Here is a 144,179-nt window from a genome sequence, read left to right as displayed (position 1 = left end):
TCCTGTGTAATGATTGTACACACGAAACCACAGTATAAGTCATATGCGATAATAGAGGGAGGGTTATCTCTGCTCTAACATTCCTTAGAGCGACTCCACGAACACTTAGGGGGATATTTACAAAGTAGTGCCGGAGAAAGGCGTTAGCCGTCATGGCTCCACGCCTTACTCCGCCACTTTTGAAACGCATGCTGCACAATATTTACAAGAATATAGTACTGTAGTGTAGTTCCTATTTTCCCTATAGGCCCTGCGCATTGGAATAACATAAACAGCAGTGTAGACGTGGGACTGCGGTCTTCTAGGTCTTTACTGACTATGTTAGACTTAATTTTAGTTTTGCGCCAGCTAGCTCAGAGGTCACTAGAAACTTTCTTGACTGAATAGGAAATGATAAGCTTCCCTGGCTCAGACAAGAAGGGATTCAGCTTCCGACAACCGCATAAACATGACAACTTTGCTCCACAGAATAAGAGTCAATTTCTAGAGTCGTGTGAAACAATAGACAGTTATTTCACTCAGTCAGTTGTGCAGTTTTAATTTCACCAGTGTGCAGAGAATAGAGAGACGGGCGTTTTCAATAAAAGATATTATTTATTGAGTAGTCTTCTTCCTCATGCAAGAGAAATGAATTGCCACAATTGCAAGACTTGTTATTATGAAAAGTGCGTACAGTAAAAGGAGTATTTATGAAATAATACTGTAAAAGCATTGATATGGTTTCTTAGCCATAAGATAGTTAAAATGAATAAAATATGTACATTCATATATACATTGGCTAACGACCTCAACTGGTGCTTCTAACTACGCCTACCCCGGTGTCCCTGACCTAAGCCTAATACATGGGAGGGAGTAAGTAAGTAGCAGTTTAAGTTAAGTTGGTTTTGCCAAGAGTTTGATTCAAGAATTCTCTCTAAGGGTTTAGTCAGCACAGTACCTCTGGAATAGAATGTAGGAGGTCTGGTATCTCCTTCTTAGGACCCGATATCCCAGTCACCCGCAAGGGTAGGCTGGAAACGCCAGAGCTGGATTTTCTCGGCAGGAGAAAAGACAGCGTCTTTCTCAGCGCGTCAAGGAGGAGGGGCAGCGTCCGTGGGCTTCTCGCATCTGCTGGGCTGTCTGCAAGGGGACAGCTGTTCGTCTCCAGTATTCACCACCACCGTGTGTTTGCTTAAGGCAACGTTGGTATATTTATACCTGAAAGGTGCCGAGTTTGACGTAAGTTTTTGGACGTAAGACGTCAATAAAGATGTCACTAAGAACTGGTCATTCTTACAGTGCTCGCAGGAGTTCTATTACAAATCAAAACAAAGCAAGCGGGCCTTTCCCAGGTTGCTGGGGGTTTGGTATGTCGAAAGAACTCGGTGTGCTATCTAGGAATCTAAGGAAGTGGCTTCTGCTGTGTCATGGGCTGCAGAGGCGAGTTACAGAAATATGGCTCTGATTCTTATGCCATTATAGAGATATGTATTGATTATAGCCGTATAGGGGCATGAGGTCACAATATTTATCGGGGTCCTAGATAAAACACATCACCCACTCCACGAATTTATGTCCATCAATTACTAAAAACTTAAGCAATAAAGATGCACTTGTATTCCTACCCACCCCAAAATACATTTTGCATATGAAATGGTGTATACGAAATACATGAAAATGATAATAGGTACTGTACGTTTTAAGCAGAATAATCATTCAAAAATTTTTGCATATATATTCAGTTGAACGATTTTGCGAAAAATTACACTTGAAATGTCTCTCAATACAGAAAAGAAGGGCAAGACTATTTCATCACATACAAATACAATTGCTGTAAAATGTGCTAGAGGCTGGAGTAATATTTTATCTCTAGATCTACTAAAAATAGAAGTTCTGTTCTTTATGAATAGTTCTACTTCAAGCAAAGTACTTGTGCCAGAAAAAAGGTAAATATTTTGGAATTTTTAGAAAAAAATAATTTCATGGTGAGCGGGGCAAAAATAGTTCCAAACGTTATTCAGTAGCTTTTGTTCATCAAAGCTGAAGGCCGAATTCAGAGTGCATGGGAACGCTGTGTGCCGGATTGTTTTCCAAAAAGGTATTGTTTCTGTTCAGGGGAGAACATCAATTCAGACAGGCTCGCAAAGAATTGGTCTACATATTCAGGTGACAGTTCGACCAAGTTCGATAATGCTGTAACTTGGCAGTTGTGAGAATGATTGCTATCATCGATTTCAGGATCAGCAAGGCTCACAGAAGGTCGTACCTGGGTGATGTTGCTTTCACTTCTTGCTTCACTGCCACCACCTAGTCGTAGCGCAGGAGTCTCAACGAATGCCGTCATCAGGATTGGTAACCGTTGGGGACAACACGATGCGTGAGCCGTTACTGGACTTAGCAAAGTATCGACATCCATTGGTACTGCTGATTGTAGTGCAAGACAGGTGTCTAACACGCATTCCTCTCCGCATAGCATACATCGAAGCACAGGTAAGATGCAGGTCTGTCATATAAGTTTAAATGAAAGAAACCAGGTCATATTCAGATCTCTTAGCCGGGCTAGTTCAAGGACTTTAGTTATGCGGTCCCGGTAGCGTATTGCTAGGATCGTTTCTTCCATCCTTGCCGGAGTCATGTCTGCGTTTTGGTTTGCCATATTGGAGCAGGAGGGTCAAAAATAAAATACCTGCTACAAGTCCCAAAAGTAGTGGTAGGCTGCCAAAGATCGAATGGACAAAATTGGGAAAGATGCCCAGGACTGCTTTGAATGGTGTTAACAGTCCCGAAAAAATTGTCTTAAATACATTCGAGATACCACTGGCATTCGACATATTTAGGATTTGGCTGAGCATTTCTGTGAAATGCACCAGGCAATTTGTTGATAAAAGTGTATGTATCTCTGCAGTTGTCCTTGCAACTTGGAGATCATACGTCTCTTTGGATGACGTGATGGGCAATGTTGTCTGCAAAAGCACAGACTTCATTCTGCTTAAAGTATCAATTCGTATAGAAGAGATATTCAAAGGAGGCCAAATCGGTGCCACTGAGTCTCCAGGGCCATTTGGATACAATGCTTGCATACAGCAAGTGACCTTGGAGCTGACGCTAAAGAGATATGCTTTCCCTGGCACCAAGCCACAACAGCTGTGATCCGTTATTAGAACGTAAATCCCTTTAAAAAGTTGTCTAAAGAATGGCTCTATTTGTGCTGCAGGTGTGCCGTGCTGGTGGCATGAAAGGTTATTCGAAGTACCCTCACAGGCCCCATGCAAGTTAATACCTTGGCACAAAAGTATACCGCTAAGTGATTGTTTACACTCATTACCACTAAGAAATACATTTTTGTTGTTGCCACTATAACATGTATGTGTATAAGGTAATTTCCATGATGACTTAATGTATCCTTTACCCAACCTTTCATACTGGCCTGCCGGTATATACTCAAGGCAATTTTTAAACTGGAAAGTTGTTATCGGAATTGTAATAATCCTGTGTATTATCCATTCAATGACATGTCTTTCTGACATTGTCAATGGTAATCTCTCAAGTTTTTCGATGCTCAGGATTGTATAGTCTGCTCCTTTCTGTGCCAAACTGATATGTTTATCAGTAAGGTTAAAGAAAGAAAACAATGACGTTGTGTTGATTAAACGCGATGGCACCTAGCCTGAATGGAGGTTTTGCAACGTCCAGCCTAGCTGTACAATAGAACGTAATTGGGACTGGCCATGTTGTAACATTAGCAAGTCTTAGTCTATTATATCAATAGCAGATGATGCAATACTGTCCAGTGAATATATTCAGGAGGACAGAGTCATTAACCCATTGTCCACAACAGAAAATGATTTTTCCAAATTAATACGATCAATTTCTCATATTTTCTCTGCCGTTTCAATTTGAGTTTCTTTCCATGCCTCGTTGTAAGCAGCATATATGCTGGCCGCTATGAAACGTTTTTGACGCTGTTTGCGTGGTCCCATTATGAAATCGCGCAAGTCAGCACCATCTTTAAGTAAAGACAAGTGTTGCTTAATTTGTGCCAGTGTGGATGTTTGTAGCCATTCAAGGCATAGTTTCCCTACACTGTAAGTTGTTACTATCCCCGGGTGTTGTCTCTGGGAGTATCTAGGGTCTGGTCTGGTCATTTTTAACCCCTGTAATTTGTTCAGGAATCTATCTTGACAGTTATTCGTGTCTGTAGGCCAGATTAACCACTTTTTCCAATCAGGATGTGTTCTATTTTCATTTCAAATTTTGGATACGTTTACTTCAATATCTGTGGTTGCATTATCAGGTATTGGCTTTGGAATAGACGGTTTGTTAAGGTCTTTAATCTTGGCTAGGCCAAGACAGGTTGTTTGTTGAATTGTGTCATTCAAGAACATTATTTGTTCTGGGATCATGCAGGCTCGAAATAATGCTCCTAGGCCTTGTACCTGCCAATCTTTTGTACCCCAGATGGTTTTTGTTTCAGTGTTATTTTTCCAGAAATCAAAACCAAATGTAATCATTTTTTCATAAAATGCTTCTGAATATATCAATTTAGTATTTGTCAGCATGGTTTTTGTCCCTGTTTTATCCAACAGTTTATAATAAAAATGTTTCTGCATTACTTGTGGTAAACCCTGAGAAGTATTGGAATTTCTCATAGAATATTTTTGAACTGCTTTTAGGTGGAGTAGCACAATGCTCCCATTGGTTATATTTTAAAACATTTCTAGGTTGAGCAGATTTATGTAAATAGTGCATAATGAGTAAAACAGTACATCTGTTCATAATTAGATGAACCTTGCAAATAATCCTGTTCTGTAAATTTTGCTGATAAAACTAAATCCGACATCAAATCATTTACACTTTTAAAGTCCCAATCATCAGAGAATGTACTTGGTTTTACAAAGTCACTTAATGAAACCTTAAATTGGTGAGGATATTTCAAGAGCTCGACCGGGCCATATATTTAATAGTCTGTCTTGTCCCAAACTACCCCGCCGGGTATTGGAATGGCTGTGACATTTACTGATGATAGTTCTCTTTTCTCTATGTGAGATGATTTGTGAGGCTTCAGAACTAAGTTGATGTTCTGACTTGCTGTGTCCATTGAACTGTATTTTCCCTCAATGAATTTTCCCAAACAAAGTACCATGATGAGCCAAAGCAGGAGGAAAAATACACCTAGCCCAATCCAAAATTCTAACCATGGGGAAATAAGATAGGTTTCTTTGAGTTGATGAAAGAGTTCTGTTGCTTTTTCTTTAAAAGTCTTTGTTTCTGGCGTCACTTCAGGGTCGCTGTGATCTTCAGAAAAGTTATCGAAATTGATGAAGTAGCCAGATGCAGTTCTGTCGATTGTTGGAATTGTTTTTCCCATTTGGCTTTCATTAGCACATTCTGATGCCACATTATTGAAGACTGGTGTTTCAATTTGGGTTTCAAGAGGCACAAGTTCCATGGCATTTCTGCATAGTCCTTTTTTATTAACTGCAGGTTTATCAAAGGTGATTAGTCTTTCAGTTTGAACCCCTTGGATACTAGCACATTTGGGTATTCTGTTACTTCTTGGGAGTCCACTGGGCCTGCTATTGATTATAGGCCACATGATTGTGGTTTTACCAGTTCGATTGATACAACTCTGTTCTCCTTTTTACCAGCAAGGGGCGGTAGTACTACTGATCTTGTTCCGTTGATTGCTAAGACAAGTACTGCTTTTCTGTAAGAAGGCCCAAATTCCTTCTTCACCGCTATTTTTTCTCTGACCAGATCCCCAATCTTTGGAATCCAGACAGGTCTTGCTGGGACAGGTGGTGTGTCTTCAGTGGTGGTTGGCTGTTGCTTTAACTTTATGTTGCTCAGGGCTTTTCTAGTTTCATTTAAGTCCTGTAAAACAGCCAAACGATCTTTGATGTCAAAGTTTATTCTTATTTTCTACCACTGAAGCAAGACTATCTAAGTAAATAAAAAAATGTAAATTGATACTTGTATAGCGCACTACTCACCCGCAAGGGTCTCAAGGCGCTTGTATGAATACCTCTGTGGAACCCATCCTGGCTTTCCCTGTGAGGCGTCCACTCCTGGGCACCCCCTAGGTGGAGGCCAGGCATCCTTAGCTTTGTGGGGGCCGTTGTGGAGTATAAGCAAGCTATTGCCCAGATTTGCAGAGTTCGACTCAATGATTGGAATAGGCACTGAGGCGAGAATTATCAGGTCCGTGGAATTTTGAGGCCAAGACCCGCCGAGGCAGGGAATTGAACCCTGGTCCCCGGACAGACCTCTGCATCAGTGTCTGCCGCTCTAACCATTGAGCCACACTTCTGAACATACATTCTAGTTCCGAACAATAGTTCATACGGGCTGAAACCTTTTAGAGAATTTCTTGGCAAATTGTTAAGACTACATTGGACACTTGTTAAATGCTGGACCCACCCATCACCCGAACCTAATACCTTTGCCTTTATAGATTGCTTTATGTCTCGGTTTTTTCTTTCCACTACCCCGTTTCCCTCAGGATGGAAGGGACAAGAGAATCGCAATCCAATGGCCATACTGGTCATGGCCTCCTTATAAGCTCGAGAGCTAAAAGCAGGACCCTGGTCAGAATGAAGCATGGCAATTGCGTATGTGCCGATAAAGACTCTCAAATCTTTTATAACAGTTCTTGCGTCAGCCGAGAGCTGGGGCCACATTTTTGAGTGAATGTAGTCTTAAAAGAAATTAATAGGACTCTGGATTTCATGGCCATGGCATTACGCCGGTTGACTCGTTAATGCGATCTCTGTCGCAGTCTGGACAGCTCTTTACAAATTTAAAATGGTGCAGGCTCATCCCCGGCCACCAGTATTCTGATTGTAATTCAGTCAGAGATTCCTTCATCTGTTTATGCCTTGGACCCTCACCCATGTGTGCGTCTGCTATTAATAAGACTCTCCGCTTCGTGTTTGGAATCACCCTATCCCCCACTCCAGGGATTCGAGTAAAAGGAGCGGAGTTTCCATCAATTACGTATGTATAATTGAGTGGATAGTTCACAGGTAGTGCTGCACAGTTGCCTTTTGAAGACGTTTTTACCGCAGCATCGTTTCCCCGTCTATGTATTTTTCGGAACGCTTTTTTGTGGCTACGGAAGCCGGTCTAGTTGCTTCCGTTGTGGCTTTATTAGCCAATGAATTCCCTGCAAAGTGAACGCCATCACGTTGATGACTCAGAGTGTGTATCACGTGAGCCTTTTGTAGTTCTTTTTGTAAAATAACTACTTGTTTCCAAAGCATTTTATGCTTGATTGTGGCACCTGTGTCATCTTTGTAATCATTTTGAACCCAGTTCTGCAAATCATTATTGTAAGAATTGACGCAAAAATGCGAATCGCACACGATTAGTGTTGGGAATTCACGTTCGGCATTTTCAACCGCCATCTTTAAAGATCTGATTTCAGCTCGCTGAGCCGAACATTTTCTCAGTGATTCAGTTTTTGTTATTTTCGGTCTGAATTTACCGCAGAGCCAGCGACCTTTAACAATCGGGCAGGCTGCATCGTAGGGTTTATCCTCTACATTGTAATGCTGTACAAATCTGTCTGTATATATTATACAAGACTATTGTTCAAGAGGCAGAATTTCGATTGGCAGAGGATATTCTTTTTCATATTTTAAATCATTCAGTTTTTTCATGTTCGGGACAAAATAGTTTGTCACGTCTTCTGCAGCAAGAGAATTTTCCCACTGTATCCATTTCAGATCTAGTGCCACTGTTTTTAGATTTACTGGGCTGAATAGCGCCTCGAAGGCTGATTCTGCTGTGAAAACAGTTATTCTTTTGCCTTGGGCTAGGGCTCGTTCTCTTGCTACAGCAGTTTGAACTGCCTTTACAGTATTTTCTGTGAGACTGAATGTTTTTTCTGCTTGTGTGTACAAATGTGATTTGTAAGCTATTGGTACCGTTTCTCCCTCATTAGAGGTCAGGTACGTGAATCCGCATCTTCCTGGGATGACCCGGATTACAAGGTTGCGTGTATTGTCACGTGTTTCTAATTTAGTTTTAGCTAACATGGTTGTTTGCAGTGATCTCAAAATTTCTGTGTGTTTTTGAGTCCAGTTGATTGGTTTAAAATCAGGTTTAATTAATTCGTAGAGAGGTTTAATTCTCTCTGCATAGTTTAGAATATAAGTTCTTCCGAAATTCAGGAAGCCTAGATTCGATTGTAAGTTCTTCAGCATTTTCGGTGCTTGGAGTACAGCGCACTTCTCTGAGAATTTGTACGCTAGGCTTTTTCCTTCACTTGATAAATCGTATCCTAAAAATAGGACAGTTAGATGGGCAATTCTTGATTTTTTAAAGTTGAATTTGTAACCCTCGGCTGCGAACACAAGTATTATGGTGTTCACTCTTTTCAAGTGAGTATCCAAGTCGTTGTCTGTGAGATAGATGTCATCGACATAAGATAATGCCTCATCATCATACATTTGTAGTAACTCTGTTACTCTGGCTGAGAATAGTCCTGGGCTGTTCTTGAATCCCTGTGGGAGCCTACAGAAATTTTTCTGTGACCCCATTATTGAGAAAGCAGTCAAGTACCTGCTTTCTGGTGCAATATTTTGACAAAAGAACCCATTAGATATGTCTAATGTTGTTTTGTATTTTATGCGAACTATGTTATTCATTAGTGCCGCATTGTGCGAATTTTATACCGCAAATGGTTTCACAATCCGCAGTCAGGCCGCGTGCTCCCACATCCGGTCTCTTTCTCCTCCGACAGTAATACCTTTAAATGAGTTTGGAAAGACAGTCTTTAGAGATTTTGCAGAAGAAGGTAATTACATAAATCTATTTCTCTCCCAACACCAAGCAACTGGGGTAAGCACTCGCTACATTTGAGATTTTGCAGCCAACGTATAAACAATTGATGATGGGTTTGCTGGATTCCTTACAACTTCCTTTTGTGGCTAATTCTTTGGCGCTTTGTTGGTTATTACATTCATTTGTAATAGGTACGAGGTCTGGTACTCATTTATTTGCATTCGTCTATTATAGTAGATGTCAGTTCTTCTGGTAGCGACCCATTTCCCTAGTACGAGTTTTGCAAGGCTAGGCTGGTCTTCAGGGCTTTGTATTTTACGAAAAAGTGCAACGTGCTATTCACCATAGTCTGATAGGCATCCTTCTGAGGGATGAACATAGGCTAAACAACTCTTCATTACATCAAAACATCCTATTTTCAACAAGGCTTACTGCAACAAGTTCTTTCGATTTTCGATCTAATTTTAACTTTGCACACATCTTCCTAACTTTCTATATAAATTCTCGCAACCTGGTTACTACAAAAACTCGGGGGGGGGGTTTGCGATAATTACTAAACTTATCCTTGGGGTGGGTGGGATCTTATGGAAAACAATTAGGAACACAGCGAATTGGAGCAAGGGGCATTTTTCAGGTTCTCGTTCAGGGCAGCTGATACCAAACTGGGGGCATTTTGGGAAGACGGGGGTGTCTCGATCATTTCTTACTGTTTGGGGTATGGAGACAATTTGGAATGGGGATGGTCGCATTACCACAGACATATTTTATCATAGAAGCCACTGACAAATAGTTCCCCGGCTGGGGGTCAAATTTAGGGAACCTTAGTCGTCTTACCTGTCCCTTTCCTTTTGGCCAATTTAAATTTCATCCATATTTAGCAGAAAAGGAGAGGTAGTAACGTGGTACCGATACAATTTTATTTAGGACGAATTTGAGCAAATACTTGTGGTATTTGGGGCCAATCAGGAGGTGCACCAGGTTCGCCAATTAGGTGCCAGTCGCTGGGAAGAGGGAAAGTGTGGAGGGGTGGAAGAGAGAGAGAGAGAGAGAGAGAGGAAGAGAGAGAGAGAGAGAGAGAGAGAGAGAGAGAGAGACAATAGGCCAAACAGTACACGTGTAACATGGAGAATGACCGTGTATTGTTTGGGCTACTCAGTGCGTTACCCAACGTTAGACGTTTCGGGTCTGTGTTAGGATGTAGAAAGCATGCAGTTTTGGGACGGAAGAGCATTAGGTTAGGTACAGAAAGGTCGTGCTTCGGGTAGGGCGTCCTTTTGTGTCGTCTTGCAGCGTTAATCCGTTTTCATGCATCGGGCGTGACGTGGCTCCAGATCCTTTACGGTACCCTAATCAGGACCCCAATGTAATCTGCAGAGGGGAAAAGGAGGAAAAAAAGGGGGGGGGGGTGGGGGAACAACATTCGAACACATCAAATGTACGGGCACGAAAGTCCTTTACTTACCGCATACTCGCACTTATCTCTTCGGGATATAATCCCCAGGGTCTTGGTTTCCGAAGTCAAGGGGGCGGGCAATGTGATAGGTGGTTCATGGGGGGGGGGGTTCGAGGATGGCACGAAGGATCGTGTGTAGGGAAACGCTAAAAAGGAATCAGAGGTGCCTAGCGTGAGGTACCCGGTTTTGTAGATGTATCCGGCCATCGGGATCCTTAAATCATTCCCAAAGCTGTGAGGTTCTAAGGCATATCAGTTCTTCGTTCAACCCGGTACCTTAGTACCTTCGACCACCATATCTTTATAACATTTTATCAATCACACCGCTTTACTTTACCCATTCTCAGACGTCGAGGTCCTTCTTCATGCGTTAGTTCCGGAGCTTAGTCGCATATTTTGGAGGCAACGTATCATACCTTTGATTCGATCATTAATCCAGGGCCGAACAACCATTTCTTCAGATAACCTTAAAAAAGGAGCAGAACGGTTGTGCACAGAAAAACCCTCCCACCGATACCCACATTTACAAAAGTATGTGATGCCTATTCGTAGTTTTGAAGACCTTTATTTGTATAATCATTCAGTACGTAAAATGTGAGAATGCAATCATATTTTGGCCGGACATGGCAACGATAGAAGCACATACAGTAGGGGGTTATTTTGTAGCACAAGAACATGTTAAAAAAGGCCTAATTAATTATTTGCAAGTAACTAAAAACATTTCATTGCGTGATGGGGAATCAGGGGCATTTCAGTTCATAAATGGAGACACAGTCAAGCTCATCGTAATCACATTTCCTAGATATATACCGTGGGTATGCATCATAAGCGACGTTATGTACCAGTTACAATAAATATCAAAATAAATCGTTCATTGAAATCAACATTTTTACGGAACCCCTTTCAAATGTTCGCCAAGCGAACCCTCCTCCCTTTCTCATCGAGTGCGCAATGGTCCGTATATATATCTCAGTACATCAAGTTTCATTAGCTAAGGAACACCACGAGGCATCCGTTAGTTCCTATTGGTACCGGCGCCATTTTGGGCGAGGCCGGTTTAGTCCGGAAGTAGCATCAGGGGCAAAAAATGTCTCCGACGATTTGGCGGTTGGACCAGGGTCCCTTTCGGCAGTTCAAAAAACTGTGCTAACAGAGGGGCTGGTGGTGTGGACCGTCAATCAAGAGAGGGAGGGAGTAGAGTCTTTCTTACCGGGTCATGTTGATGTTCAGCCGGAACTTACTCGAGTTCGTTAGCCCATAATGTTCCTGGGTGGGTCAGACGGAAGCTGATGCAGACACGAGAGCACCGCCATCTTGTTGCTATGTCGTGGTTATTTCATTAGTGATCAATGCAGCTGTTCCCCACCGGAAGCCTGAAGGGGCTGAGGGCTCTTGGGACTTTGGTAGAATCTTCAAAGTCGAGGGGATGCTTATCGTTGGTGGGGGCTTGTGCCCAGATGGGCAAGTGCCCGCGTTGCAATTTCGGACAAAGTTACTCCAGCGGCCTAGACCCGTCTTCCGAGGGCCCAGACGCCATTTTGAGACCCTGCGGCAGCCGCCCTTCGTCGTATCTATCAGGAGTGGAAGACACTTCTTATGGTGATGAAAAACAGAACATCATGTTGTTGGAGCAGGACATTTTGGTTCGGGGCGCCAGGGTGCAGCAGTGGAGCCTTCATCTGGGGAGGTGAGGGAGGCTTGCCCGTGCCGTCCCTCTCTCCCGGCGCATCCCACGCCGTCCCTTTGAATCAGGGGTGCACATGATGACCACCCTACACCCCTGATTCCGACTCTTGGGGGACCATCGTACGTCCGGTGTTATTCAGGTAGGCCCATCGGACATTGTGTGTCCCGTGCCGCGCAAATATACCAGTCGGGCACTGCATGTCCTGTGCTGCGGAAATATACCAGGCCGTCGCCCGGCTGGAGGACATCGGCGCCGGACCAGGGCAGGGAAGCCTCCTACCTGCGGAGGCGGGAGAGGCTCATCCGGGTCGCCTCTCCCTCCCTGCCCACCCTGCATCCATTCGATGGAGGAATTCGTGATGGCCGGACCAGGAGATACGAGGGAGGGGGCCATTTGCATCCGCCCCCTCCCTACTCGCGGCCCGGGGGACGCCATCCCTGGAAGCCCCCTGGGCCATGATCAGGCGCACACATCCTACGACACACTCAGCTGCATGATTGCCCTCCCCTCTTATCAGCAGGTCAAGGGTCCCCATTGTGAATGTATGTGGAATAGGATCATCACGAGGATTATAGGAATGTTTTCCTTTTGCGACACACTGACCTGATTGTATCATCAAATGTTCTGCAAATGTATAAAAGCCAGAGTCTCACGCTCACTTGTTAGAGCACCTCCCGAAAGACACTGTGTTTCGTGTCCGAAATGACTGGCTCTCCTCATGAGAATTAAACTCTGTTCTTGATTCCTGCTTCCAGCGCCCGTCTCTTTATTTTGGTAATTATTCAACATGGGAACTAAGAGGCGGTTTGCGCCAGCAGCCTGGGCATCGATAGAATTATGGGCTCACCTTCAACAATTGGCGTCCCAACGCGGGGTCCATCAGTGACATAGGGTTCGGTAAGAGAGATCCAGACGAAGAAGTGAACGTCTAAAATGATCGGAGTATACCTGCCTTGAGAGGGCCCTAGCCCGGCTGCCGATCGACAGAACTTCACCAATTCTGAACGGACCTCTCTTGAGTGACCTATTGTCCTGACTGGAATCCCACAGGAATGCTACATGGAGTAAGAGAACGATCGGGCGCTGGAGGAGGGAGTCGAAGAACTGTCCGTATGGTCCGGTCCGGGTAAGATTAAGTAGGGTGTTTTTACGCCTGATTGGTAGGGTGGCTCTGTCCACCTGATTGATTGATTGTTTGTATTGAAAACCGGTATTTGTATACTGGCATTGTTGGTATTGGTTCATTTAGCTTTGAGGGCTACTTGACATATTGGTTCTCTTTTGAGAACGAGACATTCTCTGTTTGCAAACAGCGGCGAATAGGAACGTCGTCCCTCTTTGCAGATAGAGAAGGGTAGGTAATGCAGACTTTTGTCCCCGTTGTAATCCGTCATGCCTACTTTTCTCCCCACTGATTGTTTGAAGTCGATTAATAATCGATTGTTGCTCTTTGAGATCTTCCCTGTCTACAAACTGAGACGAGTAGAAATATTCTGTCTTCCTTTTTGGATAGCGAAGGGCAGGTAATGCAGACATTTGTCCCCGTTGTAATCCGTCATGCCTGTTTTTCTCCCCACTGATTGGTTGGTTGCCTGGACATTGTTGTTCCAGGAATTGTTTCGTTTGAGGTATTTTCTATTTGCAAACAACGTGAAATAGAAACACTCTATCTAGTCTTTGCAAGTAGAAAAGGGTAGGTTATGCCCCTTTGTGAATTCGTCAGTCCTACCCACTCCCCACTGGTTGGTTATTGTGGGGTAGCTCGCATGGTCCGCCCAGGAGACTACTCTTATGGAGGACATATGCTCTCTACTCATGGGCCATTTAATAGAAATAGACCGACTGGTCCGTCCAGGAGGCTACCCTAGTAAGTGGAAGTACATCGCTCGGTCTGTCCAGGATGATACCCTAATGAAGGAATATATGTTCCCCTTTTGATCGATAATCTCGTTCCACCCCGGACCATTTATTGGAGGGGACTCGTCTGGTCCGTCCAGATGTACCCCCCTAGTGAAAAGGACACATAAAAATATGAAGTGATCACCGTTCCCTACTAACAGAAAGCTTTAGCTCGAAACACGCTAAGGAAGAGAAAGAAAAGTAAAAAGAAATCAGGCTAAGTCAGTAACCCCCTGATGAGCTTTTTGACTTCACCAAAAATAAGAAACATTAGAAATAATTCGTAATAAGAAATGTAAAATGGCGAAAAGATTCGATATCAGAACATAGCCACGAGGTAGCTAGGCTTCACTGCCTGTTCCTGTTCCCAACATGTCTGCCTCATTGCCCGCCCCGCCCAAATAACGGTCACATGAAATAGAAACAACTCAATAGGTACCTACCCCCGTTCCGGAAGCTCCCGAAGTGCAACAGGTCCGCGGTTACGCCCATCCGGAAGGCGAGGCCTGGAGGCACGAGGGACTCGCCTGCCCACGGTCGGGAGGAGGTGATGTTGGGCAGGCGGTCCAGGGGATGACAAGGACCTCTCCGTCTTCTCCCTTCTGCCGCCCTGCGGGCCGCGGGGAGAGAGGGGGCTGTCTTGCCTTGGCCACCGACCACCCCTCTCTCTCACCCGATCCGGCTTTTGCCAAAGGCCGACGCCAAGGCGAGAACGGCGGCGAATCAAGTAGTCCCGCCACATTTCAAATTCGCCGCATGCCATCGCCTGCTGGTCCAGAGCCGAAGCCAAGGCAAGAACGGCGGCAAATCAAGTAGTCCCGCCAGATGCCAAATTCGCCGCCTGCCGCCGCCTTCATAGGTACAGGCGGTCCTGCCACATTTCCGGCTCCCTGGAGAATCAGGTAGTCCCGCCACATGTCAAAAAGGGAGGGGGGGGCTGTCTTGCCTCAGCCGCCGACCACCCCCCCCCCCATCATCAATGGCTGGCACGGCCAATGTCGAAAACGATGGAGCCGGGGAACGGCGCGGGGTCGCTGGAAGGGGGAGGTGCCGCGAACGACCCTCCCCCACCTCCCTCCAGGTGGAGGCTTCCAGCGACACCCCAACACTCTTCGCTTAAAGAGGGTCAACATCAAAAAGAGGTCTTCTGCCCAGGACGGGCACACGCTCCATATCGCCTCTCCTCGACCTTGAAGATTCTATAAGAGCCGGGGGGCCCCCGACCCTCTGCATGGGTGCCCCCGCCCCCTTCACTGGGAACCACGACATCGGTGCTACTCCTGCCGGCACCAGACTCGGATCGGAAATGGCTAAGATGCCGCCACGGCACAGGCTTGTTCAGTTCCGGAGGAACACCAGAATGACCCGGTAGGAAAATTGTTGCCGCCCTTCCCACTCTTTGACTCATGGTCCATATTGTTAGACTGTTAACCCCATAGCATGAGACTTTTTGAACTGCCAACGGAAAGTCTGAGCCAACCATGTGAGACTAGAGACACTCTGACTGTGCTGGAACTTGCCTGACCCCACCCAAAATGGCGCCGACACAAAATGAGACGTTTTTAATGAACTTTGTTGCACCCCGATTGCGCAAACTTTTTGCCCCGAGATATATATAACGTTTTGGATAATGAAAGTAGAGATGAAGGATATTGAGCATGTGCTTGGACAATGAATTGACTTAGGGTGGGTACTGATTATGAGTTGGAAAATGGATTGGTGTAATTTAAGGTAATGAATGATTATTGGATGATGTATTTATGAATGTATTAAAAATGAATTACTGACATGCATCATGCTTGCTCTGTAGGGGAGTTTAATATGATTTTATTGCACTGCCGCACTTTATGCAATGAACTGCCACCAGCTTCGTTCTTCCCATGTACAGTTCCAATCTGCTCCGTGACTAGCCCACCGAGTTGTAGGCCTGTATTTATGTGTCAACCCTCTTTATTAAAGGTATTTTGGAAACGAAAGCATAGTTGTAGCGGATTGCATTAATGAGTTTTGAATGTCTTACTACTATGAGCAACGAGAAAGTATGATGAAGGCTAAAGGTTAAAAAGGACCCGATATTTAGCAACCACACTATGTGTGACAGGCAGCCGGAAAGATGCTTTAGAAGCCCAAAAAGCGACACCACAGAAATGCCACCTGACCGCCACCCTTGTACCCGATCAAAAGAGGTTACGACCAAGTAGCTCATGTCGCACAGATCGTCAATGATTATCTGTCTGACCTTTCTGGTCCATCTGGGCTTAAACGCCGTGATGGTAGGGAAATGCACTACGTGAAAATAGGTCGAGTATGTGGTAGGTAAAGCATTTCCGGATTACTGCACGTTGATGAGGTTTTGAATGTTGCCCCCCACCCCTTCTTTTTCCCCCCCTTCTGCAGGTCACGTCGGAACACTGGCTGATGTATGGATGGACGACGACCAAACCGCCGATGAGAGGGGGAAAAGGGGAATATGAGCATGGTCCTTAGGACAAGTAAAAGTTTTTAAAAGACGTAGACTTAAACATGACTGTTCCTCCTTAGAACATAGCAACGGGAGGATGGACTGACATCGAGACTGGACAAGTACTGAATGACAAAAAATTTGACTAGAAACGACGCGTTAAATAATGTAACTGGACGTTTTGACTAGGTAGGGAAAGGACAAAGAAAAATTGTACGGGTAAGGGTTGCCACGGCACCACCAGCCTAGGAAGTTAGAAATGTTGCCGATGTTCAAAATGCACTGCCCCCTTTCTCACACTCTTACAGATATAGCCAAGCTGTCCGACTGTTTTCCCGATCAATGCTTGCCGTTGCCTCAGCCTGGAGAACTTCCCACCAAAGGAGGGAACAGAAAAATGGTTTAAGATCCAACCATGGGTAACTAGCACGACCAGGTTAATTTCCGATCAACTAAACGGAGGTGTGAGTATTGGTAATTGGGAACGCTCGCAGGCGTGACAAACGAGAAGGAAAAGGGGGGAAGGGCAGAAAGAGCTAAGCACGTAGATAAATAGGATAGTAAAGATACGTAGGATATATATAAAAACAGATGTTGTAGACTAACAATTGTTTCCTGTCTTGTTGTGAATGTCTTGTATATGTGTAATACGTGTACCGTCTTCCCTGTCTGAGTTTGTGTGTGTGTAACGTACGAATATATGTCTCCCCTCTGTCTATATCTGCATGTTACCCGACCTTTGCTGTTCCGTGTTGTGAGCGCACTAAATGACCTATTTTCGTACACGTCTCTCTCTCTCTCTCTCTCTCCACCCTTTTTCCTCTCTCTCTACATGTCATACGTGTACCGAATGGCTCGTTTAGATTGCGGACGACTCTCACTCTCTATGAGAGTCTCCCTATTTTCTCTCCCTCTTTTTTGGTAAATTTGTGCCCCACCGGCACCAGTCTGATTTGATACATATTGAACACGAAGGTGTTCAGCGAAATTGACCGAAACTCAAATGACTGTATCTCGCCATGTTACTGCCTCTCCTTTCTGCAAAATGAATGAACTTGAATTGGCTGAGAAGGAAAGGACAGGTAAGACGGCTAAGGTCCCCCGATTTGGCCTTTTATAGGGGAACTATATGCCAATGGCATCCTAATTTTTATTGTCAGAGACAAGCGCCAAGGTCCAGATTGACCCCCCAATGCCCAGATTGCCCCACCCCTTTGCACCCAAGCACGAATACCCGAAGCGTCCCCGCCCCACTTGATCGACCCCAGCTACTGTCCCCGATATATATATATGATGACCATGAGTAACTGCCGCCCCTCGAGAAAAACATGTTTGACTCTGTCTTTCAATGATTGCACACCCGCTTGTTTTAAAGAGTTAGCCAGCTCTAAAGGGAAATGTAAGACTGTTAAGGCTCGAATTAGAAGGACGAGTCTCTCTTGAATGTTGTCAATCTTGGGGTTTTTGTTGAAATACGCAGGTGATAAGAGTCCGACCTCTGTCCATATATGTCATGAACGAACGCCGATTAGACTTGGTGCGAACGCAGTAGAAATACCCACCTACTTACTTCATGGTAATAGACTTCTGACTATGACCAATGAGCATAACGCCAGGTGCTAGGATTGCGAGTGGAATTCATATGTAAAAATCTCTTCTCCTGCCAGTTCTCTAAAACTTGTTTTTACCCATTTAAAGATACTCAATCACCGGAGGAGAAGGGCCGGACGTGACGCACAGCGTGGCTGCAGATCATGAGACACATGCGACCTCAACCAAAGGTGGAGCCGCAGGACCACAAGAAACGGGACGAGGCAGCACTCTCAATGGCGGTAAAAGAAAGAATGAAGGGCTGTCCTGAAGCTCTCTGTCCGCCAACCCACGTGTGCCTGAAGCCTCCGTCCCTCTTTTCAAGCCCGATTGGTGGGCCTGCTTGCTTGTTACCCATTGCTCCCTTGGTCCCTTTGGTGTGTCCCGGGAAAATCTGCCCCCACTCCGCCCTCTCACTCCCATCGACTAACGAAACCGCACACCCTCTTTTCCATGCGACTCTCTGCTGAAAGGAAGAACAGCATCTAGATGGAAATGGGGTTACACCACGGAAATATAGGTGCCAAGCTTAAGGCGCCACTCAAAGGATTGGTTAGGGAACAGAACTGTGGTCTAACAGCAGAGGACTGACCGCACCCTGCAACGCGTAAGGATAGAACCGAGCTGGACCTATAGCTCCACCGCGGGTGCTCAACAGCGCCGACGAAAGGACATGGACTAGAGCCTACCAGTGATGGCTCACTGATAAAAGACACTGTGACGAAGAGATCTTGCGTATTGAACTGAATTCCTCCTTTGACTACTTGGTCAAAATGTTCATTGGTCACATTTTTAAGTCAGAAACATTTATGCTATGTAGTGATTTGAAATGATAGGAACTCGACAAATGCCATCCCCTATGTGCTGCGTTCTGCCAAATACATCAACTGTCCATGATTATATGACCTATGTTAGTATTGACAAATGCAAATTCTTCGATCGCACCTGTTTATATGTACCTTCATCGACTGTAAAAATGAACTTTGCTATGTAAAAAGGGGCGACTGTAGAAAATAAGATGTATTGATGTACATAGGCAACGTTCATTTCCCTTTTCCCACTCCCCTCCCTGCACGCACCGTGAAATATTGTAAAGCATTGACTGCATCCCTCAGCCCGCAAAGGCCTGTACCCATGTGTACATGATAGCCATTTTAGGCACCTTGGCCTCTTGCCCACTCATTAGAATCACTGGCTTCCCTCCTGCGCGCATTTGAGCACCCCCCCCCCCCATTTCCCTCTTGAAGAGGCATCCTTCGCCTCAGCCGACATAGCCCCCCAGTTGTATCTGACTGCCCCTGTTCTCTCATGTACAGGTCATAAGATCTCTCTCTCTCTCTCTCTCCCTCTCTCTTTGCGCGACTCTGGCCCTGCATGCACCCTGACCCCCCCCTCCTTCTCCTCATATGAGCAAGTCATAAACCCTCTTCTTTCGCAAAGCCCTGTCCTTGAGAGTCACGGCCGCGCCTGACCAGCACCTCCTTCCCTTCCATGAATGCCCCTCTATTGACGAGCCCTCCCTCCGCGCTCGATTGTCCACGCAGGCATGAATACCACTCCTTTGATGACCCCTTCCCCCGAGTTCGACTGACCACACATGTCCGAGGCCATCGCCTAAGCCAGGAGATACCATTTACTGCCCTTATTGTATGCCTAGCCACCCCACCCCCTGGGCCATGATCAGGCGCACACATCCTACGACACACTCAGCTGCATGATCGCCCTCCCCTCTTATCAGCAGGTCAAGGGTCCCCATTGTGAATGTATGTGGAATAGGATCATCACGAGGATTATAGGAATGTTTTCCTTTTGCGACACACTGACCTGATTGTATCATCAAATGTTCTGCAAATGTATAAAAGCCAGAGTCTCACGCTCACTTGTTAGAGCACCTCCCGAAAGACACTGTGTTTCGTGTCCGAAATGACTGGCTCTCCTCATGAGAATTAAACTCTGTTCTTGATTCCTGCTTCCAGCGCCCGTCTCTTTATTTTGGTAATTATTCAACATGGGAACTAAGAGGCGGTTTGCGCCAGCAGCCTGGGCATCGATAGAATTATGGGCTCACCTTCAACAAGGAGTGGAAGAAACTTCTTATGGTGATGAAAAACAGAACATCATGTTGTTGGAGCAGGACATTTTGGTTCGGGGCGCCAGGGTGCAGCAGTGGAGCCTTCATCTGGGGAGGTGAGGGAGGCTTGCCCGTGCCGTCCCCCTCTCCCGGCGCATCCCACGCCGTCCCTTTGAATCAGGGGTGCACATGATGACCACCCTACACCCCTGATTCCGACTCTTGGGGGACCATCGTACGTCCGGTGTTATTCAGGTAGGCCCATCGGACATTGTGTGTCCCGTGCCGCGCAAATATACCAGTCGGGCACTGCATGTCCTGTGCTGCGGAAATATACCAGGCCGTCGCCCGGCTGGAGGACATCGGCGCCGGACCAGGGCAGGGAAGCCTCCTACCTGCGGAGGCGGGAGAGGCTCATCCGGGTCGCCTCTCCCTCCCTGCCCACCCTGCATCCATTCGATGGAGGAATTCGTGATGGCCGGACCAGGAGATACGAGGGAGGGGGCCATTTGCATCCGCCCCCTCCCTACTCGCGGCCCGGGGGACGCCATCCCTGGAAGGGCAGTATGGGGAGACCATTTCATTGCCTGCTTTGTGGAGCCTCCGGTACCTTCCCGCCGGTGATCTCCTTTGGCCCATGGCTGCTGGTAGGCCCCGCCCCACACGTGTTATGTGTTTCAGGTGGGCGGGACCATCGAACTGTTACATTTCGAGGACTTCCGGAGTGAGCATAATATGTTTTGTATTTTTCCTATTAGTACAGTTTGTTTTAGAGTGAGTTCTACTAGTTATTCTATTTACCGTTGGTTGTGTGTTTTCTTTACCGTAATTAAATCCTAAGTTATATAATAGACGTTTTTTGGCTTCCTTGAGTCCTTTCTCTAACGGGGGTTGTTTACACTGGCCTGTAATTGTGTTTGTTTTTCAGAGTGGGGGGGCAACAGAGAGCAATCAGTCCCAGAACTCAAACATGTCGTTAAAATTGGTCTGACGAAACCTATGCCATCGAGCATAATCAAATGGGGTGGTCCTATCTGTTCCGTCTGCACTAGTCTGATTGGTTTTTATCTCGCGCCTTTTCCCTTTCTGCCGGCCTGTTCTTTCTGTCGACCCTTCGTTCTTACCTATGCTCTGTAGAGTCGGGCATTGGGCTTTCCAGTGCCCGAGACGTCTACAGAAAGCACATTGGTTTTGTTTTAAATCTGTTCGTCCTGTGCATAGTGTCGGGGGATTACTTTCGGGTCGTCGCGTCCCGGGTTTGTCCTGTCGACACATCCCTTTATACCGTTCCCTTTTCATGTCTACTCCTCGGAGCTGTGCCATCGCTGGCCCTTCCATTTGCCTACTAGACGTTTGGAGGGCCGTCCGCCGTGTCCCTTCACCTTTTCTGGATTCGTCGCTCTCCCTTCGTCGTGTGGCTTCTTTGCGCCACATACCGAGACTATCGAGCATAATAGGTGTTGTTTCATTCCTACGAAGGGCTATTTCTACCGTTTCTATTATGTCAAGATCGAAGGATCCTCTCAGTGGCCACTGACTTTCTCGATCCCTTTTCGTATATTTATGCCACAGCTCACTATAGGCTATAGCGATCAATCCATGCTTCATGAACATGTCCTTATTAGGGGTGCCTTCCAGCGGAGCCGGATGGTTCATCTCTAATAAGCGGTCCGGGCTAAACAGGCTACTAACCAGGGGGGAGAAGACAGGCATGACGGATCACAATGGGATAATAGTCAGCACTACCTATCTTATCACTGCTTGCAAAGACTAGACAGAATATTTCTATTCTACGTTGTTTGCAGGTAGTGAATACCTCATGAACCAATCTTGAGCAATCAATGTTAGGTCAAAAATAAAAAATCAATATGGTCAATGGGGAGAATAAGTAGGCTCGCAAAGGTCCGCGTCACCTACCCTTTCACTATCTGCAAAGAGGGGACCTAATCTTCCCTGTTTGTAGATAGAGAATCTCCAGAAAACAATCTATAACAGTTAATCAATGGGGGGAGGGGCAATTGTTCAATGGGGGAGAAAGATAGGTCCGACGGATGCGTACCTATCCTTCGCGGTCTATAAAGGGAGAGCCTGTTGTTTCTCCGTTTGCAGACAGCGAATCTCCAAATAAATTAACAAAAAGTAATACTAGTATTTTCTCATCAATTATCAATCACTTTCAATTATCAATCACTTTCAATTATCAATCACTTTCGCAATTCGTCGTGTTTACACGACCTTACCCGGACCGCATGGACAGTTTCTTGTCTTCCGAATCCAGCGCCCGATCGTCCTCTTCTCTTCGTAATCCACGTGGCACTCCTGATGGTTCCCAGTCAGGACCGCAGATCACTCGGGAGAGGTCTGTTCGGAACCAGTGAAGTTCGGATGATCGGCTGTCAGACGAGGGTCTATCGGACAGGGTACCTTCCGATCGTTGCAGTCGTTCACTCTGTCGTCAGGACCTCTCCCACTGGATCCACGAGTCGCTGATGGGCCCCACGTTTGGGACGCCAATTGTTAAAAAGGGTTTCAAAGACAACCAGTAACCAAAGACCCTTTTATGTTGCCCGGCGGTATCGCCTCTATGACCCACCAATGTTAATCAATGAAGAAGCAGGCGCTGGAGACTGGAAGGCAGGAAACGAGGATTTTATTCTCTCCGGAGGAGAACACATCAATTCAGACAGCAAGTATCGTCACGAGGTGCTCTAACCACATCTCTGAGGCCTGGCCTCTTATACTAGGGTTTATGACCTTTATTGCACATAACACATTCTTGCAACACTTTGATGCTTGAAAGAACATCCTCGGAATCTCCCCTTCAGACCCGTTCCCACATACATTTACAGTTGGATTCCCCACCCCGGTCACAATAGGTGATGGTTGTCGCACAGCAGGGCATTCCGCTGATTCACGGAATGCATGGGGTTGATCGGATCTCATAGGGTGGGGGCTTTGATCGGCTCGAGGGTCTTTTGATAGGGAGGGGAAGCTTCCTACTGTACGGGGTAATAAACAGTATCCGCAGGGCCAGGTGGCGGCCTGGGAACAAGGAAGACAAACGGGGACACAGGAAAAAGGGGTTTTGCATCAAAAGGATCTGAGGTCATGAAAGGAATGAGGGAAGGTGTCGTGCTGGGAACAGGATGAGATTCTGTGGTGAAGCTGCGCTGAAGAGGGGTTTATGACCCAAGGCATGAGAGAGCGGGGGGGTTGTCAGTGTGCGGGGGGAATGATTGCGAGGTTAAGAGAGAGAGAGAGACGCCCTGGCTATCAGCGAAGGGCAGGGAGGCCATGGTGCTCAAAATGGCTGCCGCTTACGCGCACGAATGGGCTCGAAAAGGGGCAAGATGGCGCCGATAATGTTCACCAAGCTGTATTAATTTTCCACATCTATGCTTACCGAGAATGCCTGTGGACGAACGTTGACATCAACCTGCGGGCGCCACCTTCGACGTGTATGTTAGCGTCCCGCAGCCGTTGGAAAAGGTGGTTAACCTAGCCAACTGTTCCGCCCTTTCTTAAATCCTTCTGACTAAATTGCTTGTGCTGACGTGTCAAATCGTCAGAGCCTCTGCTTAAAGGGAAAGTGTCCCGCAGTTCGAAAATCGGCGGATGGCGCATGTGAGGCATATCTTAAACAGCCAGAGCAGCAATTCACAGCGTGTGTTATGACAATATGGGGGTGTGTCTCCCGAATAATGAAATCATTCTCAATGCTAATCAGACGTTTTTAATTTAACCGTCGTAACAGGTATTCACAGCTGCTAAAGAAAGGCGGCGAGTGACAAGGTGAATCCCTATTTGTCACATGATGGCCCGCCACTACATCTCCTAATACTGATAATAGAGAGTGTCCTCATATGCAAGATAATCTGCATATGGACCATAGAAGTACTTTCCAAATTTGTTGATCATTTCCTAAGACCTCATATCCCAAAAATCAAATCTTATATAAAGGATACTTGTCACATGATAAATACAGTAGAAAACTTAGATATCACATCAGGGAGGGACATACTTGTGACTCTTGATATAGAATCCCTCTATAGTAACATTCCGATAGATGAAGCAATTAGAGCAACAGACTGGTTTATAGATAAACATAACATCAGATGTCCCAAGAAATTCTTAATAGACTGTCTGTTCATTGTCTTAACAGAGAATGTCTTCAAATTTGGTGAGGATACCTACCGCCAACTGAGAGGCGTAAGTATGGGGGCTTCGGTTGCTCCGTCGATTGCCAACATATACATGTCTCGGTTTGAGGAACGCTTCATATACAATGAAGTAGCACCTTTTTTCGGGTCAATTTACCATTGGTCCAGATATATTGACGACATCTTTTTTATCTGGACCAATGGGAAAGACACTATTTTGGAATTCTTGGAGTGGATTAATCTGACTGACAGTAATCTGAAATTCACTGCACATTATAATGAGAACCAAGTTGAATTTCTAGATCTTCTAATCCGAGTCAATGTCAATAAATTGGAGGTGGATCTATTTGCGAAGAAACAGCTCGAAATACCTTACTACATTTCAGCAGCTTCCACCCTAAATGTCAAAGAGAGAGCATTCCTTTTTCCCAATTCCTCAGGATCCGCAGGAATTGCTCGAATTTGTCGGATTACGACAAGCAAGCAGCAATTATGCGTAAAAAATTCTGTGATCGCGGTTACCCGCATAGGCTAATAAGGAATTCTTACAAACGTGCTCGATTTTTCGATCGAGACGCGTTACTGACCCCCAAAGAAAATCAGGCGAATGATCGAATTGTGTGTGTTACCACTCATTCGACCATGAACGAACGTATAAGGCAAATCATCAATGCCAATTGGCATATTTTGAATTGCAACCCGTCTTCCACGTCTGCCCTTACCAAACCACTATTTGCTCACAGGAGAAATAGGAATTTGAAAGATAAAATAGTTAATTCTAAGTTCAATTCCAGATTACCTAATGGAAATCAGACTCAGAGATCATTATTAGCGAATCTACCAGTACGGGGCACAGTTCCATGCTCCTCATGCAAATCCTGTAAAAACATCATGGGCGGCGAGACATTTACCCACAATGGTTCCACCTTTAAAGCTACTGATCTGTGGAACTGTAAAACCACAAATGTGGTTTACTTCATCAGTTGCCCATGCGGCATGGGCTATGTTGGTGAGACGTGTAGGTCGATCCAAACACGACTCACCGAACATAGATCAGCCATTAAAACCCAGAAACTGAACGCGCCCTTAGTGAAGCACTTTCTCGATCTACAACATAGACCGGAAGATGTACACTGGCGCATCCTGGAAAAAATTAAAACCCCAGACGGTAAAGGAGGATGCGCTATCCGAAAAAAACGCGAAGTCTTTTGGATTTTTGTTCTGGACACACACAAAAGGGGACTAAACAATGAGATTCCTTGGGAGAATGCCATCTGTCCTTAAATAGAAACATCAAATTAACCTTCTTGGAATTTCAGATGACCATCCCCTTTGTGGTATAGTACTTGGAATAGTTAGGACATTTCCCAAAAGTTATATGGAACCGTTTATAGTGTTAGGCGAAGAGGGCGCCTTTCATCGCACCCCTCTATATTTCCTTCTAACCCAATGATGGAAACACACCCTCCTTTGTTCTCCCCACTTTGTATGCGTATATATTAAAAATGTCATAGGATTCATCAATGTAATTTGATCTTCAAAGCGGATGTCTCCCCCGTTTAGAAAAGTTCAAGAATTTCTATACAGAGTACTTCTATGGTCCATATGCAGATTATCTTGCATATGAGGACACTCTCTATTATCAGTATTAGGAGATGTAGTGGCGGGCCATCACGTGACAAATAGGGATGCACCTTGTCACTCGCCACCTTTCTTTAGCAGCTGTGAATACCTGTTACGACGGTTAAATTAAAAACGTCTGATTAGCATTGAGAATGATTTCATTATTCGGGAGACACACCCCCATATTGTTATAACACACGCTGTGAATTGCTGCTCTGGCTCTTTAAGATATGCCTCACATGCGTCATCCGCCGATTTTCGAACTGCTGGACACTTTCCCTTTAAGCAGAGGCTCTGACGATTTGACACGTCAGCACAAGCAATTTAGTCAGAAGGATTTAAGAAAGGGCGGAACAGTTGGCTAGGTTAACCACCTTTTCCAACGGCTGCGGGACGCTAACATACACGTCGAAGGTGGCGCCCGCAGGTTGATGTCAACGTTCGTCCACAGGCATTCTCGGTAAGCATAGAGACATCCCCATCCCTTATAACTTGCCCCGTGATAGTGCCGTTTAATTATATCATCCCGATATTCTAGAGTAACTACAGATTTGTTGAAACTCTTTCCCACAGTATTGAAGACTTGCCTTGGGATGCCAGCGTATATTCAGTGTGCGGCCCCCCGTTTTCTATAATATCAACCACCTATGGTATAGAATCGGTAAGTTTTGTCAAGGTTACTTGCAATATTGCATTAACCACTTACGCAATTTCGTATGCGCGTGCAGGCGGTCCCCCCCTTTGAACTTGCCCTATAATAGCGCAATCGGACCAGACACTTGAGAGTAATTGCAAGCACGTGCAGGCCTCCCCTAGAGCTTGCCTTGTAACAACGCATTCGCACCCGACATTTGAAAGTAATTGCAGGGCGTTTGTTTCATTTTTTACCCACAGTTCGAAGATATTAACAAGGGACGTTAGTGGATATCCTGAATTCGGCGCCCTCTCTTTTATATTAGCAATTATCCTTTTGCGTATATTCGGTAAGTTTTGTTGCCCTCAATTGCATAATTGTTTCAGTAAACTTAACTACTTTAGCCCATATTTACAACCATCGTCCGGTCTCTCATTAACAGTACCGAAGATTGACGGATGCTTCTTCGGTTACCCAGGCGCAATCTCCCATGTTGATCCAATACTTGGTAAGATCTTGATATCTGCAGCCCATAATAGTGCGGCATAGTTGCAGCACTCATATATAGAAGAACAACTAATGTTCTTATCGATTTTCTTTCTCAGCACTAAGACCCGATGGCCGATTGACAAAGTTGAGCACCGGAGTTATTTTATGGTGCTTTTTTCAGTGGAAATCACGAATGCATCAATTACCCTGGTAAGAAAAATAGGTTAATATACACTGGTGCTATATAAATAGGGTATCTAGAACTGCGATGTATTCTTAATAGTGATGTTCTTACCACTCTAGATCGCAATTTTTTCGTGGAGTGAAATGTGCCTGCGCCTAGATGAAAGGAGAATATAGAAACTATATGTCTATCCATCCTTGAAATATACATAAGGAATACAGAGTGAGCATTTATTCCATGTTCTCCCTGGTCAGGTATGAATACAACTAAATAAGCATGCTCATGGTTTCTCTATCTCTTATTGTGAGTAATAGAAGTCCATTGTACTAGTTCGATTTAATGAGGGGCATTAATTCGTGTGTTGCACCACCCCTATAATATAACACTGCTCAAATATAAAATATTTAGTTTGTACCTTGTGTAGCTATATTGGTTAGCTACATAAGTAGGGAGAAACTGTTTTGTAAGCACAGCCATAAGCATAGTTTTATGCATATGTACCATTACATGTATGATAGGAGTGAGAAATATTCCTCTGTTTGTTTTTAATTTATTTTACATATGTTTTTCAGATTTTAATGTGGCTCCTGAGGAAGGCGTTCTGTTAAAACGCCGAAACGCGCGTCGATGACTATTTCTGTCCGCCACTGTTTTATGAATTTTTGTGTAATTGTGTTAGAAAAATATTTTATTTGCATTGGATTAACTGTCTTCTTTAATGTTTGGTGTTTATGTTTTTGAATTAATATGTTTTTACCATGAATATGTATACCTATGAATAAATTCAATTTTGTACTTTTTAATTAGTTGTTGTGCTTCCTACATGTTTTCTCTCCCTGGCTACGTTATTTAATCGCCTGTTTTTCTTACATTGTCTATTTTCCCTGTATAACAAATTCAGTTGTCTAACAGGGGGTCCTTGTTATTTACGCCAATAGCCTTTTGAGAGTTTATCCCAAAATAGACCCCTTATTTTCCTAGTCTTATCTCCCTCTATACGCAGTGTTATTTCGTATATCTAATGAGGTTCGCTAACTCTGGTATCTGCAGTTTCTACTTGAATGTATTCATTCGTGTCAACTGTCTCCAGATGACTCATCAGGATCTTGCGAGCTATGCTGATTTCTGCTGCACTGTCTAGCATTGTCTGTGCCCACTCTCCGTTTTTCAGCTGTGTCCTCAGTATTCTCGGCATGTTCAATTACACTAATACTGGCTACCTTCTTTCTTGGAAATTGTAATTTTTTACTTTGAGCAGGTTCCTTGTCTTTGGACTTGGTGTGCTCTTCCCTTGGATCTGACTGTCCTCTTCTTTCCGATTTCTGCGAAAAAGATCGAGAGGGACGTGTATCAATACTTTGATATCTATCAGGCTTTTTCAAGTTATCCCTATTTCTAAGGTTATATCTTTTCTCAGAGTGCTCCCTCTGGGGAGACTGGTGTTCTCGATTCGGAGTTCTTTCCCTCCGCCGAGGAGACCTTCCTCTGGACTGGAAAACTTTTTCTTTGGGAGTGGATTGTTTATTTCCATCCCAGCTCTTTTGAGGAGTGTTTAGATTATAATAAAGAATTTTTCAGGATTTTCGAGTAGTTGGGGTTTTACAGCTTTCCCACCCAAACTATCTCTACCTAATTCTTCATCGCATTTTTCTATTATTCTGGCAAGCTCAATTGGTTGATCTGTCATATCTGTTTCTTTCAATTTCTGGTGGATCGCCACAGATGCTGCTTCTCCCTTTATGTTGGCTAGTAATATAGCCGAGACCTGCTTGAAGTCTTTCAGTAATTTCATACCAAGAGTTAAAGCAGGTTCTGGACTGTATTCATTCTGAATTTGTTTTAGCACATCCGGTATTACCGCCATGGACGGAACACCATGTGTTTTTGTGTAAATGGAAGCAAATACTGTACCCCAAGTGTCACAGTCCTCCACATGTGGTGCGACCCCCATTGGAAGGCAGATAGTCAGAATTCTGTGTTTCTCAATAGGGGTAGTATTCGGGAATACTGCCTCTATTTGAGTAATTTTCTGTGCTAACCAGAAAGGAATTTGTTTCCGTTTTGCGTGTGTTTTTCCAAGACATGATTGTATGTTCTGTGATGTAATTTTATTTGTGTTCCCCTGATGAGGGGTTAGCTGTGGAATATTAACAGCTGTTTGGACTGTTGCAGTCCGCATTACATATTGGACTAACTGTCTGTGTATTTTAATTAATAATTTTAGCTGTGCTAAAAGTTCTTCTCTTGACATTTTTTCAATGTCTGGATGTGGTGTGTAGCTGGCTAGAAGTGGCCACGTTGCTCCTGGTCTACCTAGTGGACCGAGCCTGGTAATGTGATCATTATGTTTTAGGGCGCCTTTAAACCAGAGCGGGTGCTCTTGGAATTTTAATGGGATTTCAATCTCTTTGAAAGGAGCGTACTCTTCCGGTGGTTCCTCTATTTTGTAATAGTGGAACTCGTGTGTTGTAGCATTTGCCGCTGGAAAGTTTATCCAAGAATAGAATACCTCTGTATGCCGATATTCGTGTGCCTCTATCACGAAAATGACTGTACCACCTCGTGATGTCAGTCCGTTATCTATAAGTTTTAAAGTTATAGTTTTTCTTATGTTGACCGGAATGAGGATAGCATTCTGGTCAGTCTGTAGGAGACTCGTGTCGTCCTCCATTAGTTGATTTGCTAATATAGCAGCATCCCTTTCTTCATCACTCATTTTACTGTCAGAAAGGTTTCTTGTTGCAGATCAGGTTTCCAAAGAAACAAAGATTAGGTGCACAATATTTTGGAACACTGTATCCTTCAACTTTGACTAAACCAGAAACTTTACTAAGGAATCTCTTCCTACTAAGTTCAGGCGGATTTTAATCTTTCACCCACTCCAGACGTCTATTGGAGTATGTACGGGAGAAAGGGTCTGTGTGAAAAAGCACGACTGAGTTATTTTAACGTCTTGCGTTAGTTTTATCGCCTTACCAAACGTTGGGCGCCATGTAGTGTAGTTCCTATTTTCCCTATAGGCCCTGCGCATTGGAATAACATAAACAGCAGTGTAGACGTAGGACTGCGGTCTTCTAGGTCTCTACTGACTATGTTAGACTTAATTTAGGTTTGCGCCAGCTAGCTCAGAGGTCACTGGAAACTTTCTTGACTGAATAGGAAATGATAAGCTTCCCTGGCTCAGACAAGAAGGGATTCAGCTTCCGACAACCGCATAAACATGACAACTTTGCTCCACAGAATAAGAGTCAATTTCTAGAGTCGTGTGAAACAATAGACAGTTATTTCACTCAGACAGTTGTGCAGTTTTAATTTCACCAGGGTGAAGAGAATAGAGAGACGGGCGTTTTCAATAAAAGATATTATTTATAGAGCAGTCTTCTTCCTCATGCAAGAGAAATGAATTGCCACAATTGCAAGACTTGTTATTATGAAAAGCGCGTACAGCAAAAGGAGTATTTACGAAATAATACTGTAAAAGCATTGATATGGTTTCTTAGCCATAAGATAGTTAAAATGAATAAGATATGTACATTCATATATACATTGGCTAACGACCTCAACTGGTGCTTCTAACTACGCCTACCCCGGTGTACCTGACCTAAGTCTAATACATGGGAGGGAGTAAGTAAGTAGCAGTTTAAGTTAAGTTGGTTTTGCCAAGAGTTTGATTCAAGAATTCTCTCTAAGGGTTTAGTCAGCACCGTACCTCTATAATAGAATGTAGGAGGTCTGGTATCTCCTTCTTAGGACCCGATAACTCAGTCACCCAAAAGGGTAGGCTGGAAACGCAGGAGCTGGATTTTCTGGGCAGGAGAAAAGACAGCGTCTTTCTCAGCGTGTCAAGGAGGAGGGGCAGCGTCCGTGGGCTTCTCGCATCTGCTGGGCTCTCTGCAAGGGGACAGCTGTTCGTCTCCAGTATTCACCACCACCGTGTGTTTGCTTAAGGCAACCTTGGTATATTTATACCTGAAAGGTGCCGAGTTTGACGTAAGTTTTTGGACCTAAGACGTCAATAAAGATGTCACTAAGAACTGGTCGTTCTTACAGTGCTCGCAGGAGTTCTATTACTAATCAAAACAAAGCAAGCGGGGCTTTCCCAGGTTGCTGGGGGTTTGGTATGTCGAATGAACTCGGTGTGCTATCTAGGAATCTAAGGAAGTGGCTTCTGCTGTATCATGGGCTGCAGAGGCGAGTTACAGAAATATGGCTCTGATTCGTATGCCATTATTTGGATATGTAGTGATTATAGCCGTATAGGGGCATGAGGTCACAATATTGATCGGGGTCCTAGATAAAACACATCAGTACAGCCTTGCGTTTCACCCTGTGCTAGCTCTACATTTAGCTGTGCCCTTGTACCATAGTGCAAGTGTGTCTGCATGCAAGGGAAGATTGTTTATGATCAGGAAGGTCCCCCGTCCTGCACATAACCAATCTTGATATGCCATTTTGTCACTTTTATGTGTGCTGATTAATGCAGTACACATGGAAGTTACAAAATGCCATTTTAAAAAAAAGATTGTTTATGTGCAGGAAAGATAACCTTCCTGAACATAAATAATCCAAGGCGTTTTGCTTTTTCCATGTGTGCTGCACAAGGCAAAAAGCTAAAACGAGAAGAAATAAAGCATTTCTATGCGTTTCGCGAAGTTAAGACCAGGTTTTCCCTGGTCTTAATTTTGGCCCTGCCTCCTATTTACGCTGCCCTTGTAATTAGGAGGCAGCGTCAAAATCAATGGGTGTTGTGGTGGAACGTCATAGCAACACTTACTGCCCACCCCTTTCACGCTAAGCATAGTCTAAAAGAGTGCCTTAGTTACAAGGCAGCGTTAATTCATGTTATGCGGCTTAACGCTGACTTGTAAATAAGGCGAAGCTCCTATCGCCACGGAAACGTCACTAAAAGTGCTCCTTTGTTCTCATGGTTTTACCCCTGTTGGGCAGTTCATTAGATTACTAGTAGCCCCTTGTACCCCATATGTATAGACCCCTTGTTGTGTATTAGGGATCAATCAGTCTCCCTTACTGCCAGTCTGGAGGTGGGCGCTTATTGATCTTCACACGCTGCCCTACGCATTTTACTGTTAACATGGAGAGACTCGTAAGATGGTCTGTGATCTTTTATATGTTACATTGCTTTTATACCATGATTGTTCTATATTCTAATAAAGAACTACGAGTAAAAAAAAAGAAGGTTTGCGTTGCCCTTGCGTCGACGTGAGGTCAATGCAATCCTTTCATCAATCTGTCCCAGCCACTGAGGCCCATAGGTTCTAAACTTCTTTACTTTCTGTGCCCAATCACAGCTAAGCTTCACCTGTGAGGCATCTGTCCCACCCATTAGCCTGCAGTGTCTGATTCTACAGCCAAATTGATTTGGAGGTCAGTTTAGAGAGACTGGAGGGTCACCCCTGAATACTTGCTCATTAGTGATTCTTATTTTACAGACTGAAGACAATAAACCAACTTTGGGTTCTACTACGGTCAGTCCCCTAGTTACTTATTTTATATCCTTGCTGGACCTACTCAGATGTTTCTGTAAAACTGACCTTTTGGCTTACATTTTTGCCCAGAATTTTGACCCTTTGTCCTGAATTTTACATTCACTGAAAATTCACTGCACAGAATTGTCAGCATGGCAGGTGGTCACCCCAGTACTCACTAACAAATCAACAATTGCAAATAATGGGGTTAGGTGGGATAATGTGGCAGCCTCCCCAGAAACAGCGGTCTATGGAAGCCGCAGCTGGACCAGAGGTGACACCTCAGATCTTTCAGGATGAGTAGTGGGGAGCTTGAATGGGACCTGCCTTCAGAGCCCTGGGCTGGAGGGCTCCCCTATGGGGCACACTGCCTTCAGAGCCCTGGGCTGGAGGCCCCCCCTGAAGCTGGAACACACTGCCTGCAGAGCCCTGGGCTGGAGGGCTCCCCCTGTGGAGCACACTGCCTTCAGAGCCCTGGGCTGGAGCCCCCCCCCCCCTGAAGCTGGAACACACTGCCTGCAAAGCCCTGGGCTGGAGGGCTCCCCCTGTGGGGCACACTGCCTTCAGAGCCCTGGGCTGGAGCCCCTCCCCCCTGAAGCTGGAACACACTGCCTGCAAAGGCTCTGGGCTGGAGGGCTCCCCCTGTGGGGCACACTGCCTGCAGAGCCCTGTCACTGCTGCCTGCACCACCGCCAACCATCAGGCCTCGCATGGTCATGTAATGGGAAATCACATTCATAATTACCCAGTTAACATAACTGTGGATACCGAGCTGGGTTTTACTGTTGAAATGCAGCTAATGTCGAACATCTGGGCAGGGTTTCATGTGATTTACATCATGTGCGAAGAAGGAGAGCTGTGCTGGAAAGTATTTTCTAGCTGATGCGGGCAGGTCTCCAAGCAAGGCGTTCTGCACCTCAGATGGGGGTGAGGGGGCCGGTGGGAGGGGCAGGCTGCTGGGAAGGGGGCGGGAGCTGCTGCCTCGTGTCTGCAGCTCAGATAGCTGCAGAGTGACAGCGAGGGTAGCCAGGAGGAAAGGAGATGGGGCAGTGCTTAATTTGAACCAGAGCCCGATGCCAGCGCTGCCAATGACAGTACCAGCACATGTACCCAACCATTACACTTCTACAAGGGTGACAGTTCAGTCTATTTCATGCCCCCAAAGCTATAAGAGTGGCATGAATGCCGGCATAAGTAATTTTTCACATGTGTAGAATAAATACACAACCGAGTTGCTGCTTATGTCTAAATTAGACAAACAGTGCCACCATTTGGCAGACTGTTATAAGGTGGTGTTGACAAGTAAGTTCCCAAAACTGGAAAACACTGTCTCAAATTAAGCACTGAGATGGGGCAGAGAGGTGGAATCAGAGTCAGCCCTCATGGAGGACCTCTCAGCTGAACGCACATTTATCCATCGTTATTTTACTCACCAAGCCACCCCAGTTCAGACATGGCTATATGCAAATCAGTCTTGACCCTGTGCCTCATGGGAACAGTCCAGCCCGTGACGTAAATAATTAATTTACTCTCTTAATTTCTATGCAGGTAAGTACTTAATCAATAATAACTCAGATCGGATGAAAAAAGACAGAGTCCGTGGTGTGAGAGTTCTAAGGGTTTTTATTCCTTAAAAAGGAATGGTCATGGCCAAGATATCATGTTCTGACCACCACACAGGGTGTCAGAAGGGATAGAGCGCTGCATTTTATTAACAGTACATAGCTTATATACTTATTTCATTCCATAAGTAGCAGTGCAAGAGGCGTAACAGCTGAGAGAAGACAAGATAACAATATACACGTGGTACAAGTGCGTAATCAAGAGGCGTGAACTAGAGGTGTGTGCTAGAAACGTCACTGATAGGTGTCACAAAGGGGTGGCACTAACAGAAAATGTGGCAATGTCAGCAGAAATCGGAAACTTGGATGCGCGCGCAGCTGCATGACGTGTAATTGGAGGGGTGCAGGGGACTTGACATTTACACTGACGGAAAGAGACAGAAGTCTGGCATGTCAGATCAACTTGTGCTTCTATCATATCTGATATCTGATGTTTAGGAACTAAGCTATCTGGGCAGAAAGGTCTCTAGAGCAGAAGCTATTCTATACTTGCTGTGAGTACGTGTATAAGCGCCTGGGTGTCTGTATGAGAAGCGTGGGGGCATGGGGCCTTCCATGGAAGCATGGCAACGAAGCTATGAATTACTTGCACAGAGACAGGTCGGCCCTTTAGCCCTGTAGCTGAGGAAGGATGTTTACTGAAGCTAGCAGGAAGGAATGTATTTTCGGGGAGGGAAACAGATAACTCGAAGGTTATAGTCAATCTTGGCAGGCAGCAGGCTGAGCCGAGCACGGAGGGCCGCACTAGAAGTAAGTCAGAGTTCACGGGTACGGGGGCTGCCTGGGCAGAGATTTCTCGGAGTCAGAAGCCAGAAAAAGAGGCTCGGTGGCAGAGATTCAGGGCCTACTTCAGCCAGGGCTGAAAAACGTAGGAGTACACTACAAAAAGACGTTGGCATAGCATACTTAGGAACGGACCATTTGACCCATTCATGGTGGGTCTGAAAGAGGACATGTTAACGTTGGACGCAAATGTATTTGCGTCTTCATAGCTGACACAGGAGGGAAGTTACATGCACTTTAACTCGTACATGGAGTCGGTGGGGTACTCGCTAGGGAACATAACTTGACCATAAAATTTATATTACCTCATTCCCTCCTTGTTCCCTACGGACCCTTCATGATATATCGATCCTCATAAATCGATCGGTTTGTTCTTGTAACATTATATGTTCATCTTTCTTTCTTTGACTGTTTGAGAGACAACTGGAATGTTCAATGCACGATGTGGCACACAGTCCACATATCGCTGGCCCACACTGTAGGCACAGGCAGCAACTGAATACTATAACAAGGCCAATGCCTAGGAATGATAAGATCTTCCATCCCCAAGCGGATAACGTTGTCCAGAACCAACCGGACCAAGTCCAGGTGCCTGGATTCTGATGTATCTGATTTGCAATTTTATGCAGACGGGTAATAGCTTGATAGACAGATGGTGCGTTTTGTGGGATGAAAACACAGCAACTTGACCCGATGACCTTACAGGCTCCACCTCTATCTGCCAAGATGACGTCAATTACAAGACGATTTTGAAGAACAACAACCCGTATAGCAGATTGCTCCTCTGTTAAGTTACCTAAGGCGGAGGCAGTTTCATGTACTACAGCTTCGAGTGTTCTAGTTAATCTGCGTATTAATTTACTGTTTTGGACAGGTCCTAGAAAGAAAAAGAATCCTTTATTGAAATCAGTGTACTGTTCCCATGCCGTTTCTGTGTAGTCGACAAGTGGAATATCTCTTTTGGGTCTATTCTGTACTAGATTCGTATTTCTATGATAATCAGGGGGAGCTAGAAAAACAGGTGGCAGAAGGAATGCAATATAACAGGTACCATCCTGTGGGACTTCGGACCGGGGTTGAGACAGTATTGCGGGGTTCTCAAAAAGATTCGCACACACTGGGGTACTGGGTAGTGCAGGCTTTATTGCTTTATACAGGCGTCGTTTCCGAATAGGCACTCTGTAAAAGGGTAGGGGTGAGTCCGCCTCCTCCGTTCTGGCCCGACCTCCTATTCCTCGCCAGTCCCAAGGTCTTCTGGGCGTTGTAGGCCTTTTCCCTGCCGTCCTGCTGGCCTTTGGGGCTCCGGTATCCGAGAAAGGAAAGAAAGAAAACAAAGTACGCTTCAGTACTAGAGCTGAGCCAAATGTTCCACGGGTAAGGGAGTGAGGGGAAACACACGTGCAAGACCCAAGTCTGACTGTGGGACGTGAACCCTTGAGGAAGCCCCAAGGGTGTGTAGGGGGGGTTTTACTTTATGCGGGTTTCCCTCGGCTACCCGTTTCCCACGCTCTGGAGTCGGACCGTACCTGGGTGAGCCACACTTCCGTGTTAGTGTGGCTGGGCGATGCGCGTCCCGCAGAGCCCCCTGGCTTCTCGCGGTACTCCACCTCAGGTCTGTAGACTGGTCCGGCCGCCGGCTTCCTCCTTGGATTCGTCCCGTAACACAGACTCGTCTCCGACTCCGTCCGGCTCCACCTTCCTGCTTTCTCTCCGCTCTCCTTATCCTCCGACCTCCGATCTTGATCTTCCTCCGACCTCCGCTCTTGATCTTCCTCCGACCTCCGCTCTTGATCTTCCTCCGACCTCCGCTCTCGATCTTCCTCCTCCTCCGTCCACTCGACTCCGCTCTCTCTCCACTCGCTCCACCAACCTCCAACTCCACCTCCGGGTGTCTCGCACACCTGGCTGGACTCCGGAAGGGGTTTTACGTCGTCGGGACGGGCGTGGCGCCAACTCGTCTCCGCCCCCTTAAAGGTGTAGTCCTGTAGGCTCACGGCTGCAGGGTGTCTCCGGACGATGTCAGGGGTATTCCAGGCCTCTGTGTTCTGCGAAGAGAAAGTTGACACATTACTAGGCAGACCAGGGGGGCCCTCGTCGGGGTCCCCCGCGTCACACATCCCCCCCCTAGGATTCTCCCGATCGGGGAGAGGGTGACGAGACAGAAAGTCCGCATGGACGTTCTCGGCCCCCTTCTGGTGCCGGACCTGAAACCGAAAGGGTTGCAAGGCCAGGAACCAGCGCATGACGCGAGGGTTGTTCGAAATGTTCCGAGCCATCCATATGAGAGGGGCATGGTCCGTGTACAACAGGAAAGAGCGCCCTTCAAGGTAGTAGCGTAGCTTGTCCACCGCCCACCTGATGGCCAGGCACTCCTTCTCAATAGTCGGGTACCTAACCTCCCTTGGAAACAGCTTCCGACTGATGTAGAGAATGGGGCGGAGACCCCCCTCCCCAGAGTCCTGGGACAACACCGCCCCGATACCAAAGTCAGAGGCATCCGTATGCAGTACAAAAGGCTTGTTAAAGTTGGGCGAAGTAAGAACCGGCCTGGTGGTGATGGCTTTTTTTAGGGTCTGAAAGGCAGTCCACATGGCCGGCGACGGGTTGTGGAAGTCCAGGCGGGCCTTGGTTTTCCTGAGGGTATCGGTCAGGGGCGCCGCGACCTCAGAAAAGGAGGGAATAAAACGCCGGTAATACCCTACCAAACCCAAAAAGGCACGCATGTCCTTAAGAGATTTTGGAAACGGGGTTTCCGCGATAGCCCGAACCTTTTCTACCTGAGGTTCAATGAGTCCGTGACCTAGAAGGTAACCCAAATATTTCACTTTATGGTACCCAATCCTGGACTTCCTGGAATTGACATGTAGACCCGCCGATTCGAGCAAACTGAACACGGTATCCAGATGTTGCAAGTGTGTCTCCCAGGAGGGGCTGAAGATAATGATGTCATCAAGATAAGCGGAACAATATTGATGATGCCCCCTTAGAACCGTGTTCATGAGTCTCTGGAACGTGGCGGGCGCCCCATGTAGACCGAAGGGCAAAACCGTAAACTCGAACAGCCCCTCCGAGGTGGAAAAGGCCGTCTTTTTCCTGTCCTCTTCGCGCAGGGGCACCTGCCAGTACCCCTTCGTCAGGTCCAGAGTACTGATATATTTTGCCTCCCCGAGTTTCTCGATGAGCTCATCGATCCGGGGTATGGGGTAGGAATCACAAGCCGACACTTCGTTTAATGCCCGGAAGTCCATGCAAAAACGACTACTGCCGTCGGGTTTGGGCACCATGACTATGGGTGACGACCATTCACTCCGGGAAGGCCGTATCACCCCTAGCCTGAGCATTTCTGCCACCTCTTTCGCTATGGCCTCCCGCTTAGCCTCAGGGATTCTATACGGTCGTTGCTTGACCACGGTACCAGGCGGCGTCTCAATTCGGTGCTCAGCCAAAGAGGTTTTTCCCGGAAGGTCCGAGAAGATGGATGAGTGTTTCCTCAGTACCGGACGGAGGCCCTTCTGCTCAGCCTCAAACAATTCCTCGCTGACAACCAAGTCCTCCATCGTGGAGCTGAGGGACTTGGCGGGATTCAGGACCAGATGGGCCGCCCTGGGAGGGGTTCCCAGCCATTTTTTTAGGAGATTTATGTGAAAAATCTGTGTTTTTCTGCTGGTAAGACGGAGACGATAGGTCGTTTTACCGATCGTCTCCATGACCTCATAGGGGCCCTGCCACTCGTTACTAAACTTTTTGGACATTGATGGCAGCAACACCAGGGCCCAGTCACCTACCTTTAGCGACCTCCACTTTTTCCCCTTATTATAATGGGTCTGTTGGTGCTTCTGACTGTCCTCCAAGTGTGTAAACGCGAGTTCCCTGATCTTTCCTAATTTGTTCCTCAGATTCGAGCTGTATTCGAGAAGACTTCTTATTTCACCGCCTTGTTCCTTTTCCCACATGTCCTTTGTCATATCCAGCAGGCTCCGCGGCTGTCTCCCATACAGCATCTCGAAAGAGGAACACCCCAAGCTGCTTTGACGCTGGCCCCGGATCACATATAGGGCTAAGGGCAACAGGGAGTCCCAGTCTGAGTGGTTTACCTCAACCATTTTCTTCAGGACCGTTTTCAAGGTCCTGTTGTAACGTTCAACCAGCCCATCCGTTTGTGGGTGGTACACGGACGTCTTGATCTGGTGTAAGCCCAACAATTGGCAAACCTCCTGCATAACCTTGGACATGAATGGGGTCCCCTGGTCCGTGAGGATTTCTTTAGGGAACCCAACTCGAGAAAACAACTCGAGGAATTTGTCGGCAATGTTCCTGGAGGTGGGGGACTTTAGAGGAAACGCCTCAGGAAATCTAGTGGCGTAATCCACGATAACGAGTGCATATCTAAACCCTTTTTTTGTGGTTGTCAAAGGGCCTATTAGATCCATCCCCACTCTCTCGAATGGGGTCCCAATGACTGGCAGAGGTTGTAAGGGCACCGCCACCGGACGTTGGGCATTCTTCCGTTGACATAGGTCACAGGTTTGACAATGTTTTTTTATGTCGCTGTATATACCCGGCCAGTAGAAGTTCCGGAGGACATTCTGGGTCGTTTTTTCGCTCCCGATGTGTCCCGCCAGTAGGTGGGTATGGGCATAGTACATTATTTGGTCGCGGAAACAGACCGGTACCAGCAGTTGCATCGGGTCATCTTTAGAGGGTACTCTATACAAAAGTTCTTCTTTTATCAGAAAGTGGGGGTAGGAGAGACTAGGATTAGTTAAGTTAGCATGGGCCTGTTCCCAAGCATTGATGAGGGTCTCGTCATTGGCCTGGGCAAACCGGAATGACCTATCTCCTTCCCAGGGACCCGTGGACAGCAAGTTGGGTAGAGACTCTCCCTGTTCCTTGTCTCGGCCCAGCCGGCGTTTGAAGAGGTTCAGGAAGTTCGGGTTATCGGTGCCCAAGATCAACGGTTCGGGTAGGGCATCCATGACTCCCACTTTCACTACCATCTGTTCCATCCCCTCTAGACCTAGCGGAATGTTAGCCACTGGATACTCCTTTACGTCCCCATGTACGCATTTGATGTACACAGTGTTCTCTGGTACTAACTGTTCTGGAGTCACATATTTCCCTTGTATGACAGATTGCTTGCAGCCAGAATCAAGAAGGGCACTAACCCTCACCCCATTAACAGAAACACTCACATGAAAGGAGCCTCCTAGCTCAGCCGAGTACAACACCGACTTTGGCAGATAGTTAACGTCCATTGGTTCTTCATGCGCTCTTTTCAGGGGGCACAGACGGGCTATGTGGCCCCACTGGCCACAATCGAAACACTGTGGGCCCCGGAAAGGGGGCTGATCGCCAGCCGGGGGTCGGGGTGGAGGAGGGAGGGGTCCCGACGATGCCCTTGGTCTTCGCTCGGGTCTTGTCGGTCCTTTGCTTGGCTTCTCTGGTTCCGCATTATGTAGACGGGGTTGGGCCCGGGCGTAGGTGGTGGCCATCTCCATGGCTTGAGCCGTGTTCAAATTAGAGTGTTGGCGTAGCCACCGCTGTGTCCCATATGGAAGGGCTTCTAAATACTGTTCAAGGTAGATTCTGTCCATGATCTGCTCCTTGGTGCTTGTGGATGGGGTGAGCCACTTGTCGGCCGCGGTTTTTAAACGAAAGAACAAGGTCTTGGGGTTGTCACCAGCTTGTCCCCTCTCCTTACGGAACCTGACCCTATAGGCTTCGGCATCTAAGCCTAGGTGATCCAAAATCACAGTTTTGATTTGGGCATACGGGGTAGTACCGTTGTTGTTCGCGACCTGATAGGCTGCTTGGGCCTCTCCACTCAACAACGGGTCCAGGAAAAACGGCCACTTGTCCACAGTCCATCCACAAGCAAGGGCCACCCTTTCAAAATTAGTCAGAAATGCGTCTGGGTCCTCCCCCGGGACATATTTTTGCAGGGATATGCCTGCGGGCGTGGGGTTAGCCCTGGTCTCACGTACGGGGACCGTGGCCGGGTCTCCTGTTACTCTCATTCCTTCCAATTGTTGTACTACTGAACTCCGGAACGTATCCCGGTCCAATTGGGCTGCCGCTAGCTGTTGCTCCACAGCCCATGCCAGCTGTTCTTGGCCCTTCACGAGGGCTTGCAGGATCGCATCCATCGTTGTGTCCTCGATGCTACTCCCGGTTAGTATGCCCGCATTCTCCACCACTTGTGGGACTTCGGACCGGGGTTGAGACAGTATTGCGGGGTTCTCAAAAAGATTCGCACACACTGGGGTACTGGGTAGTGCAGGCTTTATTGCTTTATACAGGCGTCGTTTCCGAATAGGCACTCTGTAAAAGGGTAGGGGTGAGTCCGCCTCCTCCGTTCTGGCCCGACCTCCTATTCCTCGCCAGTCCCAAGGTCTTCTGGGCGTTGTAGGCCTTTTCCCTGCCGTCCTGCTGGCCTTTGGGGCTCCGGTATCCGAGAAAGGAAAGAAAGAAAACAAAGTACGCTTCAGTACTAGAGCTGAGCCAAATGTTCCACGGGTAAGGGAGTGAGGGGAAACACACGTGCAAGACCCAAGTCTGACTGTGGGACGTGAACCCTTGAGGAAGCCCCAAGGGTGTGTAGGGGGGGTTTTACTTTATGCGGGTTTCCCTCGGCTACCCGTTTCCCACGCTCTGGAGTCGGACCGTACCTGGGTGAGCCACACTTCCGTGTTAGTGTGGCTGGGCGATGCGCGTCCCGCAGAGCCCCCTGGCTTCTCGCGGTACTCCACCTCAGGTCTGTAGACTGGTCCGGCCGCCGGCTTCCTCCTTGGATTCGTCCCGTAACACAGACTCGTCTCCGACTCCGTCCGGCTCCACCTTCCTGCTTTCTCTCCGCTCTCCTTATCCTCCGACCTCCGATCTTGATCTTCCTCCGACCTCCGCTCTTGATCTTCCTCCGACCTCCGCTCTTGATCTTCCTCCGACCTCCGCTCTCGATCTTCCTCCTCCTCCGTCCACTCGACTCCGCTCTCTCTCCACTCGCTCCACCAACCTCCAACTCCACCTCCGGGTGTCTCGCACACCTGGCTGGACTCCGGAATGGGTTTTACGTCGTCGGGACGGGCGTGGCGCCAACTCGTCTCCGCCCCCTTAAAGGTGTAGTCCTGTAGGCTCACGGCTGCAGGGTGTCTCCGGACGATGTCAGGGGTATTCCAGGCCTCTGTGTTCTGCGAAGAGAAAGTTGACACATTACTAGGCAGACCAGGGGGGCCCTCGTCGGGGTCCCCCGCGTCACACATCCCAATCTGGAGGCAAACGTATGTATGCAGTATGACCACAAACAAAATAGGAGTGACTGGTAGCTTTGAAGGACGATTTACCATGGTCACTGAACTCGACCACAGTAGTGCATTTACTATGACCTACGTGTACTGAACCTTTCTTGCTAACACATAGTTCACCTGTGACTGGTAATACTAACATATGGGGCAGAACTGGAGCAGTCTCGGATTCAACAGTAAGGATCATAAGGCTAATTGTGTAATTACCTAATCCATATACTTCATTTTCTAGATCAGTTCCTATTCGAGTGGGAAGTCCCTCTTTATCAGGGTAACAGACGTTGAGCAGGACTAAGTTCAAGTTTCCCCAAACCCAGCCCCCATCGAAAACAGCAATATCGGGATCTAAGGAATTAATTATTTTAAACCATGCTCCACAGGAGCCATTGTGAGTGAACGGGTACGGAAAGAGGGGCAGAGCTCCCTTGTAATTCTGGTAGGGAGGGAGTCGGCCACATATCCAGCAGTCTGTAGCATTGTTTGTCTGATGGGAGTGGTGTAACATACTAATGAATGTATTGTTGCGCAGCGCAAGTCTGTAAGAGAGTTCATGTGCAGGAAGTTCACTAAAAGTGTGTTCAGCAGAGACATTGTAAGCAGATTGTTCACGCCTGAAAATAGGCCAATATATAGGTAGCAGAATGCTGGCAATAATAATTAGAATACTTAGAAAAAACATTATTAACAACGTCACTATACAGTGACTACGCAGTGATTTGCAGTATGTACGTTTCTTTGCTTCTCTCTCTCTCTCTCTATCTCGATCTAGGGGATACATGTCAGAAACTATTTAACCGATTCACCTAGGGGAGGACTTAAACAATTAAACTGTCTGACTTGCTAGATCGGAGCTTCATACGATATAGTTCTTGGGGAGTCTTTTCTCGTTCGGTAACGGTAAAGTCTTTTTCCTCTACACAGTCTTTGGTGGGGGTGGACGAGTCAGAGTCCTGTTTTAGTCCGTTTTTTAGTTCATTGCAAAGTTTGATGTGACTCGTATGGACCCACCCCTTTCTCCCCTCTATCTTCACGGCGGTCCTGGTTGTAAGGAGGACGGTCTTCGGAGACTTCCAACGGGGCTCCAGCGGACTTTTCCGGTCGAAATTCCGGACGAGTACCAGGTCCCCAGGACGGACCTCATGCGCCTTTACATCGGTGTTGTCAGGGAAGGCTGCGGCAACCTGTGAACGACATGATTGGAGTGCAGACATCAAGGAGGCAAGGTAATCTGTCAACATATTGCAATCAACATCAGTTATTTTCTTCGGAATGGGCGTCCCCCACATATTCGGTGGTCTGCCAAAGACCACTTCGTACGGGGATAGCCCTGATCTTGAGTGGGCGACCATTCTCATGTAGAATAGTGCCACGGGCAGGGCGACTATCCAGTCGACCCCCTTTTCCTGACAGATCTTTGCAAGGCGGATTTTTAGTGTCTGATTATGCCTTTCTACAAGGCCTGCTGCTTCGGGATGTCGGACACAGTGGAACCTCCACTGATATCCTAGCAAAAGGGAAACCTGTTTCATCAACTCGGACGAGAACGGCTGTCCGTTATCTGAATACACGACACGGGGCAAACCGTACCGTGGGAAGAATTCACGAACCAACTGTCTGGCAGTGGTCGGAGCAGTGTAGTCTGGGACTGGGTATGCTTCGGTCCAGCGGGACAGAGCACAAACAATTACAAGGACATATTTAAAACCTCGACAACTGTTCATCTGGATATAATCCATCTGGAGGACTTCAAAAGGGTGATCGGGAGGATGAAATCCTCCTTGCTCTACAGGGACGCTTTTACCTGGATTGAACTGACAACAGATCATGCAAGTACGCACTTTCTGTTTTGCTGCTGCTCGTAAGTGTTTGTTGTACCAGAGATTCTGTAAACTGTCTAACATCGCCTTCTCTCCTAGATGTGCCGGGCTATGTGCTGTATTTATCATGACTTGAACCATTGAGTCAGGGAGAAACCATATAGATTTTCCCTTCGTCACCCAACCTTGATCTGTCTGAATCCCTCCTAGTTCAGTCCATTTCTTTATTTCATCTGGAGTAGCATGTGTCTGAATGTCAATTACGTCTAGGGCGGGATCTCTAACTGCCATACACTTTGTCGGTACTATTGTCTTTGTCACATCAGTAATCTGGATGTGAGTCAGTGCTGTATGTTTTGCTGTCTGGTCTGCCAGGTCGTTACCCTGGGAAACAGAATCTGTAACTTTAGTATGTGCCTTACACTTCATGACTGATATGCCCGAGGGCAAATGTATTGCTTCTAACAGTGCTTGAATGAGGGGACCGTGTTGAATCTTGGCCCCGTGAGAGGTCAGGAAACCTCGTTCTTGCCAGAGGACTCCGAAGTCGTGTACAACTCCGAAGGCATAACGGGAATCAGTGTATATGTTAACATTTCTGTTCTTGGCTAGAATACAAGCTCGGGTCAGAGCGATGAGTTCTGCTGCTTGAGCAGACAGTGTGTCAATACGATGTGTTTCTTTAACTTCAGTTTCAGTGGTCACGGCATACGCGGCCACTAATTCTCCTGTACTTGTTCTCATGCATGAACCGTCCACATAAAGTGTCAGGTCTGGATTTGTCAATGGAACATCTGTTAAATCTCGTCTAGGCTTTGTTACTGCATTAATGATTTCTATACAATCATGTGGGGCTGGATCTGTCATAACTGTTGGTAATAATGTTGCGGGGTTCAGGATACTGCAGCGTCTGATTTCTATGTGTGGCTGGAATAGTGTTAATTCATAACCTGTCAGTCGTGCTATAGTCAAGTGTTGAGTCTGGGTTCTGTTTAACAAAACCTCTACAGAATGTGGTACTTGAACTGTTAACTGATGGCCTAAAACAATTGAATCGCTTTGTCTTATTGCTAACGCTGTTGCTGCTACTGACTTTAAGCACGCAGGGAGTGCTTGGGCTACTGAATCCAATGTACTAGAAAAATAAGCACAAGGCTTATGTGAACCTGCTTGATCTTGAGTGAGGACAGACAACGCTGTACCATCACGCTCTGTAACAAAAAGTGTAAACGGTTTGCTGTAACATGGTGTTGCTAAAACTGGTGCTTGACATAAGGCTTTCTTTAAGTCTTCAAAAGCTTGTGTGTGTTCTTGAGTCCAAGGGAGGGCAGTCGAAGTCGCTGCCTCCTGTGTCGTTAACTGGATGAGTGGCTTTGCTAGAAATGCATACTGGGGAATCCATTGTCTGCAGTACGAGGTGAGGCCTATGAAGGCCCGCACTTCCTTTTGTGTCTGGGGTTGTGGCATATTTACAATTAGCTGAATGCGATCGGGAGTGAGCTGTCTCCCCACTTTGGACAGCAAGTGACCCAAGTACACAACTTGCTGAACACAGAATTGTAGCTTCGAAGGGGACACCTTGTGTCCCTTGTCGGCCAGAAAGTGTAGAACTGTCAGTGATGCTTTTTCACATTCGGGCTCACTTCGTGCGGTGATCAGCAGATCATCGACGTATTGCAGTAAAGCGGTGTTAACTGGCATTTGAATATAATCTAGTTGTCTTTTCAGTGCTTGACTATAGATGCTGGGGCTTTCTGTGAATCCTTGAGGTGCGCGCGAAAATTTGAAACTGCGTCCATTTAAACTGAATCCGAAGAGATATTGGCTCTCTGGATCAATAGGCACGCTGAAGAAGGCGTTCTTGAGATCAATTACAGTAAAGAACGTTGCTTCTGAATCAATAGCAGTCAATAGAGAGGAGATATCGGGGACCACAGGATACTGTGGAATAATGCATTTATTTAATTCTCGAAGATCAATCACCAGCCGATATACTGGCGGTGCATTGGGATCAGTACGTTTAAGAATCGGAATGATGGGTGAATTACAGATATTGGAGTCGGTCTCGACGACCACTCCTTGGGCAATGAGCTCTTCAATTATTTTCAGTAAAGCCACTACAGCATCGGGTGGTAACTTATATTGTCTGATTCTGGGTAATACAACACCTGCCTTGAGTGTAACGCGGTATGGTGTAATGTGCATACATCCTACATCAGTTGGGCCTTTTGCCCATAAGTAATCTGGTACAGGTTTCAATCTGACATCAAATTCACGCAAAACATAATGACCCTTGAAATCCCGCAGAAAGAGTCTAACTCCCTCCGGGGAACAGCATATTATAGCTCCTAGAGCCTTCAATGTTTTAATTCCTAACAGATTTTCTGGACATGATTTCGTCAGTAACAGGTCTGTAACACGTGATAATGGACCCACAGCCAGGGGGACTGGTTCGGATACTTCATTTACAATAGGCTGTCCTGAAAAACCCAGGGAAACATTCTGTGAGCCTGAGAGGGGTGCCCCTGGAACTTCATCATGACTTATTGTAGTGCGACTTGCCCCTGTGTCAATTAAAAACTTTCTGTCTTTTCCCAATACTTGACTGTGTACATAAGGACCTTCTTGATCTACAGGAATCTCAATAAGAGGCAAGCCACCTTCCCTCTCTAGGCTGTTTCATGTATATCGGGAATATTCGGGGTAAGCGGACTGGGCATACTGATACATCTGCTGTGAAACTTGCTGCGTTGCGGCAATGGGCTGTGGCTGTGGTACTGCTACGGTCTGTGCTGGAGTCGAGGAAGCATGCATAGGCTGTGTATTCTGTGTAGACTGATGCTGGTTGTGGTCTTGTCTAGGCGGATGCGGTCTTTCTTTAGTTTTACCTGTCGCTATGTTATGTTTCAGAACTGGGCATTCATGTACGTAGTGACCTGGCTGCTTGCAATAATTGCATGTCCCTTTAACGGGAGCTGCAGTATGACTTGTCTGGGTCGTACCCTTTCTGTGACCATCGGATGGAATCGTCTGAGCTACTAACATTTTCATCTTTGTGTCTTTCATGCGTTTTTGTTCCTGATCTTGTTCTTCTCTAATTCTGTTCTGATGATATTGTAACATTTGTAACATCTGGGATGGCGTATTTGCTTGCCATGTACTCTCGACCTTGTACACTCTATTTTTAACTAACGGTAAGGAATTCTCGACTAATTTTGATACAAAAAGATGCGGGTACGACTCGCTACTTGGCTGGAGGCCACTATTAATAATAAAACATTTCTCAAATCGGGAATAGAAGTCACTAGTATCTTCATCATGTTTCTGTTTGCAGGACGAGATTGCATCCCAATCCTCCTTTCTAGTTGTCAATAATCTGGGCAGGACCTGTACTATCAAACCTGGTAATGCTTTAGTTTTGTCCCCAAGGCCTAACCCTGGGACCCGTTTCTTTTCTTCTTCCTCTATTTCTGCCCAGGCAATCTTTGTGTCTCCCACCTCCCATTCCTTTTCCTTTAATTTCTCGAATATACCCGTAGGCAATAGTACTTTCAACATTTTCATGATATCATCATATGTGTAGTCCCCCATTAATAACATGTCTTTAAGCTCTCTATGGAAACCTGCAGGGTCTTTATCATGGCATGGTACTAGTTTCTTCATTTCTAACAGTTCTAATTTAGTCAGAGGCGTGTGTACATACACGCGTTTCAAGGTTTTATCCTCACCCATAACGGGGTGCACTTCTCGTAAGGGGTTCTGACTTTCAATACCACCCCCGCATTGCATATGGTACATTTTTCCTTTCTGGAGGTGGGGCGGGAACATATTCAGAGCTTACAAAGGTATCATATCTGTGTCGTTGTTCTAGAATTATTTGAATTAATTTAGTGCTTAGACCTCTCCATCTATCCATCAGTAGTGCTTCTAGTGTTTCATGTAAGGGACCTGGATCGGAATAATGTTTTCTATATTTAATGAGAAGGTGCTGAATCATGTATACACCTGCTAATTTCTGTTCGTCGGGGGAGAGGTTCAGAAATGTCTGCGCTACTGTGTCATCATTATATATGTCTGCATTTTCGGCCCATGATACAGCTGATCGGGCTAGTTCTTGTTCATCCATAGAATTGAGTACATGGTACCCAACTCGATCTCGAAGCCTTTTATCAGTTTCCTGGAACTGATGCTCAGAAGAATTCGGATTTGTTAAGGCAGAGAAGAAAACTCTCTTGCTCTCCGGACGGATACCCTTCCTAAGGTAAGTTCCCTTACCTACATATGCTATTGTTCCTACATTTCTTTCGGATTCTTCCTGTTCTTCTTCCTCCTCGGAGGAAGCCTTTTCTTTCTCTTTCTGGTGTACTGCTATCACTGCTTTCCTAATCTTCTTGTACATAGAGTCTATGCAATTTTGTCTGTCATGTCTTCCATCAGCTATATTTTGACCCCACTTGTTCAATGCATCTAATTCACTCTGATCTGTTCCGGGCCTGTCTCGTTCTCTTATTAGACAATTTATGAAAAATCGTAATATCAGCGCTTGCATGCCAACTTTCTGTTTCTCCATGGCATCCCTAATACTGTCAGAGTCCTTTCCTGTCTGAACGAACTCATATATTCTGTCTAGACGCTCCTTCATTCCTGCATAGCATAACAAGCTATCAGTAGCGGATCTTAACCGTAATGATGCCAATATCATTAAATCGTCTTTTCCGGGTACTGGATCATATCTGCAAACTGACATGTTTTCTTTTAATGCGTCAAGGCGGGATGAATTAGAGGAGTGGGGAGACCTGTACGTGAGAGGACTCTGCATATCTCTGAGATTGAATCTGTGAGTTGGTGGCGGGGTCTGAGGACCCGCGGTCGCACCTCCTGAAGCGGACGCTTGTACATTACCTCCCTGTGGAGTCTGTATCTGGACTTGAACTTGTCGTTTAGGTGGATCAGGCAAACGTGGTTTCGGTAGGTCAGTTTTGAGTACGGGAAGTGGCGGGGCTGGTGGAACGGGAGAGGTCTGTTGCGGTACCGGCGGAACGTGACCTGGGGGTGGAGTGCCACCCCCGTCCCTGTCAATAGGCAGGGCACGAACTGGCAGATTGGTGTAAGCTGGTGCTACATCGTCTAAGTATGAATTTAGGAATATGTCTTTAGTAGTCTTATGCATTACTTTAGTTGGAACTAATGGTGACGGCAAATTTTTCGGTATTTCTGAAATGGCGTCAGGTGTACCCTCGGCCAAAAGATACATGTTGTTCACTTGGCTATTTCGGATGCGATCTATTTGTTCTGATTTTACTCGAATTCCTTCAATAACTAATTCGTTTTCTTGGGCCTTTTCTGATTCTTTAAGTCTGTCTTCCCTACGGAGTGCTCTTTCAGCACGTTTATATGATTCCTTACGCCAAAATTCTATGGCGTCTTTCTGAGATTGTCTGGCTTTCTTTTTCCGTAATGCTTCTTCTACCTTTATGATGCACTCGGCATCCCATGTTCCGTTAACTGGCCATCGGTATCTTTCCTCTAGGTGCTTGGTATAATCGGTCCATAACTCTAGATACAATATGGCGTCTATGCCATGTTTGTTATACATGAAATTACCTGGAGTGTCCCTAGGGGGGATTGGAATTTCTTCCTCTAACATCCCTTTCCTAGTTCCTATCTGCTTTAACTTGTTGAAAAACGGCATTGTGCCTACTTGATACTGAAATGCTCGATCCTTGATACTTAATTCTGAATGTAACTATTTATACAAGAAAACACAATAATGCACAAGGAAAACAATCACATTCATACCACGACATTAATCACAAAAACATTTAAAAACATAGATGACTACCCCACTATACTAGATGTACTGCTAAACAGTACAGATACACTGTGGTAACAGTGCAGAAATTCAGAAATTCGGAATACTAGATATACTGCTAAACAGTACAGATACACTGCCTAAAAACAGTGCAGACCGGACTTGCGTACCCAAACCCGTCTAGATACGACCCAGCAATGGTACTCACCGGGAAGCACGGAAAACAGAAGGCCTCGGAAAACTCGACTGGACTCGACTCGGGACTTCGGAAAACTTCGGAAAAACTTCGGAAAACTTCGGAAACCTGGTGGGCCTCTTGACACCTCGGACCTTGCTTCTTTCGGCTAGGCTCTGGTCGGGATCCTCCGCACTCCTCACCGCCTCGTCTGGGCACTGATCGCAGTCTTCGTCACCTCCGTGGGTCAGAGGGAGATGCAGGAAATCCTGCCGGTACGCGTATGTTCCTTCTAACTGATGGCAGGGGACAGAGCTTGCAATGCGCCAACCGGCGCGTGAGGTGGGGGAGGGGTCCCTGTTCGGGCGCCAAAATGACGTAAATAATTAATTTACTCTCTTAATTTCTATGCAGGTAAGTACTTAATCAATAATAACTCAGATCGGATGAAAAAAGACAGAGTCCGTGGTGTGAGAGTTCTAAGGGTTTTTATTCCTTAAAAAGGAATGGTCATGGCCAAGATATCATGTTCTGACCACCACACAGGGTGTCAGAAGGGATAGAGCGCTGCATTTTATTAACAGTACATAGCTTATATACTTATTTCATTCCATAAGTAGCAGTGCAAGAGGCGTAACAGCTGAGAGAAGACAAGATAACAATATACACGTGGTACAAGTGCGTAATCAAGAGGCGTGAACTAGAGGTGTGTGCTAGAAACGTCACTGATAGGTGTCACAAAGGGGTGGCACTAACAGAAAATGTGGCAATGTCAGCAGAAATCGGAAACTTGGATGCGCGCGCAGCTGCATGACGTGTAATTGGAGGGGTGCAGGGGACTTGACATTTACACTGACGGAAAGAGACAGAAGTCTGGCATGTCAGATCAACTTGTGCTTCTATCATATCTGATATCTGATGTTTAGGAACTAAGCTATCTGGGCAGAAAGGTCTCTAGAGCAGAAGCTATTCTATACTTGCTGTGAGTGCGTGTATAAGCGCCTGGGTGTCTGTATGAGAAGCGTGGGGGCATGGGGCCTTCCATGGAAGCATGGCAACGAAGCTATGAATTACTTGCACAGAGACAGGTCGGCCCTTTAGCCCTGTAGCTGAGGAAGGATGTTTACTGAAGCTAGCAGGAAGGAATGTATTTTCGGGGAGGGAAACAGATAACTCGAAGGTTATAGTCAATCTTGGCAGGCAGCAGGCTGAGCCGAGCACGGAGGGCCGCACTAGAAGTAAGTCAGAGTTCACGGGTACGGGGGCTGCCTGGGCAGAGATTTCTCGGAGTCAGAAGCCAGAAGAAGAGGCTCGGTGGCAGAGATTCAGGGCCTACTTCAGCCAGGGCTGAAAAACGTAGGAGTACACTACAAAAAGACGTTGGCATAGCATACTTAGGAACGGACCATTTGACCCATTCATGGTGGGTCTGAAAGAGGACATGTTAACGTTGGACGCAAATGTATTTGCGTCTTCATAGCTGACACAGGAGGGAAGTTACATGCACTTTAACTCGTACATGGAGTCGGTGGGGTACTCGCTAGGGAACATAACTTGACCATAAAATTTATATTACCTCACCCGAACTGCCAAGCCATGTCTTCTCTGGACCGGAATCAAGCATCCTAGGACCGGTTTCGGGCTATCAGCCCTCTTCAGCCAGGATAGCTTGACTCCAGTGGCGTAGTGAGCACGGGACCCACGTCTGGGCATACCCTTCCCACATAGGGTGAACAGCAAAACACACAAGATGATGGACGGAATGTTGCACAATGGCAAACCATTCACCCCCAGTCACAGATCTGGGTTTAATCCATCGTTATTTTGCTCACCAAGCCACCCCAGTTCAGACATGACCATATGCAAATCAGTCTTGAACATGTGGCTCGTGGGAACAGTCCAGCCCAAACTGCCAAGCAATGTCTTCCCTGAACCGGAATCAAGCATTCTAGAACCGGTTTCTGGCTATCAGCCTTCTGCAGCCAGGATAGCTTGACTCCTGTGGCGTAATGAGCACGGGACACAAGTCTGAGCATACCCTTCCCACATAGGGTGAAAAGCAAAACACACAAGATGATGGACAGAATGTTGCACAATAGCAAAACATTCACCCCCAGTCATAGATCTGGTTATAATCCATCGTTATTTTGTTCGCCAAGCCACCCCAGCTCATACATGGCCATATGCAATAAAGTCTTGAACCTGTGCCTCGTGGGAACAGTCCAGCCCCAACTGCCATGCCATGTCTTCCCTGGACCGGAATCAAGCATCCTAGGACCGGTTTCTGGCTATTCGCTGAAAGTCCAGGAGAGCAGGGCGTGTTCAGAACTATCAGCTGATGGCGTATGGGTTCATAGTGTGACGCAGGCTTCCCATCTCCTAATGTAGGGGACAGGAAGTGATTCTGGCCTCACAGATATTGAAGGACCGGAACTGATGCAGGCCTTTCAGCTGCAAAAGTAAGGACAAAGGGAATGATGCAGGTCTCTCAGTTAGAGGAGGACAGAAAGTGATGCAGGTCTCACAAATATAGGAGGACAGGAAGTGATGAGGATCTCACAGATGCAGGAGGACAGGAAGTGATGCAGGCCTTTCAGCTGCAGAAGTAAGGGGAGAGGAAGCGATGCAGGTCTCTGAGCTGCAGGGGTGGTGCGACAGGCAGTGATGCAGACCTTGCACCTGCAGATGTAAGGCACAGGAAGTGAGGCTTCCCTCTAGCTGCAGATATACTGCTCTAATTAGGCACAGGTGCAGTACACCCAGTCACCCAAAAACATACAGGAGCTCAGCAATTCAGTTTGCTTTTCTTCTCTGTGAGTTATTTATAGGCAGTCTTAGTTTACATGACAGACCTCAGTCTGTTGTTCAGTCTTTCCTTCTCACACAGTTCTCGAGGCCTGCGGTTCCCTGCATTTTAAAGCTGTAGTCTGGCCAGATGCACGATGGATGTGGAGATTGGCTGTCATGCTGAGTGGCCATGGACCACAGCAGCTCTTTCGCTACTCTGCAGAGCACTCCCTTCCTTCATCAAGACAACATTTGAACTGGAGCCAAGTGAGCTGGTTTGGGTTCGCCTTTATACTTATTTTCCAGACAGATGATATTGATCCATTGCCTAATGTCTTGGAACCGGTTTGGGGTGGTTCCCTCTCAAATTGCTTTTTCTGTCCACAATGCAAACACAGCTTTGTCTGAGGCAGTGGCTCTCCCAGGAGGTAGAGATGATGCTGGCCAAAGCAGAAGTACCCACCACTTGGGCACAAGGACAATTGAAGGCTCCGCTTCTGACTGTCATCAGCTTTCTCGAAGGAGCAAAAGGAAAAATACAAAATCACAAGCCTGCCTATATACTCCCCGCCATGCCATTCTTCCCCGATCAAAGGCACTGCTCAGAAACGCAGGCCAATACAACGCGAATGTCATTACGATGCATTTTTTTACAACTCATATGCCTTTACAAGCCATGCCTTTACAACGAATTTCTCATGAATGTTAAAGGCATATGCATGGTGAAGCTAAGTATTTTACCGATAAGCATAAACCCTTTATTTATATATATATATATATATATATATATATATATATATATATATATATATATCCCACAAAAATGCTCTTTGTTTCCGAACAAAAGCAGCTTCAGCCCAGATTTTTCAGCGTGAATATTTATTTAACAAAATATATGTCAAACACATCACCCAAAGGTCATTTGAGATGTCATCAGTGATGTCAGTGAACATGTCATGAATGATGTAATATCTGACATCATCAGCAGTGGATTGCGGGTGCGCGAAATATAGTTAGTACAACTAACTATATAGGAGCAATTTCAATGGTTTTGTATGAGTGACATGTTCAGCTAACTATAACACCCCTAAAACTTATAGTTTTTTGAGTGAATTTCAAAGGTTTTTTAAAAGCTAATTCCTAACTATATAAGGCCTGAAACCTATGGTTTTTTCAGTGAATTTGCAAGGTTTTTTAAATGCTAATTCCTAACTATATAAGGCCTGAAACCTATGGTTTTTTCAGTGAATTTGCAAGGTTTTTTAAATGCTAATTCCTAACTATATAAGGCCTGAAACCTATGGTTTTTTCAGTGAATTTGCAAGGTTTTTTAAATGCTAATTCCTAACTATATAAGGCCTGAAACCTATGGTTTTTTTCAATAATTTTCCAAGGTTTTCTAAATGCTAATTCCTAACTATTTCAGGCGTGAAACCTATGGTTTTTTAAAATAATTTTCCAAGGTTTTCTAAATGCTAATTCTATTAGCGGATAACGTTTAAATATGTTAATATCCTTGTGGGACCACCTGAGCAGCCCTAGGGGGTGAGGATGTTTCTACCCTGCCCCCTTTTTGTTTTTACACCTCTCTGCAACGCAGCCCCCTGGCGTGTTTGCAGAGGGGAAACTAATTCCCCTTGCATACTGGTGGTCCCTGGGGTCCAAAAAGCCCACCTGGAACCTCCAGTATGCGCCAGTGGGCTGCATTGCAGCGAGGTGTAATGAGGCCACACCTTTTTTTTTACCTCTCTGCAACGCAGCCCCCGGGCGTGTTTGCAGAGGGGGAACTAATCCCCCTGAATACTGGGGGTCCCTGGGGGCCAACTAGCCCACCTGGAACCTGCAGTATGCGCCAAGGGGCTGCGTTGCTTTGCCCCGGGGGCGGCGGTCCCCGGGGAAGTGTGGGGGAATTTTGGACCCCCCACACTTCTTTATCACAATGCCCCGCGATTTGGTCCTCCCGGGGGTATTTTGTTTTAAAACAGACCAGGTTTAAAAAAAAAATTGGTCCTTTTTGGTCCTTGTGGGACCACCTGGACAGGCATAGTATTTCTACCCTGCCCCCTTTTGGTGTTCTACACATTAGTTGTTTTGCTTTCTTTTGCCTTTGTTTATCGAGAACAAGATGGATGCCAACACTTCCTGGTTCGAAGTGTTGACAGCCAATTAGCATGCAGCTTTCTCAGGAAGGCATGCTGATTGGCTGCCACTGTCTGTCAACACTAGCACAAGATGGATGCCAACACTTCCTGGTTAGAAGTGTTGACAGCCAATGAGCATGCAGCTTTCTCGGGAAGGCATGCAGATTGGCTGCCATTGTCTGTCAACACTCCAAACCAGGAAGTGTTGGCAGCCATCTTGTTCCTCGGTTGAACCAAGGCACAAGAAAGCAGTGAAACAAAGGTGCAAAACACGCAAAGGGAGCAGGGTAGAAGCACCCTGACCCACTAGGCCTGCTCATGGGGTCCCACAAGGAACCCCCAGGCCCCCCTCCCAATTTTATTTTGAAGAATCGCGGGGTACGCGCACCATACACGTACGTACGCGCACAGTGCGCGTACCCCGCGATTTAAAAAAAAAAACATGTCCTTGTGGGACCCCCTGAGCAGGCCTAGGGGGTCAGGGTGCTTCTACCCTGCTCCATTTGCGTGTTTTGCACCTATGTTTTTCTGCTTTCCTGTGCCTCAGTCTACAGAGGCACAAGATGGCTGCCAACACTTTCTGGTTTGGAGTGTTGACAGACATTGGCAGCCAATCAGCATGCAGCTCGTGCTCGGAATGGTACAGACTACAGTAAGCTAACAGTAAGCTGCTATAGATATATATATTTTTTGTCTTTTGATTTTCTCATGAACTACTAGAGGGATTTGCACCATTTAAACAAAAGGCACTTCTGCGTACCAGTCCATACAATTTTGCCAAGTTTGGTGTAAATCCGTTCAGCGTTTCGGGCTGTTGCCGTGTCTAAACGTCCTAAGGAAATTAACATTGGGAAAACACGTTTTGGCACCCCCCTTTTTTCTCAGCCCCCACTTGACGAATCCCCCCAAAAGTTTCAGGGAAGGAGCAGAACTGAGCTGGCCAAAATTTTGGAAAATTGCACGCAAATTTCTCAATCGACGCCAAAGGTATTCCAAATAGAATGTTGCGGATTTACTATGGAAACTAGGTCCTAACTATATATACCTACTGGCGATCGCCAGTAGGTAATATATATATATATATATATATATATATATATTACCTACTGGCGGTCGCCAGTAGGTATATATAGTTAGGATTTTTTCTCTATGGGATTTTTGAAAATTCTATGTCTAATAACTTTGGCGTTTGTGGACGGAATTGGCTGAAATTTTCAGGAAAATGGAACATTTTGTTTCTGAGCAGCCCCTGACAATTTGGGGGGGTTTCATCAAGGGGGGGCCGAGAAAAAAGGGGGGTCCCAAAATGCTTTTTTCCCATGTTAATTTCCATAGGGCGGTTGGCCTCACTTTTAGCTCGAACGGCTGAATGGATTTGCACGAAACTTGGCAAAATTGTAGGGACTGTTAGCCCGATGTGCCTTTGCTAGGTCTCAATATATGTGCTCCAGTGGATCTTGAGTAATTTAGGTTAAAAAAAGATATATATCTGGGCAGAGCCTAACAACACATCTGATCTGATTGGCTGTCAGCACTTCATCCAAGAAGTGTTGGCAGCCATCTTGGGACCAATATACATGATAGCACCTCATTAAAAAGCATTGTAGTTAATAGAGGGTTTTAGGACTTTAGTTACATTATAAATCATTTGTTGATGGTACCATACTCGTTTTAGGAATTGTGGTGGGTTCTAAGGTGATTTTACCATGTGAAAAAACCTTCTGCTGTGATATCATGAATATTGTTTGAAAGAAAACTAATATCTCATGATTTTCCCACAGTGGTTTGGAAGGGGATCTATAAGCTAAACTGAAAGCATATTTTCTGTAAATTCACATTATCTTTCTCAGTCATGTGAAAATGAAGTCTGACATTCTCAGTAAAACATGTACATCCAACAAGGACAGAGACTGTCAGTTGATTCCTTTGTGTTCTACTGCAGCCTCCTAGAGTGTTCTAAAGAACAACTAGAGCGCTAACAGTCCTACTTATTACAAAGGTATGGCACACCTGAAGCCATCTTGATTGGAATAAAGTGGTAACTCTTAAAACATTTAATTTAAAAAGAAACAACATGAGGGGGTATATTTTGCCATAGAAAGTATGATTAGTGCTGCAGAATGAAAAATTAGGGCACATTTTGAGTGACTTCTCAAATCCTTTTCTATTTCATTAAATAATTCTGACATGCAGTCTCCCAAAATGGCCACCAGAGACAAAAGAGCCCAAATGTAGCCCAAATATCACCCAGATGTAGCCCAAGTATAGCCCAATGACAGAATGTCCCAGAGTGTTCTAAAGAACAACTAGAGCGCTAACAGTCCTACTTATTACAAAGGTATTGGACACCTGAAGCCATCTTGATTGGAATAAAGTGGTAACTCTTAAAACATTTAATTTAAAAAGAAACAACATGAGGGGGTATATTTTGCCATAGAAAGTATGATTAGTGCTGCAGAATGAAAAATTAGGGCACATTTTGAGTGACTTCTCAAATCCTTTTCTATTTCATTAAAACATTCTGACATGCAGTCTCCCAAAATGGCCACCAGAGACAAAAGAGCCCAAATGTAGCCCAAATATCACCCAGATGTAGCCCAAGTATAGCCCAATGACAGAATGTCCCAGAGTGTTCTAAAGAACAACTAGAGCGCTAACAGTCCTACTTATTACAAAGGTATGGCACACCTGAAGCCATCTTGATTGGAATAAAGTGGTAACTCTTAAAAAATTTAATTTAAAAAGGAACAAAATGAGGGGGTATATTTTGCCATATGAATTATGATTAGTGCTGCAGAAAGAAAAATTAGGGCACATTTTGAGTGACTTCTCAAACCCTCTTCAATTTCATTAAACAATTCTGACATACAGTCTCCCAAGATGGCCACCAGAGACAAAAGAGCCTAAATGTAGCCCAAATATCACCCAGATGTACCCCAAGTATAGCCCAATGACAGAATGTCCCAGAGTGTTCTAAAGAACAACTAGAGCGCTAACAGTCTTACTTATGACAAAAGTATGGCACACCAGAAGCCATCTTGATTGGAATGAAGTGGTAAGTCTGAAAACACTCAATTTAAAAAGGAACAACATGAGGGGGTTAATTTTGCCATAGAAAGTATGATTAGTGCTTCAGAAAGAAAAATTAGGGATCATTTTGAGTGACTTCTTTTCTATTTCATTAAAAAAATTCTGACATGCAGACTGAAACATGCACTTTGACTACCAGCAGCAGACGTCCCTGGTGAGCAGTAGCTTTACTACAGTGATCTAATGTGCAACTAGAGTGCTAACATTCAGAATTTATTGCAAATGTGTGACACATCTGAATGCCTTCTTGATGGAACCAAAGTAAACAAGCATTGAAAATGCAACAGATCTCGCCCTCGTTTAAGTTAAAGCCATTCTGTTTGTAATGAGGTGGCTTTTAGCTTTGCTTTTATAAGTGTTTTTTCAACTTTCATGTAAATAACATGCATCTGTATGCATATAAGTATATGTATGCATGCATTTATGTTTGCATTTATATAGATATACAGATGATATATGTTTATATATGTATGTATATATATATATTTACTGAAAAAACCATAGGCTATAGACCATATATAGTTAGGAATTAGCATTTACAAAACCTTGAAAATTCACTGAAAAAACCATAGGTTATAGACCATATATAGTTAGGAATTAGCATTTACAAAACCTTGAAAATTCACTGAAAAAACCATAGGTTATAGACCATATATAGTTAGGAATTCGCATTTACAAAACCTTATTTTACTCACACAAAACCATTGAAATTCCATATATAGTTAGTTGCACTAACTATATATTGCGCACCCGCAATCCACTGCTGATGATGTCACATATTACATCATTCATGACATGGTCAGTGACATCACTGATGACATCACTGATGACATCTCAAATGACATCACTGATGACATCACTGATGACAACATCCAGTGACTGTATGTTTCTGTAAAGTTAAAATATGTATTACATATTGAAGAATGAGTGGACGTATAAGTGTCTGGATGAAGGATTTAGTAGGTGCATGACTGACTGTATGAGTGAGTGATTAAATGTGTCTCACTGAGTGCATGGGTTAGTGACTAAACTGTCTTAATTTGTGCATCATTATGTCTGTTGTTCTGTAAACTGTTGCATGTGTTGATAAGTAGCTATATGAGTAACTATATGGGTTATTGATTGGTTGCCCAAGTATTTGTATGGGAGTCTGAGTGTGTGTGTGGGTGGCTGGGAGGTGTATGACTCTGTGCCTAGATGTGTGAGCAGTTGATTCACTAGATGTATGGTTTCAAAAGTGCATGTGGAAACAGCTGTATGGGCGGTTGACTGTGTGCATGAGTGTATTGGTGAGTGAATGGATATCTCAGTGCTACATGTCAAAGTAAGTACATATGTAAAACACAGTACATGTGAGAGTTGACATATATAAATAACTGTGCATAAGAGCCAGTGAATGTGTGAGTGGCTGTATGGATCATTGTGAACTTGTATCAGGGATTGTATAAGAGAGTAAATATGTGTTAGTATATGTTTGAATAAGTAAAGTTTGTATAACTGTATAGTTGAGGAAATGGAGGTGTGATTGATTCTTTGCATGACTGACTAGGTGTGTGAGTAACTCCATGGATGAGTGACAGTCTGTGAGTGTCTGTTTACACTGATTGTATCTAAGGTTATATTAGAGTCTGAAGAGGTTCATCGTATTATCACATGAATGATATCATCAGTGATGTGATCAGTAATGTCAAATGAGATGTCATCAGTGATGTCATCAGTGATGTCATTTGAGATGTCATCAGTGATGTCATTTGAGATGTCATCAGTGATGTCATTTGAGATGTCATCAGTGATGTCATCAGTCATGAATGATGTAATATGTGACATCATCAGCAGTGGATTGCGGGTGCGCGATATATAGTTAGTGCAACTAACTATATATGGAATTTCAATGGTTTTGTGTGAGTAAAATAAGGTTTTGTAAATGCGAATTCCTAACTATATATGATCTATAACCTATGGTTTTTTCAGTGAATATAAGTGCCCTGCACTCACACGAGTCTTGGAAAATGTTAATCAGTCCTGCTCCGCCTTAAAGTGTAATCAGGCGTCTCTGGGCTCCTCCCCTAAAGTCGTTGGCTCACCTGTTGGACATCAGGATCCATTAACCGGACTCCAACTCCCAGAGTGCATCATGCTCATGCACCTGGGTCGGTGGTGTGGGGGGCACCTGCTAATTCCAGAGCAGATTAGCAGGTTCCGATCGTTAGACTGCCTGCTTTGCATGAAAGGACCAAAGCTCCCCCTCGGGTCCCCTCGGACTGACACAGCCGTCTGATGTGGACTGAAATTATGCAGGGACAGCCCTGCGCTGCATAGCGTCCAGTCAGAGGTAAATATATGTATATATATCTGTGAGCAAGGGCGGATGCCCGAAATGCGCCAGATTTTGTTAGGCTCAACCTTTTAAATAAACTCTGTGCCTTCATCTACGCTGGATTCGTGTGGTTTTCCTTGGTCGTTGTTCATGCGGAGCTTTGGGAGACTGCTGCTGTTATATATATATATATATATATATATATATATATATATATATATATATATATATATATATCTATATATATATATATATATATATATATATATATCTACATATATACATATATATATATATATATATATATATATATATATATATATATATACATATATGTATATGTATATGTATATATATATATGTATATGTATCCATTGCACAGTTTGCCTGCAATGCAATGTTGGCTTTTAGATAGCAATTAAGCCCCCGCCTCAGTGGACGCAGCCACCTCGGTGGCCTGATGGTATCTGTAGTGCCATTTCTTCCTTCAGTGAGTTGTATGCCTTTAAGAGTCTTAGTCGATAATAAAACCACTGTGGGGTTTGCTGCAAAACACCTCACAGCATAGCTGTCATTACCTTCCAACAATAGCCCGTTGCTCCCAATGTCGGTGGCGTTGTAAAGCGTCTCCGTTGGTGGGCTGACACAGCCCCAGGGATGACTCGGCGGCTCAGGCAGGCCGCAAACATCCAAAGCACAGTTTGCCTGCAATGGAGGATCCACGAGCAAGGTAGGTTTTGGCTTCAAATCTTTATTGGGAGCAGCAGCGAAATGGAGGCAAATACAGCAACAGCATGTTCAGTCCAGCCTTACGCGTTAGGTGCATATGACTTCCTCAGAGGCACGGACTTCAAATCAAAGGCACAGCAGTTTGTTGGCTTTTACATAGCAATTAAGCCCCCGCCTCAGTGGGCGCGGCCACCCCGGTGGCCTGATGGTATCTGTAGTGCCATCTCTTCCTTCAGTGTGTTGTGTGCCTTTAAGAGTTGGGATTCATTTTAAAATACCAAGGATGCAACCGGCAACTCACTGTAGGTAAATTCAGCACTACAAAGACCATCGGGCCGCACCAGGGGCCCCGCCCATTGAGGCGAAGTAATCATTGATAAGGTGCGCGAGAAATGCCGGAAACACCCTGTGCAAAGTCCGTTTTCCTTTGACAAAGTGCTGCCAAAGCACGAAACGCGTCAGGACTGGACTCGGTTGGTGAATCGGTTTGCTGTTCTCTCACTGCATTCTACATAAAATAAAGCGGCGAAATCAACGACCTTCCTGTGTGGGCTCACCTTTTTCCAGGCAAACAATGTGTGGTGGAGATATATTACCTACTGGCAGTCGCCAGTAGGTATATATAATTAGGACCTAGTTATCATAGAAAATCCCCAACATTCTATTGGGAATAACTTTGGCGCCAATTGAGGAATCTGCGTGTAATTTTCCTTAAAATTGCTACGCTCTGTTCTGCTCCTACCCTGAAAGTTTCGGGGGGATTCGTCAAGCAGGGGCTGAGAAAAAAGGGGGGTCCCAAAACATGTTTTCCCCATGGCCTTCGCGGAACGGTGTGGAATTGGCTAAAGTCTTTTCTGGCCGACCGCCGACAAACGATCTGGGCGCCTCCCTTTTCCGCTGATATGGCTCCGCTAGAGGTGGGAGTCCCACAGGGCTCCATTCTCAGCCCTATGCTGTTTAACATCTTTATGGCCCCTCTAGCGGAAGTCGCGGAATCATTTGGCGCCCAGATCGTGTCATATGCTGATGATACCCAACTCCTGTTCACATGTGATAAGGGTGGGCTTTTCAATGGCAGACAGATCAGGGATTGCCTTGGTGCGGTGTTTGAGTGGTTTAGATGTCATGGCTTAAAATGCAACTCAGACAAGTCAGAGCTTCTCTTTTTCGGTTGCGCCCCTGAACCTGATTGGAAATCTTGGTGGCCACAAGATATGTTTCCTCCTGACAAGGTCTCTTTTAAGGCCAAGAATTTGGGAGTGATAGTAGATTGTGAACTATCCTTTAGACCTCACATCCTGTCTCTTGTTGGGAAATGATTCGGCATTTTACGGATGTTGAGGAAATTTCTTCCTCTACTCTCACTTAACCACAGGAAAACAGTTGTTCAGGCATTAATCGGTTCACGACTGGACTACGCAAACGTTCTCTTTTTGGGTCTTCCAAAATATCTTATGACCCGTTTGCAAGTTGTCCAGAACTCGGCAGCCCGTACCATCTTTGGACTCCCGAGGAGAGCTGGTGCCTCTACCTTACTGAACACTCTTCATTGGCTACCCATCGCCAAGCGAATTACTTTCAAATGCCTGACTGTGGCCTTTAAGGCCCTTCATGGTATTGGCCCCAAGTACATCGGGAAACGTCTTTCCCGGTATGCACCGAGCAGGACTCTCAGGTCATCTGGTCTGTCTATGATGACTGTTCCTGTAATTCGTCGCGCACGATTGGGAGGTCGGTCTTTCCGCTATTTAACACCTAAAGTTTGGAACAACCTACCACTGTCCTTGAGACAGGCTCCCTGTCTTCTTGCCTTTAGAAAGGACCTGAAAACATGGCTTTTCATGAAATAGACCCTTTTCTTTCTCTGTTTTTTTCTGTTGTGTGACTGCCGTTTTATGCTGTTATTCTTTGCTAAAGCGCCGGGATGCTCCCTGGAGTAGCCGTGCGCTATAAAAGAAATAAAGTAACATAACATAACATAACATAATTTCCATAGGGACCTTTAGACACGGCTACAGCCCGAACGGCTGAATGGAACTACACCAAACTTGGCAAAATGGTAGGGCCTGGTATGCAGATGTGCCTTTGCTATGTTTGGTGAATATCCCTCCAGTAGTTCTTGAGAAAATTGAATTTGAAAATGTTCAAACAGCTTTTTCTATGGGACCTTTAGACACGGTTACAGCCCGAACGGCTGAACGGAATTATACCAAACTTGGCAAAATGGTAGGGACAGGTATGCAGTAGTGCCTTTTCTTTATTTGGTGAAAATCCCTCCAGTAGTTGTTGAGAAAATTGAATTTGAGCAAATTATATATCTATATGCGCTCAACATTCTATTGGGAATAACTTTTGCGCCGATTGAGGAATCTGTGTGTAATTTTCCAGAATTTTGGCCAGCTCCACTCCCTCACTGAAAGTTTTGGGGGGATTCATCAAGCGGGGGCCGAAAGGGGGGTCCCAAAACGTGTTTTCCCCATGTTAATTTCCATAGGGACCTTTAGACACGGCTACAGCCCGAAAGGCTGAATGGAATTACACCAAACTTGGCAAAATGGTAGGGACAGGTATGAAGTAGTGCCTTTTCTATATTTGGTGAAAATCCTTCCAGTAGTTGTTGAGAAAATTGAATTTGAGCAAATTATATATCTGTATGCGCTCACCGTACGCGCACAGTTCGCGTACGGTAAGCGTACCGTACGCATACGTGCGCGTACCCTTACGTGCGTGAGAGAGTTTCTGATTGGCTGGCAGTCGACTGTCAACATTCCAAACTGTCCAAACCAGGAAGTGTTGGCCACCATCTTGTTTTTCAGGTGAACTGAGTCACAAGAGAGCCCAAAACAAGAGTGAAAAACACGAAAAGGGGGCAGGGTAGAGACCCTCCAACCCTCTAGCTCTTCTCAGGGGGTCCCAAAAGGACCCCAAAGGGTAAAAAAAAATCGCGGGGTACGCGCACAGTACGAGTACCCCGTGATTTTTTTTTTAAAAAGGGGGTCAGGGGGTCTCAACCATGTCATCAGTGATGTCAAATGAAATTTCATCAGTGATGTCATCAGTGATGTCACTGACCATGTCATGAATGATGTAATATGTGACATCATCAGCAGTACAACTAACTATATAGGAGCAATTTCAATGGTTTTTTAAATGCTAATTCCTAACTATACAGGCCTGATATCTATGTTTTTTTAAGTGAATATATATTTATAATATATTATATTACCTACTGCGGTCGCCATTAGGTAGTAATAGTTAGGACCTATTTCCCTTAGGAAACCCGCAACATTCTATTTTTAATAACTTTGGCGCTGGTTGACGAATCTTTACGAAATCTTCAAAACTAATGGCCAGTTCCGGTCCGCTCCTATCCTGAAAGTCTCCGGGTGATTCATGAAGCTGGGGTCGGAAAAAAGGGGGTCCAAAACGTGTTTTCCCCATGCAATTTTCCATAGGAACCGTTCATCGCGGCTACAGCCCGAACTGCTGTACGGAATTACACTAATTTTGGAAATTCAAGTTCAGACTTGTGCCTTTTGCTTAAATGGTGTAAAACTGTTCAGTAGCTCCTGAGAAAATCACGATTAAATGTACATATATATCGATGGCCCGCAGGATCCACGCACCCTCCTGATCACGAGCTGCATGCTAATTGGCTGTCAACACTCCAAATCAGGAAGTGTTGGCAGCAATCTTGTGCCTCGGTTCAAAAATGGGGCACGGTAGAAACACCCTGACTCCCCAAATTATTATTATTTAAAAAAAAAAGAAATTGGCAAAATCCGCGCAGGGTGCCCGGACCTTGTAGATAAAAAAAAACGAAGCGTGGGCTCCCGCACTTGGATGATAATGGAATCCTGGGGGCATGTTTATAAAATGAAAGTGTGGCAGGGGCACAATTCCCCCCACACTGCCCCAGGGACCGCCACCCCGGGGCAAATTATGATTAATTGCGGGGTCACACGGCCCGCCCGCAGCCCCGGGGACCGCCACTTTTAGGGCTTAATAGTTTAATGTGGGGGGTCATTAAGGCCCTCCGAAGCCCCGGGGACCGCCACCCTTGGGGCTCCACTCTCTTCAATCAATCATTCAGGGGTTGGTAAAGCGCGCTACTCACCCGTGAGGGTCTCAAGGCGCTGGGGGAGGGAAAAAAGCTGGGCTGCTCTGGTCAGTCAAAAAGCAAGGTCTTGAGTGCCCGTCTGAAGGTCTGCAGGGTTGGTGAGCGTCTTATTTCTACTGGGAGGGCGTTCCATGCTGTGGCTGCAGTGTAGGAGAAAGCTCTCCCTCCAGCTCTGCTTCGGTGGATATGGGGGACCTCTGCTAGGGCGAGGTCGGCTGAGCGGAGGTTTCTCTTGGGTGTGTGGAAGCTCATTCGGTCGTTGAGGTACTTTGGTCCGCTGTTGTTGAGGGATTTGTAGGCGTGGGGGAGTAGTTTGTAGGGGCCAATCTTTCGGTTGATTTAATCGTAGGCCCTACGGTAGATCCAGAGGTTATAATGCAAGAGGCGGCTATCAATCCTCCTTTCAACCCCAATATTACCCTTCAAGAGGAAGAGGCTTCCGTTCAAGAGGTTCGAGACCTAGAGGAGGATCTAACGACGCAAACCCACAAAGTAGTGCTTTGATTCCTTTTTCCCCTCCCACGAAGTGGGAGGCAGACTAAAATTCTTTCTCCAGAACTGGAAACTAATCACTCAAGATCCTTGGGTTCTGAACACTGTTACTGGTTTTACAATAGATTTCATAGATACTCCGATTCAGGTTTCTTTCCCAAGAGTAATGTCTCTCTCTCCGGATCAAGAGAAAATTATAGAAGAGGAGATCTCTTCAATGCTCTAGAAAGGCGCAATCATAGAAGTCCCTATGGAATTTCTGAGGTTTGTAAGTACTCTTTTTCTTGTAGAAAAAAGGACAAAGGTTGGAGACCCGTCATAAATCTCAGGGAACTCAACAAGTACCTTGTTTACAGGCATTTCAAGATGGAAGGTATCCATCTTCTGAGAGATCTCTTGTTAGAAAGAGACTGGTTGGTCAAACTAGATCTCAAAGATGCTTATTTTACCATCCCTATGGCCAAGGAAGATCAACCCTTCCTACAATTTATTTAGAAGAACCGACTTTATCAATTCCAAGCTCTCCCTTTCGGCCTGTCATCAGTCCCTTGGTGTTTCAACAAAATAATGAGAGCAGTCGCCTCATCTCTAAGAGAGAAGGGAATTCGTAAAATTATATATCTAGACGATATCCTTATTATGTCTCAAGATTATACTCAAATTCTTTAGGATCTCAAAACTGTTATGGATCTTTTAGAAAACCTAGGATTTATTGTAAACAAAGAAAAGTCACTACTGTCCTCCTCAAAGTCCATGGAATTCCTAGGTTTCACTGTAGACACCACCAATTGCCTTCTCCTTCTTCCTCCGAAGAAGATTTCCAAAATAAGAAAAGAAATAAGACATGTCCTCAAAGTTCAAAATCTTTCCTTAAGAGAACTAGCCAGACTCCTGGGTCTTCTCTCATCCTCCATTCAAGCTATCTTTCCAGGCCCTCTAAATTATCGAGCCCTTCAAAGGATAAAAGGAAAAGCTTTGATATCAGGTCTCTGGTACGGAGACCTTGTTTCCCTGAACCAAGAATCCATTTCAGAACTAACCTGGTGGTTAGAGAATTTGGATGCTTGGAACGGGAGAGCAATATTTAGTTCAACACCAGATTTTATTTTGGAATCAGATGCGAGCCTTCATGGCTGGGGTGCCTGTCTCCTAGATCAAAATACTGGTGGAGTTTGGTCTCAAGAGGAGTCTTCTCACCATATAAACTACCTAGAACTGACTGCAGGCCTTTATGCTCTAATGAGCTTCAAACACTCTCTTCAAGGCAGATCAGTTATTCTAAAATGGACAATATGTCCGCTGTTGCCTACATAAACCGCCTGGGTAGAAGAAAGTCGGAAGACTTGTCAAATTTAGCCAAAAAACTTTGGATCTTCTGTCTGGAACACAAAATATCTCTAAGAGCAGAATACCTTCCAGGGGAATCCTACCTTTCTGCAGATTGGAATTCGAGATTCCTCTTGGATCATTCCGATTGGAAACTCAACACCTTAGTGTTCAGATCCCTCAACTACTTCTGGGGTCCCTTTCAAATAGATCTTTTTGCGAGCAGGTTGACTTTTCAACTGGAACATTATTACAGCTGGATGCCCGATCCGGGTGCTCCAGCAGTCAACGCTTTTCTCCAATCATGGGTAGGAGTCAACGCTTATGCCTTCCCTTCCCTTGCCATGATCCAGAGGGTCCTCCAGAAAGTGAGACATCAACATGCCTCCATTGTCCTGAGAACTCCCTTTTGGCCTTCCCAAGCCTGGTTCCCAACTACTCTAGAGATGTCTTACGATCTTCCTTTCCTGATTCATTCTCTCAACAACCTTCTCACCGACATAAACGGTCAAATTCACCCTCTTGTTCAAATAGGGAAGTTGAACCTTCTTGCCTGGAGAGTGTCAGGAGATCCAATGATCTCGCAAGGCTTTCGTCAACAGCTTCAACTCTCCTCGGAGAATCTTGGGCCCCGGGAACACACTACCGGTATAACAACATTTGGAAAGTTTGGTTACGTTGGTGCTTGGAAAGGGACTTGGATCCCGTGGAAGCACCTTTCGTTGATATAGTCAATTCTCTCGGAGAACAATTTGACAGGGGTCTAAGTTGTAGATCTATCAATTGCTATAGATCGGCTATTTCTGCTGGTCATTCCTTTGTCAACAGTAAGACGGTAGGTAAAAATCCTATTATATGTAGAATACTTAAAAGTATCAGACTTAGAAGACCTCCAAAACCTAGATATCAATCTTTGTGGGATGTTAAATTAATTCTTGACCTTTTCTTTGTTGGCTAGATAACTCACTTTTGAACAGAAAGAACCTTTCTATCAAATTAGCTACCCTTCCTTGTTTAATTTCATGTCGTAGAGTTTCTGATGTTAGAGCTCTAGATATTTCCTATAGGTCTTATGATATGTTTGGCGTCAAATTTGAACTCCACAGATGGACAAAGACTATGTCTGATTCCATTTTCTATCCTCGTTTTGATATTTGTAAAAAACTATGTGTTGTGTCATTTGTATGAAACAATATGATTTGAGAATGCATGCTCTTCGCCCTTATGGTGTTAATCAGTTGCTTATATCCTTTGTTAAACCTCAAGGGTATATCCTCTGCCTCTATTGCAAGATGGGTCAAAATTGTTATGAATTTTGCTAGTGTTGATCTAAATATTTTCAAACCACATTCTATGGCCAGTAAGTCCTTTTGGTCAGGAGGTAAGTTGGATGATATTCTTAAAGCTGCTGATTGGTCGAATTCTAGAACTTTTGCTCATCATTATTGTAAACCATTCACTCATATGTCTGATGTTGTCTTACATGGCTACCAACATGCATAATGGTAGCCTCCGGTCTTGTAATGAAATTGCGATTCTCCTATTAACATGACTAGAGAATATGGATTTCATTAAAGACACATAGGCTAACATTATCCCTCCCACCCTTCCCTGGGTGGTTGATGGTTCATTTTTGCTTACTGTTTAATTCTTGTGATATGTTTATTTGAATTCTTAATGTTCCTTGTCAGGATTGATTTTTGTTTATATTTCTGGATTTATTTACACCCCTTTTTCTTTTCAGATAACCTCTCGTGAACTCATTTTCCTGATTCTTTCTCTACGGATCTAGGAGTTTTTGTTCATCCTTCGTCTACCTTGATTTTGTGAAGACTTATTGTTCCTTCGTGGAAGTTTTTATTGGGACATTTCCTTTCTCTCCTATACTCCTCATTTAAAAGAGGCTGATTGCCTAGTGCTTACTGGAATTGTTTTGTTAAGAATGTTCTATATGGAACTATTGCTTTGTGACATATGCGGCTGCTTGGGTCTGCATTAAAAGTTATATGCATAATGTTAGCCTCTGTGTCTTTAATGAAATCCAGATTCTCTAGTCATGTTAATAGGAGAATCACAATTCTTTGCTATGTTTATCCAATTTGTTAAATATATAAAAATGACTACTGGTGGTACAACAGCTCATAAATTATCACATACATTTTTTGTTCATGTGATGTATAATATTTCTTCTTAATTGCTCCTATGGCTCTATTTAAAACATCAACATGAAAATGAGCATAATGTTGATCTGTGATATCGTACATACTCTGCCCACATCATCTGAACGTACTCTTTCTCATGTTCTAAAGTGCTTCTGTGATGCTATTGCACACATATTATAAAGTGCAAGAAAGTGCTATACAGTGCTTGTAAAGTGCAATTACATGATACACATATATACATTATTCAAGAACCCGCATATTGATTATATTGTTTCATTTCCATACGAATAATTGTATCATGATTGATAGATGTTCGCTATTTTCTGATCTCAACCAATTCAAACAGGTACACGCTTACTTACAATATTATGGTAAAACCATACTTTACCATAGGGTCTAAGTGCATGTACAAAATTGCAAGCTGGTAAACATGAATTTAAATCAAGGTCTTTGGGGAAACATATTGGCCAGGTATTATACAGTTGTACCATTCAATTTCATTATGTCTAATGATGTTTATGTAGTCTTTGGGTTTTTATTTGAGCTAAAAAGCAGGAATTTACAGAGTTGACATGGAGACAATCCAACGATCTCATCATAGACTACAAGACGTTGTATAGATCTTCACTCATATTTAAATCATTTGGTATTTTGGTATGTAATTTGATAATAAATTCAGATTCTAACTGCCTCAACAGCTTCTCCCTGTTACTTCCTCTCCTCAATGTAGGGACCGCTCAAATCACAAGGTATTTAAGATTATTTAGATTGTTCTGATGTACAAGTTTAAAATGCCTGGCCACCGGGTAACTAGAATCTGAGTTTACAATAGCTCAGATATGTTGCAGGATCCTATTAAAAACTTGTAACTTAATGCTGCTGATGTACTTGAGTCTACATGAGCACACTAAGACATATACTGCAAACGTTTTCCTATGTGTGTAGTATCCTTTAATTTTGAATATATTTATATATAGTAAATACCCAAATATATATTTACTTGACCACTCCTCTCAAATGGGCTGTGTCGAGTTACACCTTAAGGAAGGGAACATAGCCCATAACCTTGTAGCTCTAGAGGCAAGATCTTGTTCACCTACTCCTACTGGTATTAAATTAAAATATAGACCCTTTACCTTATCTCATCTACAAACCACTAGACACAGTGACACTCTAATGGGGACTGACTACTCACTTGCCACTGTTGACTGACTGGCATGTCAAAAAATTAGGCCTCTTATTGACCACAAGATATCACTCCCAAAATGCACAAGTGAAGGTCGCCAAGACCATCCACACACCAACACTGGCACCCACGAAGAGGGGTCTCCACTATCACGGGAGGTAGCCCCAGACCCGCAGCCAAGCTGTAGCACAGATGGGATCTACCCCTCATGTTTATCAATAGGAGGTCTGGCATCAAAGCTTAGTATATTATCATCGTAAGTAGCTGGAGTGAGGCCTACATTGGCACGTGCGCACTGGGTACAATATATAGAATAATATGACAAATACATTTTGCAAGAAACTTGGTCTACTACCCCAGTTTTTATTCCTGGGTATGTGCCCTTTTGTCACCCTGCACTTAATAAAAAGCAAGGCTGGCCTGTTGGGGGCTATTTATCTGGGTCAAAATTGAGCTCTACTGCACTTTACCTTAGATCAAGACTAATGGCCCAGATATTCTAGCTATTCACATTAGGGGCATTAGGCATTTGATGTTTATGCCAGAGGCTCCAAGGCTGGCTGTAGGTCATCTACCATACAAATGCTAGAAGCCTGTTTAAAGGGGAGGGAGTCTGTAACTCCATTAATAATAGGTGACTCTAACGTCACCATATGAAACCCAAATGTAGAGGATATAACTGACAGTGGGAAGCTCGATGAGCTATGGCACATTCTTATGCTTGATTTGCCACCCATTAAAAAATGCAGCTACACGCATTAACACTAGAACATAGGCTCGGGGCAGCAAATGGACATTCCAGGTCTGACAGGATTGGGGCGAATACTTATAATAGAATAGTTAACATGAGTCGTATTGACTATTTTTTACTAGATGTTAAACTGTGTCCTGGGGCGATGGATATGATGGTTGGAACAACTACTGACAGTGATCATATTCCTCTTGAGCTCGCAATGTCTCCACTATGGCCCATAAACTCCACTGTCCCAAGTATTCCTCTTATAACTAGGGAGATCTGTCCCTCAAATAAGAATAGGTGAGTTAAATTGGATCGAGTGGCAATTTATGTAGCAAAACTGGAAAATATAAAGACTAATCTATTGGATAGCTCTAGTGAGCTGGGCAGTTTGCTTGAGCAGCAGGATGGGCTCTCTAAGATCAGGGAGTGTCACACAGCTTTTTTTTAAAACAACTGACGTCCTATTTCAGCATGCCCCATGGATCCCTGGGTAGGACCAGACCAGGCTCCACCTGGTTTAACCAGGAGTTTAGGATTACAAGATCTAAACTGACTGGTGCTATTTGAGAAAATGATCTGCTAGAACTAAGAGAGGCAAGGAGAAATTACAAGGTAGTGTTAGTCCAGGCGAAAAGGGCCTGGGAGGAAGATTGTTGGTTCCAACTAAGTAATACATGCATGAGGAAAGACTCACATCAGTTGGTGGTGATGAGGGGGGAGGCAGGAAGACCGAGTCCACCTACGAACAATATCTCCATATCCACCTGGCATGACCATTTCACCGCAGTATATACCGGACCAGGGGACTTGGCTGCTGAAGCTCCAATTACTGATCATAGCAGCCATCGGAACTCTAGGCTATTTTCTAGTTCAGTAGGATTTTATTGAATTTTGACAATGGAGAAACACAGAAATACATACAAAAAACTGAAAAAATCATTAGCTGAAATTAACCTTAGCATAAAATCTATTGTAAGGAACAAAGCTCCGGGGGCCTTTGGCATCACTTGTGATGTCCTTTTAGGTGACATCACCAATTGGTCCAAATACATATGGACTTTGGTCAATAGTATTGCTGCAGGCGCTCCAATTCTACCTTCATGGAAGGGTACAGAGGTGATTCTAGTTTTTAGAAAAGGTGATCGCTCCCAACCAACGAACTACAGGCCTAGCAGCCTGATCAATGGTGCTCAGAAAGTCTTCACTTGTGTACTTCTCTCATAGATCACGAAGTGGATGGACGAGAAAAATATTCTATATTCCTTCTAGGCAGGATTTAGAAGGAAGATTAGTACCATCTTTCAGGTCTTTCATTTTAGTTTATTTGCCTGGAAAACTGTGATTATCGAAAAGGGGAGCCTCTACATCGCATTCATTGATTTGACGTCAGCTTTCGATCTTATCCCCAGGCTCAAGCTGTGGTGTGTTCTACAGGGGATAGGTTTTCCCACGAGATCCTGGAGATGGTTGTCCGCGTCCATGAATACAACTACGCGAGGGCTGTTGGGGAGACCAAGGCCAGTTGACAGATCTGATCAGTTTGGACAGGGGGTCAGACAGGGTTTTGTGTTGGTCCCCACTTTGTTTTCATTATTTATCAATGGTGTAGTCCAATAACTAGCAGAAGTACCAGCCAACGTCCCTGTTTGGGGGGGTGGGGTGGGTCAAAGTAACAACTTTATTATTTGCAGACAACACATTGATAGTGTCCAAACACCTAGTGGTCTGTAACAGCTCTTGGATCGCTTTAAGGCTTTTTGCATCCAAAGATGAAGGACGTGATCTTTATTGACAATTGGATGTAGTGACCTTACAATTTGAACTTGTTACAATCATACTATATTTAATAAATGAAGCCACACAGAACATTCAAAGGTAAAGTGCTGCTGGGGGATCCCTCTTAAGAGAGTGGCCACTTTTGATTATATGGGCACAACCCTCTCTGAGAAAATGGCATGGATAGATCACTTTATAAAGAGGAACCTTCAGCAGAGGCAGGCCATTGGGACACTGATTAAGGAGCATAGAACTTCCCAAACCAAACCAATAGCTGCCCCTCTTCAGATTTTTGACTACAAGGTAGTGAGCTCAGCTCTGTAGGGGGCCGAACTCTGGGGATTCGAAAACATGGAAGGCCTGTTATTTACAGAGAGAGTCTGCTAAGCACGCTACCTTCTGGGATTGAAGAGGCACCGGCAAGGATGAGTGAGCGAACTTCCTCCGTAGACTGAAGACCCTGGTGGGGCTGTGATTGTCGATCACCAAATCATCACCAAGGGAATCCATTTGCGCATCTGCCATAATGCGCTCCACTCACCTCAGAAAAGGAGAGAATGTGGCCTAATGGCTAGGGAGGTCGACCTTGGAGCTGGAGAATCGCGTTCGAGTCTTGTCAGGGACGCTCTACATTCTGTGATTCTGGGCAAATCACTTAATCTCCCCGTGTCTACCAAAAATAAATGTGTTCATCTGTAACATAACTGGTGCTCATGTAAAGGACTCCGATACCTTTGGGTCTAGTTTGCGCTATATAAAACGCCATCCCCCCAAAAATGCCCATCTTGTGTAACGTGGCTGCCATTTTTGAACTCTCACCAACATCAAGCTCCACTCATCTTCAAAAGACACAGCTCGTGTGTGCAACACGGCGGCCATCTAGCAAGCTTACATTATTTTGGTCACAACAGAGACAAGGGGACCCTACTCACTTAGGAACCAGGGTATATACTATATATCGGAAACAATGGTTCCAGTGGCACATCAGTTGTATAAATAATAATCAATACAACAATCGTTAATCAATAACACATAGAAAGGGTTTTTAGGAGGATGTCCAAAAGGGAAGAAGACTCTACACAGTAAGATATTGAATCATCATTTATATTTCATTTCTTTCATAATAAAATGTCAAACCATCATTTGAATTTCTTTTTTCAATCAAGAATACATTTATATACATGTAGTGTTTCAAACACAAAAGTGCAGAAGTGACCCAAAGTGTAATAAAGGAACCAAAAAACAGTAAGTTATACACAATTACAAGGTGAAATATATAAGGATTCTGAAGGGAATATTATACAGGGAAAAAGGAAACGACCATTAATTAAATGATAATGACAAGAAAATATGTCACAGTGACTATCAAGAGTCCTAGCCACTGTTTGTAAGGCTCGTTTTCTGGGGGCGTCGACGGCATTACGACCCAATTAGTATAGTGGGTCTTGTCAGGACTGGAAAGTGTGGGACTTCTGTGAAATAGGAAGGTGAAAAATATATAAGAACACTACTATTAACCATATAAATTGATATAGTTAATTTAAGGGGTAGGCTAAAGGACGAGTTACCTGATTGTGTCTACGCACGTGGGCAAACTGATATTGGAGTAGTAAACCACCATGCGTGATAAAAAAGATAAATACACTTACAGTTAACCCAGCCAGGTACTGCTGCGTGATGTTCCAAGAAAAGAAATAGAACAAATTATTTTGTTCTTTTTTAGTGCCAAGTCCATTTTATTCATGAATAAAATGCAAACCGCAACAGTACCTGGCTATACCTGGAAATACCATTGAGATAGAGAATATAGATAAAGGTCCTGTAGAACTAATAGTGGAAGCTTCCCCATTAATACTGGTTCTAGCAAATGTTCCTCAATTAGAACCAGGACAAGAGGAGAATATCCCTTCTTTGATAAACAAATCACTTTATTGGTTATCAAAGAATATGGCTTTTAAACCAGGAGGCAGGGACCAGCTGGCACAGGAAGTAGTAAAAGCTAGAAGGGTTGAATGGATTGGGGGTGGCATTAAAAAGTTTAGGGGGGATTGCGTGGTGTTGCACCTCTCAGATCCTGAAGTCCTACCAAACATACTAGCTAATATATACCCCCCCAGCGTAGATCTACAGAAATAGTGCCCTTAACGCTGGATTTCTTTTATACAAAAAAGGGAAATACCATAAATCCAACATTGTTAAAAACCAAATGGAACCCTGTAATAAGAAAAGCCAAATACCCGGCAAACAAAAATAACTGGGGAATTGCGATAGAAAATAGGTTTTCTGCCATATCAGGATTAAGCCAATGTGACTGACTGGAAAACCCGATGAGTGTAGGGCAACTAAAGATTACAGAGGTCAAGAACGGGAATCCTAGTACTCCCATGACAAAAGAAATAGATCGCGGAGAGACTAGGATACTTGAACGTAGAGGCTATACCTCCAAACCAGTAGAGAACAGCTCATTTGCTGCTCAATCTGGTATTAAACTACCTGAAGTAAGGTCTTTACCTGGTGTGCCTTCCCCTAACCAGACTATTCCCTTAAATAAGAGGAATATGGAAAGGGAAAGTCCCATCAAGATCATCTCTTGGAATATCGCAGGTATCCAACATAAAATAGAGACCCCGGAATGGTGTGACTTTATAGATTCTTATGACATTGTGCTCCTACAAGAGACATGGTCAGTGTCACCAGTCTTTCGCCTGGGATTTCTAAACTTTTATGTGCCCGCGAAGAAGAATACAAAGGGACGCCCTTCAGGGGGTCTAATTATTTGGATACGGCAAGCTCTGCAATGCACCATCAAGCAGAACCATATCTCTAATAGCGACCTACTTTCTATACTGCTCACTTGTAACGATGGTTGCAATCTGGCAATATACAATATCTATGCTAGGGGAACCCAAGGGGGCATATCCTCAGATATAGTAGGAGATTTAGATGTTGATCTAGAGATGATATCTACCCAGTACAATATCTTGGTGGGAGGAGACCTAAATACAACATTTGAACCCCTAGGTTGTGAGGATAATGATCTGACATATGAAGAAGACACCAAATGGGGAACTCCAGTGGTTAAAAAATGGACAGAAGTAGCTATCCAGGTTAAAAGCTTATGCCTATCCAGAGGATTGAGGATTGAGGGCAGCCAATGGCCGCACTCCTTCTGATATCCAGGGTAGGCATAACTTTGATAACCTAAGATCAAGCAGTAGGATTGATTATATTCTGATAGATGTCAGAGCTTGGAGTAAAGTGATCGACATGCAGGTCATATCTAGGTTGGAGAGTGATCACAACCCTCTGTCTTTACTATTCAACCTAGAACAAAAAATAATGACAGAAAATCCAGCTAGGAACTTTATGACTTCAGATGTTGTTTCATCAAATAATCTTCGTCATGTTAGATGGGCAACTCTAGTAGCCAATGCAGAGGACAGGCAGGTCCTTGAGGGGCTAGTTATTGATGAAGTCGCCAGACTACAGGTTTTAACAAATGATGAAAATTTTAAAGTGATGATTGAAGAGTCACAGCCAAAGTTTTTTGCTAGTATTCAGAAGCTATTCTTGAAAACAAGCAAGAAGAAGAAGGGTATTGGACCACCCATAAAGAAGGGTTGGTACGATCAATCATGTAGAATAGCAAGACATAATCTTAGTAATGCTTTAAGATCCAAAACGGGAGTTTTAAAAGCCAGGGACGAATACAGAAAAACCCAGATAAAGGCAAAAAAGCAATGGGATGAGAATCTTTGGTTAGATCTGAAGAAGGCATGTGTTGATAAACACCAGAAAGAGTTTTGGGCCATATTAAAGTGGGGCACAGGGGGTGTAGCGGAATGCCCAAAAAATCATGTTCCTAAGGAGTCCTGGGTCGACTTTTTTAAACCCCAATATGCTGACAACTCAGGCCTTCAGGCAGTTCCCCCTCTAGAAAGGGTATTTTTTGTTAATGAACTATTCACATTAAAAGATGTACATGAGGCAATGGATGGAGTGACCAGAGGCAGGGCACCAGGCATTGATGGCATACCGGCTGATGTTTTTCTATTAGACAGAGATAGCTGGTGTAAATATTTTGTATGGCTTGGAAATGCTATCGCTCAGGGGGCAAAGATTCCTGCAAAATGGAAAGGAGCAGAAATAATCCCAGTTTACAAAAAAGGAGATAAGGCTCTAGCAAGCAACTACAGGCCAATCAGCCTTATCGACTGTGCCCAAAAACTGATGGGCAGGCTGGTTCAAAACAAGTTACAAGCCTGGATAGTTGACAAGGACATTCTTTCGCCTTATCAAGCGGGATTTCGCCCTTTAACCAGCTCTGTTGATCAGGTGTTCCACTTTTTAACTTTATACTGGAAAAATGTTACCCTTCTAAATGGTCCCCTGTTCGCTGTCTTCGTTGACCTAAAGTCCGCGTTTGATTTAGTTCCCCGACAAAAACTTTGGAATGTTTTAAGGGATTTAGGAATAAGCCCGGAATTACTAACTTTGCTTGTAAGACTCCATGAGAACAATTATGCCCGGATTAGGTGGGGAGCCCAGGGTGAGGTCACGGAAACCTTCCCTGTTGAGAGAGGTGTAAGACAGGGCTGTGTCTTGGCCCCCACGTTATTTTCCCTCTACATTAATGGCATTGTGGATTTTCTGAAGCAAGTTCCGACGGATGCTCCATTACTAGATGGGAAGCGAGTGCCAGTACTAATGTTCGCAGACGATACCTTGCTGGTCTCGCGGACACCTAGTGGTCTACAAAAGACAATAAACGCTTTTGGCGAATTCTGCCGGATCCGGGGCTTAGAAATAAATACATCAAAGACAAAATTCATGAATCTGAATCCCTCCAAGAAATTCAAGGGGAAAATGGTTTACAATGGGGCTTTCTTGGAAGAAGTGGATGCCTTCACCTATCTAGGCATCTCCCTGAACGCTAGTATGAATTGGAGATCTCACATGTACTTTGTATTGTTAAAATGTAATCAGTTGGCAGGGGCAATAGCCAAGAAGTATAAATCTTCATTTACAAAACCAATACAGCCAACATTGGAGATCTATGGCATGAAAGTGCTGGGTGCATGCCTTTATGGATCAGAACTTTGGGGTTTCACCAATTTGAATGCTTTAACAGTGGCAGAAAATAAATTCCTGCGGGGCTTAATCGGGGTTCCACAGAGCACCCCCTCCACTCCTCTCCTTTACGACCTGGGGAGGAAAAGGATTGAGGACATGATCAGACTTCGCCCCCTTCTATATTGGAGGCGTATAAAATCCACCCCGGAGTTGCGACATTATGCTGCTGCCTTATTGGACGTTGATAACTCTGATATCTTCCATAAAGTAGTTTGGCTAAAAGAAGTGAGGAAATTACTTCAAAAACTGCACCTTGAACACTTGTGGTTCGAAACAGACCCAGATGACTTTCCTTCAAAGACCACATTAAAAAAGTTATACTGGGACATGATAAATAATGCTGCACTGACCTCTAGCCAATCTCCTGCCTTGACATCCCAGTTCCTAGAGATAAAAACCTCCCCAATGTTTGAACAGTATTGGGATTTGATCTCCAAGCCTCTAGATAGGAAACTGTTTTTCCAGTTCAGAGTCGGCACCTTGCCCCTAAATGCTTTTACTGTTAAGTGGTCCCCAGATAATGTAAACACATGCTCCCATTGTAAATCCCATGTAGAAGATATTTTGCACTTTTTATTTGTATGTCCACTATACGTTGCCCCAAGGAATAGATGGCTGAAACCGGCATGTAGAAACTTGGGCACAAGGAGATGTATTGAGGCTTTCAGGGTCCTGAAATCAAATTGTGCCCCTCAACTTGTAATTGCTGTGGCTAAATTCCTGGGATGGGCCTGGATAATACACACGCGCACTTTAAAACCCCCATGAACTACATGAGCTTCCTTTGGTCTGTGATGATACTCTTTTTAAAAAGAATGTGTAAATTTTAAAGATCCTTATTCGTCAACAAGGTACAAATGTATGGTATTTAATACGTTTTTATTATTAGATTAGTATTTATTCTTTTTAGTTTAGGGAAGAAAGCTTTTATGACAATGTTGTCGAATAAAGTATTTAAACTTGAAAACTTGTAAATTCTTTCGGGTGGGATAGGACTATTTGGGCTATCATGTCTCGAGTGCGGTATTGAACCAAAAGTGAAGGTCCTAGAGGCCATTCAAAGAGCACCTGTGCTAAAAGACAACAACCAGATTTGGTCCTTTTCAGGGTTTGGTTGAGTAATATGCCAAATATGTGAACAAATTTCTCTGACAGAACTGCGAATATACGAAAACGTCTTAGGAAAAATGTGAGATCTGAGTGGGGTGTAGACTGTGATGTTGATTTTAAACTGATCAAAAGTGAGATTGTGCAAGCTCAACCACTTAAGCTTTTGACATTGATGATATATTCATAGTTTACACATGTGCGAGTAATGTTGAGCTTGGTGCTGTTCTTTTGCAAAAGAGAAAAGATAGATTGGAGGAAAGTATAGCTTTTGCCTCTAGAACTTTGAGAGGGGCCGAGGTCACCGGCCCTACTATATAACAAGAAGGCTCTGGGTTTGTGGTGGGGAGTGCAACATTTGAAGAACCTTTTTGTGGTGGAATGAATTTATCCTGAGGACTAAAAACAAACCTTTAGTGGATCTGTTTACCATGAGATGTGGTGGTAGAGCCAAATGGCAATATAGGTTGCAAGAATTCCACTACAAAGTGATGTATGTGGCTGGAGCCCAACATTTTGTGGTTGATTGGTTATCACGGTTGCCACTGGAAGAGAGTGGATGTGCATGTGGGGGAATGGATGATCTTGAGATAGTATGTGCAGTCAGTTCCGTGATCGAGATAATGAAGGGATCCTTGTCTGAACAGGAATGGCTGGAGTCCACATCTAATGATAAGGAGCTTCAAGAGGTGGCAGGTTATTGGTCCTGTACCAAAGCAATGTCCCCTATTTGGTTCCCTAAAGGAGGGTTGCAGAGGAAATATCTTCTATTGGTGGATTCATGCATAAAGGTGGCTTATTGATGGTTCCGGTTTGTCTTCGGAATAAGGTTCTGGATTTAGCCCATGAACGTCACATCAGTATTTGGGCCTTGAAACATAGGCTTAGAGAGCATTTTTTATGGCCTTGTGTCGACATTGCTATTGAGCATCATGTCCGTGAATCTTGTATGTGCGTTCTCAGTGGCAAGTTTCAAGTGACAGGTCTGTCTCCTGTCTCAGTGATCACGCTTAAAAACACACTGTGGTCCAAGTTGGTGTTTGATGTGTCAGGGCCTTTGGGAGTAATTGGCAGCACACCCAAGTATGTATTTGTTTTGGTGGACTACATGGCCAAGTAGCCAGGTGTTAAATTTGTGGACAATGTGAATACTGAGGCTATTATCCTGTCTCGCAGAGAAGTGTTTCTGAGAGAGGGTTTTCAAAAGGAGGTGGTAACAGATAATGGTACTCAACTGGTATCCAATGAAATGGAGAATTTTTTTGACAAGTCAGGCAGTAAGCATGTTTTAACTTCCTTGTACCATCCCCGCAGTAATGGTTTGGTTGAGAGAGTCAACTGTGTCATCAAGGGATCAGGTACAGCTTGCACTCATTATTGGGTAATGGGTTTTAATGGAGGGATGTGGCGGGCCCCCAGGCTGGAATCTCAGAACTAAAATTGGCTCAGAAGGTGGGCTAAGCAGCCCCACTCCCCTTAAGTCTTTGGGGAAAAAGGCCATTATCCCATGGCCTAAATTGGGTGGGGGGAACTGCGCTGCCCCTATCCCCCATTGAAAAAATGCCTGGCCCCGTGGGATGGAGTCCCTGGGGCTGATACCTGCCAATGAGCAGAAAAAAGGCAAAATAAAGCTGATAAAACAAGCAGAAAGTGGATGAATAAATGTGAGAAGGGAGCAGAAAGAGGCAGAGTAAAAGTCAGAAATAAGCAGAAAGGCAGAATAATGGTAATAAACAAGCATTAAGAGACAAAATAAAGGTGAGAAATGAGAAGAAGTAGGCAGAATAAAGGTTAGCAACGAGCAGAAAGAGGCAAAATAAAGGTGAGAACCAAGCAGAAAGAAATGAAATTGAATGAAATTAAAAATTTGTAAAGCACTCTACGACCCATGGGTGTCTAGGAGCTAGATCTAAAAAAGAGGAGTAATCCTGTGAGACAGAATAGATAAAGGATATCATACGAAAACCTACTGGTAGAATGGCCACATTTATTAGAGATTTCAGAAAGAGATCAGGTCAGAACTGTTCTTGCGATCCGGCGGGAAGGAGTCTCACAGCTTGGCATGCAGACTATGAAGCTTCTGCCTCCCCAATTTGCTCTTCGGACCTTTAGAATGACCTTTAGAATGAACACTGATCCAGCAGATTCAGCAACTAGCCTGTCCTAGGGAAGAGGTAGGTTTTCAACGCCTTTCTGAAGGCTAAGAGATCTTCAAGACTCCTCAGGGATATTGGCAGGGAGTTCCAGAGTTTGGCCGCCGCTACTCTGAACGATCGACCACCCATCCTCACTCTCTGGAAACGCGGAACTACTAGTAGCCTGGATGAAGAGGAATGTAAAGCTCGGGATGGAAGGTACCAGGCAAACATTCTTTGCAGAGGGATCGGGCCCAGGCCATGGATAGCTCTGAACACAATGCACGCTGCTTTGTAACGAACGCGTAGATGGACCGGCAGCCAATGGAGTTCCTGTAACGCTGCCGTGGAAGAGCTGTGGTAGGGGCGGGATAGGGCGAGTTTGGCAGCCAAATTTTGCACCCTTTGGAGCTTGCCCAGAAGTGTTACCGGGGCTTCCAGAAGTAGTGCGTTACAGTAGTCGAGTCGACTTAGAATGGTGCTCCGCACTACTTCTGGTCTGGCTTGCTCAGGGAGGAGGGGTAAAACCTTACGCAGCAGGCGGATAAGCATCATGCACGTTGAGGTGGTCTTATTTACGTGCAGATCCAGCTGCAAGTTGGGCCCAAAAATGACACCCAGATTATGCGCCGATTGTGCGGCTGACACCGTCTCTGAAAATGACGGGGGCCAAAAATCGTTTGGGAGATCTCTGGGAGCTCAGTCGTTGGAGCAGTGCAGGACCTCTGTCTTAGTTCCATTGAACTGTAACGAGTTCAAACGGAGCCATTCCGCTGTAGCCTGCATGCACCGGTGGAAGGTCTCCAATGGGACTGCGTCCTGTCCCTCCAGTGAAAAGACCAGCTGGGTATCATCCGCATAGTTAAATGCGGAGATCCCAAATGATTTAATGAGCTGGACTAGAGGGCGGAGGTAAATATTAAAGAGTATAGGGCTGATGGCTGATGGCTGAGCCCTGAGGTACTCCTTGTCCTACTCTCCGCTCCTCTGAGCTGAAGGGAGGGAGCGAGACCCGTTGCTGACGGTTGTCCAGATAGGAAATTAGCCAGTCCCTGGCCTTATCTTTGACCCCGCACTCTTCCAGCCTCGATATTAAGGTAGGATGGCTGACCGTGTCGAACGCAGCCGACATGTCGAGCAGCACCAAAAAGGCTGCCCGACCACTGTCGACTCGCGCCCGCAGATTGTCTAACACGGTCACTAACGCGGATTCCGTCCCATGAGCTGGGCGAAAACCGAATTGCGTGATGACAGAGTATCACTACCGCCAAGAATGTGGTCTGCCCGCCGAATTTAGATTCGGGTGGATCTTTGGCTTTGGCCTAAGTACTTCAATAACTACCCCGGCACTGCCTTGATTAAACCCCTTCAACGGCCCGATGAGGTAGTTGACGTCAGAAGCAGACTTCCAATTTTACTCTTATAATTTAGATAGGCGGAATTAGAGGTCAGGTTTAACTGCCCGTCACTACCAGGAAAACCCTGGTGGTAATGGGCAGTGGAAACTGTACACAGCAGTGACAGGAACCACGCTTATGGTAGTATTTGCCAATGCTTTAAAATTACATCCAACTTGGCTGCCATTTCTAAATTATTACCATTATCTAAATCAGACCCTAACTCTTGTAAGTCTAAAGCCACCTCAGAAGTACACTTTGAAAGCCCTCCCGGATTTCAGGAGCTGCACTTTGCGATTCACATCAGGATTCAGACCAGAATCAGTTGCCTATGGTCAGCTGGGTACTTACAGAATAATGCCTCTTGCTGCATGTTGTCCTTTGTAGCCACACAGGTCAGCCGGATTACCCTTGAAGTCCACTTCTTTGTCCTAATGGGGTAAAAGTTCCCAGGTCAAAACCCACTTTTTCAGTAGTTCCTGTTTGCTTTCCTGCAAACAGGTCCACAATGCCATGTGTCAGGACATTGGTAAGATTGCAAACGTCTTCAACCACACTATACTTTGGCTAAAAGGTCTGTATGTGTGTGTGTGTGTGTGTGTGTCTGTGGGGAATGTCTGGTGCTACTAGTATCCTCCCACATCTAACACTAAATTTCAGTTTGAGACAGGGCACTGTAATCACAACAAACCCAGAGACAGACGTGTGGCAGGACAAAAGCGGGATACTCCAGCAGCCAGACTGTCGATGCACAAGTTTTTTCTTGGTATACTGTTCTCCTTTCAAATGTGATCCAAGTGTTGTATGTAGCTCAAGAGACATGTAAAGCAGGATTTAACACTGCAGAGTGGGAAAGTACCCACCTTGCATATCTGCAGAGTTCAAAGGAGTCTTCACTACCCATACAGATCAACCTGCTGTTTACTCCTTGTGACATTTCACACCTTTTTCAGACCTGTTTAGGGCTTGGTACAGCTGAGTACTGAAAAAGGCTTATACTAATTGTGAGAAGTTGGCCCGATATGCAGCGTTCGCTATTCTAGCGACCACTATGCATCGGTCCAAACGACCCTTATGGTGATTGGTTGTAAGCCAACCTTAGACCAGCTATCCTAGTAGCGTGGATACGAGCAGTCTTCGGGCTAAACTCTAGAGGGCGTGTTAAGCCAGCTGTTATACCATCACATACCCCTTGAACACCAAGTGAAAGGACACCACACAAGGGTTATGAAAATAAACAGTGTATTTATTAGAATCACAACAGCCCTGTACTCTTTATGAGGACAGGGTACTAAGCACAGAACAAAACTCTTAGGAAAATACTTCAAGTGCACAATTAAAACAAGTGCCCAAGGGCACGGAAAGTTCTAGTGGTCTCGGGCGGACCCGATAAGGCAAGTCGGAAGCGAGGGACTCAGGACCCTTAAGTAAGGAGGCTATGCAGACACCGTAGTGTCGGAGTTACCTAGCCACAAGGGCTGCGGCTGCACAAGTCTTACAGGCGTCGGGGGTCTTCGCTGATGAGCCAGGAGCCGGAAGGAAGGAGTTGCTGGCCGGCGACCAGTGATGAATAGTTCGTAGAGATCCAAGCCTGGATCAGAGATCGATGATACCTGAAAGCAGAGGGGACCAAGTTCGTACTACTAGCCAGTAGTCAGAGGGTACCAGGAAGGCACCGGATGGCCGTCACCTCGACTAGGTGAGTGGGCGACGCTAGGCTCTGCAGTCTCACGTACCAGGAGGCGTTGTCGGCGACCAGGATGGAGGTGCGAGATGTCCCACGTAGATTGATGCTGTCGGCGTCGCTGGGCCCAGGATGGGGCAACAAGCCTTGGCAGATTTCAGGGCCACGTGGTGGGCCTAAAATTGCGTCTTGAGTGGACCAGGAGGGTCCGTGGTGCTCCTCTCGTAAAAAGGAGCAGAGGCTAGTCTGGAGCAACCAGACCAGCAGCGTTGGTTGTCGTTCATCGTCAAAGGGTCACAAGCCAGCGGCTAGTGATCGGACAACGTGCTGAGCAGCGGCAGAAGGGCCCCACGCAGATCGTGGAGATGCTGGGAGACTGCACTTCGGTGCTGGAGCTACTCAGGGTCGGGGCTTCTCAGACCCCAGAGCACTCACCAGAGAATTCCTGCGGTGGTCGTGCTGATTTAAGAAAGCGTGCAGGTTTTGATGATGGCCGGTCCCTCGAGGTCTTGTCGCACCCACAGATCTCAGCTGAGCTGACGATGTGGGTAGGGGTCAGAGGTGCCAGGGAAGCCGGTTCTCGTCGAGCTGGTCCGTCGGATTCCTGAGGAAGGACTTGCAGCAAACCGCAGAGTTCTTAGATGGTGCCTGCGGATGCAGGGTGACTACTCCTTAGCCACAAGGGAGAATCTTGAGAAGAGTCTTGAATGTCCTTTCGTAGAAAGTAGTTCTTGATTCAAAGATGATCTAATTTGGAAGGGTCCCCGCTCCGGCCTTTATCCTAAAGAAAGGGGTGGGTACATGACTAGGTCCTGCCCTAGGGGTGGGACCAGGAAGGGGGGTAGTTACACCCCTCTCCCCTGCCAGACTTTCCCCAGGTCAGGGGCTGCGCGCCCCTGGAACTGGTTCTAACCGGCAGATGCGTAGTGAGCACCGGGGTGCCACTCCGCAGTCACCTTCCTGCAAAGCCCTACCTACCCAGAATACACAAACCCTGTCTGGGACGGTGCGAACACCGCCCCTGACAGGAAACCCTTTGTCCAAGCTCTCCTCGCTGGAAGGACTCCCAGCAGCAGGAGGTCAGACTCGTGTCTGTGGTGGCAGCATCCATTTTGTGGAGCTGAGGCTTCAGTTAACTTTAACCGGGGTTCACAGTTACGTACATGTCGTGTCCCTCTAGAAGGGTGGAATGCTAACCTCGTCGCCAGAATTGGTGAGGGGGCAGCACCCCGATTCGTATGACACCTTACTCGACATGTCTTGATAACGCTATACCGAAGTTACCGATATGATACGCGTTATCATGGAACAGCCATTGGGTCTTGGTTCCGCAAGCTGCAACCGGGCTCGGCTCGTGCCAGAGCCCAGTTCACACGATTCGACGCACTCTGCCTTCAGGATTGTTAAGGCCTGCCATAGGAGTGACTGATAGGAACTCGGTGTCCATTTTGAGTTTAGATATAGGGATACTATACCTTCAGCAACGGGCGAGTACGCCACGTTGCCCCAGCTGTCGTGCAGCCAGTTGTGTCAGATTTGGATGGCCAGCCAGGGGTGGCATAATACATGCTTCAGCCCCTGGTAGGCCCTGGGTTCACCGATGCCCTGAGTTACAGGGTCTGACAGGGTGGCCCAGTTCCAATTGGGTATGCACCTAAGGTACACGCATCAATTTAGTGAGAGAACAGCTAGGCTGTGGGTCTGATTGGCAGGCCCACAGCCCGAGAAAGTCGTAAACCAGTGAAACAAAAGCAAAAAGTCCGGGTGATCATAGGATTGCAGACCCTACTCTCCTACAAGACCCCCCCCCCCCCAAACGTTGGGACAATAAACTACCCTTGACCAGGTGAGTCTTCTTGTTCTAAGTGGAAATACCTGGAGAGCCCATCTGCATTGCCATGATCAGTGCCAGGTCTATGCTCCACTGTGAAGTCCATCCCCTGTAGGGAAATGGACCACCTAAGCAGTTTGGGGTTTTCACCCTTCATCTGATTTAGCCATAGGAGGGGCTTATGGTCGGACTGAATCCTGAAATGAGTGCCAAACAAGTATGGCCTCAGTTTCTTCAGGGCCCACACCACAACGAAGGCCTCCCTCTCTATAGCTGACCAATTTTTCTCTCTGGGGGTCAGCCGTCTGCTTATAAAAGCAATGGGCTGGTCTTGACCATCAAAATTCAGTTGAGATAGAACAGCTCCCACACCCAACTCAGAAGCATCTGTTTGGACAATGAATGGTTTGGAGTAGTCTGGACTTTTGAGGATAGGTGCCGTGCACGTGGCCTGTTTTAGGTCATCGAATGCTTTTTGACAGCTCACTGTCCACTGAACCTTTTTTGGCATTTTCTTGCTCGTCAGTTCATTAAGCGGAGTCACAATCGATCCGTAATTTCTGACGAATTTCCGGTAGTAACCAGTCAGGCCCAAGAAAGCTCAAACCTGAGTCTGGGTGGTTGGAGGAGCCCAGTCCCTGATTGACTGTATCTTGCTCTCCAGTGGTTGAACCTGGCCTCCACCGACAAGGTGGCCCAAGTACACAACCTGTGTCTGCCCTATCTGGCACTTGGTAGCCTTGATAGTGAGACCTGCTGCTTGCAGAGCCTCTAACACTTTCCGCAGGTGGACCAGGTGATCCTCCCAGGTGGAGCTAAAGACAGCAATATCATCGAGATACGCCGCACAGAAGTCATCCAGCCCAGTGAGAACGTGATTCACCAACCGTTGGAAGGTGGCAGGTGCATTTTTCAAACCAAAGGGCATCACCACAAACTGATAATGCCCACCAGGGGTAGAAAATGCTATCTTAGGCTTGGCGTCCTCAGCTAACCTGATTTGCCAATACCCAGCTGTCAGGTCACACGTACTTAAGTAGTTGGCCGAAGCCAATCTATCGATAAGCTCGTCTGCCCTTGGTATTGGGTGGGCATCAGTCTTAGTGACTGCATTGAGACCCCTGTAGTCTACGCAGAACCTCATCTCTTTCTTACCGCCCGGGGTGTGAGGTTTCGGCACTAGAACTACGGGACTAGCCCAAGGGCTATCCGAGGGTTCAATGACTCCCAGCTCCAACATTTTCTGCACTTTAGTTTTGATGCAGTCTCTAACGTGAGCGGGCTGCCTGTAGATTTTACTCTTGACGGGCAAGCTGTCCCCAGTGTCGACCTCATGGGTGCACCAATTAGTCTGACTGGGTGTTAGAGAGAACATATGCCGGAAGGATTGAAGAACCTGTTTACAATCCTCCTGTTGATGCTCGGAGAGGCTGCCGCAAAAGACAACACCATCTACCGATCCATCGTCAGGATTCTGAGTGAGCAGGTCGGGGAGAGGGTCACTCTCCTCCTCCTGTCCCTCATCTATGGCAATGAGCAAACTCATGTCCTTCCTGTCGACATATGCTTTGAGCCTGTTGACATGGAGCAGCCTGTGGGGGCTCCGGGGAGTTTCAAGGTCTACCAGGTAGGTGACCTCTCCCTTTTTCTCCAGGATGGTGTAGGGCCCGGACCATTTGTCCTTGAGTGCTGCTGGGGCCACTGGCTCCAACACCCACACCTTCTGTCCGGGCTGGTAAACAGTCAAGACAGCCTTTTGGTCATGCCAAGCTTTCTGGAGTTCTTGGCTGGCCTTAAGGTTTTCGGATGCCTTCTCCATGTATTCAGCCATCCGCGAGCGGAGACCAAGCACATAGTCCACTATGCTGGTTGCAGGCTTTTTGAGAGGTCTCTCCCATCCTTCCTTCACCAAACATAGGGGTCCTCGTACAGGATGCCCGTACAAAAGCTCAAAAGGGCTGTAGCCAACCCCCTTTTGTGGGACTTCTCTGTAAGCGAATAAAAGGCAGGGAATCAGGACGTCCCATCTACGCCGAAGCTTTTCAGGTAGTCCATGAATCATCCCTTTTAGGGTCCTGTTGAATCGCTCAACAAGCCCATTGCATTGTGGGTGATAGGGTGTAGTGAACTTGTAGTTGACACCACATTCCTTCCACATAGCAGTTAAGTAGCTCGACATGAAGTTTGCACCTCTGTCGGAGACGACCCCCTTAGAGAAGCCCACTCTGGAGAATACTCCAACTAGGGCTCTAGCCACCACAGGGGCTGTAGTGGTCCTAAGGGGAATAGCTTCAGGATACCTGGTGGCATGATCCACTACCACCAGTATAAACTTGTGCCCTGATGCTGTTGGTGGTTCCATGGGACCGACGATGTCAATCCCCACCCGTTCAAAGGGCAACCCCACCACAGGCATTGGTATAAGGGGGGCCTTTACTTTAGGTGTCTGTACTAGGGGGCACAGGTGCCTTAGGGGCTGCAGTAGCAGGAGTCTGCCCTCCTTTCTTGGTGCACTCACTAAACCAGTGAGTTTTACTTTTACAGTATTGGCACCACCTCTTCGATTGGGCTTCTTGATTCTTCTTTTTCTGGGAAGCCTGACCCCCCCCTCTTTGGGTTGTTGGGGATCTGTCGAAGACTTCTGGTCAGTTTGTTCCCCTTTCGAATCTTTACCCTTCTGGTCTGCTTTCTTCTGACCACCCTGGTTCTGGCCCTGGTTTTGCTTAACCCTTGTTCTGACCCATCTGTCTGCCTTCTTTCCCAATTCTTGGGGAGAGGTCAGATCCGAGTCGACAAGGTGCTGATGCAACAACTGGTTCTGACAATTGTTTAAAATCTGTTCTCGCATGATCAAATTATACAATCCTGTGTAATCAGTAACCTTACTGCCCAGCAACCAGCCCTCCAAAGCCTTAGTGGCACAATCGACGAAATCAGACCAGTCCTGAGACTGAGTTTTCTGGGTATCCCTGAACAGCAACCTGTACTGCTCAGTGGTTAGGCCGAACCCATCAATCAGTGTGTTCTTCAGGACCTGGTAATTGTTAGCATCCTCGACTCTAGTAGTGAGGAGCTTATCTCTACCTTTACCTTCAAAGGAGAGCCACAAGATAGCTGCCCACTGACTCGGGGGGACGCACTGTACAGTGCAGGCACGCTCCAAAGCAGTAATCCATTTGTGGATGTCGTCCCCTTGCTTAGAGGGGGGCACTATCTTATTCAGGCGCTTAGTGTCTAAACTCCTGGGTTCCCGTGGGGGAATGCTGCCACCAGTGGGAATGGTCCCACTCAATTCTTGCTCTCTAGCAAAGGCGAGTCTTTCTTTGGCTAGGGCCAGTTCTTCCCTTTCGATCCGCAGATTGACTTCCCGCTCCTTCGCTTCGAACACTCTTCTCTGAGGGGAAGTCATTCCTCTTCGAGCAGAGCCTCGAGAGCCATTGGTTCGAGCGGATCTGTTAGAGCCTCTCGACAGAGACCTAACTCGTCCACTCCCAATGTTAAGCTGGCCTGAGAGGGGCCCCAGGGGTCTCCTGGTACCATTCTCGTGCCGGCTTAAGTTGTCCCTAGTTAGCTGGCTAACCACTACTGGACCTTTGTCTGCCTCATCCCCAGATGTCTCTGGCTCCTCTTCCTCCTCTTCGCCCTCTGCGGAGAGATGGATAAGGTCATGGTCACCTCGGGTTCCCTCGAGGGGGGGCATATCCACTTCTGGATGAGAAGGGTCGGTGTTACCCGCCCTCCTTGCATCATAAGTCTCCAAGAGACCAATCAGAAACGGAATGGTAGGGTTTACACCCTGTTTTAACTTCCGAGATGTACAGATCTGTCGCATCTCGTGGAAGCTAAGTGCAGCATATCTGGAGGTGACTTGTGGAAGGCCGACTGACACAAGGGGAGACTCAGAGTTTCCTCCTTTGTCTGACATGCTGCTTCTAGTGTGGTGTAAGTGATGCACCTACCTACACTATGGGTTTACCTACTGATCCCTTGCTAAGAGTTGTAGCCAAGGTGTGCTAAGCCTTGAGGAGCTACAACAGCTGGTTCAGTAGAACTCAGAGTATTCTAAGCTAAGTTATATGTACCTGGAGTACTTATGTGATCTTTCACAAGATATTCTTAGGATACGCGTGGTAAAACAACAGCTAGCTCAAATCCCAACCGCTGCTCACCAATGTGAGAAGTTGGCCCGATATGCAGCGTTCGCTATTCTAGCGACCACTCTGCATCGGTCCAAACGACCCTTATGGTGATTGGTTGTAAGTCAACCTTAGACCAGCTATCCTAGTAGCGTGGATATGAGCAGTCTTCGGGCTAAACTCTAGAGGGCGTGTTAAGCCAGCTGTTATACCATCACATACCCCTTGAACACCAAGTGAAAGGACACCACACAAGGGTTATGAAAATAAACAGTGTATTTATTAGAATCACAACAGCCCTGTACTCTTTATGAGGACAGAGTACTAAGCACAGAACAAAACTCTTAGGAAAATACTTCAAGTGCACAATTAAAACAAGTGCCCAAGGGCACGGAAAGTTCTAGTGGTCTCGGGCGGACCCGATAAGGCAAATCGGAAGCGAGGGACTCAGGACCCTTAAGTAAGGAGGCTATGCAGACACCGTAGTGTCAGAGTTACCTAGCCACAAGGGCTGCGGCTGCACAAGTCTTACAGGCGTCGGGGGTCTTCGCTGATGAGCCAGGAGCCGGAAGGAAGGAGTTGCTGGCCGGCGACCAGTGATAATTAGTTCGTAGAGATTCAAGCCTGGATCAGAGATCGATGATACCTGAAAGCAGAGGGGACCAAGTTCGTACTACTAGCCAGTAGTCAGAGGGTACCAGGAAGGCACCGGATGGCCGTCACCTCGACTAGGTGAGTGGGCGACGCTAGGCTCTGCAGTCTCACGTACCAGGAGGCGTTGGCGGCGACCAGGATGGAGGTGCGAGATGTCCCACGTAGATTGATGCTGTCGGCGTCGCTGGGCCCAGGATGGGGCAACAAGCCTTGGCAGATTTCAGGGCCACGTGGTGGGCCTAAAATTGCGTCTTGAGTGGACCAGGAGGGTCCGTGGTGCTCCTCTCGTAAAAAGGAGCAGAGGCTAGTCTGGAGCAACCAGACCAGCAGCGTTGGTTGTCGTTCATCGTCAAAGGGTCACAAGCCAGCGGCTAGTGATCGGACAACGTGCTGAGCAGCGGCAGAAGGGCCCCACGCAGATCGTGGAGATGCTGGGAGACTGCACTTCGGTGCTGGAGCTACTCAGGGTCGGGGCTTCTCAGACCCCAGAGCACTCACCAGAGAATTCCTGCGGTGGTCGTGCTGATTTAAGAAAGCGTGCAGGTTTTGATGATGGCCGGTCCCTCGAGGTCTTGTCGCACCCACAGATCTCAGCTGAGCTGACGATGTGGGTAGGGGTCAGAGGTGCCAGGGAAGCCGGTTCTCGTCGAGCTGGTCCGTCGGATTCCTGAGGAAGGACTTGCAGCAAACCGCAGAGTTCTTAGATGGTGCCTGCGGATGCAGGGTGACTACTCCTTAGCCACAAGGGAGAATCTTGAGAAGAGTCTTGAATGTCCTTTCGTAGAAAGTAGTTCTTGATTCAAAGATGATCTAATTTGGAAGGGTCCCCGCTCCGGCCTTTATCCTAAAGAAAGGGGTGGGTACATGACTAGGTCCTGCCCTAGGGGTGGGACCAGGAAGGGGGGTAGTTACACCCCTCTCCCCTGCCAGACTTTCCCCAGGTCAGGGGCTGCGCGCCCCTGGAACTGGTTCTAACCGGCAGATGCGTAGTGAGCACCGGGGTGCCACTCCGCAGTCACCTTCCTGCAAAGCCCTACCTACCCAGAATACACAAACCCTGTCTGGGACGGTGCGAACACCGCCCCTGACAGGAAACCCTTTATCCAAGCTCTCCTCGCTGGAAGGACTCCCAGCAGCAGGAGGTCAGACTCGTGTCTGTGGTGGCAGCATCCATTTTGTGGAGCTGAGGCTTCAGTTAACTTTAACCGGGGTTCACAGTTACGTACATGTCGTGTCCCTCTAAAAGGGTGGAATGCTAACCTCGTCGCCAGAATTGGTGAGGGGGCAGCACCCCGATTCGTATGACACCTTACTCGACATGTCTTGATAACGCTATAGCGAAGTTACCGATATGATACGCGTTATCATGGAACAGCCATTGGGTCTTGGTTCCGCAAGCTGCAACCGGGCTCGGCTCGTGCCAGAGCCCAGTTCACACGATTCGACGCACTCTGCCTTCAGGATTGTTAAGGCCTGCCATAGGAGTGACTGATAGGAACTCGGTGTCCATTTTGAGTTTAGATATAGGGATACTATACCTTCAGCAACGGGCGAGTACGCCACGTTGCCCCAGCTGTCGTGCAGCCAGTTGTGTCAGATTTGGATGGCCAGCCAGGGGTGGCATAATACATGCTTCAGCCCCTGGTAGGCCCTGGGTTCACCGATGCCCTGAGTTACAGGGTCTGACAGGGTGGCCCAGTTCCAATTGGGTATGCACCTAAGGTACACGCATCAATTTAGTGAGAGAACAGCTAGGCTGTGGGTCTGATTGGCAGGCCCACAGCCCGAGAAAGTCGTAAACCAGTGAAACAAAAGCAAAAAGTCCGGGTGATCATAGGATTGCAGACCCTACTCTCCTACAAGACCCCCCCCCCCCAAACGTTGGGACAATAAACTACCCTTGACCAGGTGAGTCTTCTTGTTCTAAGTGGAAATACCTGGAGAGCCCATCTGCATTGCCATGATCAGTGCCAGGTCTATGCTCCACTGTGAAGTCCATCCCCTGTAGGGAAATGGACCACCTAAGCAGTTTGGGGTTTTCACCCTTCATCTGATTTAGCCATAGGAGGGGCTTATGGTCGGACTGAATCCTGAAATGAGTGCCAAACAAGTATGGCCTCAGTTTCTTCAGGGCCCACACCACAACGAAGGCCTCCCTCTCTATAGCTGACCAATTTTTCTCTCTGGGGGTCAGCCGTCTGCTTATAAAAGCAATGGGCTGGTCTTGACCATCAAAATTCAGTTGAGATAGAACAGCTCCCACACCCAACTCAGAAGCATCTGTTTGGACAATGAATGGTTTGGAGTAGTCTGGACTTTTGAGGATAGGTGCCGTGCACGTGGCCTGTTTTAGGTCATCGAATGCTTTTTGACAGCTCACTGTCCACTGAACCTTTTTTGGCATTTTCTTGCTCGTCAGTTCATTAAGCGGAGTCACAATCGATTCGTAATTTCTGACGAATTTCCGGTAGTAACCAGTCAGGCCCAAGAAAGCTCAAACCTGAGTCTGGGTGGTTGGAGGAGCCCAGTCCCTGATTGACTGTATCTTGCTCTCCAGTGGTTGAACCTGGCCTCCACCGACAAGGTGGCCCAAGTACACAACCTGTGTCTGCCCTATCTGGCACTTGGTAGCCTTGATAGTGAGACCTGCTGCTTGCAGAGCCTCTAACACTTTCCGCAGGTGGACCAGGTGATCCTCCCAGGTGGAGCTAAAGACAGCAATATCATCGAGATACGCCGCACAGAAGTCATCCAGCCCAGTGAGAACGTGATTCACCAACCGTTGGAAGGTGGCAGGTGCATTTTTCAAACCAAAGGGCATCACCACAAACTGATAATGCCCACCAGGGGTAGAAAATGCTGTCTTAGGCTTGGCGTCCTCAGCTAACCTGATTTGCCAATACCCAGCTGTCAGGTCACACGTACTTAAGTAGTTGGCCGAAGCCAATCTATCGATAAGCTCGTCTGCCCTTGGTATTGGGTGGGCATCAGTCTTAGTGACTGCATTGAGACCCCTGTAGTCTACGCAGAACCTCATCTCTTTCTTACCGCCCGGGGTGTGAGGTTTCGGCACTAGAACTACGGGACTAGCCCAAGGGCTATCCGAGGGTTCAATGACTCCCAGCTCCAACATTTTCTGCACTTTAGTTTTGATGCAGTCTCTAACGTGAGCGGGCTGCCTGTAGATTTTACTCTTGACGGGCAAGCTGTCCCCAGTGTCGACCTCATGGGTGCACCAATTAGTCTGACTGGGTGTTAGAGAGAACATATGCCGGAAGGATTGAAGAACCTGTTTACAATCCTCCTGTTGATGCTCGGAGAGGCTGCCGCAAAAGACAACACCATCTACCGATCCATCGTCAGGATTCTGAGTGAGCAGGTCGGGGAGAGGGTCACTCTCCTCCTCCTGTCCCTCATCTATGGCAATGAGCAAACTCATGTCCTTCCTGTCGACATATGCTTTGAGCCTGTTGACATGGAGCAGCCTGTGGGGGCTCCGGGGAGTTTCAAGGTCTACCAGGTAGGTGACCTCTCCCTTTTTCTCCAGGATGGTGTAGGGCCCGGACCATTTGTCCTTGAGTGCTGCTGGGGCCACTGGCTCCAACACCCACACCTTCTGTCCGGGCTGGTAAACAGTCAAGACAGCCTTTTGGTCATGCCAAGCTTTCTGGAGTTCTTGGCTGGCCTTAAGGTTTTCGGATGCCTTCTCCATGTATTCAGCCATCCGCGAGCGGAGACCAAGCACATAGTCCACTATGCTGGTTGCAGGCTTTTTGAGAGGTCTCTCCCATCCTTCCTTCACCAAACATAGGGGTCCTCGTACAGGATGCCCGTACAAAAGCTCAAAAGGGCTGTAGCCAACCCCCTTTTGTGGGACTTCTCTGTAAGCGAATAAAAGGCAGGGAATCAGGACGTCCCATCTACGCCGAAGCTTTTCAGGTAGTCCATGAATCATCCCTTTTAGGGTCCTGTTGAATCGCTCAACAAGCCCATTGCATTGTGGGTGATAGGGTGTAGTGAACTTGTAGTTGACACCACATTCCTTCCACATAGCAGTTAAGTAGCTCGACATGAAGTTTGCACCTCTGTCGGAGACGACCCCCTTAGAGAAGCCCACTCTGGAGAATACTCCAACTAGGGCTCTAGCCACCACAGGGGCTGTAGTGGTCCTAAGGGGAATAGCTTCAGGATACCTGGTGGCATGATCCACTACCACCAGTATAAACTTGTGCCCTGATGCTGTTGGTGGTTCCATGGGACCGACGATGTCAATCCCCACCCGTTCAAAGGGCAACCCCACCACAGGCATTGGTATAAGGGGGGCCTTTACTTTAGGTGTCTGTACTAGGGGGCACAGGTGCCTTAGGGGCTGCAGTAGCAGGAGTCTGCCCTCCTTTCTTGGTGCACTCACTAAACCAGTGAGTTTTACTTTTACAGTATTGGCACCACCTCTTCGATTGGGCTTCTTGATTCTTCTTTTTCTGGGAAGCCTGACCCCCCCCTCTTTGGGTTGTTGGGGATCTGTCGAAGACTTCTGGTCAGTTTGTTCCCCTTTCGAATCTTTACCCTTCTGGTCTGCTTTCTTCTGACCACCCTGGTTCTGGCCCTGGTTTTGCTTAACCCTTGTTCTGACCCATCTGTCTGCCTTCTTTCCCAATTCTTGGGGAGAGGTCAGATCCGAGTCGACAAGGTGCTGATGCAACAACTGGTTCTGACAATTGTTTAAAATCTGTTCTCGCATGATCAAATTATACAATCCTGTGTAATCAGTAACCTTACTGCCCAGCAACCAGCCCTCCAAAGCCTTAGTGGCACAATCGACGAAATCAGACCAGTCCTGAGACTGAGTTTTCTGGGTATCCCTGAACAGCAACCTGTACTGCTCAGTGGTTAGGCCGAACCCATCAATCAGTGTGTTCTTCAGGACCTGGTAATTGTTAGCATCCTCGACTCTAGTAGTGAGGAGCTTATCTCTACCTTTACCTTCAAAGGAGAGCCACAAGATAGCTGCCCACTGACTCGGGGGGACGCACTGTACAGTGCAGGCACGCTCCAAAGCAGTAATCCATTTGTGGATGTCGTCCCCTTGCTTAGAGGGGGGCACTATCTTATTCAGGCGCTTAGTGTCTAAACTCCTGGGTTCCCGTGGGGGAATGCTGCCACCAGTGGGAATGGTCCCACTCAATTCTTGCTCTCTAGCAAAGGCGAGTCTTTCTTTGGCTAGGGCCAGTTCTTCCCTTTCGATCCGCAGATTGACTTCCCGCTCCTTCGCTTCGAACACTCTTCTCTGAGGGGAAGTCATTCCTCTTCGAGCAGAGCCTCGAGAGCCATTGGTTCGAGCGGATCTGTTAGAGCCTCTCGACAGAGACCTAACTCGTCCACTCCCAATGTTAAGCTGGCCTGAGAGGGGCCCCAGGGGTCTCCTGGTACCATTCTCGTGCCGGCTTAAGTTGTCCCTAGTTAGCTGGCTAACCACTACTGGACCTTTGTCTGCCTCATCCCCAGATGTCTCTGGCTCCTCTTCCTCCTCTTCGCCCTCTGCGGAGAGATGGATAAGGTCATGGTCACCTCGGGTTCCCTCGAGGGGGGGCATATCCACTTCTGGATGAGAAGGGTCGGTGTTACCCGCCCTCCTTGCATCATAAGTCTCCAAGAGACCAATCAGAAACGGAATGGTAGGGTTTACACCCTGTTTTAACTTCCGAGATGTACAGATCTGTCGCATCTCGTGGAAGCTAAGTGCAGCATATCTGGAGGTGACCTGTGGAAGGCCGACTGACACAAGGGGAGACTCAGAGTTTCCTCCTTTGTCTGACATGCTGCTTCTAGTGTGGTGTAAGTGATGCACCTACCTACACTATGGGTTTACCTACTGATCCCTTGCTAAGAGTTGTAGCCAAGGTGTGCTAAGCCTTGAGGAGCTACAACAGCTGGTTCAGTAGAACTCAGAGTATTCTAAGCTAAGTTATATGTACCTGGAGTACTTATGTGATCTTTCACAAGATATTCTTAGGATACGCGTGGTAAAACAACAGCTAGCTCAAATCCCAACCGCTGCTCACCAATGTGAGAAGTTGGCCCGATATGCAGCGTTCGCTATTCTAGCGACCACTCTGCATCGGTCCAAACGACCCTTATGGTGATTGGTTGTAAGTCAACCTTAGACCAGCTATCCTAGTAGCGTGGATATGAGCAGTCTTCGGGCTAAACTCTAGAGGGCGTGTTAAGCCAGCTGTTATACCATCACATACCCCTTGAACACCAAGTGAAAGGACACCACACAAGGGTTATGAAAATAAACAGTGTATTTATTAGAATCACAACAGCCCTGTACTCTTTATGAGGACAGAGTACTAAGCACAGAACAAAACTCTTAGGAAAATACTTCAAGTGCACAATTAAAACAAGTGCCCAAGGGCACGGAAAGTTCTAGTGGTCTCGGGCGGACCCGATAAGGCAAATCGGAAGCGAGGGACTCAGGACCCTTAAGTAAGGAGGCTATGCAGACACCGTAGTGTCAGAGTTACCTAGCCACAAGGGCTGCGGCTGCACAAGTCTTACAGGCGTCGGGGGTCTTCGCTGATGAGCCAGGAGCCGGAAGGAAGGAGTTGCTGGCCGGCGACCAGTGATAATTAGTTCGTAGAGATTCAAGCCTGGATCAGAGATCGATGATACCTGAAAGCAGAGGGGACCAAGTTCGTACTACTAGCCAGTAGTCAGAGGGTACCAGGAAGGCACCGGATGGCCGTCACCTCGACTAGGTGAGTGGGCGACGCTAGGCTCTGCAGTCTCACGTACCAGGAGGCGTTGGCGGCGACCAGGATGGAGGTGCGAGATGTCCCACGTAGATTGATGCTGTCGGCGTCGCTGGGCCCAGGATGGGGCAACAAGCCTTGGCAGATTTCAGGGCCACGTGGTGGGCCTAAAATTGCGTCTTGAGTGGACCAGGAGGGTCCGTGGTGCTCCTCTCGTAAAAAGGAGCAGAGGCTAGTCTGGAGCAACCAGACCAGCAGCGTTGGTTGTCGTTCATCGTCAAAGGGTCACAAGCCAGCGGCTAGTGATCGGACAACGTGCTGAGCAGCGGCAGAAGGGCCCCACGCAGATCGTGGAGATGCTGGGAGACTGTACTTCGGTGCTGGAGCTACTCAGGGTCGGGGCTTCTCAGACCCCAGAGCACTCACCAGAGAATTCCTGCGGTGGTCGTGCTGATTTAAGAAAGCGTGCAGGTTTTGATGATGGCCGGTCCCTCGAGGTCTTGTCGCACCCACAGATCTCAGCTGAGCTGACGATGTGGGTAGGGGTCAGAGGTGCCAGGGAAGCCGGTTCTCGTCGAGCTGGTCCGTCGGATTCCTGAGGAAGGACTTGCAGCAAACCGCAGAGTTCTTAGATGGTGCCTGCGGATGCAGGGTGACTACTCCTTAGCCACAAGGGAGAATCTTGAGAAGAGTCTTGAATGTCCTTTCGTAGAAAGTAGTTCTTGATTCAAAGATGATCTAATTTGGAAGGGTCCCCGCTCCGGCCTTTATCCTAAAGAAAGGGGTGGGTACATGACTAGGTCCTGCCCTAGGGGTGGGACCAGGAAGGGGGGTAGTTACACCCCTCTCCCCCGCCAGACTTTCCCCAGGTCAGGGGCTGCGCGCCCCTGGAACTGGTTCTAACCGGCAGATGCGTAGTGAGCACCGGGGTGCCACTCCGCAGTCACCTTCCTGCAAAGCCCTACCTACCCAGAATACACAAACCCTGTCTGGGACGGTGCGAACACCGCCCCTGACAGGAAACCCTTTGTCCAAGCTCTCCTCGCTGGAAGGACTCCCAGCAGCAGGAGGTCAGACTCGTGTCTGTGGTGGCAGCATCCATTTTGTGGAGCTGAGGCTTCAGTTAACTTTAACCGGGGTTCACAGTTACGTACATGTCGTGTCCCTCTAGAAGGGTGGAATGCTAACCTTGTCGCAAGAATTGGTGAGGGGGCAGCACCCCGATTCGTATGACACCTTACTCGACATGTCTTGATAACGCTATACCGAAGTTACCGATATGATACGCGTTATCATGGAACAGCCATTGGGTCTTGGTTCCGCAAGCTGCAACCGGGCTCGGCTCGTGCCAGAGCCCAGTTCACACGATTCGACACACTCTGCCTTCAGGATTGTTAAGGCCTGCCATAGGAGTGACTGATAGGAACTCGGTGTCCATTTTGAGTTTAGATATAGGGATACTATACCTTCAGCAACGGGCGAGTACGCCACGTTGCCCCAGCTGTCGTGCAGCCAGTTGTGTCAGATTTGGATGGCCAGCCAGGGGTGGCATAATACATGCTTCAGCCCCTGGTAGGCCCTTGGTTCACCGATGCCCTGAGTTACAGGGTCTGACAGGGTGGCCCAGTTCCAATTGGGTATGCACCTAAGGTACACGCATCAATTTAGTGAGAGAACAGCTAGGCTGTGGGTCTGATTGGCAGGCCCACAGCCCGAGAAAGTCGTAAACCAGTGAAACAAAAGCAAAAAGTCCGGGTGATCATAGGATTGCAGACCCTACTCTCCTACACTAATAAAAGGGCAAAAAAATCTGACTTCACCATTCAATTGGATTTTAATAACTTAGAAAAATAGTGGTTTAATTACTTTCCTAGCTACTCCCATTCCAGAGATAAAGTAACTAGTTTACTATTTATTATTTCTTCCCAGTGTTTCTCTATAGGCCAGCCAGTCTTTCGACAGTGCTAATAGGTTTTGGGTGCTAGTCACTGTCAAGACATGCTAACTTTAAATGTCTACATTTCCTTCCTTTAAATACTATGCATCCTGCCTTCAGGGCTAGAAGGCCTTTATACGGGGTGACTTTTAAATATTTTAAAGCACGGTGTCACCTGTCCAAAGGGTTTCATTCTCCACTCCGCAGTGCATGTTTTGAAATGTTACAGTCAGGCTGCCTCTGTAGACGATGGCACAATAAGATGCTGCTGTCTACTATTGGCATTTAACATCCTGGCCCTGAGTAAACATTGCACCTTATACTAGGGACTTACAGGCAAGTTAAATATACCAATTAGGAGTATGCCCTTCAAACCATGTTTAGGGGGAGCAAAGGCACTTTACTACTGGTATTCAGGGGTAAATAGTCATGTTCTACAGTTACCCAAACGGATGAGACTCATTTGAAGGTCCTCGCGAGAATTAAAGGCTGAGTGGGCCTGCCAGAATTAGAACCCTCCAGCCATAGAACCCAACACAGATCTCTGCTGTGGGTGCATTAGCCCACTGAGCTGACGGACCCAAGGCAGCGTTCTACCACCTCAGGATCCTGCTGGTATCTTCTGCATTGCTGAGATGCCTACGAGGATGGTCTGGTACCAACAGACCTCATGTCCTGGTAAGCACACAACAATAGAATCTATGCTGGCCTTCCAGTCCGGACATTGACAAGCCAAGGGCATGCTCAGTAATAAACTCAGCTTATTCTCACCTTATTCACAGAAATTGCATCAAGTTAAGTTGTTTTTTATTTTTTTTATTTTGTTTGAAGGTTTTATTACCCCGTAAAGGGTGGGGAATGTTGTGGATAAAGCCCGAGGTTTCCTCTGCTCCTGAGTGTCCTGCCCCCCCCCTCCCCCCCCTCCACCCCCTTCCTCCCCGACATTGCGCAGAGCAGTTAAACTCTACAATGGCGTCTCACTTCACGACCTATGAAGTTCAGAGGCCACCAAAGCACCTCATTGTCAGGAGCTGTCCTGCCTTACCAGAGGGACCCTCAACTATCAGCAGAGCAGGTTTCAAGGTTTCTGCCTCGTACCTTTAGCCTCCAGCCTTACTATAGCACAGAAGAGCATTAGAAGACCCACCTGTTCCCACGTGTACTACTCACAGAGCTCAGACGCTGTCCCACACTTCTGCATCACGCCACCTGCCTCCTCAGCTCTTGCAACCAGCCATCCCACCTTGCATTCTAAGGTAAGCTGGAAAACTACATGTCCCAGAATGCAATGCGTGTTTGACTATACGGTCGTTGCAGGCTGTACAGCAGAAAATGACTCACTCTGGCGTTATGAGTTCCGAGAATGTCCCGCGATTCTTTACTTTTTTCCTTGTATGACCCTCAATTCTTGAGTGTGGGTGGGACCAGGAAGAAAAGGTGACCAGTGGGGGGCAGTTGCGTGGGGGGAACGGCTCGTGCTTCATCTGAGGATGTACACCATGCAAGGAAAGGCTGCGGGGTCGAGGGGCTGCGAGAGGTGACGGGCCCCGCAGCTGGAACACCTGTCCGCTCAGATTTATAGAGTGACACATTTTAATATAAAACAGACAGCTCCACACTTCGGGGCTGTGCGGCGGCCATAAACCCTCCTCACGACACCATCGCAACCCATAACTCACGCAAGCACGTGTATGTATTGTTTATTTGCGTGGCTCGGTTCCCACCGGATGTAAGGCCGCAAACACACATTCCAGGTTTTGTATTTTCTCGAATTTTTTCTCCATCACGTTAACCTACACGGTGCCTTATACTCTCATATTTTCTACTACCGTCTTTATTCCCACTTCCCTCTTGCTCTGTGTTTTTGTCCCCGTCGACCGTCCATGGCCCTGCAGTGATGGAAGTGGAAATAATTACTTCTGTAACTAATTAATTGGGGGCGAGGTGAGGCAGGGGAGAGTGGGCGCAGCCACAAATGGTGGAGTTTGAAAAGCAGAGTCTGAAAAGTCAATGTATACATTTTTTTTAATCAGCTGCAAATAAATTGGCAACAAGGATATATATGACAGTTCATCTGTTCTAGCTAACCCAATTGGCCACAAAGAGGCTGCATTTTTAAATATCTTACAATCGTAACACACCTGCTGCAGAGACCTTTGTGTGCCCAGCAATTTTGAGGGGATTGTATTATACACTCTAGGGGAGAGTTCTGTGTTTTGTTCAATCACAGTCCTGATAAAGTAGAATTGAAGGTAAATGTTCCTGCTGCAAAGCACATCATGTACCTCACAGATTCCAGATTTGCATTTATTGGAGACTGGTAAGTGGGCTACTGCTTTTGAAACAGAGATACTTTTGTGACTACAGACAACTACAATCACAGCGTTACGTTTTATATCCTGACTTTGCGTTTTTCCGACTATTTACTCCTAACATAATGTTGACAAGTATGGGCGATATATGAGCCCTACACCTTATAACACTCATTGTCACATATAACTTTTCCTGCATATTGATTTACACACTTGTAGGATTTATTGTGCCTCTGTGATGTAAAGCGCTAGGCCACCCTACATTGGAATGAGTAGCACTGTAAAAGAATTTAAAAAAAATGGTTGGTGCCATTTAAATTATTATATATGTAATTAATCATGCTCAGATAAATCCTGCATTCTTGCAGGGTTTGCACATTCCCTATAGAGGGTTGAACGAATCTAAACCCACCTCCAAATATTGCTTCCTCTACAGTACTTGTGAAGTGATGAGCTGTGGGCCTTTGTTTCCATCCATTGATTTGGCATTTGGTAATAGGCTCCAGAGAGCCCCCAGCCTGATTGAAACTTGAACAAAAGAAGGGTTGATGGCCCTTTAAATCTTGCCTTCGTTTTTTGCTTGGCTGCAAGTGAAAATAAGGGAGCCACCCATGTCTTCAGGTTGCTGCTTTGAGCTGAATGCAGACAATGTGAGGGTGCTGCTCAATTGTTCTGATGTTGGAAAGTGACACCAGGACTAATTCAGCATGTTTGCCTGGGACAAGTGGAGTGCAGATCCGGCCCAGAAATCGCTGCTGAAACTGGAATCTGTGGTTCCAGCAACTATTTCTGTGCCTCATCGGCAGCATTCCCATTCTTTCCAGCACTTGTCCCCACCCTCTCTTTCATATCTCTGTCTCGGTTCCTCTGTTTAGGGCCGTCGGGTGGTTCTTTGGCACTTGTGTGAGACAATTATTAGTTATTTTGTAGCAGTAGGGAATAGTCTGATGGTTCTTTGGCAGAAGCATGGGACAGTCTATTGCATCTTAGGCAGAAGTGGGGGACAGTCTGTTGGGTGTTTGACAGCAGCACAGCACAGTCTGTTGGTTCTTTGGTAGCATCGCGGCATAGTCTGTTGGTTCTTTGGTAGCAGCGCGGCATAGTCCGTTGGTTCTTTGGTAGCAGCGCGGCATATTCTGTTGGTGCTTTGGTAGCAACACAGCATAGTCTGTTGGTTCTTTGGTAGCAGCGCAGCACAGTCTGTTGGTTCTTTGGTAGCAGCGCGGCATAGTCTGTTCATTCTTTTGTAGCAGCACAGCATAGTCTGTTGTTTCTTTGATAGCAGCACTGCACAGTCTGTTGGTTCTTTGGTAGCAGTGTGGCATAGTCTGTTGGTTCTTTGATAGCAGCGCAGCACAGTCTGTTGGTACTTTGGTAGCAGCGAGGTATAGTATAGTCCGTTGGTTCTTTGGTAGCAGCGCGGCATAGTCTGTTGGTTCTTTGGTAGCAGCGCAGCACAGTCTGTTGGTACTTTGGTAGCAGCGAGGTATAGTATAGTCCGTTGGTTCTTTGGTAGCAGCGCGGCATAGTCTGTTGGTTCTTTGGTAGCAGTTCAGCACAGTCTGTTGGCTCTTTGGTAGCAGAGCAGCACAGTCTGTTGGTACTTTGGTAGCGGCGAGGCTTAGTCTGTTGGTTCTTTGGTAGCAGCGCGGCACAGTCTGTTGGTTTTTTGGTAGCAGCACAGCACAGTCTTTTGGTTCTTTGGTAGCAGCGCGTAATAGTCTGTTGGTTCTTTGGTAGCAGCGCGCCTCAGTCTGTAGGTTCTTTGGTAGCAGTGCGATGTAGTCTGTTGGTTCTTTGGTAGCGGCACGCCACAGTCTGTTGGTTCTTTCGTAGCAGCACAGCATTCTCTATTGGTTCTTTGGTAGCAGAGCGGAACACTCTGTTGGTGCTTTGGTAGCAGCACAGCATAGTCTATTGGTTCTTTGGTAGCAGCCCTGCACAGTCTATTGGTTCTTTGGTAGCAGCGTGGCATAGTCTGTGGGTTATTTTGCAGCAGCACAGCATAGTCTATTGGATCTGTGGTAGGAGCGCAGCACAGTCTATTGTTTCTTTGGTAGCAGTGCAGCATAGTCTGTTGTTATTTTGCAGCAGCACAACATAGTCTATTGGTTCTTTGGTAGGAGCGCAGCACAGTCTATTGTTTCTTTGGTAGCAGAGCGGCACAGTCTGTTGGTTCTTTGGTAGCAGCGCTGCACAGTCTATTGGTTCTTTGGTAGCAGTGTGGCATAGTCTGTTGGTTCTTTGGTAGCAGCGCAGCACAGTCTGTTGGTACTTTGGTAGCAGCGAGGTACAGTATAGTCTGTTGGTTGTTTGGTAGCAGCGCGGCATAGTCTGTTGGTTCTTTGGTAGCAGCGCAGCACAGCCTGTTGGTTCTTTGGTAGCAGCGCGGCATAGTCTGTTGGTTCTTTGGTAGCAGCGCAGCACAGTCTGTTGGTTCTTTGGTAGAGGCGCAGCACAGTCTGTTGGTACTTTGGTAGCGGCGAGGCTTAGTCTGTTGGCTCTTTGGTAGCAGCGCAGCACAGTCTGTTGGTTCTTTGGTAGCAGCGCAGCACAGTCTGTTGGTTCTTTGGTAGCAGCGCGGAATAGTCTGTTGGTTCTTTGGTAGCAGTGCAACATAGTCTGTTGTTTCTTTGGTAGCGGCACGCCACAGTCTGTTGGTTCTTTGGTAGCAGCACAGCATAGTCTATTGGTTCTTTGGTAGCAGCGCGGCACAGTCTGTTGGTGCTTTGGTAGCAGCACGGCATCATCTGTTGGTTATTTTGCAGCAGCCTAACATAGTCTGTTGGTTCTTTGGTAGCAGCCCTGCACAGTTTATTGCTTCTTTGGTAGCAGCACAGCATAGTTTGTTGGTTATTTTGCAGCAGCACAACATAGTCTGTTGGTTCTTTGGTAGCAACGCAGCACAGTCTATTGGTTCTTTGGTAGCAGCGCTGCATAGTCTGTTGGTTCTTTGGTAGCAGCACAGCACAGTCTGTTGGTTCTTTGGTAGCAGCGCGGCATAGTCTGTTGGTTCTTTGGTAGCAGCGAGGCATAGTCTGTGGGTTCTTTGGTATCAGTGCGGCACAGTCTGTTGGCTCTTTGGTAGCAGCACAGCACAGTCTGTTGGTTCTTTGGCAGCAGCGCAGCACAGTCTGTTGGTTCTTTGGTTGCAGCGCAGCACATCCTGTTCGTTATTTGGTAGCAGCGAGGCATAGTCTGTTGGTTCTTTGGTAGCAGCGTGCCACAGTTTGTTGGTTCTTTGGTAGCAGCGTGCCACAGTTTGTTGGTTCTTTGGTAGCAGCGTGCCACAGTCTGTTGGTTCTTTGGTAGCAGCGCAGCATAGTCTATTGGTTCTTTGGTAGCAGCGCGGCACAGTCTGTTGGTTCTTTGGTAGCAGCGCGGCATAGTCTGTTGGTTCTTTGGTAGCAGCGCAGCACAGTCTGTTGGTACTTTGGTAGCAGCGCAGCATAGTCTATTGGTTCTTTGGTAGCAGCGCGGCACAGTCTGTTGGTTCTTTGGTAGCAGCGCGGCATAGTCTGTTGGTTATATTACAGCAGCCTTTGAGAAATGACTTGGTTGTCCAATGCGCCGGGTAGCCATGCGCTATTTAAGTGAGTAGTAGTCTATTGTTTCTTTGGTATTAGCGTGGCACAGTCTATTGGTTCTTTGGTAGGAGCACGGCATAGTCTGTTGGTTCTTTGGTAGCAGCGCGGCATAGTTTGTTGGTTCTTTGGTAGGAGCACGGCACAGTCTTTTTGTGCTTTAGTAGCAGCGCGGCATAGTCTGTTGGTTCTTTGGTAGCAGCGCGGCATAGTCTGTTGGTTCTTTGGTAGCAGTGCGGCATTGTCTGTTAGTTCTATTGCAGCAGTACAGCATAGTCTATTGTTTCTTTGACAGCTCCATAGGACAGCCTATCAGTTCTTTGCTAGCAGTTTGAGACAGTCTATTGGTTGTTAAGCAGCGAATATGACACGTTATAATGTGTACTAATACCACACATTTCATTACAACGCAGGTATTACTACTCTTAATTCACCACGACCTTCCATTACAATACATCCTTTACCACTAATATGCCTTTACCGGGCATGCCATTATTACGCAAAGGCATGCGTGGTAAAGGTATGCTCTTGGTAAAAGTATCTGATGTAAGTTACACTACCCTGCCCTACCCTAAACCCTAATATAGTACCCCTGCAAGCACCCCAAGCCTCAATCCTTTCTCTACCCTAAACCCTAAATCACTACCCTGCATGACCCTCCAGTCCCCAATCCATTCTCTATACTAAAACACCACCCCTGCAAGACCCTCCTCCCAAACCCCAGTCCCCAACCCCCTACCCTAAAAAACTACCCTGTATGACCCTGACCCTACCCTAAACCCTAAAACAGTACCCTGCACGGCACACGACTTCAGTACTCTCCCTACTTTACAGCACTACCCCTGCATGACACTCCCCTCGACCCCACGTCCTCTCCCTATACTAAAACACTACCCTGCACAACCCCGACCCTACCTTAAACCCTAAAATACTACCCTAGCACGACCCTCAACAGACCCCCAGACTTTTCCTCACATTAAAACACTACCCTGCACGACTCACCGATCCTACCCTAAAACCTAAAACACTACTAGATGCATGACCCTCCCCCAGATCCTTAACCAAATATTACGTATTTACTTTGTCTAACACATTTAAATATTTAAAAATATATAGACAAAATAAATATCTAACTAAACAAAAACTGTATAAAAATTGAACATTTCCCAACCCACAAAAATATTAATATAAAATTACTTACCTTTCACAGCACCGTAAATGGCAAATCCAAATATCCATAATAATCCATCTAGTAATAATTCCACAGAATAAAAAAAAATACTCCAATAAAATGAAAAAATACAACTGCAAAATCCATTGAACATCAAAATAAATAGATAATCCAGAATCCATCAAAAACCCGAAAAAGTTTAAAAATAATAAGAAACGCTCCAGGAAACCCGAAAAATAAAGGATGTGTAAAATACATATTAGTTGAAACAACTTAAACACACTTCCTTTGAAAAAGAAAACGGAAAAGTTCTGATAACAAAAACGCTGTATCCAAAAACCCAGAATAGAAAAAGAAACATTCCCACCCACAAAAATCTTAAAACCATACATTAATAATCACCATTAGATACATATTTAAAACCAAAAGTAAATAAATACCCACAAACACAATAACTCCAACAATGCCGTAAATCGTGAAAACGCAGAGAAAACATAAAAACATAAATAACCAACCACATACAATCTAAATCCTAATACAGAAGTCCACAAACCCTAAATAAGAAACTACTACTTTCCATACTTACTTAAAATAGTTAAAATATAAAGAATACAACTCTTACCTTCTCAGACGGGTAGTAGCTTCCAACCGCGAGCTTGAATCTTCCAAAATGACACAAAAAGACTAAGAGCGGTTACAAAATAAAAGACCCAAATAATAATATTACCACAGAAATAGTTAAATAAATGTCAAAAAAATGTACTTACCATTTAAAAATTTACTAAAACTTTATTTAATTATTTTTCCAATTTTATGCAAGTTATGTATGATTTAAAAAAATATATTATTACATTCATATATTTTAAAATATAAAATTAAATAATATTACAGTTTAATATTTAATTTTGTATTCATGAAAAAAAACTTCTGTTAAAAATTCCTAAACAAAATGTATAATTTTTATGTATTTAGTTAAAAAAATTACAAACATTTTCAATGTATTAATATTAATAATAAAAAAATATTATTAATAAAATTTAAAAAACTATAACAGATAATATAATTCAAAAAAGTTTTTAAAATATAATATTGTATAATATAAAGAATATATAATATCAATGTTGTTTTTGAAAAATATATCGACATGTATAACATAATTTCAACACATAATTTATATGTTAAAAATGTTATAAAATGTACAGTAATAAAAATTTTGGTATGTAATTTTTTTCCAACTGTTTGTACTATATATATTCTAATATTAGATATATTTTCATTTACTGTATTGTTTATATAGACCTAAAATGTACTTTACTCAACAACTATACAAAAACTAAATACTTTATTTAAAATGTACTTATATTTATTTGTTAAAATTGTATACATTCATTTATAAAAAATGAATTATTTGATTTATGTACTATATGAACAAATAAATAAAATTATTTTTCAAAAACAGTGTAATTTTTGTCGACCTATTATAAAATATTACTACCAATATATAAAAAACTGTTTATTACAAACTTTATAGATATAGGTATTAAAAAAAATAAAGAACTATACAAAAATATTCAAAAAAATGTCCTATTCAAATTTGAATCTACATTTAATTGAGGTAGGTGCTGGACACTAAACCTATTTAATTTACTATTTCAACTCCAATCTACATTTAATTGGGGTAGTTGCTGGACACTAAACCTATTTAATTTACCATTCCAACTCAAATCTACATTTAATTGGGGTAGGTGCTGGACACTGAACCTAATTAATTTACTATTCCAACTCCAATCTACATTTAATTAGAGTAGGTGATGGACACTGAACCTATTTAATTTAGTATTCCAACTCCAATCTACATTTAAATGAGGTAGGGGCTGGACACTAAACCTATTTAATTTACTCTTCCAACTAAAACCGACATTTAATTGGGGTAGGTGCTGGACACTAAACCTATTTAATTTACTATTCCAACTCCAATCTACTTTTAATTAGGGTAGGTGCTGGACACTAAACCTATTTAATTTACCATTACAACTCCAATCTACATTTTATTGGGGTAGGTGCTGGACACTGAACCTATTTCATTTACAATTCCAACATCGATCTACATTTAATTAGGGTAGGTGCTGGACACTGAACCTATTTAATATACTATTCTAATTCCAATCTACATTTAATTAGGGTAGGTGCTGCATACTAAACCTATTTAATTTACTATTCCAACTCCAATCTACATTTAATTAGGGTAGGTGCTGGACACTGAACCTATTTAATTTACTATTCCAACTCCAATCTACATTTAATTAGGGTAGGTGCTGCACACTAAACCTATTTAATTTACTATTCCAACTCCAATCTATATTTAATTGAGGCAGGTGCTGGACACTAAACCTATTTAATTTACTCTTCCAACTAAAACCTACATTTAATTGGGGTAGGTGCTGGACACTAAACCTATTTAATTTACTATTCCAATTCCAATCTACATTTAATTAGGGTAGGTGCTGGACACTGAACCTATTTAATTTACTATTCCAACTCCAATCTACATTTAATTAGGGTAGTTGCTGGGCACTGAACCTATTTAATTTACTATTCCAACTCCAATCTACATGTAATTGAGGTAGGTGCTGGACACTAAACCTATTTAATTTACTCTTCCAACTAAAACCTACATTTAATTGGGGTAGGTGCTGGACACTAAACCTATTTAATGTACTATTCCAACTCCAATCTACATTTAATTAGGGTAGGTGCTGGACACTGAACCTATTTAATTTACTATTCCAACTCCAATCTACATTTAATTAGGGTAGTTGCTGGGCACTGAACCTATTTAATTTACTATTTCAACTCCAATCTACATTTAATTTAGCGTAGGTGCTGGACACTGAACCTATTTAATTTACTATTCCAACTCCAATCTACATTTAATTAGGGTAGGTGCTGGACACTAAACCTATTTAATTTACCATTACAACTCCAATCTACATTTTATTGGGGTAGGTGCTGGACACTGAACCTATTTCATTTATAATTCCAACATCAATCTACATTTAATTAGGGTTGGTGCTGGACACTGAACCTATTTAATTTACTATTCAAATTCCAATCTACATTTAATTAGGGTAGGTGCTGCATACTAAACCTATTTATTTGCTATTCCAACTCCAATCTACATTTGATTAGGGTAGGTGCTGGACACTGAACCTATTTAATTTACTATTCCAACTCCAATCTACATTTAATAAGGGTAGTTGCTGCACACTGAACCTATTTAATTTACTATTCCAACTCCAATCTACATTTAATTGAGGTAGGTGCTGGACACTAAACCTATTTAATTTACTCTTCCAACTAAAACCTACATTTAATTGGGGTAGGTGCTGGACACTAAACCTATTTAATTTACTAGTCCAACTCCAATCTACATTTAGGTAGGGTAGGTGCTGGACACTGAACCTATTTAATTTACTATTCCAACTCCAATCTACATTTAATTAGGGTAGTTGCTGGGCACTGAACCTATTTAATTTACTAATCCAACTCCAATCTACATGTAATTGAGGTAGGTGCTGGACACTAAACCTATTTAATTTACTCTTCCAACTAAAACCTACATTTAATTGGGGTAGGTGCTGGACACTAAACCTATTTAATTTACTAGTCCAACTCCAATCTACATTTACTTAGGGTAGGTGCTGGACACTGAACCTATTTAATTTACTATTCCAACTTCAATCTACATTTAATTAGGGTAGTTGCTGGGCACTGAACCTATTTAATTTACTAATCCAACTCCAATCTACATGTAATTGAGGTAGGTGCTGGACACTAAACCTATTTAATTTACTCTTCCACCTAAAATCTACATTTAATTGGGGTAGGTGCTGGACACTAAACAATGTAATTTACTATTCCAACTCCAATCTACATTTAATTAGGGTAGGTGCTGGACACTGAACCTATTTAATTTACTATTCCAACTCCAATCTACATTTAATTAGGGTAGGTGCTGGACACTGAACCTATTTAATGTACTATTCCAACTCCAATCTACATTTAATTTAGCGTAGGTGCTGGACACTGAACCTATTTAATTTACTATTCCAACTCCAATCTACATTTAATTAGGGTAGGTGCTGGACACTAAACCTATTTAATTTAATATTCCAACCCCAATCTACATTTAATTAGGCTAGGTGCTGGATTCTGAACCTATTTAATTTACTATTCCAACTCCAATCTACATTTAATTGGGGTAGGTTCTAGACACTGAACTTATTTTATTTACTATTCCAACTCCAATCTACATTTAATTGAGGTAGGTGCTGGACACTGAACCTATTTAATTTACCATTCCAACATCAATCTACATTTAATTAGGGTAGGTGCTGGACACTGAACCTATTTAATTTACTATTCCAATTCCAATCTACATTTAATTAGGGTAGGCGCTGCATACTAAACCTATTTAATTTACTATTCGAACTCCAATCTACATTTAATTAGGGTAGGAGCTGGACACTGAACCTATTTAATTTACTATTCCAACTCCAATCTACATTTTATTACGGTAGGTGCTGCACACTGAACCTATTTAATTTACTATTCCAACTCCAATCTACATTTAATTGAGGTAGGTGCTGGACACTAAACCTATTTAATTTACTCTTCCAACTAAAACCTACATTTAATTGGGGTAGGTGCTGGACACTAAACCTATGTAATTTACTATTCCAACTCCAATCTACATTTAATTATGGTAGGTGCTGGACACTGAACCTATTTAATTTACTATTCCAACTCCAATCTACATTTAATTGGGGTAGGTTCTAGACACTGAACCTATTTTATTTACTATTCCAACTCCAATCTACATTTAATTGAGGTAGGTGCTGGACACTGAACCTATTTAATTTACTATTTCAACTCCAATCTACATTAAATTGGGGTAGGTGCTGGACCCTAAACTTATTTAATTTACCATTCCAACTCCAATCTACATTTAATTGGGGTAGGTGCTGGACACAAAACCTATTTAATTTACTATTCCAACTCCAATCTACATTTAATTGGGGTAGGTGCTGGACACTAAACCTATTTAATTTACCATTCCAACTCCAATCTACATTTAATTGGGGTAGGTGCTGGACACTGAACCTGTTTAATTTACTATTCCAACTCCATTTTATATTTAATTAGAGTAGGTGTTGGACACTGAACCTATTTAATTTACCATTCCTACTCAAATCTACATTTCATTAGGGTAGGTGCTGGACACTGAACCTATTTAATTTACTATTCCAACTCCAATCTAAATTTAATTGGGGTAGGTGCTGGACACTAAACCTATTTAATTTAGTATTCAAACACAAATATCCATTTAATTAGGGTAGATGCTGGACACTGAACATATTTAATTTTCAAACACAAAGTAAAATTCTATAGAATAATTATTTTTAAATATATTAATGTATTTTATAAATGAATAATATTAATTTAACTATTTCTATTTTTTAATGAAATGTATTATATTGTAAAACAAATCACACATAATCATAACATCGAAATCATTAAAATCTAGTAAAAATTAGAAATTATATTTAAAAATTAAATAATTAAAATATTTCTCAAAATTAAAACATTTAATATTTATCTAAACACTCATCACCCTTATCCCCTATAAAACCAGCATACCACTAATATAATTTTAAAAGAAATGTGACATATTAAAATTAAACATCTTATTTTTTACATTAAATAAAAAATTATTTCAAATTTGAAATTTTTTTTAAAGCGTCCCCCCTTATCCCATATAAACCCAACATCCAGCTCCTAAAATTTTAAATTAAAATAAAAATTTCAAATTTCAAATAAATATTTCTGATTTCAAAATTTTAAAATACATCTTCCATTATTTTAATATTTTTAAAACACTTCCCACCCTTATCCCCTATAAACCTAACATCCCGCTCCTAAAATTTTAAATTAAAATTTAATTTTCAATTTTCAAATACATATTTCAATTTTCTAAATTAAAAAAAAACATTTTCCATAATTTAAATATTTTCAAAACACTCCCTACCCTTATCGCCTATAAACCCAACATCCAGCTCCTAAAATTTTTAATTAATTTAAAATTTAAAATTCCTATTTCAATTTACTTACTTTAAAAACAAATTATATTCAAAATATATATTTTTAAAACACTCCTCACCCTTATCTCCTCTGAACCCAACATCCCGCTCCTAAACATTTTAATTAAATTAAAATGTCAAATTTTAAATTCCTATTTCAATTTAATTACCTTTTAAAATATTTAAATTCAAAAATATATTTTTAAAACACTCCCCACCCTTATCCCCTATAAACCCAACATCCCGCTCCTTAAAAATGTATAATACATTAGAAAACTTTTTTAAATCACTATGAAAAATAATTTCTAAACAATTAAACATTTCTAATTTATAAAACATAAAACAACAATATTTTGACATTTCGATATTTTTTACATCGATATTTCTTATCTCGACATTACTTGACTCGATATTAAAAACAATAGATCAAAACAATATTTTTTACTACGATATTTACAACATTGACATTTCTTACCTTCGATATTTGGAACTCGATATTACTGCAAGTCGACATCAGGGACTCGATATTTTGACTGTGTACCGAACGCCGTAGCCATGCTGGGATAGGATTCTCTTTGACAGAGAGGCGTTGGTATTGGTGGGCAAGTCGTGAACACAACAGCAGAGGGAGCATGTGAGATTGAAAAAGAGAGTATTTGAAAACTTCTCCCCATGGGAAATCCCTTTTCGAAAAAGGTGAATGATGGGAAGAAGGAAGAGAAATTCTCACCTGAAGGCGGACTAGCAAGGGAAATGGTGTAATTGAAAGGTTTTTGCACGTGCATGTGGCTTAGTCAAGAACATAAATACAAATCCAGGCATTAAGAATTACAATACCACTCAGTGGAAGATTCCATATTCCTAGAATAGAAAATTTGAGATGGACAATGTCTGAGTTGAATCCCCAGTCTAGACCTATAGAGTTTGATCCTTTAAATCTTTGGGAGCAGGTGGCGTACGAATAGAAAAGGAGCAAGTTTGCATTACAAATCTGCAATAGAGCTTCCTTGCGGATAAATGCACAGGATGATGAGAGACAGAAAAAAGGGGAGTGAAGAAGCAATTGAGACTATTTGATCTTATTCATTGTTAGAGAGTGAGGAAATTGTAACGAAGAAACCTGGAGTGAAAGGGAAATCGAAAAACCAGTCAGAAGCATAAAGTGAGGAGGATGCCTTCATAGACTAGCTCCTCTGCATAAGACTATGCCCATAAAATGCAGCAGCCACACTGAGCGCTACAACTCCGACAGCAACTGAGACTACGGCAGATAGTGAAACCCGTACGGTAGCACACCCACTCCCTAGCTACACAGAAACTGCTGTTTCAACCCTTGCTCAGCCATTGACAAGACTGCCACTGTTGTTGGGCACCTTAAAACTTCCCCTGTTGAGGCAGTAGATAGCACCCCCCTGAGTCGGATCCTTCCAAGGGTTCCTTGGGAACCCGCACCAGTACCAGGCATAAAAGCTTCAGGCCATCCGCTAGAAGTTTCAACAAGTTCCAGGGTGAAAGGAAAACGGTTATAGCACCTCTGCCAGTCGACCCATCAAATATAAGACCCACTTCACAGAGACTGAGGTGCCGATTACAATGTCGGACGGAAAGCCTCCTTCTGACAGTCGGAATCTCCTAGACCGCATCGGAGCCCTTCTGACCAACTCGGTCGGTTTGCATTTCGACTGATAGATTACGATGGTTGCGGTCGTGATGATAACCATGCGGTTATTCCAAACCGGTTCCGACAAGCTCTCGGAGTATTCCTGTTGGTTGAAACGCATCGTATACGTCTATGGGCAGTGTTTCTGACTGAGGGATTACAATGTCGGTTTCCAACAGCCTTTACGAGTTGGCCTGTCTGACATGAATAGGCTGTCAGAATGTGACTTAGGTGCCCCTGACAGGGTCCCCTGGGCCCCACGGCCTCTGGTTGATGTTCATTGGGAGACCTAAAGAACCCCTCTGTAAAACCCTGCATTGTGTGGCAGGCACTGTAGGGTGTCTGTGACAGGCTGCAGGGTTTCCACAAACACCCCATTTCTCCATAGAAGCCTGTGTTACGGCCAGTTGTCGGGAAGAACACGAACTCCCTAGGGGAATAATTGGAGTCTCACTGAACAGTGTTCGGTTGCATAAAATACGTCGGTCGAACTGCCAACCACATGTCGGTCAGTTCTAAATTCCGAGACGAAGTCGGAGAGAGACTTTCGGCCCAACATCGTAAGGAGGCTCTTAATGCAGCTGAATTGAAAGCCGAGTTTGAAGAAACTGTTAAGTGAAACATATGTGTGGATTTCTTAGGCATTACAATGAGAACAAATTGTTCTATATGAGTAAGGAAGATGTGAGAGTAGCACGAAAATTTCATGCGAGACTTGAGAAGGTAAGTGGTAAGAAAGTCATTTTTATTTGCATAGTTAATTAAAACCATTGCAATACAACCATTAAATTACGTCTACTGGTAAAACGTTTCTCACTACATGCATAAAATTACATCTACATATTTAAAATATTCTGTTTAAATTTTTCGATTTAATATCGTAAAATTGACATTTTTAGACGATCAATATTAAAACGTAAATTGATACTTGTATAGCGCACTACTCCTCCGGCGCGATACTGGCGCACAGCGATCGCGCGCAGCATCGCGCCGGAGGAGCGCCAGAGGAAAGCCCGTTTGTGCCCGTCCGGGCCAGGACGGGCCCAGGGGCCTTAAACTCTGGTCAATTTCGTACATATTCCCCGATGCTTTATGGGCATTAAGGACAGACTCTATATGTCTAGATGAAAGTACTTTGGCCAACTTGCAAGCTGAGGCCCTGCTGCAGACCACAGGTACTGGCCCCAGGACTCTCCCGACTTTGACTGGCCGGCAGTCACATGGCCTTAGATTAGCGACACTTAATACGCACTCTTTACAAAAGCACCATCTAGAAGTCTTCTCCCTATTGCTCGATGGAGACATTGATATCCTTGCTCTCTCAGAGACATGGCTGGGCTCTGCCTCTATGCCTGACATTTTGGCTGCCCTACTCCCAGACTATGACGCAATTTGGCATAATCGTCCAAATGATTGTAAAGGGGGGGGTGTAGCCTTTTTGTATAAAAAATGCCTCGTAGTGAAAGAGATTGTAGCACAAAATTGTGCCAGTGCAGAGCTGTTAGGGATAAAAGTCTCGCTTAAATCCTCATGTATAGTAATACTGGTGGTCTATCGCCCGCTGCAAAGTTCTCCGGATTTCAATGACGTCCTTTTTGAACTTTTAACCGATTTGGCCACCAGATATAAGTCCCTTCTGGTGGTAGGCGATCTCAATTACCATTGGGACAAGGTACCCAGAGGCTCCACGGAGACTGAGTTCGAAGCTAATCTCTCGTTGCTCAATCTGCAACAGTTAGTGGTGGGTCCAACTCACGTGAAAGGCCATACACTGGACCTTGTTTGGTCCTCCCTGCCTAACACAGAAATAACGGAGATTAGTCCATGCATTTGGTCAGATCACTTTCTGATAAAATTCCGGGTTCCAGGCAACCCTGTGAGGGCTGCCCCAAATAAATCACGGAGAAAAATTCCATCCTAGAGTAAGGTGGAAGCCAACCTCCTAACCACGACCCTGCTCTCTCTTACCCCTCCTAATATAAATGGTATAGACCTAGACCATGATGTTAGGATGTTAGAGACCTGGATGCTCACCGCTCTGGACAAACTTGTCCCTGAGCAGATGGAGAGCACTAGAACTAAAGGGAAAGGAGCGCCATGGTTTGATGCCTCCTTGAAACTGAAGAATCAAGCCCTTCGTAAGGCAGAGAGAAGGTGGAGACTCCATTAAAGTCAATCAGAGGCCGAAACTTTCAAAACTCTGCTCTTAAAATATAAGGCAGACATCCTGGAAAAAAAGGCTGCTTTCTATGAGGGAAGAATAAGGAATGCAACTAACATTCAGCGAAAGACCTTTACGATTCTAAGGGAACTCACACAACGAAAAGGGAAAATCTCGGCGGAAGATCATCCTGACTGTGATTCCTTCCAAAACTTCTACCTTCGGAAGGTACAGGACATCATCTCTGATATCAAGGCACGGCCAGCTATAACCATGCTGCCCAGCCAGACTGCTCAGGTGCCATCCATGACTTTGAACAGCTTCCCTCCCATCGACGACAAGTGCCTAGTGGACTGGTCGGTCGAATTAAATCAGGCTCCAATATAGATCCATGCCCCCCTAAAATCTTTAAAATGGCACTGCCAGGCATTCAGCCCCAGGTACTGAATCTATTGAATAACTCACTTAAATCAGGGTATTTGCCTACCCAGATGAAAGAAGCCAGGGTCTCCCCACTCTTAAAGAAAGCAGGAACGGGTCGACAGCCTTAAAAAATTACAGGCCCATTTCGCAGTTGCCTTTTCTCAGCAAGATCTTAGAAAAGCACGTCCTCAGCACTCTAGCCGGCCATCTGGAAGAATATCATCTCCTTCATACCAGATAGGCTGGGCTACGGCCACAACACAGCACAGAACTAGTCATGGCCTTGGTCGCCGATGAGCTGAGAGTCAGGGCAGATAACAAGCAGCTGTGTGCCCTGATTCTATTAGACTTATCGGCGGCCTTCGACACGGTCTGCCACACCATCTTGCTGGACCGTGTCGCGAAATTGGGGATCACAGGCCAGGTGCTAAAGTGGCTAGAATCCTTCCTGTCAGGTCGAACCCAGAGAGTGCAGCTAGGAGACCAACTGTCTGAGACCTGCGACGTGACCTGGGGGGTGCCCCAGGGGTCGGCCTTATCCCCCCTGCTTTTCAATATCTATCTACAACCATTAGTGGAGGAGCTTATGAGTATGAACTGCGAAATGTTTAATTACGCAGATGATACTCAGCTCTTAGTCCGGCTGGATAACACCATAGAGGCCCAGGAATCAGTGAGAAATCTGCTCTCATTCACAGTCAACTGGATGACTAACAATCTGTTGAAAGTGAATGCTGATAAAACAGAGGTGCTGGTGATCAGCAACAAATAGGATCCCTGGAGTGACCTGTATTGGCCCCCCGAGCTGGGAACCACCCCGTCTCCTGGTACCGTAGTAAAAAGCTTGGGATTAAGGATTGATGCAGACCTCTCAATGGCCCCTCAAGTCTCTGCTGTCGTCGGATCCTGCATAGGTGTGTTGAGGCAATTGCGAAAGCTAGTTCCCATCTTATCTGCCTCCACCCTGCAATCGATCGTATCCGCCACAGTCATTTCGAGACTTGATTATGGCAATGCCTTGTATCTGGGCTTGCCACACAAGCTGTTGAGGAAGCTGCAGGTAATACAGAAGGATGCAGCCAGGTTTATCCATTCTCGGCCTAGAAACTCGCACGCAACCCACCTACTTCAGAAGCTGCACTGGCTTCCAGTGAAATTCCGAGCCCAGTTCAAATGTCTCTGTGTTGCCCATAAGGCACTTTTTGGGAAAGCCCCAGAGTACATTAAGCAATGTTTGAAGAGGTACATTCCCGGGAGACGTTTGCGCTCAGGAACAACCTCCAACCTGATTCAACCGAGGTTTAAATTAAAGACCAAAGGAGGCAGGGCCCTGTCTGCGCTTCTCCCGCAATTGTGGAATGAGCTCCCGCCCACCTTGAAAGAGGAATCGCAGCTTCTACCCTTCAGAAATAAATTAAAAACGTATCTTTTCAGAAGGGCTTTCATGACATTATAGGAGGTGGAACAACTGAGGTTCTAGGGGCATTAGTGTGTTATGTTTTTTCTGGTAAGCGCTTAGAGACCGGCAGTGATAGGCGCTATATAAATACTCCCTAACATAACATAACATAACATAACTACTCACCCGCAAGGGTCTCAAGGCGCTTGTACGAATACCGTTGTGGAACCCATCCTGGCTTTCCCTGTGAGCCAGGCATCCTTAGCGTTGTAGGGGCCGTTGTGGAGATTAAGCACTCTATTGCCCAGAGTTGCAGAGTTGGACTCCATGATTGGAATAGGCACCGAGGTGAGAATTATCAGTTCCATGGAATTTTGAGCCCAAGACCCGCCGAGGCGTGAATTGAACCCTGGTCCCGGGCTAGACCTCTGCATCAAGGTCTGCCGCTCTAATCATTGTGCCACACTTCTCTAAAACGAGATATAACTTGTATTTTAATGTTATCTGAGAGTCAATGAAGGGTCAAGTTTTTACATTTTCTTTTCCACCACCTTCATAAACTTCACAAAACTACAGTTCAACTGCGGGTCATTGGGTGCAAAGCAAGCAAGAACTGCTTGTCTTCGTGACCGTATTCCTCGCTGGTTAAATTGAAATTTTAACAAATATTTCCGTTCCTCCAGCAATTTGTCCCAGGAACACAACAAATGCGGCATATCCTCAGGCACCATGCCACATAAGAGACAGAGGAATCCCGCCTTAGCCTTAAGCCAGTGTGGAAAATGGCAGATACAAGGTATCAGCCCAATCTATACTTTAAAAACTTCAGCTTTGTAGTTTTTGAGTATCTCAAGTCAAGATAGCTCTGTTGTGCCTGTGCGGAGTAGGAGTTTAGGGTCATTCATCCATGTGACTTTCTAGCAAGAGACGCCTTGTCTTCAGTCCATGAAAGGTGTTTAATTGTTTTCTTTACCAATTTTTTAACAGTTGTATGTTTGGTAGGGGTATTCCAGAGCTGTTGCAAGCTGAGGTTTGCCAGGCTATTTTTCAGATTCTTAGAGGATGGTGAGGCTGGATTTCTCTCTAGTTCCAACCATAAATAATCGTTTCAGGATCCCTTTTTGGCTTCGGGAATTTGTACCAAGCGGTTATATACGCTCCCTGTCTTGCCAGAAGCTGTTTCTGGCCACCAAACTTAAGCCTAATTTGGGCCGGGGAGGTATGCTTGGGCAGGCTAAACATAATCCAATATGCAGCTATAACTGTATTGTCCAAATTCACTACATCTCTGCCTCTCTGGACTTCACTCCTATAAGTAATTGTTGGCAAGAGCTTAGCTCATATTACTTGTGACAGGGGCAGGAGAGATGGCTGGTATGTTTACTGTTTAGTGCATTTAAATAAATTGCTATAGAAATGCCTTTACCTCTAATGCTAGCTTTCTGAATAGTAAACTGGCCGCCACTGTCTATTTTGACTCCTATGTATTTATACACTGTCGTATCCTCAATACGGATATGGTTCTAAAACAAGGTGTAACGATTTTTCCTTTTCTTGTTGATTGACATTGTCTGAGTTTTCTCCAGGATAATCGTCAATTGGTTTGCATCCGAATATCTCCTTGTAGCATCCACAAGGTGTTTCAGCCCTATTTTTGTATGGCTGATTAGGACTATGTCATCCGTAGAGAGTAGACTTGGCAATGTTAGTCCTCCTAATTTGGGTGCATGAGAGTTCCAGCTATTGAGGATCAGAATAAGTCTCCTAAAAACAAGTTCAAAATTGTGGGAGCCAAAACACAAACCTGTTAGAGACCCTTATTATTTAGAATGCGTCTTGACAGATTGGAACCATCACCCAGCTTTACCTGAATCCATGTCTCAGTATGCAAGTTAATCAGCAGGTCTAACAGCGGCCTTGGTATCCCCCACCTCTTCAATGTGGACCATAAAAGGTTCTGATTGATATGGTCAAAATTAGCCTTATAATCTATAAAGCACAAGTGGATGGGCATTTTAGTTGTTTTGGCCTTGTCAATTAACAGGCCCATGGTTAAAATATTGGTAGTTGTCCCAACCGACTTAGCAAAACCAGTCTGGTTAACCAGAATTAGTGTTTTTTCTTTGGCCCAGGCCTGCAGTTCCTCCAAAAGTATCCCAGCAAAATACTTTGCCTCAGTGTCAATAAGGGCGACCAATCTATAGTTTTGTGGTAGAGACGTATCCCCCGATTTAAAATCGGAGAAATGATAGAGCCCTTCCAGGAACCGGGCAGTCTATTAAAGTGTTTAATTTCGGAAAAAAGTGGCTCGAGTGCTACAGCACATTCGCTTTCCTCCTGTTTGTAAAGAATGGGCGGAATTCCGTTCGGGCCTGGCGCCCCCCTCTTCTTCCTTTTTTGATTTGGCGCATGATTATTTTTTGTAAACTTGTTACTCCTTCTTTCGTGGTTGCTATATGGTCTTCTTGTATGCAGTGGCTCCTGTGCAGTGACTTTAAGTTGTTATTGTCAGTTTCTGCCTCCCAGTGGAAATCTCTGTCTTGCTTAAAATGATTTCTAAGATGGTTTGCCCATACTTCTTCTGTGATATTAGAGGAGACTACGTTATGCCTAGGTTTTATGAAGGAATTTATGGTTTTCCAAAATCTTGCCCCATCATTCTGTTTAGTATCTGCATGTAGTTTTGCCCACATGCTGTCCTCCACAGATCTATTTGCTTTCCATTTTGTTTTTTCAGTAATGCCTTTAATTACCATAAGAGAACATGTTTCTCTATATCCATTGGGTTTTGCCTCAATTGACGCATTGTAAAATAGATAACTTTTTTTGTGTACCTTATCTTCTCTTTATATTCTCTTGTAAAATAATTCATGTTGCTGCGGGTCAGTCCCGCTTGTAGTTTAGGATTTGTAGAAGAAGCTGCAATAGTTGTTAGAAAACTCTCCCATTTCTCAACTTCGCTAGCTCCAATTCTTTCATCAAAGTGATGCTTTGACTTTTTTAGCATGCCTTCATCGTTCGCTGCCGAGTACTTGATTCATTTGTAGTTGATGGTATAAACTGAATCTTTAGGTACTAAGGATAACTCAAATTTAGGCTTGCTAATATTGAGAGTGATTTCTTGGGGGCAGTGATCGCTGTCATCTTTTTCCCCTATCCGAAATGAGGCCATTTGATGGAATAAGGATAATTAAATAAAGGTGTAATCCAATATTTTACTGATTCTTGTTGTATGGAATGTAGTCGCGGGGGGAATATCTCCAATAAATCTCCCGTTTAATGCTCTGATGTTGAAGATTTCGAGATTCTCTAATATCTGCCTGTCTAGGCTTGGAGTATTTAGATATTAGTAGCTTTTTTTGGAGTGGTATATCCCAGGCTATGTTTTGAAAATGATTCTCATCGTCTGTCGAGATTCCCATCAGATTAAGATTGAAGTCCCCGGTGATCATAAGATCTGTTGACGGTGTTTCGCTTATCCACTCCTCCAGGTACTTACATAATTCTTTTGCAGACTTTAATTTTCTCTTTGGGTGAATATAGACATTAATCAATGTAATAAGATGTATTCCCCCCATGCCTGGTTGCAAAGTGGAAAGGTTTAATGCAATTGACTCAGGAGAAGTTGGTCCAACTTCTTTGATCACACAGGCAGTTATGGCTGAAACATAGGTCACTAGACCGCCTTGAAGGTGTCCATATTTTGCTGTACTGATAGCACTGGTAAAGAAAGGCAGAAACCCGTGAAGGTGCGGAGGCTGTGCTTGCCATGTTTCTTGCAGTGCTACAATATGAAAAGATCTATGTAACTGACGAAGTCTGAATCTGACATTTTGGAGGCCAGGCCATTAATGTTCCATGAGCATATACTAAAATCGTTACGCCCACTCGATTTTGAGTGTGTACTTGTTTGTCAATTTTTATGATTATTTATGGTTCTGGCAATCCATCTTAGATCGATTGGTCCTGTTGGGGATAATGCGCCGTCTTGAATACGTCCTGTGATTCGAAGATGTTCCACATTTCTTGCACCGCCTGTCCCTATTGCTCCTCTCCATACTGATATTCCGGGTCTGTTCACAGAGTTCTGTACTCCGTCTATTGCTGCTGGAATGAGTAAATCAGGATATCTTTTTTTACATAAGGAGCTATTGTTATCCCCCAATTTTTGAAAGTTTGAGCCCCTGCCAGTATTTTATGTGCAACTAGAGATGTTGACCAAGTTGCTTTGGTTTTTTCCACACTTGTTCCATCGTCAGCTATGAATTCAATTGAAACCAGGTCCAGGGTTGTCACATCTGCCAGAGAGGGAATGTGAGATAGCAGCCGTAAAATATTGCCTCTATTCAGTATATCATGCCTACCTTTCGAGGTATAGTCCGGGTTGAGCCATATAGTGTTTGTTGCATTTCTTAAATCTTAGGGGCTCCTGATCTTTTTGTTGTCATTGCTTTCTTGTCTAGGTTTGTGCCCTTGTGTTGCTGTCAGTATTGCTGCTTCATCACTTACTTTCTGACAGAATATTTGTTGTCCTCTTGTGTTTAACTTTTCGCCCTCCTCACCATGACCTGGGACTACTAGTTTAGTTCCCAGACCCATTACGTGTGCCTTTGTTTCATCTCTTAGGTTTGCCCTCGTATGTATCGGTGTAGTCAATTATCTGATAGGAGCCAATTCACTGTCATTTATCTCTTTAATATCACCTCTTGTTGTATTTCCTGGTAATTTAAATAGTATATGCTGGTCACTTTCACTCTCAAGATTTATTGCCGTAGTTTGTGCAGTATTAGTTGTTTTATTGACGGTAGAACAAGTCGTAGTATTGCACTTTTGTCGTTGTTTCTGGACTTGCTCAGTTAATTTATTTTCTTTTATCGTTGGTGGTGGAAGAAAGCTGGTCTCTTCCTGATGCGGGGCTTCTCCTTCATTCCTATTGGTGTCCTTTTTGGGCTTAGGTTCGCCTTGTTCTGATTGTGATGTTGACCCGAAAAGACGCTTGAATCCTTCTTGATTTAAGTACGTTTTTTGATTTCTGCCTTTCTGTTTTTTCGCTCGAATTCATTTTTTTGTCTACTTTTTCGTCCCGTGAGACTGCAGGCATTTGATCATCTATGATTTCGATTACTTTGGCCTCTTCTTTTTGGGTCGTGTGAATCTGTGGATTTTTTTCCCGGGGCATACCTTTTGAATGATTTTTGTTGTTTCTGTATTTTTCGGTTTGTCTATTTCATTCCCAGTGCGGCCCTCAAAAGAAGGCTTATCTGTTTCAGTCCCAGTGTGTCCCTCAAAAGAATGCTTGTCTGGGCCCTGCGGGGACTTTTTAAGTTGTGTTCATAGGTCTCCCAGCATTAATGTAAGTGAGGCCAGTTTGTCAATGATTGGACCACATCCACAACCCGAAATCATACTTTGAGATTGGTCATACTTGTTTTGTAGGAGTGTATTTAGTGTGCCAAGCTTCCCGTCGATGGCAACCACAAAGACAGCCAAGGTATCTAAGAGCGTCAGTTGGGTGTCCATCTTCTCCGATTGATAATGGAGGGCCTCTACCAAAAGTTGCATTGTTTGTAACAAGCTAGGCCAAGCAGTTCCCTGAATTGTGTTTTTTGGTGATCCCTCCTCAAGTACTGGATTTGTGTCTCATTTTGATCTTCTTTCATTTTCCCCCCGCATGTGGTTCCTGATTACATTCACTTAGCTTCTCCAACGTATTTGCAATGAGCCCGCTCCTGCACTTATCTTGGGTGTAGGCGGCCATAAGGTCTTCCCACTCTTCTTTTCCCAGATATGTAGAGACCTCTGTTTCTTCTGTCACTTCTGCAGAGTTAGTCGCTGACATCTCCTCTTTATCTCTCCCCCCCCCCAGCATTTGGCTTTATTTTATAATCTGGTGTTTATTTGTTTGGTTGTAAAATTGGGGTAGGCGCTACCAGGATGAATTCTATTCCTTTCCGTACCTCCCTTATCCTCCTTTGGTTGAGGTTGGCTTGTGACCATTGAAAAGGTGCTGTGGTAGTATTTGGATGTGCTCTTTGAAGTGGCAGTCTCATAGGATCTATGGGCAGAATGCGAGAGAGCAGTGGAATGACAGACTCAGGATGCTCATAGAGTAACAGAAACAAATGCACCTTCACCCTAGGTTAAGATCAAATACAGGGAAGTCATAAGACAATTAAACACTAAGGTTTCCTAAAAGGAAATACATTGGCCCAAGATTTCCCAAACCTCTCAGGAACCCAAAGAGTCAGTGCAAGCATACTTTGAGCAGTTGATGCAAGTATAGGGGGGGGCATAGTTGACATGGGCCAAATGTAAGACCGTTTTTTGCTGTCGCAAAGGGGAATTCAGACCCTTTGTGACCGCAAAATAGGTCAGCACATTGTTTAAACCTATTTTGCGAGTCGCTAATCAATTAGGGACTCGCAAAATAGGGTTAGCGACGCTCTATTAGGAAGGGGCGTGCCAAGGGCTTCCCTTCCTAATAGCGACTCCAAAACCTATGTATGAATGTTTTGCAAACCCAATTGCGGTCACAAAACACTCACAGTTTACAACCCTTCTCAGAAGGCTGGTAAACCACTTGCAAATGGGAAGAGGTGCCCGGGGATTCCCTTTGGGAATGAATGCACAAATATTTTTAAGAGCAGGCAGCAGTCCCAGGGACCACTGCCAGTCCTTAAAAAATTAAACTGAAAGATTTCATTTTTATTTTTTAAATGCATCCTGTTTTCCTTTAAGGAACACGGGCTGCTTTTTAAAAAAACTGCTTTATTAACTAAGCAGTCCAGGACATGGTGTTTCTGCTGATCCCAGCAGGGAACCATCCCTGGGAGTGCCAGCCATTCCCAATGGGGTCACAAATTATGACAGCCTCATTATTATTCATGAGGCATGCAATTTGCAACCCCATTGGGATATGCAAACAGTGTCTGAGACACTGTTGTACATAGGATTTTGCAACTCGCAAATTGCGACTCATAATTTGTCGCAATTTGAAAGTTGCAAATTTCAATGGTAGTACATCTGGCCGTAAATGATACACTTCAAGATATTATGGGAGGATTCCTAGTTTCCTTTGTGCAAAAGCTGTGATCCAAAATCAGTCACCACATCATGCAAGGTGTTCTTTGTTAGCTGAGTAAACTCCTCAGCGAAATCCTGCAGCCTGCAAAATATTTCAGTGACCTATTAGAAGCAAAGCAAAAGGTGCTAAAGGAAAAGTATATAATATTGCAGACCCAATTTACACAAAATGTAGGCAGGAAGGGATTTACCGTAACAACAATAGGGACCGAGATAACCTCAGTAGTGGTACGAGCATGCAAGGAGTTTCCGTGGCGTATGGAGAAAATGTTTCTCTTCATATTTTAGTTCGAAGAGAAGACTCTTATGGTCTTAGGTCTCATCAAGGGTACACTGAAAGTACATCCTATTTCAATCAGATATTTAAAATGAACATACAGTCTCTGCAGTTGCCAAGTTGCTTGACCCAGATCCAGCACATGGATGATCTTTTGATTGCATTGATGAACAAGGAAGCTTGCAGACAAGACACTACTGCTCAACCGTTTGGCTGAGAAAGGTAAATGGTTTCCCCCAAAAAATGTCAGTATTGCAAAATAGAAGTTATGTATCTGGGACACCAGGGACATCAAATAGAAAAAGGAGTCAGGTGAGTATTCCTAGAATGCATTCAGCCATTCCTTAAAATGAAATACACAAACACTCATAGAAAAGTACAAATGTTCTTGGGCATGTTATTTATTGCCGGCAATCGGTCTCGAACCGTTCCTTTGTGGCAAAGCCTTTACTGTGGCTATTGCACACGGCTGCCAGTTACCCAGTCCCACATGATGATGAAAGCATGGAAGCTTTCTTGAAGGTCAAAAATTTACTTTGCAGCATACCCGCTTTTGGAATTCCAGATTATACTAAATAATTTGTGGTCTTTGGCCATGAGAAGAAGTTGCATGAATCAGAGAGGTGTACAGTCAGTGAAGATTCCACCTACCAGACTGAATCAGACACATCAGAGCCAGAGATCAAAAGCCCCTCTCAGGATCGTGACGCGACTGAGGAGGCTGGCCAAAGACTACAACAAACTAAAAGAAACTGCTGACGGCTAGGAATAGTCCAGAGAGTATAGGGTAAGTTAGATAGATAAAAGAGCTAGACCCTACTTAGCAACCTGAGAGCAAAGATTTGATGATTTCCAAATGACTCAAAAGGAGAAAAAGGTCAATCAAAAGTACTCGAGCCGGATTGGACCTAGATCGATACTAAATCTGATACCAATCTGACCGCCATTGACAACCCTTTTTGAGATCAAGCAATCGCTAAAGGGTAATCACAAAAACTAGTTACTAATAAACGTTCAAAGTATGGCCTGGGTATAGGTCATTAGAGCCTTAGGCCGCCTGTTGACGCAGAATAAAATCCGCTGTAGATTTCGAGGTAGGGTAGAGACGATAGGGTGGAGATTGGTAAACACTCAAAATATTGAGTTTTTAATATCGATTTGCATTAATATCGATTAAAAAATATAGAATGGACACAATATCGACTGGACTGAATATAGACTACAAAAATATCGAATAGGATAGCATTAATATCGTATCAAAAATATAGAATGGACATAATATCGAATGGACAGAAAATAGACAACAAAAATATAGAATGGACAGAATATAGACAACAAAAATATAGAATAGATAGAATATAGACTACAAAAATATCGAATTTGAGGTAAGTAAGTTAATATTAATTTTTAAAGTGTTTTTTATGTTATATGTTTGAAAAGTGTATAATTATTTTATTATTTATATTATTTAATTTTTTTATGGTATTTAATTTTTGGGTAATATAATTCTGTAGCTGGTTGTGGGTTTATAGGTGATTAGGGTGGGAAGTAATTTAATTATAATTATTAAAATATGTTAATTGATTTATTGGTATTTATTTTGAATTAATTGTTAATTAATTATTATTTGTTAATTAATTACAATAGAATTGGTAATTAATTTTAAATAATTGATTAATTGATAATTATGTTAATTTTAGTAATTTATTTGCTGAAGCGGGTTGTGGGTTTATAGGGGAATAGGGTGGGAAGTAATTTAATTATAATTAATTAAATATGTTAATTTATTTATTGGTATTTTTTTAATTCATTGTTAATTAATTATTAATTGGTAATTAATTAAAATATAGTTGATAATTAATTTTAATTAATTGATTAATTGATAAATATGTTAATTTTAGTAATTTATTTTCTGTAGCGGGCTGTGGGTTTATAGGGGAGTAGGGTGGGAAGTAATTTCATTATAATTAATTAAATATGTTAATTTATTTATTGGCATTTATGTTGTGGGTTTATAGGGGAATAGGGTAGGAAGTTATTTAATTATAAATAATTAAATATGTTAATTTATTTATTTGTATTTATGTTGAATTAATTGTTAATTATGTTACTGTTATTAATTTATTTTCTGTAGTGAGTTGTGGGTTTATAGGGGAATAGGGTGGGAATTAATGTAATTGTAAGTAATTCAATTTTTAAAATCCTTTTTTTTAATCTAATTTTTTATTATTTTTATTTGTTAATTAATTTATTGTTAATTGGTAAATAATTTGTGTTAGTAGGTAATTATTTTTAATAATACATTTTTATTTGTATTTTTAATTGATTAATTAATATATTATATAAAAGTGTTAATTATTTTAATTAATTTGTAATTGGTATAAATATTTATTTTATTTTTATTTATATATGAATTATTTACTTTGCCTACTGTTGCACTCACTGGAGTGGGAATAGTAGTTTTTACCCTCCTGCTAGCCAATACTTTCCCTACTGTTGCACTCACTGGAGTGGGAATAGTAATTTTTACCCTTTCGCTATCCAGCACTTTCTCTACTGTTGCACTCTTTGCAGTGGGAATAGTAATTTTTATCTCTACTCTATCCAACGCTTTCCCTACTGTTGCACTCTCTGGAGTGGGAATAGTAATTTTTATCTCTACTCTATCCAACGCTTTCCCTACTGTTGCACTCTCTGGAGTGGGAATAGTAATTTTTTACCTTCCTGGTATCCAATGCTTTCCCTACTGTTGCACTCTCTGGAGTGGGAATAGTAATTTTTTACCTTCCTGGTATCCAATGATTTCCCTACTGTTGCACTTACTGGAGTGGGAATAGTAAATGTTATGCCTACGCTATCCAACGCTTTAATATACAAACACATAATAGCCAGTTCAAAGGAAATTGTTCCAAAGACGAGTCGATGTTTGATTTCAGTTCATTCTTTATTTTTCAGTCTTTAAAAACTTTTGAAACCGCCACTTTTGAGAACGCGTTTCGTCCCATCTAGGGACTTCTTCAGGGCTACAAAAGTACATATAAGAAAAGCTATTTACAATTCATTCATAGCCGTACACACAAAAAAACCATCTACTTTAAAATATCGGAGTTGTCTCTAATAACACAGATTCTTTCTTTATAAAATGAGATTTCTCTACTGTTACACTCACTGGAGTGTGAATAGTAATTTTTACCCTCCCGCTATCCAACGCTTTCCCTAATGTCGCACATTCTGGAGTGGGAATAGTAATTTTTACCCTCCCGCTAGCCAGCTGTTTCCCTACTGTTGACCTCACTGGAGTGGGAACAGTAATTTTTACCCCTAAGCTATCCAACGCTTTCCCTACTGTTGCACTCACTGGAGTGGGAATAGTAATTTTTACCCCTACGCTATCCAACGCTTTCCCTACTGTTGCACTTTCTGGAGTGGGAATAGTAATGTTTACCCTCTCGCTATCCAATGCTTTCCTTACTGTTGAACTCTCTGGAGTGGGAATAGTAATTTTTACCACAACGCTATCCAACGCTTTCCCTACTGCTGCACTCTCTGGAGTGGGAATAGTAATTTTTACCCTCCCGCTTTCCAACGCTTTCCCTACTGTTGCTCTCACTGGAGTGGGAATAGTAATTTTTACCCCTGCGCTATCCAACGCTTTCTCTACTGTTGCACTCACTGGAGTGGGAATAGTAATTTTTACCCTCCCGCTATCCAACGCTTTCCCGACTGTCGCACTTACTGGAGTGGGAATAGTAATTTTTACCATCCCCCTATCCAACGCTTTCCCTACTGTTGCACTTTCTAGAGTGGGAATAGTAATTTTTACCCTCCCGCTAGCCAACGGTTTCCCTACTGTTGCACTCACTGGAGTGGGAATAGTAATTTTTACCCCTACGCTATCCAATGCTTTCCCTACTGTTGCACTCACTGGAGTGGGAATAGTAATTTTTACCCCTACGCTATCCAACGCTTTCCCTACTGTTGCACTTTCTGGAGTGGGAATAGTAATGTTTACCCTCTCGCTATCCAATGCTTTCCTTACTGTTGAACTCTCTGGAGTGGGAATAGTAATTTTTACCCCTACGCTATCCAACGCTTTCCCACCTGCTGCACTCTCTGGAGTGGGAATAGTAATTTTTACCCTCCCGCTTTCCAACGCTTTCCCTACTGTTGCTCTCACTGGAGTGGGAATAGTAATTTTTACCCCTGCGCTATCCAACGCTTTCTCTACTGTTGCACTCACTGGAGTGGGAATAGTAATTTTTACCCTCCCGCTATCCAACGCTTTCCCGACTGTCGCACTTACTGGAGTGGGAATAGTAATTTTTACCCCTACGCTACCCAACGCTTTCCCTACTGTTGCACTCACTGGAGTGGGAAAAGTAATTTTTACCCCTAGGCTATCTAACGCTTCCCTTACTGTTGCACTCTCTGGAGTGGGAATACTAATTTTTACCCGTACGCTATCCAACGCTTTCCGTAATGTAGCACTCTTTGGAGTGGGAATAGTAATTTTTACCTTCCTGGTATCCAATGCTTTCCCTACTGTTGCACTCACTGGAGTGGGAATAGTAAATTTAATGCCTACGCTATCCAACGTTTTCCCAACTGTTGCACTCACTGGAGTTGGAATAGTAATTTTTACCCCTACGCTATCCAACGCTTTCCCTACTGTTGTACTGTCTGGAGTTGGAATAGTAATTTTTACCCTCCCGCTATCCGACGCTTTCCCTACTGTTGCACTTACTGGAGTGGGAATAGTAATTTTTACCCTCCCGCTAGCCAACGGATTCCCTACTGTTGAACTCACTGGAGTGGGAATAGTAATTTTTACCCCTACGCTATCCAATGCTTTCCCTACTGTTTAAACTCACTGGAGTGGGAATAGTAATTTGTACCCCTAGGCTATCCAACGCTTCCCTTACTGTTGCACTCTCTGGAGTAGGAATAGTAATTTTTAACCATACGCTATCCAACGTTTTCCCTCCTGTTGCACTCACTGGAGTGGGAATAGTAATTTTACCCCTACGCTATCCTACGCTTTCCCTACTGTTGCACTTTCTGGAGTGGGAATAGTAATTTTTACCCTCCCGCTATCCAACGCTTTCCTTACTGTTGAACTCTCTGGAGTGGGAATAGTAATTTTTAGCCCTACGCTATCCAACACTTTCCCTACTGTTGCACTCTCTGGAGTGGGAATAGTAATTTTTACCCTCCCACTTTCCAACGCTGTCCCTACTGTTGCTCTCACTGGATTGGGAATAGTAATTTTTACCCCTACGCTATCCAACGCTTTCTCTACTGTTGCACTCACTGGAGTGGGAATAGTAATTTTTACCCTCCCGGTATCCAATGCTTTCCCTACTGTTGCACTCACTGGAGTGGGAATAGTAAATTTAGTGCCTACGCTATCCAACGTTTTCCCTACTGTTGGACTCACTGGAGTTGGAATAGTAATTTTTACCCCTACGCTATCCAACGCTTTCCCTACTGTTGCACTGTCTGGAGATGGAATAGTAATTTTTACCCTCCCGCTATCCAACGCTTTTCCTACTGTTGCACTTACTGGAGTGGGAATAGTAATTTTTACCCCTACGCTATCCAACGCTTTCCCTACTGTTGCACTTTCTGGAGTGGGAATAGTAATTTTTACCCTCCCGCTATCCAACGCTTTCCTTACTGTTGAACTCTCTGGAGTGGGAATAGTAATGTTTACCCCTACGCTATCCAACGCTTTCCCTACTGTTGCACTCTCTAGAGTGGGAATAGTAATTTTTACCCTCCCGCTTTCCAACGCTTTCCCTACTGTTGCTCTCACTGGAGTGGGAATAGTCATTTTTACCGCTACGCTATCCAACGCTTTCTCTACTGTTGCACTCACTGGAGTGGAAATAGTAATTTTTACCCTCCCGCTATCCAACGGTTTACCTACTGTCGCACTTTCTGGAGTGGGAATAGTAATTTTTACCCCTACGCTATCCAACGCTTTCCCTACTGTTGTACTTTCTGGAGTGGGAATAGTAATTTTTACCCTCCCGCTATCCAACGCTTTCCTTACTGTTGAACTCTCTGGAATGGGAATAGTAATGTTTACCCCTAGGCTATCCAACGCTTCCCTTACTGTTGCACTCTCTGGAGTGGGAATAGTAATTTTTACCCGTACGCTATCCAACGCTTTCCCTACTGTTGCACTCTCTGTATTGGGAATAGTATTTTTTACCTCTACGCTATTCAACGCTTTCCCTACTGTTGCGCTCTTTGGAGTGGGAATTGTAATTTTTACCTTCCCGGTATCCAATGCTTTCCCTACTGTTGCACTCACTGGAGTGGGAATAGTAAATTTAATGCCTACGCTATCCATCGTTTTCCCTACTGTTGCACTCACTGGAGTTGGAATAGTAATTTTTACCCTCCCGCTACCCAATGCTTTCCCTACTGTTGCACTTACTGGAGTGGGAATAGTAATTTTTACCCCTACGCTATCCAACGCTTTCCCTACTGTTGCACTCACTGGAGTGGAAATAGTAATTTTTACCCCTACCCTATCCAACGCTTTCCCTACTGTTGCACTCTCTGGAGTGGGAATAGTAATTTTGTCCCCTACGCTATCCAACCCTTTCCCTACTGTTGCACTCACTGGAGTGGGAATAGTAATTTTTACCCCTACGCTATCCAACGCTTTCCCTACTGTTGCACTCTCTGGAGTGGGAATAGTTATTTTTTACCCCTACACTATCCAACGCTTTCCTTACTGTTGCACTCACTGGAGTGGGAATAAGAATTTTTACCCCTACGCTATCCATCGCTTTCCCTACTGTTGCACTCTCTGGAGTGGGATTAGTAATTTTTACCCACTCGCTATCCAACACTTTCCCTACTGTTGCACTCACTGGAGTGGGAATAGTAATTTTTACTGCTACACTATCCAATGTTTTTTCTACTGTTGCACTCACTGGAGTGGTAACAGTAAATGTAACCCTCTCGCTATCCTATGGTAAATATATTGTATATTTTTTATTAATACATTGGGGTCCATTATGATGGCAGGCGGGCAATCCGCTCACCATCCTTCCCTGTATTCCCCCCCACCATATTAGAATGGCGGGGGAGACCACGGCGGAGCAAAACACCGCCCGCCACTTTTCCGCCCCGGTCGCCTTGCGGCCGGGGCGGAAAAGGAATAATATGGTGGCGATGTCTATCAGACACCACCATCCATAATATTATGTGCATTTTACAATGACCATGTCATGAGTGATGTAATATGTGACGTCATCAGCAGTGCATTGCAGGCGCGCAAGTTATAGTGAGTCCAACTAACTATAACGTGGGAATTTCAATGGTTTTATGTCAGTAACATTTCCAGCTAACTATAACTGGTGTGAAACCTCTGGTCTTTTCAGTGAATTTAATAGGTTTTTTAAATGCTAATTCCTAACTATAACTGGTCTGAAACTTATGTTTTTTTTTATGTGAAATTCAAAGGTTTTTTAAATGCTAATTCCTAACTATAACTGGTGTGAAACCTATGTTTTTTTTCAGTGAATTTCATAGGTTTTTTAATTGCTAATTTCTAACTATATATAGGGCCCCAAACCTATGTTTTTTTCAGTGAATTTCAAAGTTTTTTTAATAGCAAATGTCTATAGCTATGAAATGTAATATTTTTGAAAATGAATCCTATATTATATATTTATGTAATACAATTTTTTTATGTATATTGTAACATGGAACTTTCAAGGGGGAACCCTAATAAGAAATATTCATTTGGCAATAACACCATGATTCGCCACATCCAGCGCAGGCATCCCAACAACTATGCTGCGGCAGAGGTCCGAGAACTGGCCACAAACCCTCCCGAATCTTCACCCAGCACCTCCAAAAGCAAGCAACACACTCCATCGGGACCAGAGACAAGGGAGATGGTCCCAAACATTCAACCAAAGTTTGGGAAATACAAGATCACTTGTATTTTTTGTGGTAAGACTATCAGCTATGGTGAGCAAAGCATAACGCTCATCACCCGTGCTGGTGACAACCACAAATGCCCCAAAAATGCATAATTTTTTCCTGATTTTTTTTTGCTCCAGTTGAGCCGTTTTCAATTCCCTGTTTTTTGTTTCTCCCCATAAAAATAAAAAGAAAATATAAAATAGTTCATAAAAGCCAAAAAAAGTACAAAATGTTCAAAAAAACATTAAAAAAAATATAAAACAACAAAAAGAAGAAAAAAACAGTTCTGTTTAGAACTACCTCCAAATTATAAAGAAAGGCTACATTTTGGTCCTGCCGTGAGGGAGCACCTCCGCTTGAGTTCAGTGCGGGCCGAGGGCTTTGCACAGCGAGGCCCTGAGCGGACTAACAACGTGGCTTTGTTTATTTTGCAGCGCAATGAAACAACTTTTGGGATGGCCCACTTATGGCTGGATTTAAAGCATATTTGAGATGGAGATGCAATGAACATTTGAACTGTGTGCGCTATTTTATCATAAATGAGAGACACAGACAGACTACTGCCACCAGAATCCTTTGCAATATCACGTGGCCTACTGAAGCTTAAATAAAATACAGGTGATACGTAGCAGTAGTCTTTGTTACTTCTTGCAACCACTCTGCCTGTGATCAAGGACGACAGTCTGAAACGCGTAAGGCAAGTTTATCAAAGTACCAGGAGTTTGTTCTTTGCCCTGCTGCCGTATATTGAAGTTGGTGAGTGCATCCTAAGTCTTGGACACTGGGAAACTGTAATGTTAAACACGGCGGTCCTGCCGTGAGGAAGCACCTCCGCGTGAGTTCAGCGCGGGCCGAGGGCTCTGCACAGCGAGGCCCTGAGCGGACTAACAATGTGGCTTTGTTTATTTTGCAGCGCAATGAAACAACTTTTGGGATGGCCCACTTATGGCTGGATTTAAAGCATATTTGAGATGGAGATGCAATGAACATTTGAACTGTGTGCGCTATTTTATCATAAATGAGAGACACAGACAGACTACTGCCACCAGAATCCTTTGCAATATCACGTGGCCTACTGAAGCTTAACCACTTGGATGCTAGGCATTTTCCCGCTGTGTGCTGGAAAATGCCATTTTAGTGGCACCATGACGAGCTCAGCTCGTCATCAGCACACGACCCCCGTGGGTGATGACGAGCTGAGCTCGTCATCAGCATCGAAGGGGTTAAATAAAATACAGGTGATACGTAGCAGTAGTCTTTGTTACTTCTTGCAACCACTCTGCCTGTGATCAAGGACGACAGTCTGAAACGCGTAAGGCAAGTTTATCAAAGTACCAGGAGTTTGTTCTTTGCCCTGCTGCCGTATATTGAAGTTGGTGAGTGCATCCTAAGTCTTGGACACTGGGAAACTGTAATGTTAAACACGGCGGTCCTGCCGTGAGGAAGCACCTCCGCGTGAGTTCAGCGCGGGCTGAGGGCTCTGCACAGCGAGGCCCTGAGCGGACTAACAATGTGGCTTTGTTTAATTTGCAGCGCAATGAAACAAATTTTGGGATGGCCCACTTATGGCTGGATTTAAAGCATATTTGAGATGGAGATGCAATGAACATTTGAACTGTGTGCGCTATTTTATCATAAATGAGAGACACAGACAGACTACTGCCACCAGAATCCTTTGCAATATCACGTGGCCTACTGAAGCTTAAATAAAATACAGGTGATACGTAGCAGTAGTCTTTGTTACTTCTTGCAACCACTCTGCCTGTGATCAAGGACGACAGTCTGAAACGCGTAAGGCAAGTTTATCAAAGTACCAGGAGTTTGTTCTTTGCCCTGCTGCCGTATATTGAAGTTGGTGAGTGCATCCTAAGTCTTGGACACTGGGAAACTGTAATGTTAAACACGGCGGTCCTGCCGTGAGGAAGCACCTCCGCGTGAGTTCAGCGCGGGCCGAGGGCTCTGCACAGCGAGACCCTGAGCGGACTAACAACGTGGCTTTGTTTATTTTGCAGCGCAATGAAACAACTTTTGGGATGGCCCACTTATGGCTGGATTTAAAGCATATTTGAGATGGAGATGCAATGAACATTTGAACTGTGTGCGCTATTTTATCATAAATGAGAGACACAGACAGACTACTGCCACCAGAATCCTTTGCAATATCACGTGGCCTACTGAAGCTTAAATAAAATACAGGTGATACGTAGCAGTAGTCTTTGTTACTTCTTGCAACCACTCTGCCTGTGATCAAGGACGACAGTCTGAAACGCGTAAGGCAAGTTTATCAAAGTACCAGGAGTTTCTTCTTTGCCCTGCTGCCGTATCTTGAAGTTGGTGAGTGCATCCTAAGTCTTGGACACTGGGAAACTGTAATGTTAAACACGGCGGTCCTGCCGTGAGGAAGCACCTCCGCGTGAGTTCAGCGCGGGCCGAGGGCTCTGCACAGCGAGGCCCTGAGCGGACTAACAACGTGGCTTTGTTTATTTTGCAGCGCAATGAAACAACTTTTGGGATGGCCCACTTATGGCTGGATTTAAAGCATATTTGAGATGGAGATGCAATGAACATTTGAACTGTGTGCGCTATTTTATCATAAATGAGAGACACAGACAGACTACTGCCACCAGAATCCTTTGTAATATCACGTGGCCTACTGAAGCTTAAATAAAATACAGGTGATACGTAGCAGTAGTCTTTGTTACTTCTTGCAACCACTCTGCCTGTGATCAAGGACGACAGTCTGAAACGCGTAAGGCAAGTTTATCAAAGTACCAGGAGTTTGTTCTTTGCCCTGCTGCCGTATATTGAAGTTGGTGAGTGCATCCTAAGTCTTGGACACTGGGAAACTGTAATGTTAAACACGGCGGTCCTGCCGTGAGGAAGCACCTCCACGTGAGTTCAGCGCGGGCCGAGGGCTCTGCACAGCGAGACCCTGAGCGGACTAACAACGTGGCTTTGTTTATTTTGCAGCGCAATGAAACAACTTTTGGGATGGCCCACTTATGGCTGGATTTAAAGCATATTTGAGATGGAGATGCAATGAACATTTGAACTGTGTGCGCTATTTTATCATAAATGAGAGACACAGACAGACTACTGCCACCAGAATCCTTTGCAATATCACGTGGCCTACTGAAGCTTAAATAAAATACAGGTGATACGTAGCAGTAGTCTTTGTTACTTCTTGCAACCACTCTGCCTGTGATCAAGGACGACAGTCTGAAACGCGTAAGGCAAGTTTATCAAAGTACCAGGAGTTTGTTCTTTGCCCTGCTGCCGTATCTTGAAGTTGGTGAGTGCATCCTAAGTCTTGGACACTGGGAAACTGTAATGTTAAACACGGCGGTCCTGCCGTGAGGAAGCACCTCCGCGTGAGTTCAGCGCGGGCCGAGGGCTCTGCACAGCGAGGCCCTGAGCGGACTAACAACGTGGCTTTGTTTATTTTGCAGCGCAATGAAACAACTTTTGGGATGGCCCACTTATGGCTGGATTTAAAGCATATTTGAGATGGAGATGCAATGAACATTTGAACTGTGTGCGCTATTTTATCATGAATGAGAGACACAGACAGACTACTGCCACCAGAATCCTTTGCAATATCACGTGGCCTACTGAAGCTTAAATAAAATACAGGTGATACGTAGCAGTAGTCTTTGTTACTTCTTGCAACCACTCTGCCTGTGATCAAGGACGACAGTCTGAAACGCGTAAGGCAAGTTTATCAAAGTACCAGGAGTTTGTTCTTTGCCCTGCTGCCGTATATTTAAGTTGGTGAGTGCATCCTAAGTCTTGGACACTGGGAAACTGTAATGTTAAACACGGCGGTCCTGCCGTGAGGAAGCACCTCCGCGTGAGTTCAGCGCGGGCCGAGGGCTCTGCACAGCGAGGCCCTGAGCGGACTAACAACGTGGCTTTGTTTATTTTGCAGCGCAATGAAGCAACTTTTGGGATGGCCCACTTATGGCTGGATTTAAAGCATATTTGAGATGGAGATGCAATGAACATTTGAACTGTGTGCGCTATTTTATCATAAATGAGAGACACAGACAGACTACTGCCACCAGAATCCTTTGCAATATCACGTGGCCTACTGAAGCTTAAATAAAATACAGGTGATACGTAGCAGTAGCCTTTGTTACTTCTTGCAACCACTCTGCCTGTGATCAAGGACGACAGTCTGAAATGCGTAAGGCAAGTTTATCAAAGTACCAGGAGTTTGTTCTTTGCCCTGCTGCCGTATATTGAAGTTGGTGAGTGCATCCTAAGTCTTGGACACTGGGAAACTGTAATATATATATATATATATTTATATTTAAAAAAAATATTTTTATTTATATTAATTATATATTAATTTTAATGTTATTTAAGTATTTTAAGTATGTTTAAGTTAGTTATATTTATTATTTCATTAATTTTAAATTACTTTTAAGTAGTTACCTGTTTGGAGATAGGAAGTCGATATTTTGGCATTCTATATTTTTTACTCGATATTTTTGTAGTTCGATTTTTTTGCCATCGATATTGTTTCAGTGATCCGGTGGAGATTAGAGGACTAAATGCCTTATTCTGATATTTCAATGATTTGATTTAAGCAAACATAGTGCAGCAACGCCGCAAAATCTTGCTTTTAGCTCTGGCAGTCGCCATTTCTGTTTCTATGGTTGGATGGATGTTGGACATCTATTTGTTGGGTGGGGAGATTCCTCGTACTCCGGTGAACACCACGATTAAACTTATTGTCAGTAAGTCAATGCATGAAAACGGGAAACATCGTTTACAACGCGGGGATTACATTGTGATGCTATTACATCGCAGTTTTCACAATGCAAGTCGTTACAACGACTTGCCCAGGATGGCGCTCTAGGACAAGGAATAGTATAATTTACTATCCAACACCTTCCCTACTGTGTGTAGACTGGAGTTGGAATAGTAAATTATACTACTCCTAAGTCCAGCGCCCTCCAACACAAGTCGTTGTAACGACTTGCGTCGTAAAAACCGCATTGTAATGTGCCGCAATGTAAATGTATGCGTAGTATTGTTATACATCTCAGAAAACTGACTCTAAAATGTCCCATAGCATGAAAGTGTTTATAGTTATAATGCTTATTTCCAATTGCTAGCCGAGTATGTGTAGGTTAAGCAGGGAGAGAATTGTTATGTCTACTCCTACATTTCAGCCTCTGCGGCTGAAAGGGCGACATATTTTCATTTGGCTTTTCCCTACTCGTTCTCTTGTTTTGTCTTTCTAAAACAGAATTCTATCAAGCTGCTCTGTTCTGATTATGGCAAACCTTTAGAAGATGTACCATTTGTGACTGATGCAAGGATGTATTTGTGGGCTACTAAACATGTTTATCATTCTTCCACTGCTTTTAGATCAAGGGACCATCGTGAGTATATGATAAAAATCTTTGCTTCCATGACTAACATGTACGTTATTAATCAAAGCATGCATGATGGCACCTGTAGAATCAACAAGGAAGAAAGAGTTGGACAAGGGGATAAGATCAGGCTTTGCGAAAAGTAAAAATGAACTTAGTTTCAACCACATTATTGGGAAGGTAACAGCGAATGTCAGGGAACCACCCCCAAGGCTGAGCACTGATGTTTCCAAGAAGGGATACTTATGTTTGAAAAGGAAATATGAGGGAAACAAAACTGTTGATGTATTGGGATGGAGCGAATGTGAGCATAGTAATTTCATGAAAGGCACAACTTTTGCTTTTAAACTTCTTCAAGATACTGCTCTCACGTCTATCGATTCTTTAGCAACAGCACGGGACCATCTTGTGGGTGTTTGGCATCAGTGTGGGATAGTGTATGGTTCTTTGGTAGCAGCCTGGGCAAGTCTATGAGATCTTTCGCTGCAGCGTGGGACAGTCTATAAGTTCTTCGGCAGCATCGTGGGACAGTCTATTGGGTCTTTAGCAGTGTGGGACGATATTTTAGCTCTTTGGCAGCAGCTTGGGACAGTCTATTGATTCTTTAACATCAGTTTGGGACAGTCTATTGATCGTTTGCCAGCAGCGTGGAACAATCTATTGGGCCTTTGGCAGCCGTGTGGAAAATTCAGTTGATGTTTTGGCAGCAGCGTGGGACGGTCCACTGTTTCTCTCTGGCTGCAGCAGCGTGGGACAGTCTATTGTGTCTTTGACAGATGTGTAGAACAGTCTATTGGTGCTTTGGACCTCCGTGGAATAGTCTATGGGTTTCATTGGCAGCTGCTTGGGGTAGTTTATTGGTTCTTTGGCAGCGGCGTGGGACGGTGTATTGGTTTTTTGGCAGCAGCATGGGATTGTCTATTGGTTCTTTGGCAGCAGCATGGGACAGTCTATTGGTTCTTTGGCAGCAGCATGGGACAGTCTATTGGTTCTTTGGCAGCAGTGAGTCTATTGATTGTTAGGCAGCTGTGTTGGACAGGCTATTGGTTCTTTGACAGATGCGTGGGACAGTCTGTTGGTTCCTTTACGGCAGCATAGGATGGTCTGTTGGTTCCTTCACAGCAGCATAGGATGGTCTATTGGTTCCTTCACAGCAGCATGGGATGGTCTATTGGTTCTTTGGCAGCAGCATGGGACAGTCTATTGGTTCTTTGGCAGCAGCATGGGACAGTCTATTGGTTCTTTGGCAGCAGTGAGTCTATTGATTGTTAGGCAGCTGTGTTGGACAGGCTATTGGTTCTTTGGCAGATGCGTGGGACAGTCTGTTGGTTCCTTTACGGCAGCATAGGATGGTCTATTGGTTCTTTGGCAGCATCATGGGACAGTCTATTGGTTCCTTTACAGCAGCATAGTATGGACTATTGGTTCCTTTACAGCAGCATAGGATGGTCTATTGGTTCTTCGGCAGCAGCATAGGATGGTCTATTGGTTCTTTGGCAGCAGCATGGGATGGTCTATTGGTTCTTTTGGAGCAGCATGAGATTGTCTATTGGTTCCTTTACAGCAGCATAGGATGGTCTATTGGTTCTTTGGCAGAAGCATTGGATGGTCTATTGGTTCCTTTTTCAGCAGCATAGGATGGTCTATTGGTTCTTTGGCAGCAGCATGGGACAGTCTATTGGTTCTTTGGCAGCAGCATGAGACAGTCTATTTGTTCTTTGGCAGCAGCATGGGACACTCCATTGGTTCTTCGGCAGCAGCATGGGATGGTCTATTGGTTCTTCGGCAGTAGCATGGGATGGTCTATTGGTTCTTTGGCAGAAGCATGGGATGGTCTATTGGTTCCTTTACAGCAGCATGAGACAGTCTATTTGTTCTTTGGCAGCAGCATGGGACACTCCATTGGTTCTTCGGCAGCAGCATGGGATGGTCTATTGGTTCTTCGGCAGTAGCATGGGATGGTCTATTGGTTCTTTGGCAGCAGCATGAGATGGTCTATTGGTTCTTCGGCAGCAGCATGGGATGGTCTATTGGTTCTTCGGCAGCAGCATGGGATGTCTATTGGTTCCTTTACAGCAGCATGGGATGGTCTATTGGTTCTTTGGCAGCAGCATGGGATGGTCTATTGGTTCTTTGGCAGCAGCATGGGATGGTCTATTGGTTCCTTTACAGCAGCATGAGATGGTCTATTGGTTCCTTTACAGCAGCATAGGATGGTCTACTTGTTCTTCGGCAGCAGCATTGGATGGTCTATTGGTTCCTTTTTCAGCAGCATAGGATGGTCTTTGGTTCTTTGGCAGATGTGTGGGACAGTCTGTTGGTTCCTTTACAGCAGCATAGGATGGACTATTGGTTCCTTTACAGCAGCATAGGATGGTCTATTGGTTCTTCAGCAGCATCATGGGACAGTCTATTGGTTCCTTTGCAGCAGCATGGGATGGTCTATTGGTTCTTTGGCAGCATCATGGGACAGTCTATTGGTTCCTTTACAGCAGCATAGGATGGACTATTGGTTCCTTTACAGCAGCATAGGATGGTCTATTGGTTCTTCGGCAGCAGCATAGGATGGTCTATTGGTTATTTGGCAGCAGCATGAGATGGTCTATTGGTTCCTTTACAGCAGCATAGGATGGTCTACTTGTTCTTCGGCAGCAGCATTGGATGGTCTATTGGTTCCTTTTTCAACAGCATGGGATGGTCTATTGGTTCTTTGGCAGAAGCATGGGATGGTCTATTTGTGTTTTGGCTGCTTCATAGGACAGCCTATTGGTTCTTTGGCAGAAGCGTGGGGTGGTTTATTGGTTCCTTTACAGCAGCATGGGATGGTCTATTAGTTCTTCGGCAACAGCATAGGATCATCTATTAGTTCTTTGGCAGCAGCATGGGACAGTCTATTGGTTCTTTGGCAGCAGCATGGGACAGTTTATTGGTTCTTTGGCAGAAGCATGGGATGCTATTGGTTCCTTTACAGCAGCATGGGATGGTCTATTGGTTCTTTGGCAGCAGCATGGGACAGTCTATGGGTTCTTTGGCAGCAGCATGGGACAGTCTATTGGTTCTTTGGCAGCAGTATGGGACAGTCTATTGGTTCTGTGGCAGAAGCATGGGATGTTCTGTTGGTTCCTTTACGGCAGCATAGGATGGTCTATTGGTTCTTTGGCAGCATCATGGGACAGTCTATTGGTTCCTTTACAGCAGCATAGTATGGACTATTGGTTCCTTTACAGCAGCATAGGATGGTCTATTGGTTCTTCGGCAGCAGCATAGGATGGTCTATTGGTTCTTTGGCAGCAGCATGGGATGGTCTATTGGTTCTTTTGGAGCAGCATGAGATTGTCTATTGGTTCCTTTACAGCAGCATAGGATGGTCTATTGGTTCTTTGGCAGAAGCATTGGATGGTCTATTGGTTCCTTTTTCAGCAGCATAGGATGGTCTATTGGTTCTTTGGCAGCAGCATGGGACAGTCTATTGGTTCTTTGGCAGCAGCATGAGACAGTCTATTTGTTCTTTAGCAGCAGCATGGGACACTCCATTGGTTCTTCGGCAGCAGCATGGGATGGTCTATTGGTTCTTCGGCAGTAGCATGGGATGGTCTATTGGTTCTTTGGCAGAAGCATGGGATGGTCTATTGGTTCCTTAACAGCAGCATGAGACAGTCTATTTGTTCTTTGGCAGCAGCATGGGACACTCCATTGGTTCTTCGGCAGCAGCATGGGATGGTCTATTGGTTCTTCGGCAGTAGCATGGGATGGTCTATTGGTTCTTTGGCAGCAGCATGAGATGGTCTATTGGTTCTTCGGCAGCAGCATGGGATGGTCTATTGGTTCTTCGGCAGCAGCATGGGATGTCTATTGGTTCCTTTACAGCAGCATGGGATGGTCTATTGGTTCTTTGGCAGCAGCATGGGATGGTCTATTGGTTCTTTGGCAGCAGCATGGGATGGTCTATTGGTTCCTTTACAGCAGCATGAGATGGTCTATTGGTTCCTTTACAGCAGCATAGGATGGTCTACTTGTTCTTCGGCAGCAGCATTGGATGGTCTATTGGTTCCTTTTTCAGCAGCATAGGATGGTCTTTGGTTCTTTGGCAGATGCGTGGGACAGTCTGTTGGTTCCTTTACAGCAGCATAGGATGGACTATTGGTTCCTTTACAGCAGCATAGGATGGTCTATTGGTTCTTCGGCAGCATCATGGGACAGTCTATTGGTTCCTTTGCAGCAGCATGGGATGGTCTATTGGTTCTTTGGCAGCATCATGGGACAGTCTATTGGTTCCTTTACAGCAGCATAGGATGGACTATTGGTTCCTTTACAGCAGCATAGGATGGTCTATTGGTTCTTCGGCAGCAGCATAGGATGGTCTATTGGTTATTTGGCAGCAGCATGAGATGGTCTATTGGTTCCTTTACAGCAGCATAGGATGGTCTACTTGTTCTTCGGCAGCAGCATTGGATGGTCTATTGGTTCCTTTTTCAACAGCATGGGATGGTCTATTGGTTCTTTGGCAGAAGCATGGGATGGTCTATTTGTGTTTTGGCTGCTTCATAGGACAGCCTATTGGTTCTTTGGCAGAAGCGTGGGGTGTATAATTGGTTCCTTTACAGCAGCATGGGATGGTCTATTAGTTCTTCGGCAACAGCATAGGATCATCTATTAGTTCTTTGGCAGCAGCATGGGACAGTCTATTGGTTCTTTGGCAGCAGCATGGGACAGTTTATTGGTTCTTTGGCAGAAGCATGGGATGCTATTGGTTCCTTTACAGCAGCATGGGATGGTCTATTGGTTCTTTGGCAGCAGCATGGGACAGTCTATGGGTTCTTTGGCAGCAGCATGGGACAGTCTATTGGTTCTTTGGCAGCAGTATGGGACAGTCTATTGGTTCTGTGGCAGAAGCATGGGATGTTCTATTGGTTCCTTTACAGCAGCATGGGATGGTCTATTGGTTCTTCGGCAGCAGCATGGGATGGTCTATTGGTTCTTTGGCAGCAG

The sequence above is a fragment of the Lissotriton vulgaris genome, unplaced genomic scaffold (assembly GCF_964263255.1).
Source record: "Lissotriton vulgaris unplaced genomic scaffold, aLisVul1.2 SCAFFOLD_1472, whole genome shotgun sequence".
Lineage (NCBI taxonomy): Eukaryota > Metazoa > Chordata > Amphibia > Caudata > Salamandridae > Lissotriton > Lissotriton vulgaris.
The sequence above is the reverse complement of the archived record's forward strand: the minus strand, read 5'-3'. Positions refer to the sequence as shown.